Source organism: Capricornis sumatraensis, chromosome 4 (genome assembly GCF_032405125.1).
Source record: "Capricornis sumatraensis isolate serow.1 chromosome 4, serow.2, whole genome shotgun sequence".
In the NCBI taxonomy this organism is placed as follows: domain Eukaryota; kingdom Metazoa; phylum Chordata; class Mammalia; order Artiodactyla; family Bovidae; genus Capricornis; species Capricornis sumatraensis.
The window spans coordinates 90,830,258-90,974,436 of record NC_091072.1 but is presented as its reverse complement, the minus strand read 5'-3'; the positions used below and the strand labels follow the sequence as shown (position 1 = coordinate 90,974,436).

Below are 144,179 nucleotides of genomic sequence, written 5' to 3'. Positions count from 1 at the left end.
AGCTGTGAATTATTTATCAAGAACATCCAGGTGGGCACTGATACAGTGAAAACAGCTTTCTGCATTCCTCTAGAGTTGTTTGAGTCTTGGAAATACTGCTGTCACCCCTCTTTCTTTTCGGATTTTTAAATTGTTTCCTAAAAATGGTTTGATATGACATTGCAGAACTGAAAGGTATTTGCTTCTTTGTCTCAAATTAATAGATAAAATCAAATTGCTAAGAAACATAGTACTTGGACCAACAAACGTTTACGATTTACAGAGACATGCATAGAAGGAATTAGGGAAGGGAAAACTGAAGGAAGAAAGACTTTTTTTCAAGGATAGCAACACTCTGGGGGCTTAGGAAGAGGAATGTAGAAAGTTTACTTTGCTACTTCTACCATACCAGTCAGTGAACTTGTTTTAAGGGAAGAATAAGTCAACAAAAATTCCTTGATTTGTAACTTTATGAAGTCAACATGAATTCTCTCTTTCCATTGCTGACCTAAATCTTTAGTCAACCCAAATACTGTCTTTTTTTTTTTTCTTACAGTGTGTAAACTTATAGACAAGATCAGCTTTGTATTAGCCTTGTATAACTCTTACAGCTACAGGCAAATTTCCCAGCTGCTTCACAACCTGAAGGTTAAAAAGTCCTGGACAAAATTATAGAATTAACTCAAGCAAAACTAAGAAATGTTTGGGAAAAAAACAAGCAGAGAATACTGAGAGTAATATTACTGTGTAAGTAGAAATACTGGGATGCTTCCCTGGTGGTTCAGTGGCAAAGAATCCACCTGCCAATGCTGGGTTCAGTCCCTAGGTCAGAAAGATCCCCTGGAGAAGAAAATGGCAACCTACTCCAGTATTCTTGCCTGGGAAATCCCATGGATGGAGAGGAACCTGGTGGTCTACAGTCCATGGGGTTGCAGAGTCAGACATGATTTAGTGGCTAAACAACAACATTAAATAACAAGACAACTTTTAAAATATCAACATACATTTCAAATTTCAAAATGAGTTCTATGAGTTTTAAAAAGTGGCAAAGGTTAACTTTTATCTTTTAAAAAAATTATTTTATTAAGTATAGTTGATTTATTAATAAAATGTTGTATTAGTTTTTGGTACAACAGCATGATTTGGTTATAATATACATATTCTTTTTCATATTTTTTCCATTTTGGTTTATCACAGGATACTGAATATAGAGCTCTGTGCTATACAATGGGACCATGTTTATCTAACCTATATATACTAGTTTGCATCTGCCAATCCACAACTCCCAATCCTTCCCTCCCCCTACCTGTTGGCAAACACAAATTTGTTCTTTATGTCTGTGAGTCTGATTCTATTTCATAGACATGTTCATTTGTATCATATTTTAGATCCCATATATAAATAACATCATATGGTATTTGTATTTGTCTTTCTCTAACTTCCTTCACTTAATATTATAATCTCTAGGTCCATCTGTGTTGCTGCAAGTGGCAATATTTCATTCTTTTTAAGGTCGAGTAATATTCCATTGTATATGGGTACCACATCTTCTTTATCCATTTATTGGTCTGTGCATAGTTAGGTTATTGGTTCATATGGGCTATTGTGATCAGTGCTGCTATGAACAGAGGAGTGCACGTATCTTTTTGAAATATAGTTTTGTCTGGTAATGCAGCAGTGGGATTGCTAGACTATATGACAACTCTATTTTTAGTTTTTTGAGGGATCCTCACTCTTTCTTCCCCACTGGCTGTATCAACTTAATATTCCCATCAACAGTGTATGAGGGTTCCCTTTCTCCATGCCTTTCCCAGCATTCGTTCTTTGTAGACTTTTTAATGATGGTCCATCTGACCGGTGTGAGGTGATACCTCATTGTAGTTTTGATTTACATTTCTCTAGTAATTAGCAATGTTGAGCATCTTTGCACATGCCTATTGGCCATCTCTATATCTTCTTTGGAGAAATGTCTATTTAGGTCTCAAAATCAACTCTTAATGAGCACTTATTATATACTACAATTAATTCTCATAAAAATCCAAAGGGTTAAGAGCTGCTAACATCCCCACTAGTTGAGGAGGAAACAAACAGATCGACAGATAGACAGATAGACAAACAGATAGACAGACTGAGTAGCTCATTCAAAGTTCCTTAGCTAACAAACGAGGCCAGGGAAGGGCTTGAACACAGACCTTCTGCTTTCAGAGCCCACCCTTGTTACTTTTGGACATTTGGCCTCTCTTCCCTCCACTATACCTAACATTCCTAAAACTATTATTATAAAGTACTGGGAAGACCCCTTATCAAGATAACTCAAATGTACTTACAAGTGTCTTGTACAGAATCGCCACAAAACACCTGAACTGTTAGCAGCTCTGATGGGCATAGCAAAACTGACGACTGTGTTCTTCTCATAGTAGTCCTTTCTGTCATGTGCACTGCCTGCTCAAGTTTGCATTAAGTAATATTATTTTGGGATGGAGAAGATGCCAAAAGATAGAAGAGAGTAAGTCAAGGATACACATCAAAAATATTGTGCATTTTTTACTCTACCAGAGAAAAACACCACTAAACCCAAAATAGATAAAAGAGTTTAAAAAACAAAGAAATTTAGCACCAATGATGTGTTACATACTTTCTTATGTAAATCTCAATTCTCCTAAAAACTCTGTGCGATATAAGTATTATTGCCCTTTTTAAATGTGAGGGACCTGAAGTAAACCAATACAGAGACAGAATTCAAACCCAAGTTTTCTCTTGCGAAGGTCTTTGCTCTATGTCCTACTGTTCAGCTACTCTATGGCTATGAAATGCTGAGATAACCAGTTCTGGAGTCAACCCAAATCCTTGGTATCCAAATTATAACACACACCCCGCCCCCGCTTATTCACTGTGTAATCTTGAGCAAATGAGTTTATCTCTCTGCAGCCTGATTTCTTTATTTGTAAGGTGGAAATGATCATGACACATAAGGAGTTGTTGCGGGGACTGATTACAAAAGTACACAGAAGAATGCCTCTGGGCACATTGTAAACAGGCTCGATAAAATGTTGAAATAAAATCATTGTTCATGTTTTTATTATTAGGAACCACTGTGACAGTAGTTGGAACAAGGTAAATATGTTCATTTCCACATTCGTAATCAACACTGCACTGGAGTTCTCAGCCAGAGCCATAAAGCAAGAGGAAGAAAAAATTAAGCCGTGCAGTTTGGAAAGGAAGAAGTATAATGATGTTTACTCACAGATGATGTGGTAGCAAACTTATAAGTAGCTTTGGGTACATGCAGGATGTTTTGAGAATGTATACATCTATTATTATATTGCTGATATTTACTATTTACAAGTCCTTCTTTACTTGTAAGACTTTGAGTATATCAAGGGCACTTGGCTCAGTAAAGCCTGGCACAGAGTAGGAGCTAACTCTATGTTTCACTCCTACAACTTATCCAACTATATGTATTTAACTGAGACCATTCCAGATACTTGACTCTATGCTAGACTGTAAAGTAAGAGAGAAACAAGATTAAAAACATTCTCTATCCTCATAAAACTCAATTTTTCTCAGGAAGACAGGTATTAAATAAGTAAAAATGTAAATAAGTAAGACCATTATAGGCTGTGATACATTTTATGATGGAAATAAAACAAAAGAGTAATCAGGGGAGACAACTCACATGCCACAAAGAAGCTAAGCCCCTGTGCCACAACTATTGACAGGGTGGCCAGGGAAAGCCTTTCTAAGTAGGTGGACTTTAAGCCAACAACTGAAGGATGAGAATGAAATAGCCATAGAGAGAGCTTGGAGAAGAGTATTCTGAGCAGAGACAAGAGCAACTGTCCTTGACAAATGCATGCGTTACAGATGAATTAATAGTATCCATTGGTTAATAGTGTTCCAATGATAATTTACTTTGCAATGTACATTACTATTTTCTGGATATTTCCCTTTCAGATACTTCCCCCCATTTGCCAGGCATGTGAAAATATAAAATTTTCAAAGTACATTTTCCTTCTTTAAAAAAACATGTTATGCACCTGTCATTTGTACATATAAATTCATAACCAGGCAAACAGTCCTTGGCAGTCCTATTAAATTGTATACATATGAGTTATGAATGAGTTTGTTTACTAGGTCCAAGAATTAAATATATCCCAAGGGCTAAGAAATTCTCAGCGAGTCTCTGCCAACTCCACAAAGTTATAGTCTTGTATAAATCCCACAAGGAGTGGAAAGGGATTATCTTATCATCCCTCTACATAGAGTAGATGTAAAGTAAGCAAATGCTGCTAGAGCAGAGAAGAAAATTGATCAAAATAACATTCCCCAGCTTCCCTGGCAACTCAGTGGTAAAGAATCTACCCGTCAGTGTGGGAGACGTGGGTTCGATCCCTGATCTGGGAAGATCTCACATGCCACAAAGCAGCTAAGCCCCTGTGCCACAACTATTGAGCCTGTGCTTTAGAGCCCAGAAGCCACAACAACTGAACCCACGTGCCGCAGCCACAGAAGCCCCTGAGCCTACAGCCTGTGCTGTGCAACAAGAAAAGCCTCTGCAAGGAGAAGCCGAGGCACTGCAACTAGAGAGCAGCCTCAACTTGCTGCAACTACAGAAAAGCCTGAGCAGCAAGAAAGACCCAGCACAGCCAAAAAATTAAAAAAAAAAATTAACATTCTTGTCTTACAGATCTTTTTTCCTTCATTAAAAGCTCAGAGAACTATATTCAAAATTAAAATATATAGGTCACCATGAGAATGGCACCCCACTCCAGTACTCTTGCGTGGAAAATCTCATGGACAGCCTGGTAGGCTGCGGTCCATGGGGTCGCGAAGAGTCGGACACGACTGAGCGACTTCCCTTTCACTTTTCACTTTCATGCACTGGAGAAGGAAATGGCAACCCACTCCAGTGTTCTTGCCTGGAGAATCTCAGGGACGGGGGAACCTGGTGGGCTGCCATCTATGGGGTCGCACAGAGTCGGACACGACTGACGTGACTTAGCAGCAGCAGCAGCATGAGAATCTGAATAAATTTAAAAACTGAGTTTGTAAAGGTGAGACGTACTGGATAACACCTGTCTATCTATCTCTACCTGCTGTGATTGGTCACATGTCAATGTTTCAACTAGACATGGATGTCAACTGAGCCTCGAGTCTATTCTGTATAAACCATCAGCTTTCCAGAGTAAACTAGAGAGAAAGAGAAACTCTATGATCATGAGATATGCCAAAATTATACAATATAGTTTCAGAGAAAAGCTTGGAGGAAAACTGGAGTAATAGGATCTGCCCTAGATATTACCCTCTGGTTTTGAATTCAGGCTGCGGGCCCATTTATGAGTTGTGTATTTGCATATTGACTATCTAAAGCATATCATTAAAAATCCACTTGTTAGGTGAAGCCATCTTTCCCATTTGAGTACAGGCTCCTATATAGATAGAATTTTAAGAGTGTCTCCCACCCACCCACACACACACAAGTCTGGTAATTTTTTTCAATTACCCTGCTTGTTGCAAAATCCACTATTAGAATATAATTTCTTTAGATGAAACTACTGATCCTTATTAATATGAAAATAACCCTAGTAAATGAGTTTTGGATCTTTTCTTTGACAGCAATTTTGATGACAAGGAAATAGTATGAAAGCACTGAGCATATATGATGATGGAAAAGCGGCAAAAAGACACCAAATGATGAGCTTTAATCACCATGAATAAATTTCTCCAACCTCAAAATATTTTGTGACAAGTTTGGTCTCTAGGTGTTTGTTTAGGTTTTGGGCAATTTGGCAAACTTAATGTACAGGATAGAATGATTTAAAGCAAATACAGAAAACTTCCAAGTGACAATGGCTTAAAAGAGAAAGAAGTTTGTCTTTTATACAAAAAGAATTTTATACTCATGTTACTGTGGTAGCTGCTCAGAATCATCAATAACCTATCCTTGTATCTAAATTCACTGGATCCCAAAACAACTCTCAGAAATATTTACAGGAATAAAAAACATGTACTTAATGAGGTAAAGTTTCAAAATCTGGCTTCCAATCAACTAATGCATGAGTTTAGCAAGATTGCAGAGCATAATATATGAAAATGAACTGTATTTTATATACATTATTTTACAACCAGAAATTGAGAAAAAAAACATTTCAAATAGCATCAGAAATATGAAATACTTAGGGATAAATCTGTAAAAAGGTGTGAAAGAAACATACTGTAAATGACTGGATCACATGGCCTGAGTACCAGAGAAACTTCTGGCATCTTATCACAGACCTATTGACAAGCCCTCTCTTGCTCTAGATGTCTTGGAAAATGGAAGCTTCCTAAGTGATCCAATAAATGGATCAAAGCTGTATTCTGTACTACAGTACATACTTCCTCCAAACTCCAGAGGCTGACAAAACACAGTGCTTATTTTCCTGTGGCACGAGGTGTGAGGTGCAATAGTATATTCATCTTGGAGCGAGATATCCCAGTATTTCCCAGTCCAGTGACTCCAGAGAATTCTACCAATATAGCAAGCTTTTGACTCTCCGTGGGGTTTTCCTTCCACTTTCTAGTGCTATGCCATCATTCAGGTTTCTTGCCACTTCTTGCTCTCCAGATTCAGTTGGCATAATGTCATCAATATAGTGGACCCATGATGTTCCTTGAAATATCAAGATGACTTGATACAGCATGCAGACACATGACCGAGAACAAGAAACTTAACATAGATCTGGGTCAAGGCAATAAGTTTACTATATAAACTGCTTTTGATCCTTTCTACTGATGGAAATTAAGCAAATCAATAGTTGGATACTGAATACCATTGGCTACATTGATGTGCTCCAATAAACCTACCATATTTGGCATGGAATTTGCAACTGGGGCTACCACCTGTTTATAATATTCCAATAATATCCCCCATTAGCCATATTTTTTTTACAGGAGAAAGAATTAAACCTTGAGATGATGGGGAGCACCATTCCTACATCCTTTCAGTCTTAGAGTGCTACTCATCTCTTCAGTGTCTCTTGGATGGTAATGCTTCTGACTTACTATCTTTGCCAAGTGGGGGAGTGACAGTTTCAGGGACTTTCACTTGGCTTTTACTAGCATCACACAGTCCTTACTTTGCAAATCTTATGGTCAAATGTAAAATCACTGTTTGTGCCAAGAATATTTATTCCAATTTTACATTCAGGACAGAGAAAATTACCACAAGATAGATTTATGGATTAACGAGATAAACTGTGAGATGGACATGGGCCAGGACTCCATTTACCGACTAGCCTGCATAAATTTTACTTTATTCTTGGCCCTTGAAATGTCTGACCATTCTACATGCTCCAGTGGGGAGTTATCCTGGAAAAAAAAATCACAGATCTTTTTTGGGCAATGACTAGAAAAAGACATGCTTGTGATAACATTACTGGGTACTTCCTCAAGGGCCTACACCCTCTGTTTCAATCTGCTGGCTCTGGGTCTGTGAATTGTCTTGGCTCTAGAAAATGAATGAGAAATTGCGATTTTCTGTTATAATAGCTGACATCAGCTCACTACTCACCAACTCTCACTTTTAAAATTTGTTTTGTTGTTGTTGTGCAAATCAACTAGATTTTCATTCCATGATCCTGATATTTTGACCCTAGAAACATCACCTAGCTGTCACCCTAGATTCCTATGGATGAAGGCGTCCTGATGGCCATTCCACTCTTTCTGTCCATTACTATGATGACCAACGACTTATTGTCTAAACCAGGATGTTGAGAGTGAAAGTTGGCACTATCATTAATAATAATACTGGGACAACAAGTGAAAATTGCCCTGACCAAACTATGATGTATGTTGCCTTACTCATTTTGGTCATTGGTTCCATCTTGCCTCCAAAGATTCAGGGCTGCCACCTGGCTTTTGCCATTTCTTAATCCTTTCATTCTCCTGAATTTTGCCATGCAGCATCTCATACTGTCAACCCCAGCCCATTTGAGACAGAAACCATCATACATTTCAAGATACTAATGACTCCTTTAAGTACATCTTGTTGCTTTACAAAAGAAGCATCCTTTAGGACCTCTCATGAACTGTTAGGTGGTGGGTCCTTCAAAACTTCTCATATCCTTGAGCCTCTGAATGCTTTCCCAGTCTCATGCCAAGGAAATTCTAGCAACACCTCTTCATTTACTATAAGCTATTGCTCTAGCCAAACTTCAAAGAGCCATCTCAGCAAGCAGACCAGGAGGACAAGGTCCTGTTGTCTTTGCCAAAGCACTGAATCCCAAGTCACAGATGAGTGTCCCCATATCAGTAAATTACCCCTTCTGCCCTTGTATTTCAAACTCCTCCCCCATGCTCTAAAAACATAGTCCCTCACATGTTCCCCTAGTTAAAGCCTGTATATGTGATCCACATTATTCAATTCCCTTGACACATAAACTATTTCTTCCTGGAGCAGCGTACTTCTTCATTCAACCTGTGCTGAAATATGACCCTAGTTTTCTGCATGGGTAATGGGGTGGGGGTGTGTGTGTTAATAATCAGCAAGATTTTATAAGATACTTGCTATAGCTGAGATCATTGCTTGGTCTCCAGGTACAAGAAGGCCTTTCTCCTAACAAGTGACGCATGTGTGCATGCTAAGTTGCTTCAGTCATGCCTGACTCTTTGCGATCCTATGGACTGTAGCCCAGCAGGCTCCTCTGTGCATTGGATTCTCCACGTAAGAACACTAGAGCAGGCTGCCATGACCCCTCCAGGGGATCTCCCCTGACCCAGGGATTCAACTCTCATCTCTTATGTCTCCTGCTTTGGCAGGGAGGTTCTTTACCACTAGTGTCACCTGGGAAGCCCTAGCAAGTGTCTGCTTTTGCCAGCTTAGAGAGTTTAGAGGAATTTAGGTGTCACAGACTCTCAAGCTCACCTATCTAAATTCCAGGTCTCAGGACCTTATCCTTTTTGTATCAAAGCTCGTTCATTTACAGAGGAAATCTGTCAAGTGTGCATAACATCCTTTGCATTGTCTCCACCCTTAAAATCAGATCCAGAGCCTGATTTTCAGCACAGTCTAACTTGTGGCTGCAGGAGCTGAGCATTTTCTTCCAATCTATTCTAGAAGCTGGTTAAGTCACATTCTGAGTATTTCCTTTCTCAGCACACAGTCATGATAGAGATAAAGTCATGCTCTATCTCTGAGAGAAGCTTGGAGGAAGATTTACAGTATATACTTGTGGGGACAGTATATATTTGCAGGGTATTTCTCAAGGGACCCATCCTCCTTTTCAATCAAAGGTCTTTGAGTTTTTGAACTGGCTTAGGTTTGCAAGTTAGATGGAAGGTCTTGACTCTCCATTGTGGGGACTCATGTCAACTCTCTGGCCACAAGACCTGGATTACTTTTTTCTGTTATGATGATCAAGTAACACTTCAGTAGAATGTCTACCAATTTCATTTCTGTGGCTGGTGGCCAAGCATTTTGGTTAGCCCTTGAAGCATCCCCTGAGGTATCGAAGACGACGTGATGAGGAGGGGTCCAGGGAGTTAGTGTACAGGTCACTGATGATAAATCCACTGCACCCCTACCCTCTGAAACCTTTAAATTCCATCCTCTGCATTACTGGGGAAAGTTCTACATCCTCATCTCAATGAATGCATGCTTCCATTGAACCCAAGTTCTGTCAACCAACCAAGTAAACTGTTGGAACCATGTCTGTATGTACAAAGTAATGCATTTTACTTCCACAATCTCTGGAAAGGGTACCTTGTTCAATTTATTTGACTTAATTCAGTTATATAAGAAACAATATATCACAAGGAACTGGTTAAACGATACTTAAGAGACTGAAAAGGCGAAAGGAAAAAACAATAACACAGAAATGATGACAAGGAAAGAGGCCAGCATTCCAGGGACAGGGGGAGACAAAGGAAGGAGATTGGATTTACTAAAATTTAGAGGCTTGGGCAGCCTTCACAGAGCAAGAACTCAGGCCTTTGAGGAGGGGTGCTAGAAGCCAGGATGTTTGAGAGGGTGATGTTGACAAGCACAAACACAAACCGAGGAGTTGGTGGTTTCTCCTCTAGGCTTTCAGTCTCCCTCTAGTGTTCCCTTTTGGAAAACCTAACAGGGAGCCAGCTGCTAAAACAGAAACATGGCTCACAGAGCATCACAAAGCATTATAGAGAAAAGCAGATTGGAGCCGGGAAACAAAAGCCAAATAATCAGCATGGTACTTCTTAGAGTGTCACCCTGGCAACTGGCTCAATGTGGCCATATATGAGTTGCCCAGTGCTGTGAACAGGACCCAGTCTCCTCCGTAAGACTCACGCTTGTGACTGTTTCTGTACCATTGAGATACGCAATGTGTTACAACCTCAGCACATGCTAGAGTCTCAGTTTGCACCATACCTCATCCTAACCTGACCCTAGATGAAAGTCTTAGTGATTCTGATGCTACTGCGAGCAGGAGTTAATGCCACCTCCACTTACTATCAGTAATACAGTCCCTATTGGGATCAAATTGCTGTTGTTTAGTCACTAAACAACTGTTTGAGTCTTTTGCGACCCCATGGACTATAGCCCACCAGGTTCCTCTGTCCATGGGATTTCCTAGGCAAGAACACTAGAGTGGGTTGTCATTTCTTCCTTCAGGGGATCTTCTTGACTCAGTAATTGAACTCCTGTCTTCTGCTTGGGAGCTGGATTCTTTACCACTGAGCCACCTGGGAAACCCACTGGCATAAGGCTGGAGAGAAAACTCCAAAATCATGTTCTGAAGGGTCTGCTTTCAAGGATTGTCCCTGGATCCAGCAGTCCTAGCTGAGTTCTCCAGGACAAACACCTATATGTTGCTACCTTTACTCAAAAATGCAAGATCAAAAGCAAAGTAAGGGGGAAAGAGGTAGGGGAGGCAGCACAAGGTACATTACTGAGCAGCCTTCCATCTAGTTTCAAACAAACTCATTGCTTGGTCTTGTGGGATCCTAAGAGTCTAGGAACTACTGCATTTTAGGGTAGTCTGTGAGATGGAAGGAGTGAGGATTGATCATTTTTCTGCTGGTTTCCATGTCTCTTTGTTCTAAGATTTGCTCTCTGTGATTCTCTTTAAGATTCCCTTTCTTGCGATTCTGATTTGAATGCATGTGTGCTGAGCCTGTCCTGAGACATCTCATGCCTTAGGAGCAGCAGGGGGACCCTATGTCAGGAGGGAAATTCACATGTCTTGGACAAGTGACAAGGCACTGTCTAGTTGGAGTAAACCATAGCTCATTCTGGATAGGTCATCATAGGAGCACAAGGAGGGAAAATAGTGGAAAAGGGATCCTGATGAGGCTGAAAAGATCCTAGTGATGTCTGTTACAAACATCATTTATAACAGCAAAAAAATGAGAAGCAACGCAAAGGCTATCAATAGGAGAATGACTGCCCAAAATGCATATAATATTATGAAGCTATAAAAAATTAGAAAGTATCTTATGTAGTGTTATGGAAAATCTATAACACATATGATTCAGTGAATCAGAAGGGTCAGGGTGAGTATTTATAATATGCAACCTTTTGTTAAACACAATAAATACACATAAAGACAATCCATAATGCTACATGGGGAACTAAGAACATTATTCACCTGTAGATACCATGGTAAGAGCTGAGCATATGGGTACAAGTATGGGAGGTTGCAGCCACAAAATTAAAAGATGCTTGCTCCTTGGAAGAAAAGTTCTGACAAGCCTAGGCAACATATTAAGAAATAGAGACATTGCTTTGTGGGCAAAAGTTCATATAGTCAAAGCTATGGTTTTTCCAGTAACAGGTGAGAAAGTTAGACCATAAAGAAGGCTGAGTGCCAAAGAACTGATACTTTTGAATTGTGGTGCTGGAGAAGACTGTTGAGAGTCCCTTGGATAGCAAGGAGATCAAACCAGTCAATCCTAAAAGGAAATCGACCCTGAATATTCATTGGAAGGACTGGCACAGAAGCTCCAATACTTTGGCCACCTGATATGAAGAGCTGACTCATTGGAAAAGACTCTTATGCAAGGAAGGATTGAGGGCAAAAGGAGAAGGGGGTGACAGAGGATGAGATGGCTGGATGGCATCACTGACTCAATAGACATGAGTTTGAGAAAACTGCAGGAGATAGTGAAGGACAGGAAAGCCTGGAGTGCTGCAGTTCACGGGGTCCCAAAGTGTTGGACATGACTTAGCAACTGAACAACAACAACAATAGGAGATTGGGTTTCCACTATAAAATGTTTTGTACTTTGGGGCTTTTGAATCATGAGAATAAGCTAAGCATTCAGTGAAGAAGCTGGGGTAGAGAGAATAATAAAGGGACATCTAGAAAAACAAAATGTTAGGAAATACAACTTATCTTCTCACTTTGAAATAGACAAAAAATGACAATGATAAAAATTGTGAAGCTTTAAAAACTACAGACCTTGTTCTTCAAAAGTTTAATTAGATAGTCTTGCAAGACTAATACATGAAAAGAGAGAATATGAAAATAAAATACAGAATAAACAAAGGGGTGAAAATGCAAACACAATAATGCAACCAAGTATACACTAGCCAATTTATTAGGGTGGGAGGGATGTGGGAGGGGGGTTTCAGTATTGAAGGGGACACATGTATACTTATGGCTGATTCATGTTGATATATGGCAAAAACCATCACAATATTGTAAAGTAATTATCTTCCAATTAAAGTAATTTAAAAAGAAAAGTTTAATGAAATGGAAAAATTCAAAGAAAAGTAAGATGTTGACATTAAAAGGTGAGAATCAGAAGAAAGCAGTAAGAATTTTAAAAATCAAAATGGTAGTCAAAGATGTCCACTCCACCCCATCCCATCTTTTAAATGCTACTTTCCAAACACAAGCAAAATCTGACTACTAGACAATCCAAGCCACCATTATTTCTCAACTGGACTTTTTGAAACTGGTCTCCCTGTTTCCACTCCTGGCTCGCCGCCATCTATTCTCCATACTGGCAAGAGTGTTTTTTTTTGTTTTGTTTTATAATGCGAGACACTTGCTCATTTCTTTCAGATATCTGCTCAAATATCCCTTGATAAAAGAGGACTTCATCTTTTTCTTCAGCCCTATCTCTCTTTATCCCTTATTATGTATCACTTTGTTTTACTTGCTACCACCAGATATAGTATGTATTGCTTTTTTTATGCTTTATTGTCTGTCTTCCCAGTCCAGAATTAAATTTCATGAGAGCAGGGATTTTGTTCTGTCACTACTGTTTTCTCTGTACTTCAGAGTGGCTGGCACAGAATACATATTCAAATATTTACTGAGGAATGTCATTTATATAACTACATGAAAATAATACTGTATATTGCATGGTATATATATATATATATATAAACCTAAAGACATGCATATGAAAGATAGCCACCAAATTCTAGAGAATGTAATCAATACATGAGCTAATGTTTCATTTCTCATGTTGAACGATAGGTACATAGGTATTTATTATATTATTTTCCTTACCTTTTTGGTACCTGGTCAGTCAGTATATTAATAGTCAAGTATAAATTCAAGACCCTAACCAACTGGATTTGAAGTCTGTCTTTGCCATTTAGAAACTGTGTGGCTTGAGAAGTTTTGCTTAACTTCTCTGGATTTCAGTGTCTTTCTCTATATCATGATGATAATAACACCCATCTTATCAGTGCATATATGAAAAGTGATTGCATATAATCAAAGTGTCATAAGACACATCCCTATTCCCTACTACTGGGTTCAAATTCAACAGAGGATTCTACTCTAGAGCAACAAAATAAAACCAGTCCCTCTTGGCATTATCTGGAGAAGGAAATGGTAACCCACTTCAGTATTCTTGCCTGGAGAATCCCATGGACAGAGAAGCCTGGTAGGCTACAAGTCCAGGGGGTCGCAGAGTCGGACACGACTGAGCGACTTCACTTTCTTTCTTGGCATTATCATTCTTGTATCTTCACGAGCACAGAAGAGAGAAAAGAAACATATCTATGTTTTAATTTTGACCATGCCATTGCCTAGTTATGTGACCTTCAGCAAGTTATTTTCCCTTTACGATCCTTACTTACTTCTCCTGAAAAAATGGGAATAATAAGTTACACTTTTATCAACAAACATTGCACAAATGTCCACTGTATTCAAACATATGAGACGATGTCTAACATAGACATTAGGTTACATAGTCTAGGTTAACATTAACAATAGGTTAGCTATTACTGCTGTTGCCTAGAACAGTGACGAGCACTGTAGAACAGAGGTAACAAACACATAGATCCTGTTCTTAAAGAGCTTATATCCTGGTAGTGGACAGTCTGACACCTAGACAAATTATAATGCAATGCGCAAAGTTCAACACTAGAAATAGCATAGAGAAGGGACTGGTTAAAGTATGACAGAGCCCAGTGATGTTCCCCAATGACAAAACTCACTGGAAGCCTCCCTCTAAGTGCCAGAGGAAGCTGTCCATGGGGGATACTACATACTTTTGACGTCTGCACTCTCCTTTGTGTCTCCAGTGGCCTCCACTGATGAAGCCAAGCACTGTGCCAGCTGACAAGGGAGAAATGGCCCAGTATCATAAGCCTGGCAGTGAAGGGTGAATGTGGGGCAGAGAGGCAACAGATTATAATAGTATAAACCAATGGATCCATAATTGTGTTAAGTGTAAATAAATCAAATGATTTCATTAAAAGACAAAAACTTTGAGATAATTAAAACTAGGTGCTATATAAATAACAGATTTAGAAAATGAAAACATGGATGGTATGAAAAAAGTTTCTATTTCAATTACTAGAAATAAAGAAGAATGATAAGTTCAATTTGTAAGAAATTTATAGCAAATAAAAAATTGTATGCATCTAATAACTTAGACTTAAGATGTTGGAAGTAGAAATTGATAGTTATGAAGTGAGATATACAAATCCACAATCATATTGAGAAATCATACCATGTAGTTTTCAGTAGCCGACTAAATAAGTAGATAAAAATCACTAAGGATATAGAAGATTTGTGGGATTATTACAATGATAGACACATAGATCAATGGAAACATAAAAAGAAACTGCACACAGAACTACACATACATGAGTGCTTGATTTATAACAGAAGTAACACTGGAGTATAATAAGGGAAAAGATCTTTTCAAAAAGCATAATTAGGACAAAGAAAAGCTCTTAAAGGAAAAATTTGATATAGTGTGCTAATATTAAAATTATGAACTTCTGTTCACCAAAAGACGCTAGGAAGATATTGAAGACAAGGTACAGGGTGGGAGAAGTCATTTACATAACATTTATATTATAGATACTAACAAAAAGATTATTTACAAACCATGATGAAAGACAACTCAAAAAAAAGTAGGGGCAAAATCTTAACCAGGCATTTTGCATAAGAGGAAATGCCCAAACGGCTGATAGGTGTTCTTACTAGTGATCAGGGATGCAAGATTCAAACTATAATGAGATCTACACCCACTGTAATAGCTGAAGTCTGACAATAACCAAGAGTTGGTGAGAAGGTGCTACAAAAGCAACTCTTTATTTTTTTTTTTGCAAAAGCAACTCTTATCCACTGTTGGTTAGAGTGTGCTGTGTTCTGTACTTAGTCACTCAGTCATGTCCAGCACTTTGTGACCCTATGAACCGTAGCCTACCAGACTCCTCTGTTCGTGGGGATTCTCCAGGCAAGAATACTAGAGTGGGTTGCCATGACGTCCTCCAGGAGATCTTCCCAACTCAGGGATCGAACCCAGGTCTCCCGTATTCCAGGTGGATTCTTCACCATCTGAGCCTTCAGAGAAGTCCAAGAGTGTAAATTGATGTAAATACTTTGGAAAACAGACATTATGTAGCAGGAACAAAGATATATGTGTTGTATGACCCAGCAATTCTTTTCCTAAGTATATACTGTACAGAAATGCAGGCTTAGACATGGATAAGAATTTTAATCACTGCACTTAGTGTAACAGCCAAAGAGTGAAAACAAACCAAATGTTCAAATGATAAAGTAGATTAAAATAGAAGATGTGGTATGTTTATTCAAATGAATATTACACAGCAACAGAAATGAACGAACTACAACTCACATTTACAATGAGGTCGTTTTTAAAATAATTTTTAAAATGTGATAAGTATGAGGAATTCCCTGATGGTCCAATGGTTAGGACTCAGTGCTTTTACTGCTGAGGCTTAGCTTCGATCCCTGGTCAGGGAATGAAATTCCTGCCACCCGCATGACGTGGCCAAATCAGTTCTAATGAGGTAGGTGAACCTAGAGCCTATTACACACAGTCGAGTGTCAGAAAGAGAAAGACGAATATCATATATTGATGCATATATGTGGAATCTAGAAAGATGGTACCATTAATCCTACATGCAGGACAGCAAAGCAAACACAGAGAAAGAACAGACTTTTGGACTCAGTGAGAGAAGGAAAGGGTGGGATGATTTGAGAGAAAAGCTTTGAGACATATATGTTACCACACGTAAAACAGAGCCAGTGGGACTTTGATGTGTGATGAAAGGAACCTAAAGCTGGTGCTCTGTAACAACCTGGGGGGATGGGTGGGGAGGGAGATGGGCGGGGGGTGCAGGAAAGAGGGGACACAAGTATGCCTATGACTGATTCAGACTGATGTATGACAAAAATCATCATAATATCGTAAAGTAATTATCCTCAATTAAAATATTTTTTAAAAAAGAATTAAAATACTCTGAATAATAATAATGTGTAAGTAAAAGAAGCCTTTTACTTACTTTTTAAGAGTAAAAAGTAAAAACAATTATATATAAAGTTCAAAATCAGACTAAACTGTAATATTTAAGAGGCACACCTATGTGGTTAAAATTATGTATGTATATATATTTATACACACAACCTGAATCAACACTAAATATTCATTGGAAGAACTGATGCTGAAGCTCCAACACTTTGGCCACCTGATGCAAAGAGCCGACTCATTGGAAAAGACCCTGATGCTGGGAAAGACTGAAGGCAGGAGGAGAAGGGGCTGACAGAGGACGAGATGGCTGGATGGCATCACCGACTTGATGGACATGAGTTTGAGCAAGCTCCGGGAGATGGTGAAGGACAGCGAAGCCTGGCATGCTGCAGTCCGTGGGGTTGCAAAGAGTTGGACGCAACTGAGAGACTGAACAACAATAACAATGTACACGCAGACGCACACAAACACACATGTGAGGAAAACAAGACAGTGCCAACTATAAAAGCCAAGCGAATGGCTGCCTTCTGGGAGAGAGGGGTTGTGATTTCATAAAGCAGAGAGGGATTTCTGGGGTAAACAGCAATATTCTACTTCTATATCTTGGTTTCAGTTAAATGAGTATTTGCTTTTTTAATAATTCATTTAGTGGAACAGACGTGTTTTTGCATTTTGCAAAGTTTCCGTGCTATTTCATAAACAAGTGGATTCAAAGGCAAAAAGAGAGAAACAAAAATAATCCTAACATGTGTGCTAGATAAGTATTATTCTACTTTTATCATTTTTATGTTAGGGGTATGCACTATTATTTAGTCATCTTTGTCTTTTACAACCTAGCACTGTATCTGGCACATGACAATACTCTTTATGTTTGTTATTAGTCTGAAGCTCAGAGAGGTGAAATGTTTTATTTTCAAGGCAGTGTAATACACAAGGAGCAGAAGCTACAAACTCAGTTGTCTGGGTCCAAGCTCTGTCCCATCCACCTCTCCAAATTTCTGCTATGACAGACGGAAGTGCTCCCTGATTATGATCACCTGACTGCCAGAGAAACATCTACTTCTGCTGTATTGACTGTGCCAAAGCCTTTGACTGTGTGGATCACAATAAACTGTGGAAAATTCTGAAGGAGATGGGAATACCAGATCACCTTACCTGCCTCCTGAGAATCTGTATGCAGGTCAGGAAGCAACAGTTAGAACTGCACATGGAACAACAGACTGGTTCCAAATAGGAAAAGGAGTACATCAAGGCTGTATATTGTCACCCTGCTTATTTAACTTATATGCACAGTACATCATGAGAAACGCTGGGCTGGAAGAAGCACAAGCTGGAATCAAGATTGCAGGGAGAAATATCAATAACCTCAGATATGCAGATGACACCACCCTTATGCCAGAAAGTGAAGAGGAACTAAAGAGCCTCTTGAGGAAAGTGAAAGTGGAGAGTGAAAAAGTTGGCTTAAAGCTCAACATTCAGAAAACAAAGATCATAGCATCTGGTCCCATCACTTCATGGGAAATAGATGGGGAAACAGTGGAAATAGTGTCAGACTTAATTTTTGGGGGCTCCAAAATCACTGCAGATGCTGACTGCAGCCATGAAATTAAAAGACGCTTGCTCCTTGGAAGAGAAGTTATGACCAACCTAGATAGCATATTCAAAAGCAGAGACATTACTTTGCCAACTAAGGTCCATCTAGTCAAGGCTATGGTTTTTCCAGTGGTCATGTATGGATGTGAGAGTTGGACTGTGAAGAAAGCTGAGTGCCACAGAATTGATGCTTTTGAACTGTTGGAGAAGACTCTTGAGAGTCCCTTGGACTGCAAGGAGATCCAACCAGTCCATTCTGAAGGAGATCAGCCCTGGGATTTCTTTGGAAGGAATGATGCTAAAGCTGAAACTCCAGTACTTTGGCCCCTTCATGCGAAGAGTTGACTCATTGGAAAAGACTCTGATGCTGGGAGGGATTAGGGGCAGGAGGAGAAAGGGACGACCGAGGATGAGATGGCTGGATGGCATCACTGACTCAATGGATGTGAGTCTGAGTGAACTCCGGGAGTTGGTGATAGACAGGGAGGTCTGGCATGCTGCGATTCATGGGGTCGCAAAGAGTTGGACACGACTGAAGGACTGACTGAACTGTTTCTATTGCTTCCTCGTCTATTTGCCATGAAGTGATGGGACCAGATGCCATGATCTTAGTTTTCTGAATGTTGAGTTTTAAGCCAACTTTTTCACTCTCCTCTTTCACTTTCATCAAGAGACTCTTTCATTTTTCTTCACTTTCTGCCACAAGGGTGGTGTCATCTGCATATCTGAGGTTATTGAGGTTATTGATATTTCTCCCAGCAATCTTGATTTCAGCTTGTGCTTCTTCCAGCCTGGCATTTCTCATGATGTACTCTGCATATAAGTTAAATAAGCAGGGTGACAATACACAGCCTTTACGTACTCCTTTCCTGATTTGGAACCCGTCTGTTGTTCCGTGTCCAATTCTAACTGTTGCTTCCTGACCTGCATACAGATTTCTCAGGAGGCAGGTAAGGTGGTCTGGTATTCCCATCTCTTTAAGAATTTTTCACAGTTTGTTGTGATCTACACAGTCAAAGGCGTCACTGACTAGATAACCAGGTTTTCATAAAAGTAGATGTCTCAGAGACAGACAGGTGGAAGAGATGGAAAGGTGTGGGGAAAGGGTGTGGTGTTCCATGCCCTCCCCAGATAGGCCACCCTCCCCAAATCTCCATGTATTCATCAGCTCAGAAGCTCTCCAAACTGCATTCTTCTGGGTGTTTATGGAGGCTTTATTACCTCAGGCTGAATGATTAATTCACTGGGCATGGGTGACTGATGAAACCTCCAGCCCCTCTTTTTCCTGGAGGTTAAGGGAGGGGTGGGATTGAAAGTTCCAATCCTCTAATCACACAATAGACTGCGCAGGCAACCAACTCCCATTCTTAGGTGCTTTCCAGGAGTCAGATTATTAACATGACAAGAGACACCTTGATTGCACTCAGCACTTAGGAAATACCAACAGTTTTAGGAGCTCTCTGCCAGAAAGGGAAGATCACATATATATTTTTTCCTTACAAATCATAGTATCACACATATGAGAAATGGAATTGTTGGCATTGTTCAGCCGCTAAGTCATGTCTGACTCTTTGTGACCCCAGGAACTGTAACACACCAGGCTTCCCTATCCTTCACTATCTCCCACAGTGTGCTCAAACTCATGTCCATTGAGTCAGTGATGTCATCCAACTGTCTCATTCTCAGTAGTCCCCTTCTTCTCCTGCCTTCAATCTTCCCTAGCATCAGTCTTTTCCAATGAATCAGCTCTTTGCATCAGGTAGCCAAAGTATTGGAGATTCAGCATCAGTCCTTCCAATGAATATTCAGGACTGATTTCCTGTAGGATTGACTGGTGGGATCGCCTTGCAGTCCAAGGGATTCTCAAGAGTCTTCTCCAGCACCACAATTCAAAAGCATCAATTCTCTGGGGTTCAGCCTTATTTATGGTCCAACTCTCATATCTGTAAACGACTACTGGAAAAACCATAGCTTTGACTATAGAGATCTTTGTCAGCAAAGTGATGTCTCTGCTTTTTATTACAATGTCTAGGTTTGTTATGGGCTTCCCTGGTGGCTCAGAGGTTAAAGCGCCTGCCTCCAATGCAGGAGACCTGAGTTCGATCCCTGGGTCGGGAAGATCCCCTGGAGAAGGAAATGGTAACCCACTCCAGTATTCCTGCCTGGAAAATCCCATGGACGGAGAAGCCTGGTAGGCTACAGTCCATAGCTTTCCTTCCAAGGAGCAAGTATCTCTTAATGTCATGGCTATGGTCACTCCGCAGTGATTTATTTCTTGCCGTGTTAGTAAACAAGGACATCACAGTCACCAGCAATTGCAGCCACTGTGGATGATGAGCCAATGAGCTCTGAGGGAACTCAGAAAGGAAAGAATACCTGCCATCTAGTAGCCATCTGACTGCAGTCACTCCCTGTAGCCACTCCATATGATGAACACTGAGGAACTCAGGATGTGAAAACAGGATATTGGCCAGTGAAGGTGTTAGTAGCTCAGTCATGTCAGATTCTTTGTGACCTCATGGATTGTAGCCCACCAGCCTCCTCTGTCTGTGGGTTCTCCAGGCGAGAATATTGGAGTGGGTAGCCATTCTCTTCTCCAGGGGATCTTCCTGACTCAGGGGTCAAGGGCAGGTCTCCTGCATTGCAGGTGAGGCGAATTCTTTACTGACTGAGCCAGCAGGGAAGCCCCCAGATAGCTGAGGTGCCAATCAAAGGGAAGATTTCAGTGAGCCCAGACTCTTACATCTTTCATACACAGAGAAGCACTGCATTTCTGAACTTGAGATGTCTGCTTTCTTTAACAGTAATCTTTTGTTGTTCCTTACTACCTGCCCTTTGTTGCAGAACTCCTGTATATTCTAGCTCCTTCCCTCACCTCCTGAGAGCAGTTTCTCTGAGCTATCTGAAACGCTATCTCCCAGGCTGCAGGCCTCATTTTGGCCCCAATAAAACTTAACTGGTAACTATCATGTTGTGTAAAAATTTTTTAACATATGCCTATGTGTGTATATATACATTCACATTTATAAAATATATCAAATATACTGTATATATCAAACTTTTGATCCACAATTGGTTGGTCAGAGGATGCAAATCCGTGGATATGCGCCAACTGCATCTACAAGTTTGCTTGCACTGAGTTCAGATATACAGTACTTTTCTTAACATGTGACATGGTAAAAAAGTATGTTTGAAAATCCCTGCTTTGGGTGATATTTTTCTTCTATACTGCATAAGATTCTTGTCAAAAGCCCATAGTTCTAAGTGTTCACTTTTGTGGAGTTCAGATTGTAAAAAAGAAATATTGGGGTTGATTGGTCTGTCATAGCACATGTCCTAATTCATTTGAATCAGTAAGTTGATAGTGGCCCAGAAGCAAAACTAGAAAATTCTGTGATGTCATTAAGCTCAAGCAAAGAACAATTATTCTTAACTGTTATTTTAACCCGGTTCAAAAGCAACAAAGTGATGCACAGCTGAGAGCAAGATCTGTGCCAACCCATACTGAAGACTAATCCTCTAACTGATTCTGATACCACCGGACTCCAGAACCACTCAGGTCATTGACTTTCAGTTAGATGTTGATTGAAAAGACTGATGAGGAAGCAAAAACTTCTTTGCCATGTTTTCTAAATATTTCTCCTTATTTATAAGAACCCCTTTTGTGTTTTTGGTTCACCCTTGCCCCTGTGAATGAAAAATGTTGCCAGCCATATAAGCAAACTAAGGATGCTGTGGCCATTAAGCCATCAGCCACTACAGCCTGAGGGGAGTCAGGATGGGAAAAGAGAGGATTCTGGCCAGAGAGAGCTAAGGTGCATATCAAAGCAATGATGTCAATGAGCCCTGCTCATGCATCTTCACAGAAAAAATGCTAAATTCATCAACGTGAGATGTCTAGTTTTCTTTAACAGTGATCTTTTGAAGTTCCAGACTACCTGGCCTTTGATGCAAAATTTCTCTATATCCTGACTCCTCGCCTACCTCTTGGGAGCAGTGTCTCTGAGCAGAGAGGTTTTCTCTTGGGCTTGAAGTCCTCAGAAAGTCTGCTGAATAAGACATAATTCTCAATTTTTTTAGGTGCATTTTTTTAGTTGACATCCCCCAGGGGTTGGTTTCATTTCATATATGAAAGAGATTTTAAAGTCAACTTGACTCTGAATATTTATATTTTTAGCAGAATCATTTATATACTGAGTCTATAAAAAGCTCTTTAATGTTATTAAAGCAAATTGAAAGAGATCCAGGAGTATACAGAGGTAAATTTGCCCTGAAAAACTCTCTGTAAATAAAAGGTTTGTAAATTGATTATTTTTCCATTGTTTCATTGCTTACAAGCCCCTGACATTTTAACTTCATGCCTCTCAACCAGCCCTTTGTTTTCTTCAAGAAGCTAATGATAAAGGAATTCTGATGTGACTAACCACTCTCTAAGCTATTTGACAGAATTGAATTTTCTTTTATCGTGACTGCTAAAAATGAAGACAAAACTATATTCAGTTACTGCACTGTGGTTAGAACTGCTTGTCTCTTGGCCCAAAGCTTTACACAAGTGCAGAAGTATAGGAGTATGTTATGAAGAAGACTTGTGAAGTGATTTGGTGGAGATCAACAGGAATAAAGACTAAGTTCTGCTTGTGAACATAATAAGCTAAGTATCTTTTGTATTTCTTATGAGCACAGGCAAAGGCCAGGCTGAATCCCTGATGGATGTAAAAGAAGCAGACATAGATTGAAAAGCAGGGAGAGCTGAATTTTGCCTCTGACTCTATACATCATCAATTACCCTTGATCAGCATGACTTCCTCAGAAGTTTCCATGGGAATGACATTCATTAAGCATTTTAACTTCTGAGAATAGTTTGCTCTGTTTCTGAACTATGGAGCTGAATACTGCAGATGAAAAGAGAGGAAACTTTCAGAGGGTGAGAGCAACCTTTCTTTCCCCCCAAATACAAACACTACTGCTTATTTCTCACAATCTCTCAGTCTCCAGAAAAGGGTATGGTCCTTTGACAGTTTTAAGACCTTCAACAGGTTAGCACAGCATCACTGTCAGATGTCTCCTCCAGCAGAACGCGCTACCCACCTGCCAGGTGGTGAGTGGTTCTGTATCTCATGTTTCCATTTTGTTTTCACAATAAACCTACGAACTAGAAGTTGTTACTCTTGTATTAAATAGGCTGGTTAAGCTAGATCTTCTTCTCTAACTCACGCATTTCTGTCCAACTCCAAAGTCTTAATACTGCCTTATGCTCCCACTTGAGAGCATTTCACTTCTATCTGTCATGCTGCTCTGTGCTACCAAATAACAATCCAGAAATTTCAAAGAACAAACGCAAAATGATGTTTATATCTTAAAATCATAAACTGTCCCTATATAATTATGTACTTGTTGAAAGGCCAGTCTTTTCACATAGCTGTTATTTATAAGCTGTACAAAAAGATGCAACATTCTACATTATTACTCAAAAATTTTATTAAACACATCATATTCTAACAAGTTATCATACTAGTGCCCACTGTTGAAAAAATTATTAGATGATTTTTTTTTTTAAGGCTGAATTTTTTGCTTACTCTTCAGGAAATAATTTTAGGAGAGACTGTTGTTCAAAAACACTCAAACAATGTCATAACTAGTACAGAAATGATATCATCTGGGTTCACTTTTAAGGTGAAATACTTCTTTCTGAAAAAACTGGAAGCAAGTGTAGGCTCACCACTACTGAGTACCCAAAATAAATAAGTACTGTATGTCTTATTTCTTGTACTGTAGATGATAAACCCTTTCATCTCTGAGATTATGTGTACTCAGCAGTGGGCTCAATATATACAACAAACTTGATAGCATGTGTAGGCAGAAATTGGAAACCAAGAAGAAAATTAAGTTACCAGTATGCCTAAAAATTTCAAATGCTTGTAGCTATAAAATCTCTCTCTATTTTTTGTATTAGAGAATTTATGCCCTTCCTGGTGAAAAAAAAAATATGAAAAATACTCTCAAAGTCCTTAGTGCTAAATTTTCACATGAAAAGTCAGAAAATGGAATCAGAAAGAGGTTAAATGTTTCGTAATATTAAATGATTATTCTCCTTAGACTTGCTTTTTAAGATACTGGTCACTAAAAAGAACAGTTAGAGTAAAACTAGACATAATAGACCCCCACCCCGATATAACCATGACCATCTGACAGTGACATATTTCAGAGAAAGGGGTAGATGATAAGAACAGGCTGTCAGTTTAAATATCTTGTGAAAGCAGTCCCTAAACGTCAGATGTTTCCTTGAGGTCAATGCACACTGTGTATTGTCCTACTGCTATACTTCTAGAGATTGAAACTTGGTATAAAGAATGGTAATCCTGAATCCCTATAAAATACTTTATCAGGAAAAAAAAGGAGAGCGAGAGAGACTTGGTCATCTTTACTGTAATGAAATATGCTATAATATCTTGAAGTCATTTTTTAAATTGAAGTATAGTTGATTTACATTGTTGTGTGAATTCTGGTATACAGCAAAGTAATTCAGTTATATATATAATATATTCTTTTACATTATGGTTTATCTTGGGATATTGAATATAGTTCCCTGTGCTATGCAGTAGGACCTTGTTGTTTATCCATTCTATGCATAATAGTTTGTGCCTGCTAACCCCCAACTCCCGTTCCATCCCTCCTCCACCCGTGCCCTACCCCTTGCTGTTGGCAACGGCAAGTCTGTTCCCTATGGCTGTGTGTCTGTTTCATAGATAGGTTCGCTTGTGCCATGTCTTAGATTCCCCATATAAGGGATATCATAGTGTATTTTTCTTTTTCTGACTTACTCTCTAGGTCCATCCATGTTGCTGTAAGTGTCACTATTTCACTCTTTTTTTTTGGGGGGGGGGCTTAGTAGCATTCCACTGTATGTATGTATCACATCTTCCTTATCCATTCACCTATCAGTGGACGTTTATGTTGTTGCCATGTCTTGGCTATTCTGAATAGTGATGCTATGAACATAGGGGTGCATGTATCTTTTTGAATTGTAGTTTTGTTCAGATATATACCGAGAAGTGGGATTGCTGGTTCATATGGCGACTCTCCTTTAAGTTTTCTGAGGAAACTTGATGCTGTTTTCCATAGTGACTTCACCAACTTAAATTCCCACTGTGTAGGAGGGCTCCCTTTTCTCCACAGCCTCTCTAGCATTTGTTATTTGTAGACTTTAAAATGATGGCCATTCTGACCACTGTGAGGTGGTACCTCATTGTAGTTTTGATTTGCATTCCTCTAATGATTAGCCAGGAAGCAACAGTTAGAACTGGACATGGAACAACAGACTGGTTCCAAATAGGAAAAGGAGTACGTCAAGGCTGTCTATTGTCATCCTGCTTATTTAACTTATATGCAGAGTACATCATGAGAAACGCTGGGCTAGAAGAAGCACAAGCTGGAATCAAGATTGCTGGGAGAAGTAAAGTTGCAGGATATAAAATCAACACACAGAAATCCCTTGCATTCCTATACACTAATAATGAGAAAGTAGAAAAAGAAATTAAGGAAACAATTCCATTCACCATTGCAACGAAAAGAATAAAATACTTAGGAATATATCTACCTAAAGAAACTAAAGACCTATATAGAGAAAACTATAAAACACTGATGAAAGAAATCAAAGAGGACACTAATAGATGGAGAAATATACCATGTTCATGGGTCGGAAGAATCAATATAGTGAAAATGAGTATACTACCCAAAGCAATTTACAAATTCAACACAATCCCTATCAAGCTACCAGCCATATTTTTCACAGAACTAGAACAAATAATTTCAAGATTTGTATGGAAATACAAAAAACCTCGAATAGCCAAAGCAATCTTGAGAAAGAAGAATGGAACTGGAGGAATCAACTTGCCTGACTTCAGGCTCTACTACAAAGCCACAGTCATCAAAACAGTATGGTACTGGCACAAAGACAGACATATAGATCAATGGAACAAAATAGAAAGCCCAGAGATAAATCCACACACATATGGACACCTTATCTTTGACAAAGGAGGCAAGAATATACAATGGAGTAAAGACAATCTCTTTAACAAGTGGTGCTGGGAAAACTGGTCAACCACTTGTAAAAGAATGAAACTAGATCACTTTCTAACACCGCACACAAAAATAAACTCAAAATGGATTAAAGATCTAAATGTAAGACCAGAAACTATAAAACTCCTAGAGGAGAACATAGGCAAAACACTCTCAGACATAAATCACAGCAGGATCCTCTATGATCCACCTCCCAGAATTCTGGAAATAAAAGCAAAAATAAACAAATGGGATCTAATTAAAATTAAAAGCTTCTGCACAACAAAGGAAAATATAAGCAAGGTGAAAAGACAGCCTTCTGAATGGGAGAAAATAATAGCAAATGAAGCAACTGACAAACAACTAATCTCCAAAATATACAAGCAACTTATGCAGCTCAATTCCAGAAAAATAAACGACCCAATCAAAAAATGGGCCAAAGAACTAAATAGACATTTCTCCAAAGAAGACATACGGATGGCTAACAAACACATGAAAAGATGCTCAACATCACTCATTATTAGAGAAATGCAAATCAAAACCACAATGAGGTACCACTTCACACCAGTCAGAATGGCTGTGATCCAAAAATCTGCAAGCAATAAATGCTGGAGAGGGTGTGGAGAAAAGGGAACCCTCCTACACTGTTGGTGGGAATGCAAACTAGTACAGCCACTATGGAGAACAGTGTGGAGATTCCTTCAAAAATTGCAAATAGAACTACGTTATGACCCAGCAATCCCACTGCTGGGCATACACACCGAGGAAACCAGAATTGAAAGAGACACATGTACCCCAATGTTCATCGCAGCACTGTTTATAATAGCCAGGACATGGAAACAACCTAGATGTCCATCAGCAGATGAATGGATAAGAAAGCTTTGGTACATGTACACAATGGAGTATTACTCAGCCGTTAAAAAGAATTCATTTGAATCAGTTCTGATGAGATGGATGAAACTGGAGCCGATTATACAGAGTGAAGTAAGCCAGAAAGAAAAACACCAATACAGTATACTAACACATATATATGGAATTTAGAAAGATGGCAATGATGACCCTGTATGCAAGACAGGAAAAAAGCCACAGTGGTGTATAACGGACTTTTGGACTCAGAGAGAGAGGGAGAGGGTGGGATGATTTGGGAGAATGGCATTCTATCATGTATACTATCATGTAAGAATTGAATCGCCAGTCTATGTCTGACGCAGGATACAGCATGCTTGGGGCTGGTGCATGGGGATGACCCACAGAGATGTTATGGGGAGGGAGGTGGGAGGGGGTTTCATGTTTGGGAACACATGTAAGAATTAAAGATTTTAAAATTAAAAAAAAATAAATAAAAAATAAATACAAAAAAAAAAAAAAGATTGCTGGGAGAAACATCAATAACCTCAGATATGCAGATGACACCACCCTTATGGTAGAGAGTGAAGAGGAACTAAAAAGCCTCTTGAGGAAAGTGAAAGAGGAGAGTGAAAAGTTGGCTTAAAGCTCAGCATTCAGAAAACAAAGATCATGGCATCTGGTCCCATCACTTCATGGCAAATAGATGGGGAAACAGTGGAAACAGTGTCAGACTTTATTTTTGGTGGCTCCAAAATCACTGCAGATGGTGATTGCAGCCATGAAATTAAAAGATGCTTACTCCTTGAAAGGAAAGTTATGACCAACCTGCTGCTGCTGCTAAGTTGCTTCAGTTGTGTCTGACTCTGTGTGACCCCGTAGACAGCAGCCCACCAGGCTCCCCCATCTCTGAGATTCTCCAGGCAAGAACACTGGAGTGGGTTGCCATTTCCTTCTCCAATGCATGAAAGTGAAAAGTGAAAGGGAAGTCACTCAGTCGTGTCCGACTCTTCACAACCCCATGGACTGCAGCCCACCAGGCTCCCCCATCCCTGGGATTCTCCAGGCAAGAGCATATTAAAAAGCAGAGACATTACTTTGCCAACAAAGGTCCATCTATTCAAGACTATGGTTTTTCCAGTGGTCACATATGGATGTGAGAGTTGGACTGTGAAGAAAGCTGAGCGCCGAAGAATTGATCCTTTTGAATTGTGTTGTTGGAGAAGACTCTTGAGAGTCTCTTGGACTGCAAGGAGATCCAACTAGTCCATTCTGAAGGAGATCAGTCCTGGGTGTTCATTGGAAGGACTGCTATTGAAGCTGAAACACCAATACTTTGGCCACCTCATGCAGAGTTGACTCATTGGAAAAGACTCTGATGCTGGGAGGGATTGAGGGCAGGAGGAGAAGGGGACGACAGAGGATGAGATGGCTGGATGGCATCACCGACTCAATGGACACGAGTTTGGGTAAATTCCGGGAGTTGGTGATGGACAGGGAGGCCTGGCGTGCTGCGATTCATGGGGTCGCAGAGTCAGACACGACTGAGCAACTGAAATGAACTGAACTGAACTGAATGATTAGTGATGTTGAGCATCCTTTTATGTGCCTCTTGGTATGTTGTCTTTGGGGAAATGTCTATTTAGGTCTTCTGTCCGTCTATTGATTGGGTTATTTTTGAATGTTATTAAGTTAAATGAGCTGTATATTTTGGAGATTAAGCCCTTGTTGGTAGCGTCATTTCTAAGTATTTTCTCCCAAGCTATAGGTTGTCTTTTCATTTTGTTTGTGGTTTCCTTTGCTGCACAAAAGCTGGTAAGTTTGATTAGGTCCTATCTGCTTATTTTTGCTTTTATTTCTATTGCTTTGGGAGACTGACCTAAGAAAACATTGGTATGATTTATGTCAGAGTGTGTTTTGCCTATGTTCTAGTCTAGGAGTTTTATGGTCTCGAGTCTTATATTTAAGTCATTAAGGCATTTTGAGTTTATTTTTATATATGGTGTGAGAGTGTGTTCAAACTTTATGGATATACATGTGGCTGTCCAACTTTTCCAACACCACTTTCTGAAGAGACTGTCTTTTCCCCATTGTATATTCTTACCTTATTTATTAAAGATTAATTGACTATAAGTGTGTGGGTTTACTTTTGGTTTCTCTACTCTGTTCCATTGATCTATATGTTTTTATGCCAATACCACACTGTTTTGATTACTGTAGCTTTGTAGTATTCTCTGAAGTGTGGGACGGTTGTGCCTCCTGCTTTGTTCTTTTCCCTCAGGATTGCTTTTGCAATTCTGGGTCTTTTACAGTTCCATATAAATTGAATTATTTTCTCTAGTTCTCTGAAAAACATAATGGGTAATTTGATAGGGATTGCACTAAATCTGTAGATTGCCTTGTATAGTATGGTCATTTTGACATTTTAATTCTTCTAATTCAACAACATGGGATACTTTCCCATTTCTTTAAATCATCTTCAGTATCCTTTATTAATGTTTTATAGTTCTCAGTATATAAATCTTTCACTTCCTTGGTCAGGTTTATTGAAGTCATTTTTAATATAAATGGTTAAAAAGCATTTTTCTTAGATTAACTAAAATTTATTCCAGAAAAAAAATCAACCAGAGCATCTTCATTCCCCTAATTGAGAGGCTCTCTCATTAACAGCCTATTTTGGGGGGGGGGGGGGCTAAAGGGTGGGTGAGGAGGGTGGGGGAGGGGTGGCAGTGATGGTGGGGGTCTGGAGCTTCCCACAGGAAGAGTTAACTAACAGTTCCTACAGTTGAGATTAAAGTCCTCCTCTTCTGGAGCTATGGCAGGTGAAAGAAGCCTGTCACTATCATCCATTACATTTTCTGTGAGATGCAAAATGATTCAACAAACAACAACAGTGCACTCTGTCTCATTATGAAGTTACTATTGTTTGTTATTGACAAGCTCAAGCTGAAAAATCAGAGCAGTACAAGGATATTTACTAAAACCAGGGCCATGGGATATGGGGTAATTTGAGGTTTAAAACAAAACAAACCAAAACAGAGTACCTATTCCCATGAAGCAAGTACAAAAGTCCAAATCTAGCTCACAAGTGTATCTAGTCTCTGGGAGAAGATATGTTGAATGACATCATGGGTCTGGCTTTTTCCTGCTGCGTAACCAGCCCTGGCATAATCCCCAGAACCCAAGATTTAAAAGGCACAAATTCTCCTTTTGCAGCATTTCAGGACCACAGCAGCTTCTGACAAGAGCACAGGCATGTGCCCACAGCCCACGGAATGATGTAATCCAGGCTCTCTTGGACTGATGCTGCATCTGGAAAATGGGAAGAAGGGGGTGTAATGACTAACCTCCACTCAGTGTTTTTAATTGCATACCCGAACACATCTCTCCAACATGGGTGATGTATTCATTTACAAACTGTATACATGTTATTATTATACTAATAAATTATGTACATAATAAAACTTCTACAAGTAGAATTTTTAAATACATATATGTAAAGCAAATTTTTCCTACTTTCTGGCTGTATCTCCATGGATTGTTTTGAATAATCTCCAGAGGGCACACATCTACCCTGTTCCCACTGAGTGGACTGCTGGCCTGGACAGGACAAGTACAGGCTAACCTGTGCTTTCTTTCAAATCTACAAGTCTGCTGATTAGCAACTATCCTGATGTCTTTAATTGTTAGGAATAGGATGAGGCAATACTTGAAAAAGATATCACATTTTCTCAAGAACAGTATTTCTAGAGGCTGTGTGCAATGGTGAAAAAGAATTTTCCTGGTATCCAAGCTGTTTGTCATATGTGGAAAACATTCTGCTCAAAACAAAGTTAAAGCCAGTTTGAGAGCAGCCAGTAAAATAGATTTAGGGTTATACAAGATTAATCACTGCAGATGGTGATTGTAGCCATGAAATTAAAAGATGCTTACTCCTTGGAAGCAAAGTTATGACCAACCTAGATAGCATATTCAAAAGCAGAGACATTACTTTGCTAACAAAGTTCTGTCTAGTCAAGGCTATGGTTTTTCCAGTAATCATGTATAGATGTGAGAGTTGGACTGTGAAGAAAGCTGAGCACCAAAGAATTGATGCTTTTGAACTGTGGTGTTGGAGAAGACTCTTGAGAGTCCCTTGGACTGCAAGGAAATCCAACCAGTCCATTCTAAAGATCAGTCCTGGGTGTTCTTTGGAAGGAATGATGCTAAAGCTGAAACTCCAGTGCTTTGGCCACCTCATGTGAAGTTGACTCACTGGAAAAGACTCTGATGCTGGGAGGGATTGGGGACAGAAGGAGAAGGGGACGACAGAGGATGAGATGGCTAGATGGCATCACCGACTTGATGGACTTGAGTGAACTCCGGGAGTTGGTGATGGACAGGGAGGCCTGGTGTGCTGCAATTCATGGGGTCGCAAAGAGTTGGACACGACTGAGCGACTGAACTGAACTGAACTGAAGATTTTAATACAAATTGAAAAAAAAAAAAACTACTGGATAGGCATGGGACTAACGTGTGGAATTCCTCAACTTTTACTTTAAAAGTAATTTTTGGTTAATTATATATAATAGTTTAAAATGTATATATTTTGGGTTATATCAAATCAGAGCACTTTCCACAGCATATTCATTTGGATATTTCATAAAATATACACAACAAAATAGCAGATTGGTATATACATATAGTCATGAAAGAACATTTATATTACTTAAACAGTTAAGTCAAATAATAAGATAAATATTTTAAAACAATGGGTGTTTTATTTATAAACTAAAGAATATTTTGTTTTCTCCTGGGCTCATTCCAGTTCCACCTTCTGTAGTCTTAGCTGTGTTTCAAAGTCCCCCTCTAATTTTATTTCCTTTTCTATTACTTTGAAATCTGTCCTCACTATAGTCAGAACTAGTCACTTCCCTCTAGTCCACATGTTGTATATTGTGGCATTTGGAATCATCAGCCAGAAAAATAATATCAGCTATTTTGCCCCGGATCACAGTTCGTAGATGACAGATCAAAGAAGAGCTCAAGTCTGACTGACTGCAGAGTCCAAACCCTTCTGCAGACAGCATGTTATGAAGTATTGTCACTACACTGGGATCCCTTAAGGCCTGGCGTGGTAGCATTGTAGCATCAAACCATCTGACCACTAATGTATCATTAACCATCTATTGTGTTTTGGGAAGAGTCAAAGAAGAACAAAAATTTTAGACATAGAATATAATATAAGCCCATTCTCTCAAGTAATGAATTTCTCTTATTTTCAGTATCTCTCCACCTAAATTGTATTGTTTCCTAATATTTTTCTCTAGAATAGTACACTATTGTAATCCCTGACTTTTACTCCATATTCCTTTCCATATTTTTCCTTAAAAAAACTGACAAAAATATATTTTAAAGAACAATATAATTTTCAAGTACCAATGCAATGACTTTTAAAACTATACATTAAATATGTATATAATGTGAATACGTATACTCAAAGTAGCTCTTTTTGCATTTATCATTTCAAATTACCAAACATTTGTGATTCCTCATGTTGTATATGGTACTATGCTAGAAGCTGCAAGACCATGCCAGGCCTTTGTGGACCCAAATCTAGTCATTGTATTTCATACATACTAGATGTTAGTATTTGAAAGAAGAACATCTCTTTTAGGGAGATATAATTTAACCCACAAGTTTCCAACAGAAATGTGTTTAAGGGAGAGTAGAGTTTATTTACGTAATTATTTTTATTATTATCACTTTCCCCTACTGACTGTAATGTGTATTAAACACTTTGACTCCTCTTTAGCAGGAGCTGAAAGACTACAGCCTACATGTGAATTACACCCAATCACCTGTGTTGATAAGACTCATCAACTGAAAATAGATTTTTAAAAGATACTAAACAAATCAAAAGAAGAATATTTTATAACATGTGAAATGTATATAAAAGCCCAAGATAGGTGCCCATAAATATTGTTCTATCATATCATAATCACTCATTTATTTATCTTCCATGGCTACTTTTGTACGGCAATGACAGAGTTGAGTAAATACCACAGAGACTGCAGGCCCAGAAAACCTAAAATATTTACTGTCTATCTCTTTACAGAAAAAGTTTGCCAACCTCTGACTGACAGTGATGAAAGGGAAAAGGGGAGGAATATAAAATTATAGATATGAATGCACAGAGAAGTCTCCAGTGAGTACATGAATTTATATTTAAAAGACTTTTGAAAAAAATATGAAAAGAAATATGAGGGAAAGATTCAGAAGAAGGAAGGAATAATTTTGAGACGCAGCAAGAAATATATGAAAATGTCAGTGAGGCTAAAAGCCCAGAAGATTCTGAAGCTTGTGAAGACTATTAACAGCAAGAAAAATGACTCTTATAAGTAAAGGAAACAAGAATGGTGTGTAAAAATGCCACTGGGGTGAATGGTACAATGCTACTGAATAGAGAAAGTTAAGTTGATTACTTAACTCTCTAACTGTTAACTCCTTAAGTATGTTTCTATCTTTTCTATGAAGATTCATCATCACTTGTAAAGAATAAAATTAGTGGTAATAAGAAGAAATGGAAATTAACACAGTAAAATAGTGAAAAATACTCATCTGCTCTTGTTTATTTTCAGGCTTGGGTGAACAATAATCTCAGGATATCAAAGGATATAATCTCAGTCCACCAGGAAGTTCTTGGTAATCTTTAGGAGTTTGGAGAGAATTGAAAAGGTGCTTAAAATATAGGATTAGATTAAAAATCTGAAGAAAAAAAAAAAGAGAGAGAGAGAGACTGAAAACTATGGGATCAAGAGCTTGCTATGACTCCCAGTAAAACCCTAGAATAAATTGTTGAGTCTTTAAGAACTGAGGAAGGAAAACTGGGATTAGGAAGATAAAAGATTTATTAAGAAAATCACACCAGAAAAACCTCATATCAGTTTTAGATAGGATTATAATATATACGGAGGAGGTAATGGCACCCCACTCCAGTATTCTTGCCTGGAAAATCCCATGGACAGAAGAGCCTTGTAGGGTGCAGTCCATAGGGTCACTAAGAGTAGGACATGACTGAGCAACTTCACTTTCACTTTTCACTTTTCACTTTCATGCATCGGAGAAGGAAGTGGCAACCCACTCCAGTGTTCTTGCCTGGAGAATCCCAGGGACGGGGGAGCCTGATGGGCTGCCGTCTATGGGGTCGCACAGAGTCGGACACGACTGAAGTGACTTAGCAGCAGCAGCAGCATAATATATAGAGTCCAAATATCATTTGTAGAAGATTTAGAAGGGATGATGTTTGCAGTTATTAAGAGGTATCATCAGTGCACTTATGTGGATTTATAATTAAAGTACTTGATTAATGATATTCTTCGATGTGCTGATTAATGAATTAAGGAAATTAATGAATTTCTCTAATTCAGCATTCATTCATTCATTCATTCATGAATTCTCCAGGATTTATATTATTATCTTATTTCTTTCTCTTTTTTACCAATGAATTGGTCAAGGGTATTGCTGCACAACGCTTAAATTTGCAGAAACTCAGTAACTGCAAGGAATAGCTAGAATGTCTCATGGTAAAGACAAGATGCAAATAAGATCTTCAGTGCATGCGTGCTAAGTCGCTTCAGTCATGTCTGACTCTTTGCAACCCCATGGACTGTAGCCCACCAGGGTCCTCTGTCCATGAGATTTTCCAGGCAAGAATACTGGAGTGGGTTGCCATGCCCATCTCCAAGATCTTCAGAACCTAAAGCAAATCTTACAATTAAATGCCAAACAAAACAAAGCAAAACATGAACAACAAAACCAAAAACAAACAAGTAAAACAAAATTGTGGTTCTGAAAACCAGTTGCACATTAGAGTTAGAGGTTTTTATTGGTTTTGGGTACAGGCTGAGTATTTTTAAGAGGCATTTCAGTTGATTCTAAGTTCAGTCAGAGCTGAGAATCATTTGGAATGCACTAACTGTGAAAGATAAGGAGGGAGTGACAAGTGGAATAACCACAGTCCAGTACAAGGTATGGAAATGTTTAGAGGATTCTGTGAACTGTAAAATCAATGAAGTGATGGTGAGATGGGACAACCAAAGAAGCTAAAATGACCATTAATTATAAATATTGAATAGAATTAGGAAATAGTAAAAGTAACTCCCATTTTTCAGGCAATTACTCTTGTATCAGGCACAGTAAAAAGGACTTTAAATGCATTATACAGTCATCCTCAATTTGCAGTGGAGAAAACTGAAGTTTAGTGAGGTGAAGTAACTTATCTAAATCACCCAGCTAGCATCTAGTGCGGCAAGGGCTTAATGAATGCTATATAGTAGTAAACTGAGGAGTGCGTGAAGAGACTAATTGTATCAGGAATTTATTAGAAAGGGAAATCTAAGTGATATTTTAATGAAGAACTGGTGTTGAAGTGAATATAGATAATGAATATAGAAAAATAGAAAATTTAAATATTTTCCCAAGATTTTCCATCTAAGAGCTGGGAATATTTGTAGGACCTATGAGAAGAAATGCCGTGGTAGGCAAGAGGGCTCATTTTTTGGAGAAAAATCATTTTGGCTTTTAATAATAGTTATTATTTATAAAGTAGCTGTGCCAAGCATTTTACATTCATCTCATACAACCCTAGGTACTACTAGCATTATTCTATTTTAAAGGAGTTGTCCAGATGATGGATTCAGTGCTATATTCGGGATTTGAACCTAGGTCTTTGTGAGTTAGAGCCTACATTCTGAATCAACTGGCTATATGTATAACATATTGAATGTAATGTAACTGTGCAATATCTAAGCAGAAATGTGCCAGAACCACTGGAAATATGGGAGTAGAACACAGACAAAATAATTGATTGTATGTTCAGAAAACTAATAGCTTATAAATAGATCTATTTATTTTTAACTATTTAATTGAAGTATAGTTGATTTAGAATGTGTTCATTTCTTCTGTACAGCAAAGTAATTCAATAATACATATATGTATATAGATTCTTGTCATATTCTTTTCCATCATGATTTGTCACAGGATATTGAATATAGTTGGGTTTCCAGGTGGCACTAGTGGCAGAGGATTTGCCTGCCAATGCAGGAGATGAGGATTTGATCCCTGGGTCAGGAAGATCCCCTAGAGTAGGAAATGGCAACCCGCACCAATATTCTTGCCTGAAAAATTCCATGGACAGAGGAGACTGGTAGGCTACAGTCCACGGGGTTGCAAAGAATCATACACAACTGGGCGACTAACCACACACATTGAATATAGCTCACTGTGCTTACAGTAGGATGTTTATTCCCTCTCTATATAATAGCTTACATCTAACCTCAATCTCCCAATCCATCCCTCCCCCACCTCTCTCCCCCTCTACCTCTCCCCCTTGACAACCACGTTTGTTCTCTATATGTCTGTGAGTCTGTTTTCTGTTTTGTAGATGTTCATTTGTGTCATATTTCAGATTCCACATTAAATGATATGTGGTATTTGTCTTTACTTTCACTAAAGGAAAGGTATGTCTTTTACTTCACTAGGTCCATCCATGTTGCTGCAAATGGCATTATTTCATTCTTTTTATGGCTGAGTAATATTCCATTGTATATACATCTTCTTTATCCATTCATCTGTCAACAGATATTTAGGTTATTGCTTGTGTCTTTGGCTATTGTTAACAGTGCTGCTATGAACACAGGAGTGCCTGTATCTTTTTGAGTTACAGTTTTTTCTATGTATATGCCCAGCAGTGGGATTGCTGGATGATATGGCAACTCTTGTGACTTTCCTTGTGGCTCAGCTGGTAAAGAATCCTCCTACAATGTGGGAGACCTGGGTTTGATCCCTAGGTTGGGAAGATCCCCTGGAGAAGGGAAAGGCTACCCACTCCAGTATTCTGGCCTGGAGAATTCTGTAGACTGTATAGTCCACGGGGCCGCAAAGAGTCAGACACAAATGAGCAACTTTCACACACACGGCAACTCTATAGTTATTCTTTTTTATATTTTTTAAAATTTTAATTGGAGGCTAATTACTTTACAATATTGTGGTAGGAACTTCGATAATGTTTCCATATAGTGGCTTCACCAATTTACATTCCTACCAACAGTGTAGGAGGGTTCCCTTTTTTCTACACCCTCTGGAGCATTTGTTATCTGTAGACATTTTAATGATGCCTGTTCTGACTGTTGTGAGGTGATACCTCATTGTAATTTCGATTTGCATTTCTCTAATAATTAGCAGTGTTGAGCATCTTTTCTTTTGCCTATTGGCAACCTGTAGGTCTTCTTTGGAAAAGTGTCTATGTAGATCTCCTATCCATTTTTCGATTGGGTAGTTTTTGTTGTTGAACTGTATGACCTGTTCGTATATTTTGGAAATTAAGCCCTTATCAGTTGTACCATTTGCAAATATTTTCTCCCAATCTATAGGGTGCCTTTTCATTTTGTTTATGGCTTCCTTTGCTGTACAATAGTTTGTAAGTTTGATTAGGTTTCATTTGTTTATTTTTGTTTCTACTTCTGTTGCCTTGGGAGACTATACTAAGTAATTTTAAGTGAAGCATTAGCACATAAACATCTTTGTCATAAATATAGTATATAAAATGTATAAAACTATAGGTAAGTATCTATCCATCATTTATAATATATATATGAAATATATACTCTTTTTATACAATTCCTTGCTGCTCCTTTGGAGGAAAAATCTCTTGCTTTTTGTCATGATAATACTGTTATTTTTCTTATGCCTCAAGTCAAACAAAAGAAGACTAAAGTTACTTTGACTCTTGTATTCTAAATATGTTTGTTTTTAAATAACTTGGCTTCTGTTTTTATCATTATTTTTGCATCTCTACTGAGATGTAATTGACATTTGATAAACATACATTTAAAGTGCATGCTTTGATGAGTTCTGACATATGTATACACATGTGAAATCATTACTGCAATTAAAAAACATTTTCATCAATACCAAGACTGTCCTGGAACCCTTAATAATCTGTCCCTGTCTCCACACTCATTCCTAGGCAACCACTGATCTGCTCTGTGTCCCTACAGATAGGTTTTCAATTACTAAAATTATGTAAAAATAGACTCATAGATTATGTATGCTTTTTTCTCTGACTTATTTCACTCAGAATGATGATTCAGAGACTCATCCATGGGTGTGTATTAATGTTTTGCTCCTCTTTATCTCTATGACATATTCCACTGTATGCATACATCACAATGCGCTTATCTGTTCTCTTGTTGACAAATATTTGGGTAGTTTCCCGTCTAGCATGACAAATAAATCTAGTAAGACAAAATCATGTTCTTGTCTTTGTGTAGACATATGCTTTCATTTCTTTTGGGTAGACACCCAGGAGTGGAATACCTGAGTTATATGTAGATTACTTTAGCTTTTAAGAAACTGCCAAACTGTTCTATACCCGCAGTGCATGAGTTCCTGTTCCGCCGTATCCTCACCAACAGTTGGTAAGATCACTCTTTTTGATTTTAACTATTCTAATAAACATGTAATGATGTCTCATGTAGCTTTATCTTTCCCTGATACTAATGATATGGAGCATCTTTTCATTTATTTGTCATCCTGTAGCTTCTTCAGTGAAGTGTCTTTCAAATCTTTTTCCTATTTTTAAGCATAGATTTCTGTCTTCTTATTATGGAGTTATATGAGTTCTAAATACAAGTCCTTTGTCAAATAAATGTTCTGCAAATATTTTTTCCTGTGTTAAGCTTTGGTTATACTGTTAAAAGTAATAGTTTGCCTCAATCAATAAACATTTTCTTCTAAACCACTTCTAGGTTGCACCATATCTTAAATGTTAATAACTACATCCATTATAACAAAGCTCTCACACTTACAAATTGATGAAAAATTTTATTGAATTCTCCATGAAGTACAAAGAGAGTTTACTTGGTCACATACAAAAGTCTGTATTTTCCAAAATGATAAAAGCAAAAAACATATTTTATGATTGGCATTTTTTCTAGAAGGTGTTATTTTTACCATTTTATCTGATAGTATAAGTAATAATAATGGACTAATTTCATTGTATAAATATTCATTGCTGAGAGAATCTCAGTACCGCTTCATTAAATTCGTTTTCACTAAAATTAATAATTTTCTCCTGCCTCAATTTTATTTTTTCTGATTTTTTTCCAATTCCTGATTCTGTGGGTTCATGATTTCTCTTTAGTCTTTCACACCTTTTTCCCCTCCTCAAATTAAAACTTTCACTTGGTAGTAAGCAGATTATCTTTTAAAGTAACAGGACAAGTCATCGTCAGCAAATATCTGTATTTATAGCAAAATGCAGCATTTGCTGAATTCTAGCCCTTTCTTCTGCATCCTTCTGCCAAAACTGATAACCAGCTTTACATTTATAAAGTTCTATTTTTAGTTGTCTGAAAATCCTGGACAGTGCCTTTATAAGTTCATATCAGAAAATGTTATAATTTTAAAATGCCAGATGGTGGTCAATATTACTATAAAAGTCAAAAGTGAAAAAGAAATGGAAGATATTCCAAGTGAAGAAACTTTGTGACTTAATCTTTGTGATTTTATCTAATGATGTAAACATATTTCTATCTCTAAAAGAGTAATTCCTTCACAGAATGACAATTAAACTTGATCTAGAGTGCCACTAAAAATTAAGAACTTCTATCAGTTATATAGAAGACAGTAGATTATAGGAAAAACTCTAGTTGTTGGGGTGTTTTCAATCAAATGGAAATAAATCTTAAGTGTTGTATAGCATTTACTTCCTTTTGCATCTAAGCTGAATTCAGTACTGACAAATGATCTGTAATAGGAAGTATTTTGTCTCTGTTCATTTGTGTGCAAAGCTGTCTATGCTAAGTCGCTTCAGTCGTGTCCGACTCTGTGCGAACCCATAGATGGCAGTCCACCAGGCTCTGCCGTCCCTGGGATTCTCCAGGCAAGAACACTGGAGTGGGTTGCCATTTCCTTCTCCAATGCATGAAAGTGAAAAGTAAAAGTGAAGTCGCCCAGTTGTGTCCGACCCTCAGTGACCCCATGCTGCTGCTAAGTCACTTCAGTCGTGTCCGACTTTGTGCGACCCCATAGACGGCAGCCCACCAGGCTCCCCCGTCCCTGGGATTCTCCAGGCAAGAACACTGGAGTGGGTTGCCATTTCCTTCTCCAATGCATGAAAGTGGAAAGTGAAAGGGAAATCGCTCAGTCGTGTCTGACCCTTAGCATGGACTGCAGCCTACCAGGCTCCTCCATCCATGGGATTTTCCAGGCAAGAGTACTGGAGTGGGGTGCCACTGCCTTCTCCGGTACTGAAACACAAATCAGAACTGCCCTTTACCTCCCTTATTAACAGATCAGCTTTGACATTCAACAATTATATTTCAAAAATTAATAACTAGTTGAAAAAATAGCTCTATTTTCCTTAGTTCCTTTAACTCAATTTACAGTAAATGTAAGTACAGAACTCAATTTACAGCAAATGTATGACGTAAGTACAGTTCACATTTACTTGGCATAAGGCTGTACTAAGATAAATGTCAACTAAACTTTTTCTCTACCAAGACTCTCTTCTTCCACATCACCAGTTCAGCATTCAGTTCAGAAAAAAAATTAGCAACAGAATGATTACCAAAATATGTTTTATGGTACTCTTTCCCTTGAGATGGTAATAGGCAGGACCTTAAGAAATTCTATGCTTGAATATATCAGGTGCCTGCAGACTTTTATTTGTCAGCTTGGGCTACCATAACAAAATTCCATAGAGCTCTCTTTCTAGCTTGCAGGTGACTACCTTCTTTCTGTGCCTTCATATGGCAGAGAGAGAGGGCACTCAAGCCAACTTATCAATAATTTGGAGGGAGTTGTTTAGTTTGCCCACTGGAGACAAGTGCATCCTTGACACACTAAATGGAGGGCTCTGGAAGGATAATGGTAACAAAGTAACTTCTATAAGGGGTGACTGCCACCCACTCTTGGTGGGTATCTTTAAAAATAAGAGGGAATGCAGCTGCTTTAATGCAATATCCCTCTCTAGCCTCCATTTCTCTTCTGCCCTCCTCAAATAGGTATAGATTAATAAGTGGCCAACCATAGGATGAATAATCTGAAGCTTTGGGGTACCTATATGAACTTTTTCCTTCTTGTTTTGTTTTCCGATTACTGCTTTCTGATGCACTCTGTCAAATATTTTCCTTCATCTGGAATAACACCTTGGGCAAACCTCAAAGCTTTCCAAGTCCTTCTCTTCGTACAGAGAGACTCATTTTCTCTGAGTGGCTTTCTTTTGTTTTCTTGTTTGGGTTTTTCTTTTTCGATTTTTGAGTGGGACGAGGAGGAAAGACTCATCACTCTGTGAACTTAATAACCACATTTCTCCTTGAATCTTCTCTTCCCAAGGTGGTCCTGATATAGACAGGAGGGTGTGTCTGGCACAGTGTAGACTCAATAAATGAGAAACAAGCTAAACTACTGGTTTATATTTGAAGAACCTCCCAACAGCTAGAAAGACCCTATTTGTTTAAAAATCAAATTTCTTGCCTCAGTTTTGCGTTGTAACTACTAACCAAAAAGAAAATTCTAAGAAGATAGCCTTATCTAGACTTATTTTCTTTTGCACTTATCATTAATTTAGCATTTACAGATTCTTAAAGCAAAACATTTTCCCACTGTTGAGTGACAAGCTATACTCAGTGATATACAAATCAAACCTCTAAGTGGTCAAGAATACGAAATAAAATTAAGTACTATTGAGTGCCTACTATGAATTTGTCACAGGGTAAGAACTTGAATGGAGCAGAAGTGATTTAAAGTTGGTATAAAAATAAATAAATAAATAAAGTTGGTATAAACTCTAAGGAAGTTACACAGTAGCTGGAGGCTAGCATATAAACATGATGATTGGTTCAAGATCTTAGAAAGGGAGACAGGGGAGGTGAGAGGCATTCCAGTACAGATGTTTGGAGGCATGGGTTCTGAAGCAACACTATCTGAGTCTTAATCCTGATTGCTCTTCACTGCTATCTCTTGTCAAGTTTCTTAACCTCTCTGTGTCTCTCATACTTAAAAAGCAGATTCCTATAAGCAGAATTCCTGAGCAATTCCTATATTACAATAGTAGGAGAAAGATCAGAAAGGATTAGGGACAGATGAAGGAAGTCACTGATTGCAAACATTTGGACTTTATTCAGTAGCAGAGACCCAGGGAAGTTATAAAATTGGTGCGGAGCACCACAAAAACAAAGTTTTGGCAAACTAAACTGGTTAGGCAGGACGGTTTGGGATAGGGACAAGACAGAGAATATAATAATAATAATAGTCAACTTTTATAAGATGCTTTGCATGACCTTTGCAAGTGCAAAAAAATTAGCTATTATTATGTTCAGACAATGTGCTGAGCACTTTATATGGGATATTTCTATGGACTGAATTCTGCCCCTCCTCTTCAAATCCATATGTTGAAGCCCTAACCTCCAGTATGACAGTATATGGAGATAGGGCATTTAAAGAGGTAATTAAGGTTAAATGAGGATAAAACATGGGGCCCTATGATTCGTGTCCATATGACAAAGAGATAGGAGAATGTAGGTGCATAGAGAAAAGGCTATGTGAGAGCCAAGGCCTCAGGAGAAACCAACCTTACTGGCTCCCTGATCTTGAACTTACAGCCTCTACAACTGTTGCGAAAATAAATTTCTCTTGTTTAAGTCACCCAATTTTGTTATGGCAATTCTGGCAGACTAAGACAATGGCTCATTTGACCCTTAAACTAGCCCTATGGAGAAATAGTCTGTCCATCATTGTGTCACCATTGAAGAAACAGAGGCTCAGAGAGCTTAAAATGAATTGCCTAAGACAGTTAATAAGTAGCAGTAAACAGAATTTAAGCTGTCTTACTACAAATATTATAGTTCAGTTGTAAATTGATAAATGAAAGAATTTATACACATAAAAGGCAGATACATGACTTACTAGATTTATGAGACTTATTAGAGTTCTTAGATTCAGGCTAAAAAAAAGGCGATTATCACTAAATTATTGAGATTTTAGGCCTTGGGGTTCACACAAGTTAAATGAGTAGCTTGTGTGTGATGTGCGGTGTGTGTATAGTTTATATTAAATACTCTGAAAAGGTTGTTTAGAGCAGAAAGGAATTATGGCTTAAGTACTCATGGACCTAGTAATAGCAGACTTGAGTAAAATGAGGGAAGAGATATGGTACTACTGCGGAGGAAAGCAGTATTAAAGAATACAAAATGGTAAACAAGTAATGAGATGACATTTAAATGTGAATGATGAGAACAGATAATGTTTCATCTATTTTGTTATTGCCTATGTCTGTCTTTTCTAAGACACTAAATTAACATTTGGTGATATAGGAAAGAACGGTAGAGAAATGTTGAGATTTAACACTCGGAAGAAGTCATTAAAATTTTTTTCTCCCAACAGGAGCAATAACAGATTGAGACAGAATTTTCCTCGTCTCTTAACTAGGCTTTCTCTCTCTTCTTACTTAGGAAGGCCTTTTAGCTAGCTTCAATTCGAATGAAGGCGATAAAAACTTGGCCACCTTCACACGTGATTTGGTATCTGATACCCGATTGCTGTCTGTGTGTTTTAAGCAACAATGAAATAGCTGCCGGATTGTCAATTCCACAAATGCTGCACACAGAGGGTAACCGTTTAGTAATTCTAAACAAAAGGAGTAAGCCCCGAATACAATCATCGGTCATGGTCGTTGGTTTTACTACGCCCTTCCAGTTTTAGGGGTCTGGATCTTCAATGCACGTTGAGAGACCCAGCAGAAGCACTGGTTGCTTTCTGAGAATGAGGGAACTATCCCATTCCTGGATTAGTGTTAGAAGTCGCTACTAGGCCTCTGCCAGGAACATCAATTCAGCCGCAATGCGCCTGCCCAGACCGCAGCAGCCTAGCTCTGCATACACCCCGTAACACCAAAAACAGCTGTACGAGAAAATTCGAACCTGCAGCAGCAACCTCGCCCGCCGCGCTCCAAAGGTTTTAGCCAGCGCGGCTGCCTTGCCAGACTACAAATCCCAGCATTCACTCCTCAAACGGGAGCCAATAAGGAAGCTACAAATTTCTTCAGCCAATCATACCCTAACCCAGTATAACATGCCGACTGAATTATGGGGTTTGTGGTTTTCACGTGGCAACATTACACCATCGTGTTTAAGGCGATGTAGGCCCCGCGTCCGATTCCAAACGAAAGCTCCTTCTAATAATTATTCCGTTGGTGCCCCAGGCTAACCTGTTAATTAGTTTTATTCCCAGGCCTTGTGCGCCTTAAAAATCGTAAACTTTTTTTCTTACTGTCGTACATGAAACAAGATTTTTCGGATGAAGGTATCCTCATCCTACTGGCCACCCGGTCCTTTAACCGTCGCTTTTAAATCTCGCGAGATCAGCTCCTTTGGGTGCAGGCAGGCCTCTGAAGGGCGGATCACGTGTAGATTGACATGGGCCTCAGCCAACAGGATTGCCCTTCATCTGGCGTCTCCACAGCGTGCGTGGGGAGACCTCCGTGAACCCTGACCTTAGCTTTCCGTAGCGTTCCGCGTCTACCGTGCCCGCCCCCGGAGCGAAGGAGGCGGGTTTTGGCCTCTTGCCCTAGGGAACGAGTGCGGAGGGAGTGGAAGTGTCCAACTCTTCGGAGAGGCCCTGCTGTACTCCACGCTGCTCATGAGCCCGTTCTCCGGCGAGCAGCGCCGTCGTTAGGCCGGCCCCTTAGCCTCTGCTTCCCCCGGGACAGGCCCACGCCTTGCCGGGGAGGGGGCAGCCTGTCGAGGCGCCTCCCTAGTCAGCGTCTGCGTCGCGCTGCGACCCTGGAAGCGGGAGCTGCCGCGAGCGAGAGGAGGAGCCCCAGCGGCGGCGGGCAGCAGCACCAGCAACGCCGGCGGGCGGGATTGAGGCCGTCAACATGGCGAGCGCCTCGTACCACATCTCCAATTTGCTGGAAAAAATGACGTCCAGCGACAAGGACTTCAGGTGAGGCCGAAATCCGACCCTGAGTCCGCCTCGGCGGGCGTCCCCCATCCGCGGCCCTGGCCCTCACACAGGCCTTGCCCCACCCCTTTGGCCTTAACTGGTTCCTCGGCTTTCCCGACGCCTCCAGGCCTCCCTCCGCTCCCCGATCCCAGCAGGCCCCTTTCCTCGCCCACCTTCTAGCCCCCTCCCCCGGTTATTTCCTCTAGGCCGTTGCCCATCTCGGTCATAGGCCCCTTCTGCGTCCCCCACAGCATGCTCTACCCTCCCAGGACGTGACTTCGCGTCCCAGGTAGCGTGAAGGGGCGAGATCACGCACCGCTGTGGGCAAGGGAGTCACTCGGCTTGGAGACGTGGAGGCCAGGCCTACCCGCCGGCCTGCCCGAGGCGCTAGGCCTCCCTGCTCGTGGGGCCCGAGCTGCTGCTGCTGCTGCCCACGCGGGGTCCCAGCTGCGTCTCCTTTCCCGCAGATGTGAGCAGGCCTAGGTGCATTCTGCTTGAACGATTTGCTTTTCCTCCCAAGTCTTCGGGGTTGTGTTATAAACTTTTTCTTTGGATTATCCCTTTAGTGAAGGTGGTAAGAAGGTGGAGGGGGAAGTGGGATGGTGGAAACTTGACTCCTAGAGTTTTCCCGCCAGCATCTCTTGTCATTTTTCCTTGGCAGGTAAAAACCCAAGCAGGAACTCAGGGTTTCAGTCTTATTTCCTTTTATTCAAAATTACTGCCAGAAAGTTGAATTGCTGAACCTTAAACAAAAAAGTACAGGGAACAAATGGATCTTACTGAAAGGAGTTTTCTAATATGGGGGTGGTGAATATGAAGGTTTGTTATACAGTTCTGTTCCTGGAGACTTGTGCTGTTGGTTCCAGACCTTGGTCACATGCATATTGAAGAATTGTTACATTTTCACAGATTATCTTGGTTTTTTCCTCTTTTCTGTTTTGCACAGTAGTAATTGCTACATTCCTTGCTTCCCGCGTTCTATTCCATCACGAATTAAATAAGCTCCCGTTCTGAAGCGGGTTTTTATGTTTTTTGATACTTGTTTTGTTTTCTAGTGGTTGTATTTTCTGTGTATTTTAAAGGGAAGAACAAATAGTCTTCAATTTGAGTTTTGGTCGGAGGGTTTTTTCTTTTGTATGAACAGTACGTTTTAAAACCTGAAAACACACCCAAACCTTAGGTCCTGGGGGAACATTTTTCTTTTTGTTAAAGAATCATGAAAAAGGTAATAATCGTGTTGCTAGTTAAATTGGTATGCTGGTATATTAAGAGAGCCAATGAAATACATTTTGGTTCTGTGGCTTCAAAGCCAAGAATGATTTTCAAAAAGTTTTGCTACCTAGGGAGTTTTTAAGTATTGCATTCAAAACTTTTAAAATTAGTTTGCTCATAATAAATATTTTAGTGTTTTGGAAAGAGACGATTATTTGGGGTATTTTTAGGTTTGTCAGTTTTAGTGTGAAAATAAAAATTATTGGGGGAAATAAAAGTTGTTTGTTCCTTAAAGGATTAGAATGTTGTTTCCCTTTGGAGCTTTGCTTGCTTTCAGTGCAAGCCATTGAAAATACAGAAATCAAGTCATGTGATAATACTGCATATGTGATATTGACCAAAGCCTCCTTACATTTTTTGTAAAAGAAACTAATACATATATGCTTGAGGGTTTTTTACAAATTATATGGAAGAGTACTACTCAGTGTGGAACTTGATAAGGGTTATCTACCAGTTTGGGCTTGAATAAATCAAAACATTGCTTGGAGGATTACTTAATCTCCTAAAAATGATATCTTTCTAATAGTTGGTGAATATTGTAGAAGATATGCCTAGGAACAGTAAGTGCCTTTCAGTAATTTGTCATAAAGCTATTCTTAATAACTATATTTTTAAGACCTGTAATACGCTCACACCCTTTAGTAATAGACAAGACTTTGAAGCCAAAGCACTATGTATGTTAAATAACTGACATGTAAGAGATTAATTAAAACAGCATTTGCAGTCAAGTACAAGATTTTTCTGTATTTGAATAGATGTGTTCTATTTTAAAATGATGCTCTCTAATTTCTCTTTAGAAATTTATATACTTGTTTATTTTGCTGGAAATACCACAGTTGTCACATTTTTAAAAATACCTAATGCTAGAAGGATCTTGAGGATAAGATTAATTAGCATTATAGAAGATCTTAACGTATGCAGACTACCTTGTGCCAAGGGGAAAAGAAAACAGTACATCCAAAAGGAAAAAAAAAATCATTTTCCTCATGGTGGAATCCAAAGAGAATATGACTACTAGTCACCAATACAGGTTCTCGTCCTGTAGGATTCTTTGTTGTAAACTATCTGATATCTTGGGCAGGCTACTTTGAGATTATATTTTTGCTTTTGAGAAACTTGGATATGGATGATTACAAAAGGTCCCTTACAGGCCCAGATTTTCAGGTCTCTGAATAACAACATAATTTTTTAATGTGAAGGGGGTAAATAAATGATGCAGGCTTCTAAATTTTAGAATCTTTTTTTTGTTGTTTTTGTAGGACTTAAATTATAGGCTCAGATTCATTGCGAGAGAAAACCAAAACCTAGTGTCCTTTTTCTTTCATGTTTTAGCATTCTGTATTCTTTGAAGATGGGATGGTAAGGCTTAGTGCTTGGTGATTATGTAGATAAGAGAAGAAAACTTTAATATGCACAAATAAAGCAAATGCTTTGCTTATAAATATTAATCCTGAATATTCAGTGGGTTGAGGTAACTAATGATATTCTGCTTTTATTTTCATGTATTTCACCACCAACTGAATTAAAGTATTCCAGGGAATCAAAAGCTAAACAAAATTTTTACCATTGTTTTATCTCTCTGTACGTAATAGTTAATCCTTACTGTGGACTTTATACACTTATCCTTACAACTTCAATAAAGTGGACACAAGCAGTCTCTGTTACGGTTGAGGAAACTTCCATCCTGCAGTAAGTGCTTGCCCAAGGTCAGTTTGACAGCAGCAGATCTAGGATTTCCAGATACCCTCACGGCATAAACTCTCAACTACCATACTCTACTTCACCAAGGTTTTTACCAGGGGACATTAAGAATAAGACCTTAAATTTCAGTTCTAAGTTAGGCTTATGGAATATTTTGTGCTAAAAGACACTTTAAATTCCCTAAGAGGGACTCCAAAAAGTTGAAGATTAGTGCTTGCCTTCAGTATTACCTGCATGCTTGTTGAATGGTTAAGACATTTGTGAAAAGATAAGAAACCCAGGGCTATATGTAGCTTTCAGGCCTCCGTGGCAGAGAACATGAAAGCAAGGAGATTCACCTGCAAGGTGTGATCTGAGCTAGGTCTTGAAGTTCTAGTTAGAGAAAATGAGTACAGGTGTGAGAGCACTCTATACAAAACACCACTCAGGGAGAGAGTATAAATAATCTTGTTAGACACGGCAGGGACCTTGTCTTATTGAATTGAATCCTCCACTTAATTTAGGGCCTTGGTCCTGGGAGTTCTCAATAGATAACTTGTTTTAGTTGAATTGGATTTTAATTCCAGAGTTAAGAAAAAAAACATAAGGATTGGGAAAGTTTCTTTAAGAAATCATTGTAAAATCTACCCAAATTATTTGATGCGATCTTAAAATAATTCACTGCATTTTAGAATTTCCCAGCTTGATAATGGTTTGTCACCAAATTAATTTATGTGTTTTGACTATTGGAAAACATTTGCCCTTGAAAACTGTTCAAAGTGCTAATAAAAATATCAGGCCTGTTATGGAATCATCAGCTTTCAGAGTTGGAAGGGACCTTACAGATCCTGTAATAGCTGAAAGTACTGTGTGGGCATTTACAATAATGTGTTATGGGAAGATTGAGGGCAGGGGCAACAAAGGATGAGATGGTTGGATAGCATCACTGACTCAGTGGACATGAGTTTGAGCAAACTCCAGGAAATAGTAAAGGACAGGGAAGCCTGGCATGCTGCAGTCCATGGCGTCTCAAAGATCAAACATAACTGAGCAACTGAATGACAACAGTTATAACAGGAGAGGCTCTTCTGCTTGTGCTTGAAGAAAAGTAGGTTTAATCAGAAGAAATAGATTTGTAGAGATTTAAGAAGGTGATTTCTGAGCATTTTCTAAGTACTTTGCCTGTTGATGGCAGTAATTTACATGATTTCACCTAATGTGATTTGGAGGGAGGTGTGGATGCAGGTACTGCTGACACTCATTATCAGCAATAGTTAGGTCTCACCACTGAAAAAGAGGAGAAAGGGACCTCATTGAGGAAACTGGGAAGAAGAAACCTGACTAAAAATGAGTTTTATTTACATGAACAATATTAAGACTGTCCCAAGTTGATTCATGACTAAGAGAAGTAATGAGAAAAGGTGAGATAGCGGTGGGGTGTGTATGAAATCTTTGAAAGGTAATTTGTTCATTGGGAGATGCAGTTTGCCAGTAGCCTTTAAATCTCTATTGGAAGCAAGGGTAAACTTGTGTTTGTGTATTAGAAGTGTTGTGAAAACCACTCACTGTACAGTACAGAGTATCTCTTTCTACCATTATTTCTGCCTCTCCGCATTGGATTTATTTATTTAAGATGAGTAAGTTTACTTCTCAGGTAACTTTCAGTTCGGTAGAATAAGCCAAGTGTGTTCAGTTGCAGTCTCTGACTGTCTAGCTTATAACTTTTTGTGCAGAGCCTTGGCACAGTTTCTAATGATGGTAGCACCAAAATATTTGAGTAAATGAGATGACACTGCCTGCAGGTTAATCCACCTGGGACTTCCATAGAAGTCTGCTTGTTAACAGCTTCCTCCTCTCCCACCTTAAAACTTATTTTTTCTTATTTTGTCTTGTTAATGTTACCATCCACCAAATGTCCCAGTTGATATCACCATTTCTTCTTTACTTTAGTTCCCTGATGAGTATTTCTCAAATTAGTCTCCTTATCTCAGGCCTCTTTTTAATGCAGTATGTTGGTAGTTCTTCTATTAGAATTTTCTTCCTAACTATCACAGCTGATCATTGCCTTCTGCATTGCCTCCCATAGATGAGATAAACTCCTAAGAGGTTGCCCACCTAAGCTGACTGAAATTACTCTCCCTCAAATTGATAACAATCTCCAGGTAACTTAGTCGGTGATTTCTTTGCTCTTTTATTTCGTATGTAAACACTGTTTACCATTTTTTCCTTCTTGAAATTTTCATATGTATAGGTGTCCCTCCCACAGGTTTGGGTTTGTTACCCTTTGTCTCAGTAAGAGGTTGTTAGTAGCTATTTGGATAATTTTGGTAAGGTCTCCTAGGGACAGAGGAGCCTGGTAGGAGGCCGTCTACGAAGCGATTTAGCAGCAGCAGCAGCAAGGAGGCAGGGGTTTGTTTGCTTTAGAGTGGATGTTGTCAGAAACGGGCAATTCGATCACTTGACATCTTAATAAATGTTATAAGGAGGCATGGTAAAGCAGAGAAACAGCTATTGTAAAGCAGAAGTTGCAGTCACTCTTCTAGTTAGGAGGATGTTTGGTATTTTGTGTTGCTAAGTGAGCTTGCCTGAAATGGATGTTCTGTGTGATTATATATAGGAAAACAATATCCTTTCACTGTAAGATAAGATCTGTTGATCTGTTTGGATTATTCATTTGGATATTATAATTGGAGTTTAGATATGAACCTCAGAACTCAGTTCAGAACCTCAGAACTACACTCCAGTTCCTGGACTGTAGAGGCTACTGGCCCCCCTTTCTCAGCATCTCTCCCTTCCCCCCAAATCTTCATTTTTTTGGCCAAGAGCAGATGAAGTTGGTCTTCAGGGCAGTAATTCATGATGTTGACGGCTTCACTTTTGCTGGGATTTTGTTGATTAGGATCAGAGGAGTGGCCATTCAGTGTAGTCTGTAGTGGAACTAGGCTTGTTAATTCTCTCTCCCTCTGATGTAAGATGAGTGATTGAACCATCTAATGTGTGACAGTGGTTATTCAATAACATTAAGACTGGACAGGATACATACCCACTGTAACACCAAAATCCTGTGTTTTCCCTCCTATTTCTTTGTACTTAACTCATCTGTTACTACCCCCATATCTAATCCATTTCAAAAGCCTGTTAATTTTTAATCTTGTAAATCTCAAACAGGGTTGTTTCTTGTTTTACAGTAGTTACTTGTCTAATATGTATTTCTTCTGGAAGACGCATCATGACCTTCTTGTGTGCTATCAGGGACAGTAGATAGCGCTTCAGCACTGCACCCGGAGGGGTCATTCTAAACAGCAAAATTACCAACAAAAAGCACAGACATGCAAAAAAAAAAAAAAGTGGCACCAGATAGACTGAGAAGAGGGTGCTTGTTTACAGTGTGAGAGGTGAAATAAGGCAGACCATCACCTTGTGCATTGTCAGCTGGGAGTGTGTGCGGATGCGTGCTTTGGGTGCTGCAAATGTTTCGTGGTTCTTCACAAGTCTGCAAATGACATGAAAGCATTGGAGAGTTGATTTGGGGGTTACAACACATTTTACTTTGCTAATAATGAGAATTGGCTGGACGTCCATTTTTCCATCTCCATTGACTGTCATAAGTCTAATTCCAGCTGCAGTAGCTCTCCTTACTGTTCTCCATTCAGTCTGCTAAATGAAGTCTGATTCTCTTCAAACTACTTTCCATAGTGTAACTAGAGTAATACTTGGAAAATGTTAATCTGATCATTCCACTTACTCTTCATCTCTACCTCAAATGCTTTTCGGTAGCTTCCCATCACTTTTATAATAAAGACTAGAATCTTAGTAAGGTCTTCAAATCTCTTTAATCTTTTGGCCCTTGCTTACTTGGTTATAACCTCCCCACTCTCCACACACAGTTCCTGTTCATGTTTAGGATCTCAGTCTTTTCTGATATACAACTTTCTTTCCAGTCTAGCACATGTTATTTTGTTATCCCATTGTCTTTGTATCATGTTCCTTTCCTTCATAGCATTTATCTCAGTTCATAACTACATATGATGTAAGTACTCATATATGTAGTTTAAAAAAATTATTATGCCTCAATTCGATTGTTATGTAAGCTTCTAGGTATCAGGAAGCACCTGTGTTTGCTTTTGCTAGCCCTTGTAGGTGTATGCTAGCACCTAGCATAGTACCTGACAAATAAAAGGTTCTCAGGACATAGTGAATGAGTATATGCAACCTTTCCCATCTTAACCTCAGCCTGTGTTTCCATCTTCCCGTTAGGTTTCCCTGTGTCTCACACACTGAATTGCTTCTCACTCTGGGGTGCTATGCTCCTCCCCAGCACCACCGCCATGCACACAGATTTAAAATCCCAAACCAGCTTTCTCCATGGAAACCCTTCTCAAACCTTTGAAATCCAAACTGTCAATTCTTTGGTGTGGTCATTGCCACACACCCTTGAGTATTTTTAAAAGTTTGTGTGAGATTTGTCCAATTTACCTGTTTGTCTGCCATGTGAGATGAAAAGGGACTGGGTCTGAGTTTATCATTTCAGCCCTTAGTGCCATAGCTAAAGCAATAAATGTGTAAAAGACATTTTACAAATTTGCTTCTCAGTCTGCCATGGATAGCTTTCAAACTGGTCAAACAACTTAAGATTTATAGTGCAAACTTTTTAACACATTAACAGAGGGAACTTTCTGGTTTCAGGGTCACAATTAAAAAGTAATTCTTACTATCTCAATCTAGTTTTCTGATTTTTAAAAATATTATCTATCGCTAATTTTGCTGATGCTCATTTCAGCTTTTAAAAATGTTTAACTAGATTTTTGAAATCAATAAACTTTATTAGAAGTATAAGTTCTTTGAGGGTCCTTTGCTCATAATCCAACCTTTGTAGCATAACAGGCAGTGAATAAATAAATGGTAAATAAATGAAGGAATCTTTGTACCAGTAGTTTCTTCAGAACTATAAAATAACTTTTTATTGGGATGATATGCTTTTTTAAATTCAAATTGATGATCCCTGTGTTTTCTCTTCAACCATATGATTAACATTTCGGAGATCCTTAGGGGTTCCTAACTGATATGCCTGTCTAATGGATTTTATCCAAGTAAAATAATTGGTGAAGATGCTTTTCATGCTTTATGTGTAGAAGTGCATGCATGGTTCTATTCAGTTGATTTTTTCTTTTTAACTTTCTGGACTGTTACGTGATTTTAAATTCATTTTTTTCATCATGTAAAATGGGAAGGGGCTTCCAGTTAGGAGAACTGTGTTAATTTTAAAAGGCACAGGCTTAATTTACCTGTGTTATCCCAATTTGACCATATGCTTTTCTTTTTAAGCAGTTTCACAAGACTCAATAAGAATTATGCTTGTGTGTAGTTTAAAACTTTGTCCTTTGGCAGTGGTTCTTAAGGAAAGGGGGCTAGATGTCTGGTGGAACAGCTTTCTGCTTCAAAACATCCTTTTGAAGATACACTTGATTCTGGTGGTGGGAGTTGGGATGGAGGTGAGAGTTTGCATTTTGTAGTTTTCCCAGTGGTTTGTAATATGAGCTGCCCAATCTGACACTACAGCATTACACAGGAAGGTATTCTTAATGTTGAAGACTTCCTAGATAAAATTCAAATCACACGCAAAGTAAAAATAAGAGGCACTTTTCTTCCCCTAAAAGCCTTGATGCAATTATAGTTGACCCCAGAACTATGGGTCTGAACTACACAGGTCCACTTAACATGGGAAAATTTTTCATTAAATGTATACCACATATACTACATGATCTGGATTGGTTGAATCTGCAGATGGAGAACTGTGCAGATGTGGATGTTGACTGTAAAGTTACACATGGATTTTTGATGAGATGTGGAGGGCTGTGGCGGGGGGCGCGGTACGTCAGGAGGATTGAAGCCTTTAATGCCCACGTTGCTCAAGGGTCAGCTTGAGTGTACTGAATGAGTGTTCATTGAAGGTCCTGTCAGTAAATTTGAAATCAAGGCTAACCTGAGGAAAATAAAGCCAATGATACCTTATTTAAAAGAGTACATCAGGACTTAGATACAAGTGATAGCATTGGATTTGAAAACTGATTTTTATTAATGCTTAAAAATTTTAATTACTGACAAATTTTAATCTTATTAGGTTTATGGCTACAAATGATTTGATGACAGAACTGCAGAAAGATTCCATCAAGTTGGATGATGATAGTGAAAGAAAGGTAGTGAAAATGATTTTGAAGTTACTGGAAGATAAAAATGGAGAGGTACAGAATTTAGCTGTCAAATGGTAAGTTGTTTTTTACTTGCTTCCTACCACCTCAACTTTTAAAAAGTTAAGTATGGTAACTGGTAAATTTTCTTAGTTTTGTTCTATGTCTTTGTGGAGTGTTTTAGACTTTGCAGGTAACTTGACTTAGCATTTGTACTTGGTACGTAGACACATATCCTTATATGTAGTTTCTATATTGGCTAGAACAATAGTATTTATATCTTATGAAACTTTAGAAAGAGTAGTTCTCTTACTTATTTGGCCAGATTTTTTAGCTAGGTTAAAAGGCCTACTTACTGTATATTCCAAGGTGGGGTGAAGTTTAAGAACCAATGATGAGGGAAGTAAAAAATAATAAGACTTAGTAAAGGATAGCAGCAGTTAAAACTATAGGTCACTTAACACTGATGATATAATAGTTACAGAGAATTCCCGTTACCTTGGAGAATGGTGCATTGAGAGCATATTTTAGATGTGATATTGACAGCTGGGGAGAGAATTTGAGTTCTTAGTAAATTGTATTAATGCACCTTTTAAATTTATGCATATCAAATATTAGAGATCCTTAAAAATTTACATGGTAAGTTATTGGTAAGTACAACCTTTAGCTTCCTATAAAGTTAAATTATAGAATTTAATCTCATTTTGTATGACATAAATATTTGGTATTGATTTAAATAGAGCATTCTCATTGTTACTTTTGAATTTTCTTATAAAGGCTTTAAATTTATTTTAGGCTAAGGATTTACGCATCTGTAAAAACAGGCAAAGTGTGAGAAATCATTGGTCAGCATAGATTTTTCTAGATATGTAATACAGCTTTCTTTAACTTGGAACATTTGCAAGTTTAAAATAAAATGGGTCTTCAAAAAAAATAAGTTGCAGAATAGAGCCAATGGGTCTGGTTTTACTTCAGTAGTTATTTTCATCTTTTATTTTGATATGTGCTTATTATTAACAAACAAAATTTTGTCTAACATATGTGCTGAGCAATTACTAGCCTTTAAAAATGATAATAAAAAGTAGGTTTTGTCCCAGATTGAGAGATACACAGATCTTGATTCACTTGAGTATGAATCTTGTTAGAAACCTGAGCTTTTGATGATCTCTTATACTTAAAATTTAACAGGTTGGGGGGGAAATGACATATATTTAGTAATATAAGAAAGAAATTAAGATATAAACAAAAGTAATATATTAGGAGATAAAACTCAAGAACTGATTCTAGGAGGAGGGAAAGTCCTAATAGATAAATTACTAAGTAGCTTTATCAAGAAGTTGAAAAATTTATCAAAGAACTCACCACCCAAAAGAAACTCCTGCCCAAAAATCTTTTCGCATACTCTTTGAAACTTCAAACAGCAGATAATTCCAGTACAGATAGTTCAAGAATTATTTCAGAACATAAAGTATTAAAACCTTTAAACAAAATACTGATAACAAATTCTGACTAAATATAACACTAAAAGAGAAAATTATACATCAGTTTCATTTAAATGTTCAAAATAAAATCAGTAGTATATTAAGTGCAGTTTACCATGACCAAGTGAATTTCATCCTGAGTATAAGGACAATTTAATATTATGTGCTTTATTAATACTTTTATTTCATCATATTAATAGATCAGGGGGAAAAAACTATCTGGTTAGTTGTCAAGGTACTGATGAGATTCAACTTGTGTTCTTCATTTAAAAGAAAAAAAAAATAAAAAAATCCAACACCTAGACTGCTTAATATAATTAGAGGGATGAAATACTTTCTGAAAACTGGCATCATATTTAATGTCAGGGTGAAGAACAGGTCAGAGATGCTTTATATCATTAAAGTGAATTCATCACTTGTTTCAAGTAAAGCATAACAAGAAATCCTTAGGTCCTTTTTAAAAAAGTGCACAAATACATTTATACCTCAACCCAAAAGCCAGTAAATTACCAGATACTTTCACACTAAAGGCAGGAACACGAGTGTCTCTCTATCTTCATTAGATTTCTTTTGAAGGCATTAGCTACTGTAAGACAAGGGGGAGGAAACTAAGACATAAAAGAATTTAAAAGGTCATAGGCAAAAACAAGTCAATCAAGAAAAGAGAATAAAAAACTTAGTGAGGGAGTGTGCTGTAAAATTAATGAACAAAAAAAATCAGCCTTCATATAAGCAAATAAAACAAGATATGGAAGCAAATGTCCATTTATTACGCAACAGAAAGACAAAATGCTTAGCAATAAATGTAACATGTTACAGTGGTGACTTTGGGTGAGGATATTGTGTGGTTTAAAGTAAGTGTATAATTTTATCTTTTAAAAAACTATTATAGGAGAAAAACTTTAAAATACTCTTGACCAATAGCAAAAATGTACTTGTGAACAAATGGCAAGACATCTCAGGTCCCTGGATAGAATAACTCAACAGAGTTATTAGTTCTGGGTTATTTTAATGCTAACTTAACTTGAAAAATCAGTAAGTTTTTCCCACAAGCTAGACAAGTTGATTCTAAAGGGCATTTTGGTATGAAGAGCAAAGAAGGGCAGGATATTTGTTTGATAGACCACAAAAGCCCTGAAAATCACTGGACTTGGAGATGTGTTGGTTAACCCTGCTTGATATGGAAACATGCTGTTCTGTTTATCTAATGGATGAAAGCAGTGAGGTAGTGACACAGTAATAGAACAGCAGTGGGAAATAGGGTGGAAACTACACGATGTAGTTGGCGGCATCATGAGAAAAGTTGAACCATGTAAAAAAAAAACTGGATTACCATTTGGAAAACATAAAATTGTATCCTTACCTCACAACTTCTTACTAGATGTCAACATTGTTCACCTTAAGTTGGTTTTATTTTGGATATATTAGTGTTTTGTGACTTTTTGCTGCTGATTAGTAGTTCATTGATATCTTTTTAGGGTTTGGCTATTGTGCATAAAGGTAGAGGGAACATTCTTGTATGAATCTCGGGACATGTGTCTTTATTTCTTAGGAAGAATGAAATTGCTGTTGTCTATTTGGTGGCACTAGTGGTAAAGAACCTACCTGCTAATGCAGGAGACGTAACAGACGCGGGTTCAATCCCTGCGTGGGGGAAAATGCCGTGGAGGAGGAAATGGCAGCCCACTCCAGTATTCTTGCCTGGAGAATCCCATGGACATAGGAGCCTGACAGGCCATAGTCCGTTGGGTTGCAAAGAGTCGAACGTGACTGAAGCGACTTAGCATGCGTGAACATTTAGATTTTTAAGAAACTGATAATTGTTTTCCAAAGTATTTGTACCATTTTACATGAAAGTACAGTTGCTCCACGTTATCATCAACGGTTGGTAATGGCTACGACTCTCAGCATTGCAGATGGTTTCCCTCCCATGGATGAAACCTGTGCCCCCTGCAGTGGAAGCATGGAGTCCTAACTGCTGGGTTGCTGGAGGTCCTGGTTATGTTGCTCTTTATCTCTTCCAGTTGGTGTATAGGTGTAGTTTTAATTTCCATTTCTCTGAATGACTACTGATCTTTAATGCTGTTTTGTTTGTTTATTGCCATTTATTTTTTTGTGGACTTTCCCCACTTTTTAAAATTGAGGTTGTCTTTTTATTGCTGAATTGTAGTTCATTTATTCTGGGTATATGTCCTTTTGCTCATATGTAAGTATTTTCTCACAATTTGATCCTAAAATTTTAATTTACTTTAAAATTTAGTTTGACTTAATTTATAAATTCATTTCAGCTTTTATGGTTATTGCTTTCTGTGTTCTTAGAAATCTGTTTATATTATGTTGTAAAGATTGTCTCTTGTTTTCTAAAAGCTTTATAGTTTCAGCTTTTATGTTCAGTCCTGTGATCTATCTTGAATTAATTTTTATGAAGTAGAAATTGAAGTTATGTTTTTTTTTTTTCCATATGGATATCCAGTTGTTGAAGCACCATTTATTGAAAGCATCTTCCTTTCTGTGCTGTCAGTTTTGGCATCTCCATCAAAAGTCAATTGACTATAAAAGTGTTAAGTCTATTTCCAGACTCTGTTATGTTCCACTGGTCTATTTGTCTATTCTAATGCCAATGCCATATTGTTTTGTTAGCGTAGCTCAGGCTTTTTCAGGCTTGGTGCTCTTCAGTTTTGGGGCCAGATAATTCTTTGTTATGAGGAACTATCTTGTATGTTCCATGTATTGTTGGATATTTAGCAGTTTCTCAGCTTTTACCCACTATTTTTGCCAGTAGCATTCTTTCATCCCTCAGTGGGGGCAACCAAAAATGTCTCCAGACAGTGCCAAATTTTTGTTGAAGGGCAAAAATCTCCCTTGGTTGAGAAACACTGGTACAGATCTGTAGAAGTCTGAAGTAAGGTCATGTAGGTTTTCTAGCCTCATTTTTCTTTTCTCAAGAGTATTTTGAGTTTTTAAGTTCTTTGTATTTCATGTAAATTTTAGAATCAGGTTCTCAGGTTCTGTTTTAAAAATAAGCTTGCTCAAATTTTGGTTGAAATTGTGTTGAAGCTATAGAAATATTTGAAGAGGATCAGCAATTATAATAATACTAGATCTTTTAACCATTAACTGCAGTATCTCATAATTATTTCAGTACTTTCTGTTCATTCCTTGGGATATTCTACCTTAACAATTGTTGTCAGTGAATATCCCCCTCTTTTCATCCTGATTTTGGTAATTTGTTTTCTCTTTTCCCCTCAATTCATTTAATCAAGGATTTACCATATTTACTAATCTTATCAAAGAACTGACTTCAAGGTTTGTTCATTTTCCCTATTGTGTGTTGCCTTATTTTACTGATTGCTGCTGCTGCTGCTTCTTTTTTTTTTTTTTACTATTTTTCTTTCCGCTCATTTTTTCCTTTCCTAATTCTTAAACATTTAAAGGTATATTTTCTCCAAGTAGTTTGTGATTATTTTTTTTTATCATTCAGTTTGAAGCATTTTTAATCTCCATTGTGATTATTCTTTGATTTACCAGTTATTTAGAAGCAATTTCCAAATTTTTATCTGGATGTTTATTTTTAATGGTTTCTGACTTAATTGCATATGATCAGAGAATCATACTCTTTAAGATTTCAGAGAGGTTTATTTTGTTTGTTTTGGTTTGTATTGTTCTGTCTACTCATTGAGATTGGTTTTATGATTCATCATATGATAGCTCAGTTGGTAAAGAATTTGCATGCAAAGCAGGAGACCGTTTTCAATTCCTGGGTTGGAAGATCCCCTGGAGAAGGGATAGGCTACGCACTCCAGTATTCTGGCCTGGAGAATTCCATGAACTGTATAGTCCATTGGGTCACAAAGAGTTGGACATGACTGAGTGACTTTCACTGTGGTGGATGCTCCCTGTGTATATGTGAAAGTGTTTTCTACAGAAGTTGAATATGGTATATTATAAATATCAGGTCAAGGTAGTGTTGTTCAGATTTATATATCCTTTGTCATTTTTTTTTCTTGATATTAAATACTGAGAGGAGTGTTAAAAATTTCAACTATCATTGTTTATCTGTTTTTCTCTTTAATAATGGCAATTTTTGCTTCATGTATTTTAAAGCTGTATGATTAGAGGCATACATATTTATAATTATGTCTTCCTGATGTTTGATGTGTTTCTGAGTAAAAATGTTTCTTTTTAAATACACTGTATCTTGGAATATATTTTTTCTTATGTTAATATAGCTGCCCCAGTTTTGTTTTTAAATTAGTATTTGCATAGTGCATCTTTTTTCTATGACTTTCAGCTTTTAATCTGTTTCTGTTTTTAAATTATGTGTCTTGTAGACAGCAGATGGTTGAGTCTTGCTTTTTTCCTTCTGTTCAGCTTCATAATTTCTTCCCTTTGATGGCATTGTTTTTTTAGTTCATTGTTTATTGTAAATATTGATGTAGGAGGCTTTCAGCGTGCCATTTTGCCTTTTTTCTATTTGTTTCTTTTGTTGTTGTTGGTTTCTATTTATTTTTGCAAATCCATTTTTATTTTTTTGGCTGCTCTGGGCCTCCATTGCTGTGAGAGGGCTTTCTCTAGTTGTGGTAAGTAGGGGCTACTCTAGTTGTGGTACACAGTTTTCTCACTGAGGGTGGGTTCTCTTGTTGCAGAGCTCAGGCTCAGTAGTGGCGCATGGGCTTAGTTGCCCCATGGCATGTGGAGTCTTCCTGGAGCAGGGATTGAACCCATGTCCCCTGCATTGGCAGGCAGAGTCTTAACCACTGGACCAACAGAGAAATCCCTGGTGGTATTTTTATACCTTTTTTGGGACAACAGTTCTCAAAGTGTTTATATACCTTTTTTATACCATTTTTTTAATACCTTTTTTTGGGGCAACAGTTCTCAAAGTTTGAGTTGGGGTCCCTGAAAAGTGACCCTGAAAGTTTAAAACTAATATGAGTAATGACTAAGTCAGGCAATTCTTTTGACTTCTCATCTCTTTAGTGTGTGTTGTATTCATTCTAGCATCTGATCCTTCCATTTGAAATGCTCTTTTTTCTAACTATATCCCGTAAATGCAAGTACCTAAAATTTGTTTCTGAAGTGCGGTCTCCTGTCTGTAAATAAACACTAACTTTGCATTTAAAAGTTATCTTTTTTTTTTTCAGTTGCACAGAGTAGTGAATGCCTTCAGTTAATTTCTAAAATAGTTATGTGAGTTCCTTGCCTCACCAACCATATGGTAAATTTTTGAAGATCAGGGCCATACTTTTGTTATTCAGTACAGTCTTGAGTACAGTGGCTCTTCAGTGGATAGTCATGTCCCAAGTATTACCTATGTGCTAAATTCTGTGGGAAGGACACAGGAGGAGAGCTTGCCTTTATCCTCAACCAGTGGACTTACATGCAGTGCTAAAGTAATAGCAGTATGAGATACTAATATGAAAGGCGTATTCAAGATGCTTTGGAAGCATGGAGAGGTTCTGACTTGTTTGGTTTCTGCAACTGATTACTTGATGCTTAAAACAAGAAAATAAAAGATATAAATTCTTGGACTTATGAATTGAATGAAGTTGGTGTTAGATGGTAGGAAGAGAGGATCACAGTTGGCAAAATGTGATATGTTGGGTGGAATTTCTATTGCAGGTAAATCATGGGATTCTTGTTAGGAACAGACTCCTAATTAGCTTTATTATTATTACAAAATGTGTATTTGAAGGGTTTGCCAAGGGTGGGGGTCAGGTGAAAGCATCTTGAATTTCATGATACTATGAAGAAAATAAATGGAAAGAAATTGGAAACTGCAAGAAGCTTATTAACCAAGAATTTTTTATACTCTTTTTTGTATATTTGTTTTCTCTCTTTCTGTTTTTTTATCTAGGTTAATTTTTTTTTTTCTTTTTGTGTTACAGTCTTGGCCCTTTAGTGAGTAAAGTGAAAGAATACCAAGTAGAGACCATTGTAGATACCCTCTGCACTAACATGCTTTCTGATAAAGAACAACTTCGAGATATTTCGAGTATTGGCCTCAAAACAGTAATTGGAGAACTTCCTCCAGCTTCCAGTGGTAAGCAAGAGTGTTTTTTCCTTCTATTTCCCTTTTATAAATGGAAGTGTTTCTCTAGTTTTTTTTTTCTCCTGGTCACAGAGAGAGAAAGATGTATTTACCCCTGAAGATCTTGTAAACATCCCTTCGAACAGTGAAGGGAAAAAAGTCTAGAGTCTTATTTTTGCTTAAAAACAAATTCAGTTATTTTGAATGAATTTAAGTATTTCTTTGGAGTGCCAGTTCTGAAAAATTTTGATGTTGGAACTTGATTTTATATCATTGCATGTACAGTGACTTGCAGAAAGAGTTAAACCAGTGTATGCATGAGAGAAAAGATAACCAAAATCATGAGTTATTTTGATTAGCTTTCCATTTTCAGTATTAATTTTGCTTTGCATTAGAATTTATGGTGTAAAACTTAACACTATTAAGATAGCTATGAAAGATTTCAGTTTACTAGTATCTTTAGTTCAGGCTGAGCCTTTTATAACTACTTACAATTTTAAAAAGTTTAGAACAGTTACAGTTAATGAATTTGTCAAGTAATTAGCTTTTGATCTCCAACAGAAATTTTTATGTAAGTTTTAGAATTGGTCTTCACTACTAAGCTATTGGCTTAAATTAACAGTCTAAAGTTACTGTCTCATTTGCAAATGGAGTGCAATTACTATTCCATGGAAAGATGTATATTGGTAAAAATGTAGTCTTAGTATGTAGTTTTCATTCATTTACTTAATATTTATTAATCACTGTGCTAACTATCATGCTAGATGATGCATGTGTACTGTTTCACTTTGTCCAAACATCAGTCATGTGAGAGGTCTTAATAATGTAGATTGTTGATAAGAGAATTCAAATTCAGGGAGATTAGGTCAGTTCATCCAAAGTTTTGATTACCTTGTTGGGTGAAGAAGATTCATACCCATTATTTTCTGTATCATGTCATTGTTACTTTACCCTTACTGAATTAGTTACTTCAAAAACATTTCACCAGCTCTGAGCATGTTATTTATAATTGTATTCAGTTCAGTTGCTCAGTCAAGTCCGACTCTTTGTGATCTCATGGACTGCAGCATGCCAGGCTTCCTTTCCATCACCAACTCCTGAAGCTTGCTGAAACTCATGTCCATCGATTTGGTGATGCCATCCTACCATCTCATCCTCTGTTGTCCTCTTCTCCTCCTGCCTTCAGTCTTTCCCAACATCAGGGTTTTTCCATTGAGTCAGTTCTTTCCATCAGGTGGCCAAAGTCTGGAGTTTCAGCTTCAGCATCAGTCCTTCTAATGAATATTCAGGACTGATTTCCTTTAAGATTGATTGGTTTGATCTCCTTGCAGTCCAAGGGACTCTCGTGTTTTCTCCAACCCCCCAGTTTAAAAGCATCAATTCTTTGGCGGTCAGCTTTCTTCATACTTCCAACTCTTACATCCATACATGATGACTGGAAAAACCAAAGATTTGACTAGATGGACCTTTGTTGGCAAAGTAATGTCTCTGCTTTTTAATATGCTGTCTAGGTTGGTCATAACTTTTCTTCCAAGGAGCAAGTGTCCTTTTATTAGTTATATTATAATTGTCCTCATTTTTTCCCTCTCATTAAATAAAACATGTTTGTTTTTAGCTGATTTCTGGCTCTAACAGGAATTCTGTTAACCATGCAGATTTTTACTTTCACAATTTCTTTTTCCTTTTTTTCCTGTCTCTGGTCAGTAACAATACAGATCTACTTTAAAATATTAATAACCTTTATTGATGAGTCTCCTGGAACAACATTTCTACTTAGATTGGAAAGGATCTCATTAGGTTACTACTAAAGATGACTCAAGTAGAGAAAAATGTTATATGCTTTCCAGTTTAGAGGTGTAAACATTACAGCTGCTAATAACTCCATAGCCAGCATTCCCACTGGTGCACAGAAATAGTTGTCAGTATGAGTTTACTGAATTGATATTGTTTTCCCTGTTTCATGCACTCTTCTGCAGTTATCTCCAATTCTTGTTTATGTCTAATAACTTATTTTATTGAATAAGTCTATTTTGAAACATTTTTCTGATATGGATCTCTTGAGTCAGTTTTTAAATCAAGTTTAGAGTTGCTGAGTATTTAATAACTAGAATGAATTTAAGGTGGAATTCAACATACTTGCCTAGAAATTATTATGGTTCCTTTTTCGTGCAGGCTCTGCATTAGCTGCTAATGTATGTAAAAAGATTACTGGGCGTCTTACCAGTGCAATAGCAAAGCAGGAAGATGTCTCTGTTCAGCTAGAAGCCTTGGATATTATGGCTGATATGTTAAGCAGGTAAACATGACTGTGGATTCTATTACTTATATACAGATATTTGCATTTATTAACGCTTTCTGATAAATATAATAAAACTTGGTCAGATTGTTAATATTTAAATTGTTTTATAAATGTGTGGTTAGGGGTGAGGGAAGAAAAAAGCTAATTATACTTATGTAATATTACATAGCAAGCATATTTTTTGTAGCTTGAAAAATAATAAAATTTGTAATTTAAATATTTCAGCACAGTTTTTATATTTTGTTTTACCCTTTATTTTCTTGAATATAGTCATCATTATTTGTGGCTAATTCACTTGAACTTGAAAATAATCAAGTGCCTTCATGTGGTACAAATACACAGTAAAAGCAAAGAGCTATCCTAGCACACAAAAAGCTTATACTTCACTATAGGAGATAAGACAAATGGCTGTAATGTAAGGCAGAGCTGGACTAAATATTAATGCAGAGTACAGTGTATTTTGACATTTAAAATGGAAGGAGCCACGAAAGTTTGTTATGGAAACCACATCTGGATTTAGTTTTGCAAAGTGGTTAGAACACAGGTGTATGTTCTTAAGGATAAAATATATCAGGATATATGAGTAGTCTTGAGTTGGGAAGCATTATTATTCCAGAACATAGAATGAATAGAAGGTAGTCAGAGATCATTCTGATTGATTGGAGTCTTATCAATTTGATAAGTAGTGAAAATTCAGTTAGACCTTTTGTCCTATGTGTGACTTGATCACTAGCACTGTACTGGCCAGGACACAGATATTTGACTGCTGTTGAGTCATTGAACTGCACATGTGAAATGATTTGAGAGAGGAGTTGAACCAACACAGTGGTTGAAACTGAGTGTATAGATTTGTAGAGAAAAGACAATAGGGAGAAGTAATCAAGAGATGGTCAGAGGGCAGAAATTGTAGTAGTTCTTGGACATCTTGAATTTATTTGTTTCCTTCTTATTTTATTTTAAGGCAAGGAGGACTTCTTGTTAATTTCCATCCTTCAATTCTGACCTGTCTGCTCCCCCAGTTGACCAGCCCTAGACTTGCAGTGAGGAAAAGAACCATTATTGCTCTTGGCCATCTGGTTATGAGCTGTGGAAATATAGTTTTTGTCGATCTTATTGAACATCTGTTGTCAGAGTTGTCCAAAAATGATTCCATGTCAACCACAAGAACCTACATACAATGTATTGCTGCTATTAGTAGGCAAGCTGGTCATAGAATAGGTAAGAAATATTTATATAATTAAAATTTTTCTTTAAAACCTATTAATGAATATTTATAAGAACCAATATGCTTTTCTTAGGTGAATACCTTGAGAAGATAATTCCTTTGGTGGTAAAATTTTGTAATGTAGATGACGATGAATTAAGAGAGTACTGCATTCAAGCCTTTGAATCATTTGTGAGAAGGCAAGTTTTTAAGATCTCTGTTTTTCAAATAAAATTTTTTCTTAAGAATAGAATAATAATGAAGATCTAGATTTGGTGGGTGAGGAAAAATGAATTATTTTATTCACAGCTGGATTAAATTTTGGATTTCATATGTTTTAATTAAGTTTTAAATAATAAGTGATAACAATACAGTATTTGAAGTGAATATCCTCTTAATTTTAAAATACAGTTGTCACATTTATTTTGAAATGTTTCCTCCTTACTGTGAGAACTTAAAGAACTTGGGAAAAGTATATATAATTGTGTTTCAGTTGTCTTACTGTGGTTTACCAGAACAAATTAATTATCTGGTCAGAAATATATACTAGTGAATTTTGTATCTCTTCAACAATTTTTGAGATCTGTTACATCCATTTTGCTAGGGCAGTGATTCTCAGTTTGAAAACCTTGGTTCTAATAATAACTGCATTTATGTGTGAGAAGATCATACTGGCTAAGTAGCGAGATTGTTGGGTTTTTTCCCCCACTCCTGGCTAGAATTGACAGCATTGTAGCACAGTGTTTTGTGACTTGACTGTTGCTATTTGTAGTAATAGTAAGGAGTTTGCACTCACGGTTTTTGATAAGTAGCTTTATAGTCATATAAAATTGCTAAAAATTGTGGGGTTCATTTCTATCCTTTTAATTGAGAAATACTTATTCTTGGGCATTTATTATACGTTCTGTCTTCTGAACATTAAAGTTATAAGACTAAACCTAAATTAATGTACCCTACCATTTTCACCAGTAATGCTAGTTACTGCAGAATACATTTATTTGGCCTTTGTGTTACAGTTGTATGTTGAAAAGATAGACTGTGTACAGATCTCTCTTTGTATGTCCCCACACTAACCATGTCATACCATTTATTGTAAGAATCATCCTGACTTCAAAGGTGTTACAATGGTGGTGGTAGGAGGGAAGAGTTCATCTTAAAATTGATTAAAAAAGAGTAATTTGAAAAGTAAATCTCTTTTAAAACATGAAGTCAGTGAGAGGGAAAGATGAAGGATCTTAGGTGTTGAAAAGGCTGGAAACCACTTTTCCAATGTTACATTAAAGGGAAGACAGAATCTGGTAATAAAGTTGACAGATACTGAATCAAGAAGATAAGTACAATTATTCAAGGTAGCTTTTGTTTTTTCTACAGATGTCCTAAGGAAGTGTATCCCCATGTTACCACCATTATAAATATATGTCTTAAGTATCTTACTTATGATCCTAATTATAATTATGATGATGAAGATGAAGATGAAAATGCCATGGATGCAGATGGTGGTGATGATGACGACCAAGGTATTTCAAATTAAGTAGGATTTGTTATATTTTCATGAAAGAACTAATTATAGATGAAGATGATTCTTAGCCCCAAAATGTACTGTTTGTTTGCTTGCTTATAATAGTGAAAGTGGAAATAACCACAATATTCAGCAAGAGCAAGTTGATTTAATTATGGGGCATCCAGGTATTGAACTGTATGCAATATTTTCAAAATCATGTTCTAGGTAAACATTTCTTAAAGCAGTTAATAAGTTGAATGAAAAGTAGATAGCAAAATTACTCTGTCCCAATTTAATTTTTTAAAATAAGCTGAAAAAAATGTTACTGTTTTTCTCTTGGAAAGCACTTATCAGTGATTACACAGTGTTTTTGTAAGGAGGGAAATGAATCCTATTTTTAAAATTGTACCTATAGATATCTATAACATATTCCTAGCAGTTTGGTTTGTTTTATACATAGTTACTTTTAATGAGAAATTTTAAGTATTATTTGAGGCTCCACTTAACTTTCATGAATAATCCAAGTATTTCTGAGGTTCCTGAGATTGATGTCGTTGTGCTGAGATTTGTGGTATTTACTGTGGAAAGGAGTAACACTTTAAGGGCACAAGGTTGCTCATGTGTAGTTGTCTCTTTTCTGTTAAAAGAACCATAATAGTAATGTTTAAATAAGTTACTGGGTGTATGTGTTGGTGGATTTCCTGTTAATTATACTTTTAAGTTTGATTCTTTGAATGAATCTATGTAATGCCTTTGCTCTAAAGTCTGTAATTTCATCCATCTTAAAAAAAAAAAAAAGATACAAAAACGCTCTCAATCTCATTTTAGACTCTTAACAGATACTGCTCAGTTTCTCTGCACTATAACAGAACTCCTCAAAAGAATAAATGCTCTCCAACTCCTTTTTCCCCCTTTTGAATCCAGTCTTGCAGTGATTGCTAGTGACCTCAGATGTTTGACTCTGCTTGTTCCTCAGTTTTCAGCAGCATTTCTTTGTTTAACTGCCACAATATCACATTCTCCTGGTTTTAGTCCTGTCTTTGTAATTACTCCTTCTCTGTCCCTATGCCGATTGCTCTTCATCACCCTGATCACTCAACTGTGGAGTATTTCTGAGCTTAGTTCTTGACTTCTCTGTTATGTTTTTATAATCTTGTTGATCTCATCTAGTCTTTTGGCTTTAATATCAGTATGCTGGAAACCCAAACTTTATCCCAGATCTTTCCTGTTAATTCTAGGTTCATATATGCAAAACTGCTTAATTGATATACTGCCTAGATGTCCAGAATATCTTCCCACCCTTCCTCCACTGTTGGTTATTAACTTGTTTCTTGTTTAGACTTCTCCATCTCAGAATAGCACCTCTATTCTCCTTAGTTTCTCAGGCCAAAAACTTTGGAGTTATACCTGATCACTTTTACATACCACCCTCATCCAGTCTCCCATCTCAGGACTTTCCCATACTGCATACTCTTATTTCCCTTTTTATTATTCTTACTTTCTTCATTACACCTAATCATTTTCTGATACCTAATTTTTTTTATCATAGTGTTATTGTAACTTATATAACCATAATTTTAGTTACTAGGCTATTTAATTTTTAAAACTTTTTCAATAAAGTATATTTCTATAAAGTTATTCCCATAGTTTGGTTGCCATTGAAAATTTTTCTTTTACTTATTTGCTTTAAATAGTCTACTTGATAGTGCCCTGTAATTTTTCTTCAAATCAGATGCCTTGATTTAGCAGTATTTGGTATGAGAGACGGAATTGTTAATACTTAAGCTTAGAATATTGTTTTATTTTATTATTATTTTTTAGAATATTGTTTTAATGTTTAGCAGGAGTTTGGAGAAGCTAGTGCTGTATTCTGTGGACAGAATTTTATTGTTGTAACTGAGAAAGTATAGCTTCTTTAAACTATATTAAGATAGTATTTTGATAAGTTGATAACAGATATGCATATTTGTTCCTAATAGCCCATCAAGAAATTTAATGGAAAGCCATGTAGCCACAAAGAAAGCTAATATCAGGATTCTTTTTTCTCCCCTGAAAAATTAGTTTCACAGTGTGATATGCCATTGGTGATCATTATTTTTATGGTTTATCTTATAAACTCCCCAGTTGTTTGATTTTCCTGTAGTGTCAAGTGAATCTTTTGAATTGAACTTCTATTCACATTATTTAAAAGGCTGGGACATGTACACATATTTGTAATCTGAAGATGTTTAATGTGTTAATAAATGATAGTTAAGAAGCAGCTCATTATCCATCAATGAGAAAATGTTTAACAAATTAAAAACACAATCAGATCATTTTTCTTTAGAGGTTTATGGGTAGATTTTTAAATAAACTGTGCTTCTGGTTTATGAACTAGCTCTTTTTAAACCTGTCTCTGACTGTATATCTTAAAAGTTAGAAAATTATCTTAGTTATGAGTATCAATTTACTTTCTGTATTAAACTTTTCATATGATTAATAGTCTGTTAACATTAAAACTTCTCTTTAGGGAGTGACGATGAATACAGTGACGATGATGACATGAGTTGGAAAGTGAGACGTGCAGCTGCTAAGTGCTTGGATGCTGTAGTTAGCACAAGGCATGAAATGCTTCCAGAATTCTACAAGACCGTCTCTCCTGCACTGATATCCAGGTTTAAAGAGCGTGAAGAGAATGTAAAAGCAGATGTATTTCATGCGTACCTTTCTCTTTTGAAGCAAACTCGTCCTGTGCAAAGTTGGCTGTGTGACCCTGACGCGATGGAACAGGGAGAAACACCTTTAACAATGCTTCAGAGTCAGGTCAGTTTAAAGTGTGGTTTTGAAAGTCCTGCTAGTAAATGTGATTTTTTTTAAATGGTGGTTTTGTATGGAAATTGGAGTTCCAGAATAGCTTTAGAGAAACATTTCTGGGATATGTTTGTATAATAGTTTATGGATCCTCATATAACGTTGCTTATAATTTATTCTGATTGAAGTTTTCTTGATTTTTCTTGGCTGAACAGTATTAATTTTAAGAGTCAATAAAATATCTTTATCTTTGATGTATTAATGGAGAAATCTTAGGCAGTAGAATTGGACTACTTGTGTTCATAGCTTCTTTCTCTTCTAATTTAGAGAAATTAGGACTTTGTGTATGTGTGTGTGTAGTCTTGGACAAGTTATTTAGACATTTTATTAAGCCTCAGTTTTCTCATTTGTAGTAATGGTTTACTTAAAACTGTCTACCCAAGGTGGAAATGATATGCTCTGTTTAAACATATGGTGAAGCCTGCCACACAGGCTTTATATGCCACATATTATTATTGATATTGATTTTATATCCCACCTATTATTGATAAAATACATATTTTTTCACTTTAGCACGTCTTTTTTAGAATCTAAATATTAGGTATTTATAGTCCCCATTTACTGAATATTTAATAATATTCACATTAGGCATTTTCCTATCTTATATGTAATCTGTAAAGCAGCCCCATGGGGTACATATATGTCCATTTTTATGGATTACAGAAGAGATCTTGAGAGACTAAACAACTAAACCAGGAGAAGGGATGTACGTGTCATAGCTATCTTGTTTTAAGTAGTAAAAATTTTAAAAGACTGTGGCGAACTTAAAGGTGAACACTGAGGACAAATTGTAGAAGAAAAAGAAAGTGTATCCAAGACGTAAGGAATTGACTAAGTATATAAAAAGCAGATAAAAATCACAAAAAATTTTGATGGTGCTAGGATGAATTAATTAGATAGGTGTTTTCTTTTGCCTCTAGTTCTCACATCATTGTTCAATATGGTATGTGTCTGTATCCTGCTATCCTTAAGACTTACTAGCAAATACCCTATTTAGGTTTCACTAACATTAGAAAGTATAGAAGCGATGTCTTTGACTCGTATTCCTGCTGCTTGTAACTACATTTGAAGTGAGGTTGATTTCATTGTAAGAGCCAACAAAAAGCAAAAACAAGGACCCATTTAATGGTTTCTTTTCCGTAATTTGTCTTTTTTCCTGTAATTGCTTATATGTGCTATTTAAGTTTATAAATTATGTTCCTAAAGTTTTGGTTGAAAATTATTATTTAGATTTCTATTTAGTCTTGTGCATTTCATAAGTAAAATTAATCAAGGAAGACTATTCTGTTGTTCTGTAGAAAGCTAATGATAGCTTTTCTCTATCAGTATCAAGCAAATATAGTTACAAGAGAACATGCGTAGTAGATGCAGCAAAGTTTGTATTGAACAAATTGTTAGCAGTTAGCAGAATTAGGAATTTGACCAGAAAAATTCTTCCATTCATCCCCACCTCTTGTAATTTGTGTTAAGTGAACTGAGGAAGTACCAGTAACTGAACCAGCTAATGAGCACTTGATAATTACAGGTTCCAAACATTGTTAAAGCTCTGCACAAACAGATGAAAGAGAAAAGTGTGAAGACCCGACAGTGTTGTTTTAACATGTTAACTGAACTGGTAAATGTATTACCCGGGGCCCTAACACAACACATTCCTGTACTTGTACCAGGTATGCAAGAAATAGTAAATCACTTTCGGGATTTATTATGACTTAGATAAGCTTAAATAATTGTTTTCTTGAGAAGGATGATTTGTGACAACTTAATTGGCACATGGAACTAACTTTTTAATAGGAACATTGAATATCTAAAGTTAAAAGTAAAAAGTTTAAAACGATACCCTAAAATATTTTACTTTAATATTTATCACAGGTTGTGGAATTTCTGTTACTTTAGAGATAACATAAAGTGGAAGCTTTAGCAGTCTTTTAGGGATTAGTTTTATATTTTTGCTTTCATAAAGTTGTCATGCATAAAAACATTGGATTTTTCTTTTCTGGTTGGGTTTTTAGGAATCATTTTCTCACTAAATGATAAATCAAGCTCATCAAATTTGAAGATCGATGCTTTGTCCTGTCTATATGTAATCCTCTGTAACCACTCTCCTCAAGTCTTCCATCCTCACGTTCAAGCTTTGGTCCCCCCAGTGGTGGCTTGTGTTGGAGACCCATTTTACAAGATTACATCTGAAGCTCTTCTTGTTACTCAACAACTTGTCAAAGTAATTCGTCCTTTAGATCAGCCTTCCTCATTTGATGCAACTCCTTACATCAAAGATCTATTTACCTGTACCATTAAGAGGTTAAAAGCAGCTGACATTGATCAGGAAGTCAAGGAAAGGGCTATTTCCTGTATGGGACAAATTATTTGCAACCTTGGAGACAATTTGGGCTCTGACTTGCCTAATACACTTCAGATTTTCTTGGAGAGACTTAAGAATGAGATTACACGGTTAACTACAGTGAAGGCGTTGACACTGATTGCTGGGTCCCCTTTGAAGATAGATTTGAGGCCTGTCCTGGGAGAAGGGGTTCCTATCCTTGCCTCATTTCTCAGGAAAAACCAGAGAGCTTTGAAACTGGGTACCCTTTCTGCTCTAGATATTCTAATTAAAAACTATAGTGACAGCTTGACTGCTGCCATGATTGATGCAGTTCTAGATGAGCTCCCACCTCTTATCAGTGAAAGTGATATGCATGTTTCACAGATGGCTATCAGTTTTCTAACCACACTAGCAAAAGTGTATCCCTCCTCCCTTTCGAAGATAAGTGGATCCATTCTCAATGAACTTATTGGACTTGTTAGATCACCTTTATTGCAAGGGGGAGCTCTTAGCGCCATGCTAGACTTTTTCCAAGCTCTGGTTGTTACTGGAACAAATAATCTAGGATATATGGATTTGTTGCGCATGCTCACTGGCCCAGTTTATTCTCAGAGCACAGCTCTTACTCATAAGCAGTCTTATTATTCCATTGCCAAATGTGTAGCTGCTCTTACTCGAGCATGCCCTAAAGAAGGACCAGCTGTAGTAGGTCAGTTTATTCAAGATGTGAAGAACTCAAGGTCTACAGATTCAATTCGTCTCTTAGCTCTACTGTCTCTTGGAGAAGTTGGGCATCATATTGATCTAAGTGGGCAGCTGGAACTAAAGTCTGTCATATTAGAAGCCTTCTCATCTCCTAGTGAAGAAGTAAAGTCAGCTGCATCGTATGCATTAGGCAGCATCAGCGTGGGCAACCTTCCTGAGTACCTGCCGTTTGTCTTACAAGAGATAACCAGTCAACCCAAAAGGCAGTATCTACTGCTTCATTCCTTGAAGGAAATTATTAGCTCTGCATCAGTGGTGGGCCTTAAACCGTATGTTGAAAACATCTGGGCCTTACTGCTAAAGCACTGTGAGTGTGCAGAAGAAGGAACCAGAAATGTTGTTGCTGAATGTCTAGGCAAACTCACTTTAATTGATCCAGAAACTCTCCTTCCACGACTTAAGGGGTATTTAATATCAGGTGGGTACCTAGATTTTCTTATTTAAGAAAATTTTTATTTTTTTTAATTTTTTGACTGGAGAAAAATGGCTTTACAGTATTGTGTTGATTTCTGCTGTACAACAACATGAATCAGTCATAATTTTATATATATATATATATATATATATATATATATATTCCCTCCTTGTTGAGCCTCCCTCCCCTCCCCCCAAAAATTCTTACTAGTATTTGGTTGCCTGGAAAGATGGCTAATGCTGTATCTTGTTACATGTTCAAATGACATTTTGTTGTTTAAAAGAATTAAGAGTGTAGTTAGATAATGATTAAATAAATCTGGTGTCATTTCTAGTGTTCAGTATATTTTAATGTTAATCTTTTGTCTTAATGTTGAAAAGATAGATGTCTCTTGAATTAATAAAGCCAGAGTACTATGCTTGTATTAATTACAGTACTAAAATTGGTGAACTAAGTTCAAATGAAAGATTCTGGGAACAGTTTTAAGATTTACCAGTGTCAACCCTTATTATCCAAGGAGAAGGTAAAAATGGCCATTCATTCTTAGAAATTGCTTCCATTTTTAATAAAAAATTTGATAATCTTATCTGCTGATGTGGTTAAACCAGTTCCCTTTTAGGAGGGGTAGATCCTTCACTGCTGGTTTCTCAGGCTGCCTCCTTCTTGGATGAAATTGTTCCTTTTGAGATCTAGTGAGTTATATTTCACAAAATGAATAAACTTTGCTCCATTAGTATTCTGAGGGAAAGAAGAAATGCCCTTCTTGATCACAGAGAATTTTAAGGAATTACAGACACTGATGTTACGTGAAGTGGTTTGAAAATGATAAAGGTGTCCATGGATTTTAGCGGTTAAAAACCGTAGACTTAAAATTTATTTTTAATTAGGTTCATCATATGCCCGAAGCTCAGTGGTTACAGCTGTGAAGTTTACTATTTCTGATCATCCACAACCTATTGATCCACTATTAAAGAACTGCATAGGTAAGTGGAAATGAAGATGAAAATACTGCCTAAACAGTTAGTAGTTAATTATCAAAACCTGAATTATTTCAGTAGCTAAATATATCTCCAAGGAACTAAAATACTTTTAAGGGTCTGCTAATTGTTTCATTAAAAACATAATTTTGCAAATAATTGAAATTAGGTAAATATGCTAGGATGTCTTTAAAGTCAGTTGCACATTTGATAATAGTGTTTTGGGAATGACCTAAAGTAAACTAATGGGTAAAGGGAAATGTTATATGATCTGACCAGTCTGAAGTTCTTCCCAGTTGTAAATGAATCTCATTTGAGTTGTGATGGCTGAATTTTCTGTTGTTATTTATATCCCTCTAGCTCCCAAGGGGCTCTATGGAAGCTTTTAAATTTAAGGTGGAAATTTAAGACTAAAAAAGATAATTCTTGAGGTATTTAGCCCTGTCAGCCTAAGAGGAGATACACAAGAAAGCAAAAGGTCATCTCTTTATTATTTTTCATGATTTTATAACTTCCTATGTTGTTTTCATCATCAGTTTACCTAGAGTCTTTAGTAACTAAACTCTTGGTGTTTTCTTGACAAAAAAATGGGAATATCAGCAGAAAGGATAGAGGGGTGTATGCATAGAAACTTAGCAGCTTCATGCCATTCTGCAGTGGACCAGAAGGGGTAAAAACACAGTCTAAAAGAACTACACAAAGGGATTATTAGTTCAGAGTAAGAGGGACATAGAGGATAAATGGATGACAATGCTGAGACGTAGAGATAATTCATTGGAAGTCTCTGTCAGAAGATCCTTGCCTTTGTTCTCCTCCCCTCTTTTTTCTTTGCTTACTCTCATTTTTGGCATTGTACAAGATACAACAAAGGAAGAGACCTGTGCCAGATCTCTAGAGACATCAGTCAGCAAGTGTGCATCACTGGTGTAGTTACTCAGTTAGATGATGATCATTCTGGTTGTTTAAAATTGAAATTCCTAGACCAAGTTGTTGGGGACCACTGATCCTAGATTGTGTCACCATTTGTCCATAATGATAGCAGTACTTTAGGAGCTTTACTTAAAAGCAATTTACCATCATAGTAATTCTAAACAGATAGAGCTGAGGAGCTTTAAATTCTTTTTGAACACAAGCTATCTCTTAACCTTTTTTGTAGTCAGAACTTTCCTGGGTGGTCAGTCTTGAGGTTACCCAGTCTATGATGTTTGAAGCATTTTTTTCATCTCCCATTTTATCAGATTGCTGTTGTGATACATTTAAGTCTTCTGGCACCTTTTCCCCACCATGTATTCTAAAAGATTACTTATCATCATATTGATGAATAGCTGTGAATGAACACATGTACCAGACACTGTGTTCAGTAATGTACATGCTATTTATTCTGTTCTGTGGCCCTAAAAGTTTATAATTCTCATTTTATAAACTGGGAAGCTGAGGCTCTTGCCTATGATAAATTGCTAGAAGTCAGTCTTACAGTTGACAAGTGAAGCAGTTTGGATCACCGTCTGTGTGACTCCAAAGATCTGTGCACTATATTCTTTCCTCCATGTGTAAGAACAGTCACACTTATATCTGTGTTTAGAGTGGCTGGGCACTTTCTCTAGCTTTTTGTCTTATGTTAGGCTTCAGTTTCCTTCTTTTCTACTCTTAGACCTCTTGTCAATTTATACATTTTTTGTTAAAGATAAAAATTAGCTTTTGGAGGCACATTTCTCTGTCATCTGATAAACTGTTTACTTGTTAACAGTATTCCAGCAGTGGATCTGTCCCCACCCTTGTTTATGTTTTGAACTCAGGTTTTAAGATTTCACCTTTGGGATGTAAACTATAGCATACATGTAATGTAAACTTCATATGAGCATAAATTTGACTTGCCCACAGCTGTACCCCAATGCCTTATGCCATAAATGCTCAGCAAGTACTTTTTGAATGAAAAAAGATTCCACCTCTGTTGGTGGTTTTTTTAGTGTGGATACTAATTTCGAACTTTAAGGAGTCATTCACGTTACTAGTTCTTGTGGTTGCTGACTCCATCACTTCTCTTTGCCACCCACCTTTTTTATCAACTATCTATGAAAGTAATTGGGAGCTTTAGGGGCCCTCACTCCTGTGTTTAAAGGTTCTGAGAATAGGTTTATCAATTAAATGCACTCAGATTCAGACATGATGGTTTAACTGTTGTCAAAAGAAATTATATAGTTCACTTAGTATTTCATCATATTTCATGATCCACGTTGAAGAAATAGAAATAATACCAACACTAGTAAAATAACAGTATAATGCATATTTAATTTTAAGCTTGCCATATAACTGTGTTGCTTCTCTTTGACTTCTTCAGGTGATTTCCTAAAAACATTAGAAGACCCAGATTTAAATGTAAGAAGAGTAGCTTTGGTCACATTCAACTCAGCAGCACATAATAAGCCATCATTAATAAGGGATCTTCTGGATACTGTTCTTCCACATCTTTATAATGAAACAAAAGTTAGAAAGGAGCTTATAAGAGAGGTACGTTAGATCACACTGTTTACCTAAGCTGGTCTTTTACTTTCTAGAATATTTACATATCTTTGTATTTCAACAGGTAGAAATGGGTCCATTTAAGCATACAGTTGATGACGGCCTGGATATTAGAAAGGCAGCTTTTGAGTGTATGTACACGCTTCTAGATAGTTGTCTGGATAGACTTGATATCTTTGAATTTCTTAATCATGTTGAAGATGGTTTGAAGGACCATTATGACATTAAGGTGAGATGTTTGTGCCTGTTGATAAAATGTTTTAGAAGAATACTTTTTGCTAGTGACTTTCACCTTTGTAATTTTGCTTGTTATTCAGTGAGAATGATTGGTTTACTTGTCATGATTTTATTGTGTTAGAAACTCTAATATGCAAACAAAGTAGCAGTGCAGTGTAATAACATCAGTTGACATATAGGAAAGTCCAGAAACCTTTCATTGGCGGAGGAAGTCAGAATCAGAGTGTTGTTAAAGGATGTTATACACAAAGCTATCTGTAGACGCAACCACAGAGAAATTATACCGCCTCTTAGGCTTAGAGCATGAACTTTGCCTATAGTTCCTTTTTATCTTCCTATTTAAAATGTGAACTATAAAAGGGTGATTTGAAAAATCTTTTACTCAGGGCCTTTGGTCAAGCAGGGCAAAAGTGGTAGTTGAGCAGTAATTCGGCCATACTATCAGAACTCTTACTTTGATGTTTCCATAATGTAATATGGAATAACCTGATTCTCCCAGAATTCAATGAAAAGAGCCCTGAAAGAATAGGATCCTTCTACAATTTATAGTCTTAAGATAAAAGACTATCGGTTATTGGACTTTAATGGATTAATCTGAATAAGCAGGCTCTTTGGTTTTGTTTTTTTTGTTTGTTGTTTAGAAAAATCTAAGACAGTAGAAACTTGTTATAAAGCTTTTCTTCTAGTTATTTTCTCACTCATTGATTTTTTCCATTTGGTCCACATGAACTTTTTGAAAAACAGTTTATGACCCTGTCCCAATGAGTGAAGTAAAAAAAACAAAAAAAAGTAAGTTGGAAAGCTCCCCAGCTCTAGCTCATGTGCAGTCAAGATTGAGAATCACTTTTCTAGTTCTGTACTCTCAGACCATATGATAGATAACTTTAGTACTTGTAGCTAAAATTTCTTAGATTTGAACTCTGTGTGATTCCAAATGGCAGACTACATAAAAATGAAACTTTGTGGCACAGGCTAGTCATTTTCTTTTAAAAACTTTGTCAGAATTTGAGATTTGTCTTTAGAAAATAAACTCAGAATCTAAATTTTGTCTTTTTTATTCATAATAGATGCTTACATTTTTAATGTTGGTGAGACTCTCTACGCTTTGTCCAAGTGCGGTACTGCAGAGGTTGGACCGACTTGTCGAGCCATTACGTGCCACGTGTACAACTAAGGTAATATTGATGCTGTTGATTTAGGCCAGACTTGGTATGTTCAGGATTCTCAGTTGATTCTGTACTGTGGTTTTCCAAATTTAACTGTGCTGGCATCCTGTGTAGCAGTTGGCTTCAAAAATTAACTTATTAAATGTGGATGTTTTAGAAAGCTTACCACTGTTAAATGCTATTTTTAAAAGTTTGTTGTAACAGTGTAACACGTTTTTAAAGTACTGATATGGGTAAAGTGATAGGTCCACAAAAGAGGAGAAAATGTTTAATTCTGTTGGAGGCGGCAAATGGGGGTGGGAGTCATAGAAGGCTTCATATATGCACATGACAGTATTTAAAATGGACCTTGAAAAAAATCAGGATTATTTTTAAGTTCAGAAAGTGAAGCAAGACTTTTCATACAAAAATGATTATATGAATTAAGGCACAGAGATTTCAGTACATGACATGTTTGAAGAATAATGAACAAATATGGTAACATCAAACAGTAGTTTGATGGAGGACAAAGTAGGACTTGCTAAGCAGATCCCACTCTGGTTTTTATAATGGGCTTTGTATAAAATATTCCCTTAAAAGGAGACAGCTATTGCTAAAAAGGTTTCAAAACACCTCTGCTTGAAGAATAATGTGTCTTTTGGATCTGTTCAAGAGTAGCTTTGCTTTATTTTTATGTGCTTAGATTTTGTTGGTATAAGAGCTGCCTTTTATAGCATGTAATATAAATTTACTCAATGTTCCAGGTAAAAGCAAACTCAGTAAAGCAGGAGTTTGAAAAGCAAGATGAACTAAAGCGATCTGCCATGAGAGCAGTGGCAGCACTGCTAACCATTCCAGAAGCAGAGAAGAGTCCACTGATGAGTGAATTCCAGTCACAGATCAGTTCTAACCCTGAGCTGGCAGCCATCTTTGAAAGTATCCAAAAAGATTCATCATCCACTAACTTGGAATCAATGGACACTAGTTAGATATTTGTTCAACCTGGGGACCATTATATTGACCATATGATGCACTGATTTGGCAGGTTAATCATAAGACATGAAAAGAGAAGTATTTAAAAGCTTCACAATGTTCCACTTTTTTTTCCCTTCATGGAGACAGTTTGACTTTCTTCCATTGTTGTTTTTGTAGCATTTATTTCAGAAATATGTATTTCCATAATCCAGAGGTTGTAAAACCACTGATGTTATAGTGGTTAGGGCAACATTTAAAATGACAACTAAACGTTAGGATTGATGGAGATAGGGTCCAGTATATTTACCCTGTAATGTTTAGGATTAAAATGTTAAAATTTTGTGACCATGAATTTCTTTCTTTTATAAATTTTCTCTTATTTAAAAATCAAAAATTCTGCAAGACAAAAACCATGTTTCTTTTTCTTGTGTAACTTTGTTTCAGCAACATAAATTGATTTTTTAGCTGGCAGACAAGAATTATCTGTGTAAGACTTGTTACATTTCAGAGGGGTTGGCAGTTTAAGAGAGACAATAGGGTATCATTTTTTAAGTATGGGGATTAACAATATCCCTGTTGCACACACTAATTTTGCATGAGCAAGTTTGCAAATATGTATTGTCTGTAAAGCAGCATGTGCAGATTATTCATAATACAAAAGTTAAAATAAGTATTATTGTATTAGTGCAATTTTCAGATATTTATTTTTGCACAGAAAACACATATCTGGAGAGAGGGGGGAGTAAATTTTTGAAACTTTGGTTTTCTTAATGCCAGTGTGAATTTGCAGGTGTTTTCAGCAAATCAAGTCAAAATAACAATTTGCCACTTTTTCTATTATAAATTTAAATTTGAATATTTAAGTACTCAGTTTTTCTCGGTTACCCATTTGTGTGTGTGCGTTTCCCCTTAGAAATTCGTAGCCAGATTTTTCTTTGATTTCCTTTGGACCTCTACATTCCGTATCGAATGATTCTAATAACTGTGTGCTTGTGAATTTTATTTTTTAGAAAATTCTGAAGCTGGCTGTCACAGGTTTGTTAGCTAATAATAGTATTTTCTTTTAGTTGAGTTAGATTTTTTCCCCCCCTTTCTTCTAGAGCTAATTTACATATTGTATTTGGTAAGTGTTGACTACTCCTGATGAAAGGGTCTGTGCTTGGGGGGAAGCAAAGCTTTGCAGTACCTTATACTGTAGTTAAAATTTTATTTAACATATCCTTCAGTGAGCTCCTTTCACACTGTAGCCTATTCCTTCAAATTTGTGGTGCTCCTGTAACAGTAAGAACTAACTTCTGAAATAAAAGACATCTCCTAATGTTGTGCAAACATAGTTTACATGTATTGAAGGAGGCAGTTGTTAAGTTGAGTGACAAGTTTTAAGCATTCAGATATTTGAAAACTGCACCCTTTATTTTTGAAACTGTGAATTGGAAATATTTTTCCTGCTGTTTGACTTACCTGCTTTAACATGCAAATATGAGGTGATTTTAATTATAACATACTGCGGTTATTACACGAACAGCTTAACTTCAAGTATTCAGATGATCGTGCATAAGACTTCATTACCAGTAAGGATTTTGATTAGTATGTGGACATGAAACGTTACATGAAGTTGGTGCTGTTTCAGAGTGTGTGGCAGGTGATAATCATACTATAAGTTGCAAAAAACTGTAATAGAAATTTATTTCAAGCTGTTAGTATATTATGTACTATGCATTACCGTGGTACAGATGTTGTGGATATATTTTAAGTATTTGGTTTCACGGTTTCACAGTAAATTACAATACTGTAGGCTCTAGGACCAAGTAGGAGACTGATATGCATATGTTGTGTGAATGTCTTAGTTAATTGAAGTTAAATCCAAACTCTTTTCACATATTGGATTTCACACCTTCAGTTTTTTTAACTTCTAAAATGCTTGTAGTTTTTTGTTTTTTGAGTCTCGCAAAATGGCTCATTTTTCTAATATAGCTGAAATTCTCTCTTAACAAAAGAGGTTCTGCTCTTTTCTAGTAGTCGATATGATTTGTGTTTATATATATGATATATATATTATAATGTATATATTCACATATATAACAAAATTAGTAAAAGAAGAATACTCAAATTTTAAATGCTGAGTCATACTGATCAAGTTCATACTTCTCGTGGTGATGTCCTGGTACTGGAATGGAAGGTGTGCGTTCAGTCACAGTCTGTCACTCATACTGCTCACTGGTCTTTTAATTATTAGGAAGTTCTGCTTAGCAGTTCTGCACATGATGGTTCCTCAGGAGAATAAAACAGCTGTTCACTGATGAGGACATTTAAATTGTTTAGATTCAGCCAAGTTCTTTTTAAAGACAGCTCAATATGGGTTGTTTTTAAGTTACATTATGAAACTAAGGCAGAAAGGAAATTTGGTATGGCAAAGCGCAACCTAAAAAATTTAAAGTCAGTAGCACTGCATGATAATTTTTAAAATGTGGTCATATATTAATTAATGATATCTAAAGTTGCTTAACCATTCAGAATGCTTCACAAATTGGAGTATGGAGACTTCAACAAATGTTTGATATTTACATAATTTTTATATAACCATAAATAACCAGGCTACTTTTTTGTTTTTGCACTTTTGTTGGGTAAATGATAAATAACATGGGCATATCTAACCGGTTTTAAAGGCATATTCTGATACCTTTTATATCTAACTCAATTTCAGGTATATGAATATGATTATATAGATAGGCATGTTGAAGTTTAATGAAATACACATGATCCTCAGTCAGAAAATTCAGTTAACTAGTTAGTAATCCTTTTAAGGTGTATTTAACCACATGACAAAGTAATATAGTAATGCGTGACAATTTTTTAAAAGTTGAAGTAACATTTTCTGCCGAGGTAAAAAATTCTACCAAAAACTTACGTTGTAAAAATTAACTGCCAGTCTCTAGATATAGTATACTTAGTAAATATTTTTATATTAAAGAGCTTTAAAATTTCAGGAGATGTTGATTCTAGCTCTTAAATTAAATCCTGATTTTTAAATTACTGCCACTCCAGAGTCACACGTGTTTTTGAAATTTTAATTTATCCTTTGTGAAATGGAAAACGGACAGTAGTAACAACAGTTCCATTTTACTGTTTGGGAAGAGGATATTCTGGTTTTAGTGGATTTTTTTTTTCTAGTTAAGTAAAACTCCTGATACCTTTGGCTACAAAATGGAACACATTGGAAGTAATCATGTGGCAAGCTAGCAAAAGTTGACCATATGTGGTCATTTTCTTAAGAAAGATGCACACTGAAATTACTTATTTTCCCTTTATAGTACAGTAAGTTGCTGATTTTCCTATTAATACTAGAAAAATAAGATTTTGTGAACACCTGTAATTTAGTCAAGAGTTATCAGCAATATATTTTTGCTGTTTATAACTTTCAAAGTTAGCTCTTAATTGAAAATGGAATTTGTTTTTCACAAAAATCAACTTCAATTAAAACTAATGGGAGTATTGCAGATAATTTTACTTTGTTAGACTGAAATGTTAATGTGTCAGAATGCTTTTTAGTGGAGGAAGTGTGGATACCCCGACCTCTTTGTACTTTTTAGTTCTGATCTTAAATGATTATTAGTGATTACTTTGGCAAATTGAATTGTTTCACTTAAGTCTTAGATGAGAAAAGGCTATCTGAAATTTCTTTCTAAATTAGAATGTATTGGAATTAGTGTATTTAACCATTATCAGTAACTTAGTGGTTGATGCACATTGATTTTATTCTAGAATGCTCTCTCACAGGGAAATTCTGAAGAATTATATTATGGAACTGGTTAATGTATGATACCATGATGACCTCATGATTTAATAGCCTGTAATAATCCTGTTACTTTGAAAAGCTGTTTTACTTGTTTCATAGACATTTCACTTTTAATATAAACCCAACTGCTTACTTAGGTCAGGGCAGCTAAATGTGTGTGATAGTATCTTACTGTAACCCTAATGCATTATTGTTAAGAAACCAAATGTGTACTTTACTTGGAATCCTTACCATCCATGAACTAAATTAGGCATTCCTAAAAGGTCTAGAAATAAACTGTTAGTTTCTTATTCTAGAAATCAGTTTAGACTTCAGTAGAAAAATGCATGTTCTTTTAAGATCAGGATTTCTCAGCCTAGTACTGACATTTTGGACCGAATAATTCTGTGTCATGGGGGCTGCCCTGTGCATTGTAAAATAACATCCCTGAGCTCTACCCACTTAGATACCTGTAGTACCATCAACAACTCTCAGTTGTGACAACCAAAATTGTTTCCAGAATTTGCCAAATGTCCCCACGGGAGTAGGGAAAGAGGGGGAGAGTGCAAAATTGCCCCAGTTAAGAACCACTATTATCGAGAGCTTTCTCTTGTGAGCTATAACCAACTGAGATTCTGTACACACAGAAGTTTTCTCCTAACTAAATTTAAGTACACTGTACTGTTTTCAATATTTTCTTCCACTAAATTAATTAGAACTACCATGATCTAGTGAAAATGTTTCTATTCTATATTACTACCTCCTCTGATTTAAATGGATGGTCTTTATTAAACCACTTAACATACTGGCTTTTTTTTTTTTTTTTTTCCTGGCTGTAAAGTGCATCCTCATGCTGAAAGAAATAGGAGTATAAAAGGGGCTTCTACTGTACCAGGTGATGTGAGGCAGTGAGTGCTTTGCAGTTGATGTACTATATAAAAGGGCAAGTAGTACACTTTACTTGGGTTCTTAAAAGTTGGAGTTTCAAAATTACTCATTTATATTCTCTTCAAGAGAACAGTCTAGTTCAAGAAAGTAAATACAATGAACAAAGACTTGCTTTCCAGTATAGGTAATTTCCTGTTTAGCTGTAATATTTAAAGACATGCCAAATAGTGATTTTGGGGGAGTATAGTTTCAAAATTATATATTTGAACTTTGAAAATAAACCTGACTGGCACGTTTTTCTATTTTTCTAGGATTAGTTGATGTTTGTTTGCAGACAATAAAATCCTTGTGAATAAAGACTGGTTGGTGGGAGGCAAGTGGCAGAAAAACTATCACAAATCAGATTGCTTGTTCTTTGAAACAAGATCATTAAGTTGAGTCTTTCAAATTTCTGAACCATTTTAGTCCCTCTTAGCAGAATTGGCATAAACAAAAATAAAAGTTAATTTCCTTTTACATGATGTTTTTTGAAGTATTCATGAGGCTGATTGGTCAACAGTTTTAGTAAGTTCAGAACGCTCATTTTGGAACCTTGAAAATTCAGTCTTTAAAACCTATATTTAAAAGAATTAGAAATTTGTTTCAGCATCAGTTGCATTTGCAGAGGACCATGTATGTACCAGGAGGAGACGCCCCACTGCTGGTCTGTACTGCTATAGCCCCTGCTCACAGTGTTCAAGATTTATGTAAAACTTACTATCATGCCTTCATCCTTCTAAGTGGATCAAAATTAATTACCTTTTCCCCTCCTTTGCCTTGGTACTAATACTCTCCAGTGCTTGCCACTGGAGACAGTACGGGGAAAACATGTATGTGTATGATTGTGGCACAGGTTCCTGGTCTCGGGTTGAGGACAAACCCAATCCAAGGAAGTCATGTACTCCATGTAGTGAGAACAGAATTAGCAAAAGCATAGAGACGAGGTTTTAGAAGCTGAATATGGCTGTAGTGTGGAATATGAGTTAGAGGCTAGGATGGGCAGATTTTATAGACGGCTTTGTAAACATTTTGGATTTAATTTCAGGGGTGAGGTGATGGCAAACCTAGAAATACTTAGGTGCACTTTAGAGAATGGATTGGAAGGAACATAAGACATTTGTTGATGAGTTAAGACATTAATAGAAGAAACTGTATGAAAGGGAATGTTGTGCTGAACCAGTATAAATATGGAGGGGCACTCGGTGTTTGAAATAAAATTGACAGGACAACAGTTGATTGGTTGCTGGGAATAAGCACAGTTATATTATGCTGCAATACAAACAGTCCCCAAAATAGGTGGTAGAATACATAATTATTCTGCGTAGTATTGTGGATAGCACAGGGTTAGCACCTCACGGGGACCCTGGATAATCAGGCTGCCACTGGGAATGTGAGTTGCTGTGGCAGAGGCAAAGAGAGAAGTGAGTCATTTCTGTCACCTAGTGCTTTCCCATGGGCAAGAAGTCATAAGGTCATATCTAACAGCTAAATACTTGTTCATGAGGCATTGGTGAGAATAGTCAGCTCTGTTGAGCTGTGGAGGGCCCTGTTTTGACAGGCAAAATGTGGGCAGAAGTTAGGTCATGGTAAACAACTCACAATTAGATGTTCCTACCTATTCTTACAAGTTTTTTCTATCACCCCGCCACTCAGTTGCTTCTAAGCGCTTTCTGCACTCACTGGGTCCTCACCATCTTTTCCATATCTTCTACAACCATCTTCACACCTTCCGGAGTGACAACTTTTGTTACTGGCTGTGGCTCCCGGGCCCATAGGAAATGGATCATCTACCTCAAGCATTTTTTTTTTTAATCTTCACATTGTAAGTTGTATACAAAAACAGCAGTTTCCTAGAAGTGCCAGCAATTTTTATGTTTTCTGAAATTAATTAGGTAGGTACCATTCAATATTGTTTTTGGTTTTGATCAACCTTTATCTCTGCTACCACTCTTAAGGCTACAAGCTTAGATATTTTCATCCAGAGCTCTTTGAAGTTAAACTCTATCTTACTCTTATCTGCAATCTCCTGTTCATCAGGGTCTGCCTTCACTTGCTCTAAATTGACTTTTGACCTCAGAGTCCTGTGATCTATATTTCCCACCATTTTCTGTTTCTTCTAGCCTTTTGTTTATCTAATCTGGATCTCCTGGGTTTTGTAAATGATTTATTTATAAAATACTTGTCCATCTATTGCATCTAGGGATGCCCCGTCTCCCATTCCTTATATCTTTTAAGTATTACACTTAACCCTGTCTCCATACCCAGTGGATTACCATTAACATCATTTTGTCAATAAAATTAAGGCCATTTTCTAGTCCTTCCAACCTGAGAATCTCATATCCATTGCCATCTTTACATCCTCATCTCAGAGGTTGAGTTGGTTGTCCTTCTCCCAAAGCCTACCTTCCTCCGGCCTGTCCTAGAAAAAAGAAAAGTAAGTGAAAGTCACTCAGTTGTGTCTGACTGTTTGCGACCCCATGGACTATACAATCCATGAAATTCTCCAGGCTAGAATACTGGAGTGAGTAGCCTTTCCCTTTTCCAGGTGATCTTCCCAACCTAGAGATGAAACCCAGGTCTCCCGCGTTGCAGGCAGATTCTTTGCCTGATGAGCCACAAGGGAAGCCCTCATCCTGTCCCAGGTTTTGGTTAAATCAGTCCTCCTCCTCTTCCCTTTATCTTCAGTACCACTAACACTAGTTCCATCTGCTGGACCCTCAAAAATACCCTGAAATCTCATCTAAAAAGACTTAAATGTTTTTTATTGTCTCTTCTACAAGATAACCATCTCTGTAGAGAACTAGATATGCTTTCCTGATTTTTTTGTGTTTTCACTTTACTCTGGCTCTCATCCCTCTATAGGTGATCATTACAAACCAATTACAGTGAAGTCTTGGATGCCAAAATGGCCTTCAGTCTTTTTCTTACCTGAACTCAAATTGATATCAGTATTGTTGATCACTCCCTCCATGAGACTGACTAACTGTTGCCTTGGCTTCTAGGATGTTATCGTCTTCTGGAGGCTTCCTAATACCTACGAGGCCACTGTATCTTACTTTTGCTAAAATATTATTCACTAGGCCCTTCAGTTCACGTCTTCTCATTATATATAATCCTGCCTGGATCATCTCATCCATTTCTCATGGTTTACATGTTGATTTCTAAATCTGTAAACCTTAGTCCTGTATTTCAGACTTAGATCACTTACTGGACAACCCCATACAGGTATCTCAAACACAGGATAGCTAAACCTGAACTCCACATCTTCCCCTGGTTTCCCTGTCTTTCTCTCTTTGCTTTTGGCAACCCATTTATCCAACCACTCAAACTGGAAATCTTAACACAAGTTTGGAGGCAAAAAGTGGTAAATAACAAAGAATATAAAGATGCTGCCAGACATCTGGCTTTTAATCTTGGCTCAATAGTAGCTATTTGACTTTGGTAAATTAGGCTCAATTTCTTCATCTAAAAGTAGCTACCTTATTGGTTTAAATAGGAATACTTGTACTTAAAACTGTCTGGTACCTAGTTAGTGTTATATAATTGTTAATGCTTACTAACTTCTGCTAATTTGATTTGCTAAATATTTCTCAGGTCCGTCCCCAGTACTGTGTGTTCAAGACCTCATTTCCTCATCTGTTGAGTGGATGACTGCAGACGCTTCTTAATTGGTATTTTGGTTCACTCAGGAAACTAATTTCTTAAGAATTTAGCTAGGCCCTGCCAGGCCTGTAAAGGCAGGTGAGAGAACATACTTGACATAAAGAAGTGCTGGTTACCAGGAGAAAACTGACATAATAAACACCACAGAATTCTACTGTATAAGAATTATATTGGTAACAATGGAGGATGTGATCCATTCTACATGGAGTAGGAAGGGTTCTTGGAAGAGATGGAATGTCTTGAGATAAGAGGTATTTTACCTTGGAAGAGTTGTTTTCAAGTGAGTGCATCACAGTAACCACGAGGGCTTGTTAAAATGGATCGCTGGGCCCTCCAGAGAGTCTGGTTCCATAGGTTGCAGTGGGGCCCAATAATTTGCTTTTTTAATTTTTTGTCCTTTACGTGTGCAGTCCTGATGCCTTCTCAGACCACATTTTGGGACCCACTGCCTTAGGATACCCAGAGAGCATTCATTCCCAAGGCCGCTCAACTGCCAAGACCATGGTCTTGACCATTCATAGTCTTGGGCTGTATCCGTCAATGACTCCTTTTTGCCTGTAGGGCAAGTATGAGTTCTAGATCTGGATACTGTCAGCCCCTTTAGCCTCAGCATCTGTCACGCGTAAGACTGACCTTTATCCTCAGGCAAGGGTGAAATATTTCAGCCACCATGCTGCTCCTAACCTTTATACCGCTGCTCAAGCTATACCTTTTGCCTGGATATCTTGCCTTTTCTTCATTTTATATGTTGTCAGTCACTAAGATGTGTCCAGCTCTGCGATCCCATGGATTGTAGCCTGCCAGGTCTCTCTGCCCATGGGATTTCCCAGGCAAGAATACTGAAGTGGGTTGCCATTTCCTTCTCCAGGGATTCTTCCCAGACCAGGGATTGAACCTGTGTCTCCTGCATTAGCAGGTGAATTCTTTACCACTGAGCCACCAGGGAAGCCCTTCCTTTATGAAGTTGACTGCTATCCTGTAGGCTGAGTCAAGGACTCCAGAAGCCTCCCATGATGCCAGTTGACAAGGACATAATCAAGGGGCCAGCTCCCAACTTTAGAGCTTGTTTTCCCTTTTGTGCATGTAATATAGTTCAAATTTCTTTAGAAAGTACCTCTCTTTTAACATTGTGCAAACATTGCTGAGTAGGGGAGGACGGGTGGGAAGAGCTGAGTGGGCTAATTGTTCATAGACAGCCCTTTATGTAAAACAGTACTGCCAACAACCTTGTCCCACTCTGTACCCAATGTCTCACAGGTTCGAGTCCTTTCTAGAGCTTGACTGGACGGAAAGGATCCCTGCTTTTCTGGTTTGTAACTCTTCTAATGCCTCCTTGCTTCTTGTCTTCTAGGAATTTTTCAGAATTTTTGAGCTACGTGGGCCTTCCCTTCTGCTCTATATATTATTTTGGATTTATTTTCATTTGCAGATGTTTACTGTCATTTCAGTAGAATTTGGAGACAATAAATAGCACATTAAGTTGGTCTGCCATCTTGGAGCTTCTGTTATTTTTTTATCTTCTCTAATATTTTAATGAGAAACGTTTTAAAATAGATGTTAAAGAGTTTAGGCTCTCAACTTGGGTTCACATCTGACCATCCCATCCCTTAGTTGTGGGACTTCGGGCAACTTGTTAATATCTTTGTTCTCCCATCTGTAAAATGGATATGTACCAGCCTCAAAGAATTGTTAAGAAGGTTAACATACATAAAGAAGATGAAACACAGTAAGCACTCAAATGTATATGGATAAATATGTTAAATCATGAATGACTAACATAGGAGCTTAATAGTCCACTCTGTTTTTTCTTATGCTATTTTTGATGATTGGGCTTTTTCTAAAGAGGGAGAGGGATGTTCTAAAACGTACATTGAGAGAAACTTTTTAGCCACTTTTGAAAATATTAGGATGCCTCAGTATTAGAAACTGTCAGCAGAAACTAATTTTATTTTTTGGCTGCACTGGGTCTCTCTCTAGTTGTGGTGAAGGAGCTTCTCGTGGCAGCCTTCTTTAGTTGCAGTGTGCAGAGCGTGAGCTCTAGAGCACATGGGTTCAGTTGCCCTGTGGCATGTGGAATCTCAGTTTCCCAACCAGGGGTTATACCCACGTCTCCTGCACTTTGACCACCTGATGTGAAGAACTGACTCATTTAAAAAGACCCTGATGCTGGGAAGGATTGAAGGCGGGAGGAGAAGGGGACGACAGAGGATGTGATGGTCGGATGGCATCTCCAGCTCAATGGACGGGAGTTTGAGTAAACTCCGGGAGTTGGTGATGGACAGGGAGGCCTGGCATGCTGCAGTCCATGGTGTTGCAGAGAGTCAGACGCAACTGAACTGAACTGAACTCCTGCATTGGAAGGCGATTCTTAACCACCGAACCACCGGGCAAGTCCCTAAACTATTATATTATTGTTGTGTGTGCTCAATTGTGTCTGATTCTTTGTGACCCTAAGGACTGTAGCCCACCAGGCCCTTTTGTCCATGGGATTTCCCAGGCAAGAATACTGGAGTGGGTTGCCATTTCCTACTCCAGGGGATCTTCCCGACTGAGGGAGTGAACCCATGTCTCCTGCATTGTCAGCAGATTCTTTACCACTGTGCCACCTGGACTTCCTAAACTTAAACTGAAGACTGGTTGTTGTTGCTAAGTCACTTCAGTCGTGTCCGACTCTGTGTGACCCCATAGACGGCAGCCCACCAGGCTCCCCTGTCCCTAGGATCCTCCAGCAAGAACACTGGAGTGGGTTGCCATTTCCCTCTCCAATGCATGAAAGCGAAAAGTGAAAGTGAAGTCACTCAGTCGTGTCCAATTTAGTGACCCCATGGTCTGCAGCCTACCAGGCTCCTCCATCCATGGGATTTTCCAGGCAAGAGTACTGGAGTGGATTGCCATTGCCTTCTCTGGAAGACTGGTTAGCAAAAACCAATAAATAGTATTCTAAATGGTGAAACATTAAGCTAATTTGATTTAAAGTCAGTGCTGGACTGCCAACATTATTGTATATTTGGAGATTAAAAAAAAAAAAAGGATATGAATTAGATACAGGAGGACAGTCCAAGATGCCAACACAGGAAGATCCTGGACTCAGCTCTTCCCACTGACCTGCCAAGGCTGCAGCTACATATGGAACCATTTCCTCTGAAAGAGACCTGAAAACTAGTGGAACAGCTCCTTCACATGGCAAATGAAAAAAGGGCCACACTAGAGTGGGTAGGAGAGCCTGAGACATGGTTTCACCATCAATCCATCCTTGGAAACGGAGGAAACTCAAACCTGGAGCTCCTCCCTAAGGCACCCCACATCAGGCACCCTAACTTTGGAGACCTGGACTTGTTACAAGCCTCCCAAATACCTGGCCTTGAAAACCAGTGAGGCTGCACGAGACACAAAGGGCTGTTTTGCACAGAATCACTCATCCCAGGGCCCAGCGAAAAAGCAGTTGTTTGAGAGTGCCCAGGCTTTATGTGACAGAGAATTGCCAGCTAATCTTGCAGCAACCACCAGAGAGGCAGGGACCTACAGGGACACAGGCCCTGGCGGGTGCCAGTTCTTTTCTTTCTTTTTCTTCAGTGGGTGCCATCCTTACCTCCTCTGTCTAGCTCACTCCGTGACACCAGTATCTCCCAGAAGGGAGCCTTTACTCACATCTGATGCCCCAGTTTTCTGTGGCTGGCACCCAAAGGATTCTCTGATCACCTGACTATAGAGGCCAGGGTGGGGCTTGAATTCCTGATTCCCACGGGACTGTGACAGAGAGTTGTTGCCAGACTACCGTCCCCAGGACACTCAGACTGAAGAATACCCTGTCTTTCTGAGAAAGAGGCCAAGGAGCAGGCTTCTCGGCTAATACTCTTAAAGGCCATGGAGGTGCTCTTGGGGAAGAGGCTGGTAGACCCAATCTTTGTGCTCTTGGCCTTGCTTCAGCTCCCAGAGAGCAGCTTAGGCCCTTATCTGGTGCCCTCCTTCATGCAGCTGCTGCTAGGGGACATTTCTATGTGGCCTGGTTCTGGTGGCCAGCAGGGCTTATGCTCAAAGGTCTCATAGGAGTGTAACCAACACAAAGTTCTGTAAAAGCTACCAAGAGGCAAAGAATCCAGGAGCTCATTCTGTGCAGAAGGCCCATCATCACTGCAGCCTTAGGGGCAGGCTTCTAGTTAGATGCACACACATTAAAGGGCTGAAAGTAAACCTTTGCGGAGGCCTGGGAAGGTGAGCACTATCTTTGTATTCTCCCTCTGCCCAGCTCCAGAGCAGAAGTACGTCCTGGAAGGGAGCTCTTGCACATATCTGATGTCCTGGATTTTATGGCAGGTGTGCCTGGTTTGTATGCCCAGGAGCCAGACTTTGAACCCATGGATCTGGTGGACAAAGGGGGCTTACATTCCTGGGTCTCCTGGGACTATCCAGTCAGAGAGAGAGTGCTCAGCAGAGCATTGCACGGATGGCGGACTGAAACATTGCCCTAGTGTTTCTGTGAAAGGCCTGTTTGCTCGTCCCAGAGTTTTGGCCTAAGAGGCAGGGTTCAGGTTTGACACACATCGAGCAGGTCTACAGAGATGCTCTCAGGGAACTTAAGGATGCCACCTTTGTACTTTCCCTCTGCCTTGCTACAGCTGACCAGTATCTCTCAGAAAGAAGCTTATCTACTCACCTGGGGCTCCAAATTATGTGACTGTGGCCCAGGGCACACCTCTGAATCACTGGGCCTTGTGGCCAGGAGGGCTGCATTTAGGGTTCCACAGGATTGTATTTATTTCCATGCTTTAAAGCTGCAGCCCGAATGTCTGGCCTCCAATTAGCATGCATCTAGGTGCTGAGCCAGAACTCCACCCTTTTAGCCCATCCACAGTGGGAGTGATTAAAAATAAAATAAGATTGTTTGGACAGTCACAAAGGTTCTAGAGACAACCAAGAGCTAAGGCAAGATTGAATGATAAGTTCATCTAATACACTTGACCACTCCTTCAGGACTGGGAGAGAGAACTGCTTCATCTAATACATAGAAACCAACACAGAGACTCAAGAAAAGTGAAGACATAAAAGAATATGTTCTAAATAACAAAAACATCGGGAAAAATTTATGAAACACAAGTAACTTACTTGATGAACAGTTCAAAGAAATGATCATGAGAATGCTCACTGAATTTGAGGGAAAAATTGACGAACACAGTAAGAAATTCAACAAAAGATAAGTATCAAGTAATAGAGCTGAAGAATACAGTAACTACTGAAAAATATGTTAGAGGGATTCAATACAGACTAGCTGAAGCAGAAGAAGGGATTAGTCAATTTGAAAACACAGCATGGAGCTCACCTAACAGAGCAGCAAAAGGAGAGAGAGAATAAAGTGAAGATAGCTTAAGGAAGTTACGGGTCAACATCAAGTAGACCAATGAATTATATTATACAAGGACCCAGAATGAGAAGAGAGAGAAGAAGACAGATGACTTATTTGAAAGCTTCCCTGACTTGGGGAAGGATACAGACATCTAGATCCAAGGAGCCCAGAAAGTTCCAAATAAGAATCCAAAGAAACCCCTATCAAGACACATTATAATTAAAGTGTCAAAAGTTAAAGACAAGGAGAATATATTAAACTTAAAAGGAAAAACAACTTGTTACATACAAGGAACCCTTCATAACAGTCAGCAGACTTTTCACCAGAAAATTTGCAGGCCAGAAGGGATTGACATGATATATTCAGAATGCTTAAAAACAACCTTACAGGCAACCCCACAAAGCTATGATTTAGAAGTGGAGAGAGTTTTTCAGACAAAGGAGAGGAATTCACCACTAAACCAACCTTATCATAAATGTTAAAAGGGACTTTATGCTGAAAAGAAGGGCACTACTAATTATTGACAGGAAAATACATGAGAGTAAATTTCACTGATAAAAGTATAAAATTAGTGGATGAATCACTTATAAAACTAGTATAAAGTTTGACAGATAAAAGTAGTAAAATCAAAATCGGGGAATACACAAGATAAAAGGATGGAAAGTATAATACTGAAAGCAAAATGTGGAGGGGGAGCAAAAATTTTGAGCTTTAGAATGCATTCAAATATTAACTTAGATAAGACTTTTTCTTATGTAAGAAAAGACGAAGACTAAAATACAGGTTATATGTAAACTTCATGGTAATCACAAAGTGAAAACCTATGGCAGATACACAAAAGAGAAAGAAAGGAATTTAAGTTTACCACTAAAGAAAGTCACCAAACTATTATACAAAGAAATAGAGTGGAAGAACAAAGGAACAGAGAGAAATAAAACACCCAGAAAACAGTTAACAAAGTGGGGATAAGCACATGCCACCAATAATTAAATATAAATGAAATAAATTCTTCCATCAAAAGACAAAGCAGGAACTTCCCAGGTGGTTCAGTGGCTGAGCCTCCACACTCTCAATGTGAGGAGCCTAGGTTTGATTCCTGGTCAGGGAACTAGACCCCACATGCTGCAACTAAAGCTCAGTGCAGCCAAATAAATAAAAATCTTTTTAAAAGATAAAGCAGTTGAATGGATTTTTTAAAAACCTATCTACATGCTGCCAATAGACTCACTTCAGGTATAAGGACATACACAGACTGAAAGTGGAGGGTTGGAAAAAGGTGTTCAATGCCAATGAAAACTGAAAGAAAGCTGAGGTTAGGGTTGCTTATATCAGACAAAAAGACTTTAAAACAGAGACTCTGACGAGACAAAGAAGGGCATGACATAATGATAAAGCATCAATTCAACAAGAGAATATAAATTTGGAATATTTATGTGCCAACCTAGGAGCACCTAAATATATGAAGTAAATATTAACAGACCTAAAAAGATAAAAATACAGTAAAGGTAGGGGACCTTAATATTCCATTTATATCAGTGGATATATCATCTGGATACATCAGAAGAAACAACTTGAAATTACATGTTAGACCAGATGAACTTGACATACATAGAACATCTTATCCCAAAGCAGCACAATAGACATTTTTCTCAAGTACATGTGGAACATTTTCCAAGATAGATCATATGTTAGGTCCCTGGTAGCTCAGACTTTATAAAAGTGTCTGCCTACAATGTGGGAGACCTGGGTTCAGTCCCTGGGTTGGGAAGATCTCCTGGAGAAGGAAATGGCAACCTACTCCAGTATTCTTGCCTGAAAAGTCCCATGGACAGAGGAGCTTGGTAGGCTACAGTCCATGGGGTTGCAAAGAGTTGGACATGACTGAGTGACTTCACTTTCACTTTGGGCCACAAAAAAATCTAAATAAATTTAAGAAGCTTGAAATAATATCAGATGTCTTTTTCAACCACAATAGTATTAAACTAGAAATTATATAAAGAAAACAAGAAAATTGACAAATAGGGATTAAACTGAACACTCCTGAATAACCAATGGGTCAAAGAGGAAATAAAAAAATTTTTTAAAATATCTTAAGGCAAATGAAAATGGAACTAAAACATACCAAAACTTATGGGATACAGCAAAAGCAGTTCTAAGAAGGAAGTTTGTAGCAATAAATATCTACCTCAAGAAACAAGTCTCAAACAACCTAGCTTAATGCTAGAAAAAGAAGAACAAATGAAGCCCAAAGTTAGAAGGAAGGAAATAAAGATTAGAGCAGAGTTAAATGAAATAGAGACTAAAAGACAATAAAAAGGATCACAGAAACTAAGAGCTATTTCTTTAAAAATAGAAAAATAAATGGACAAACTTTTAGCTAGATTAGCTGAGAAAAAACTCAAAATCAGAGTGGAAAGAGATTTTATAATGGATAACAGAAATACAAAGGATTATAGTAGCCATTATATGCTGATAAATTGGACAACTGAGGAGAGACAGATAAATTCCTAGAAACATACAATGTCTAATGACTGAATTATAATGAAATAAGAAATGTGAACCAACTGAGAATAAGGAGATTGAATCAGTAATCAAAAACCTACCAACAAACAAGTCCAAGACCACATAGCTGCCCTGGTAAATTCTATAAATTCTAGCACACATTGAAAGAATTAACACAAATTCTTCTCAGACTGTTTCAAAAAGAAAAAAACTCTTCCAAACTTAATGATGCCTGAATTTAGAACCAGACAAGGATACCACAAGAAAATTATAGGCCAATATCCCTGATGAACGTAGATTTTTAAACTTTCAGCAAAATATCAGCAAAGCAAATCAACTATATTAAAAGAATCATACACCACAATCACTTGGGATTTATCCGAAGAATACAAGGATAGTTCTACATCAGCAAATAAGTAAATGTGATATGGACATTAACAAATTGAAAGATAAAAATCACATGATCATCTCAATAGATGCAGAAAAATATTTAACAAAATGCAACATCCGTTTATGATTAAGAAAAAGACTCAACAAAGCAAGTATAGAGGGACTGTACCTCAACATAATAAAGGCCATATATGACAAGCCCATAGCTAACATCATATTCAACAGTGAAAAGCTGAAATCTTCGCCAAGATCAGGACTAAGACAAGAATCAGGACCAAGACAATCACTACTTTTACTCAACATAGAATTCCTAGCCAGAACAATTAGGCACAAAAAATGAAAGGCATCCGACCTAGGAAGAAAAAAGTAAAGCTCTCCTAAGTGCAGATGACGGGCTTCCCTTGTAGCTCAGCTGGTAAAGAATCTGCCTGCAATGCAGAAGACCCCAGTTTGATTCCTGGGTTGGGAAGATCCCCTGGAGAAGGGATAGGCTACCCACTCCAGTATTCTTGGGCTTCCCTGATGGCTCAGATGGTAAATAATCTACCTGCAATGCAGGGGAGACCTGAGTTCAATCCCTGGGTTGGGAATACCTCTGGAGAAGGGAAAGGCTACCCACTCCAGTATTCTGGTCTGGAGAATCCCTACAGATAGAGGAGCCTGGTGGACTAGAGTCCATTGGGTCACAAAGAGTTGGACATGACTAAATGACTAAGCACAGCACAGCAGCATAAGCAGATGACATGATATTGTATGTAGATACCCTAAAAACTCTGCCAAAAAACTGTTAGAATTCAGTAGAGTTGCAGAATATAAAATCTAAATACTTGTTATGTTTCTATATGCTAATAATAAACTATCAGGAGATGAAATTAAGAAAATATAATTTACAGTTGCATCAGAACAACAAAATAGCTAAGAACAAATTAAACCAAGGAGGTGTAAGACCTGTATGTTGAAAAATACAAGGCATTAATGAAGGAAATTGAGGAAGACACAAATAAATACAAAGCTATTTTATGCTCATGGATTGGAAGAATATTGTTAAAATGTCCATGCTACCCAAACTATAGATTTAATTCTAATGGCATTTTTTACCAAAATAGAACAAATAATCCTAAAATTTGTCTGGAATTATAGAAAACTCTGAATAGCCAAAGCAGTCTTCAGAAAGAAGAATAAAACTGGAGGCACCATGCTCCCTGATATCAAGCTGTATTACAAACCTGTGATGTTTAAAGGAGTACGTCAAGGAAAGGAGTACATCAAGGCTGTATATTGTCACCCTGCTTATTTAACTTACATGGCGAATGAAAGTGAAAGTCGCTCAGTCATGTCTGACTCTTTGCGACCCCATGGTCAATACAGTCCATGGAATTCTCTAGGCCAGAATACTGGAGTAGGTAGCCTTTCCCTTCTTGAGGGGATCTTCCCAACCCAGGGACTGAACTCAGGTCTCCTGCATTGCAGGTGGATTCTTTACCAGCTGAGCCACAAGGGAAGTCTTATATAGAGAGTACATCATGTGAAATGCTTGGCTGGATGAAGCACAAGCTGGAACCAAGATTGCTGGGAGAAATATCAATTACCTCAAATATGCAGATGACACCACCCTTATGGCAGAAAGTGAAGAGGAATTAAAGAGGCTCTTAATGAAGGTGAAAGGAGAGTGAAAGAGCTGGGTTAAAACTTAACATTCAAAAAACTAAGATAATGGCATCCGATCCCATCACTTCATGTCAAAGAGATAGGCAAGTAATGGAAATAGTAACAGACTTTATTTTCTTGGGCTCCAAAATCACTGAAGATGGTGACTGCAGCCATGAAATTGAAAGACGCGTGCTCCTTGGAAGAAAAGCTATGACAAACTTAGACAACGTATTAAAAAGCAGAGACATTACTTTGCTGACAGAGGTCCAGATAGCCAAAACTATAGTTTTTCCAGTAGTCATGTATGGATGTGAGTTGAACCATAAAGAAGGCTGAGACTGAAGAATTGATGCTTTTGAACTGTGTTGTTGGAGAAGGCTCTTGAGAGTCCCTTGGACTGCAAGGAGATCAAACCAGTCAATCCGAAAGGAAATCAATCCTGAATATTCACTGGAAGGACTGATGCTGAAGCTGAAACTCCAACACTTTGGCCACCTAATGAGAAGAAATGACTCATTGGAAAAGACCCTGATGCTGGGAAAGACTGAAGGCAGGAGGAAAAGGGGACAACAGATGACAAGATAGTTGGATGGCATTACTGTCTCAATGGACATGGGTTTGAGCAAGCTCCAGGAGATGTGAAGGACAGGAAAGCCTAGTGTGCTGCAGTCCATGGGGTTGCAAAGAGTTGGACAGAACTGAGTGACTGAACAACAACATAATATATAAAACTGTAAGGTATTGATATAAAAGCACACACATAGACCTTGGAACAGAAGAGAGAACCCTGATATAAACCCCAACATATATGTAAAATAATTTATGACAAAATAGCCAAGAATATATCATGGAGAAAGGACAGTCTCTTCAATAAATGATGTTGGGAAAATTAGACAGCCACGTGCAAAAGAACTGGACATGGAAAAACAGACTGGTTCCAAATAGGAAAAGGAGTGCATCAAGGCTGTATGTTGTCATCCTGCTCATTTAACTTATATGCAGAGTACATCATGAGAAATGCTGGGCTGGAGGAAGCACAAGCTGGAATCAAGATTGCCGGGAGAAATATCAATAACCTCAGATATGCAGATGACACCACCCTTATGGCAGAAAGTGAAAAAGTACTAAAGAGCCTCTTGAAAGTGAAAGAGGAGAGTGAAAAATTTGGCTTACAGTTCAACATTCAGAAAACAAAGATCATGGCATCTGGTCCCATCACTTCATGAGAAATAGATGGGGAAACAGTGGAAACAGTGGCTGACTTTATTTTTCTGGGCTCCAAAATCACTGCAGATGGTGATTGCAGCCATGAAATTAAAAGATGCTTACTCCTTGGAAGGAAAGTTATGACCAACCTAGACAGCATATTAAAAAGCAGAGACATTACTTTGTCAACAAAGGTCCGTCTAGTCAAAGCTATGGTTTTTCCAGTCGTCATGTATGGATGTGAGAGTTGGACTATAAAGAAAGCTGAATGCCAAAGAATTGATGCTTTTGAACTGTGGTGTTGGAGAAGATTCTTGAGAGTCCCTTGGACTGCAAGGACATGCAACCAGTCCATCTTAAAGCAGATCAGTCCTCGGTGTTCATTGGAAGGACTGATGCTGAGGCTGAAACGCCCATACTTTAGTACCTCACGCGAAGAGTTGACTCGTTGGAAAAGACCCTGATGCTGGGAAAGATTGAGGGCAGGAGGAGAAGGGGATGACAGAGGATGAGATGGTTGGATGGCATCACTGACTCAATGAACATGGGTTTGGGTGGACTCCAGGAGTTGGTGATGGACAGGGAGGCCTGGAGTGCTGTAGTTCATGGGGTCACAAAGAGACAGGACTGAGCAACTGAATGGAACTGATAAAAAAGAATGAAACTGGACCACTATTTCATACTGTTCACAAAATTACCTCAAAATGGATTAAAGTTTTGATTGTAAGACCTGAAATTATAAAACTCCTAAAACAAAACATAGGCAGTAACCACTTTGATATAGGTCTTCAGGTTGATTTTTTTGAGCCTAAAATATGCAAAAGAAAGGCAACAAAAGAAAAAAAAATTGAACAAGTGGCACCACATCAAATGAAAAACCTTCACAGCCAAGAATCCATCAACAAAATGAGAAGACAACCAATAGAATAGGAAGAAATATTTGTAAATCCTATTTCTGACAAAGGGTTACTATCCAAAATGTATAAAGAATTTTAAATCAACAGTAAAAAAAAAAAAGCCAAACAATTAAAAAATAGGCAGAAGATATGAATAGACATTTTCTTCATAGAAGATATACAGATGGACTATAGCAAATGAAAAGATGTTCAGCATTACTAATCATCAGGGAAATGCAAATCAAAACTACAATGCGATATCACCTGTTAGAATGGCTATTATCAAAAAGTTACGAAATAGCAAGTATTGACAAGGATACAGAGAAAAGGGAATCCCTGTGCACTGTTGGTAGGAATGTGGATTGTTATAGCCACTATGGAAAGCCGTGTGGAGTTTTCTCACAAAATTAAAAAGTGAAATACCATATGATCCAGCAATATTATTTCTGGGTATTTATCAGAAGAAAATGAAAACACTAAGCAAAATATATTGAATTCCATGTTGAATGCAGCTTTACTTACAACAGGCAAGATATGGAAACAATTTAAGTGTCCATTGATGGATGAATGTAAAAGAAATTTTGAAATACACACATAAAAATATTATTCACCCATTAAAAGAATAAAATCTTGCCATGTGCAACAACATGGACAGACCTCCAAGGGCATTATGAGAACCATAATAGACTGAGAAAAACAAATTCTCTATACAGTCTCACATGTGAAATCTAAAGTTAGATAAACCAGGCACATAGATACAGAAAACAGATTCGTGGTTGCCAGAGGTTGAGGGGTGGGAGAGATGGGTTAACTGTGTTTTGTTTAGTTACTTCTAAACGAGATGTTCTTTTCTTTCCTTTTCGGTTTGTTTTGACCACTTTAAAATGTCCCCCTGATAAGTATAAGATATTCACCTTAACTCCTCAGTGACCATCTCTAGGATTTGAGTCAGGATCAGTAAGGGTCAGATGGTCTCTAAAGTTTCCCTGTTCTTTTTTGAACTCCTTCCTTCCTTCCTATGCTCCATCTGCCTGCCAGCCCTTAAACACTCTGCTCTGCCTCACCAGGGAACCATACTTCAAGAGAGCTATGTAACCAGGTGGTTATTGCACTGTTATCCATCATTCAAAGAAAATTATGTACGCATTCTTTATCCTGAACATTATTTCTTTTGCAAATTACCTTAATTATCTTTTAAGCTTATTAATGTGTGTTTTACTAATGAGTCACTGCTTAATGAAACATTCTATTTTTAATCTGAAAATAATGATGATGGACTCTAGGTCCTAGGCGTCATGATTATACTATTGCTGACTCTCCTACACCCTGAGGGTGAGAAGTTGGGAACTGGATCTCTGGAGCATAATATTCTCAAGCATATTCTCCTTTATTCTCATGTCTGGATGGCACAGGCAATCTTCAGATTTCTAACAGATACCTTGTTTCTCTAAGCTATAAACCTGCTTAATAGTTAAGATTTGAAAACGCCTTTAAAATTGTGTTTTGGGAAAGAATTCTGACATCCTTGGCAGCTAACTCAGTTTTAACAGACTTAAAATATGCTTTACAATGGCAGTGACACATATTGCAAAACAAAAATCCAAACAACAGAGACTTAAAGAAAATAAAAGTCTGCTGTACTCAGTATTGGATAAATGGATGCAGTAAAAAGCCAGCTATGCCTGTATCGCCTATTATTATTTTTGAAGATTCAAATTTGTTTTTGATGGACTACTTTGATTTAGGTGTGGCGAAACTGCCAGGTGTGTCAGCATTTTATTTTCATGACTGCGATAATAGCTTTAGGTATAGGAATATGAGAGTAATAAACAATTCTAATTATGAAGGAAATGAAGTAATCAATGGGGATAAAAAGGAATTTTCTCTAGAAGTAAACTTTATCCTGAACTATCCTGGAAATAGTTTATGTCACTCAATGTGATATTAACTCTTAGAATTAGTATGTTTAACATAGTAATGAAGAATGGAGAAAGAACATTATTTAATATGTGCTATTTAAAAGTTAAATGAAGTATTTTCTACATAAAGGAATTCTAGAATATGATAGTCCTATGGAATTGGTATAATGTTTCAAAATCTAAGGAATCTTAAGGCTGTTTCAGAATGCTTGTAGACTTCTTAAAATTCTTTTATAGATCTCCGTACATTTTTTGATTTTCTGAGGTTAATTTTTCCTTTAAGGAAATGATACAAAAGTGAAAGTGAAGTCGCTCAGTCATGTCCAACTCTTTGTAACCCTATGGATTGTAGCCCTTGGAATTTTCCAGGCAAATGATACTAGGCTATAAAGAAATGACTTAAAAGAAAAAAACTGAGTCACAACGTTGCTTATATTTAAAATTCCACAACTCCACAAGATTAGTTCAGTCACTCAGTTGTGTCCAATTCTTTGCAACCCCATGGACTGCAGCACCCCAGGCTTCCCTGATCATCACCGACTCCTGGAGCTTGCTCAGACTCATGTCCATCGAGTCGGTGATGCCATCCAACCATCTCATCCTCTGTCGTCCCCCTTTCATCCTGTTCTCAATCTTTTCCAACATCAGGATCTTTTCCAATGAGTCAGCTCTTTGCATCAGGTCGCCAAAGTATAGGGCTAAAAAAAAATCTAACTGAAATGAAACTTTGTGGAGGAGGACAATATCCTATGTTATTTATTTCATTAAAGCATTTAAATGGCATTTGAAAATGATCAACTTTAATCAAAAGTTACCATGAACATCTAGATGTAAAAGAATGAGGCTAGAACATTTTCTCATCCCATTTACAAATGTAAACTCAAAATGGATTAAAGACCAGTGTAAGACCAAAAGCCATAACACTCCTAGAAGAAACCAGTGGAACACAGTTTCCATGCCGCTGCCATCCTTCTGGTGGGGTTTACTCTGTCTCCTTACTCCTCAATACAGCAGACAAAGGCTGTTTCCCTGGAACCACACTGAGCTGTGACCTCCATCCAGGTACCCGAAGAGCCTGTCTGTGCTCCTGCCCAGCTCTGCCTCTCCCAGGGGAGCTGGTGGGGGCAGGGAAGGAAGACAAGGCTTGGGGTCTTCTCCACTATGGGCCTGCCGTCAGGGCCAGGCCTCTGGCCTGGAGCGGGAGAACACAGGCCACCACCAGCATCCTCGTTCACAGCAGAACGGCAACCAACTCTGCCTCCAGACATTTAACCAAATGTCTACCAGCCTCCGTGGCTTTCACCAGATCCCACCCACATCAGGTAAGGTGATAACATGCCTAAAGACCACCTTGGATACAAATTGTAGCAATATCTTTGTTGTTGTTGTTGAGTCGCTAAGTTGTGTCCAACTCTTTGGGACCCCATGGACTGTAGCCTGCCAGGCTTCTCTGTCCATGGAATTCTTCAGGCAAGAATACTGGAGTGGATTGCAATTTCCTTCTCCAGGGGATCTTCCTGATGCAGGGATCAAACCAGCATCTTCTGCACTGGTAGGCAGATTCTTTATTGCTGAGCCACCAGGGAAGCCCAGCAATATCTTTGGGAATATCCTAAGGCAAAGGAAATAAAAGTTTTTGCTTTTATAAACAAATAGGGTCTAATTAGACTTTTGCACAAAGGAATCTGTCAACAAAGCAAGAGGAACCTACTGAATGGGAGAAAATAATTGCAAACAATTGATAAAGAGTTAACATTCAAACTATATAAACAGCTCATACAATATCAAACATCTCATAAAATATCAAACAGCTCAACTCAATATATATATTTTAAAAAGCCCAGCCCAATTAAAAAATGGGCAGAACCCTTGAATAGACATTTTTTCTCAAAGAAGGCATACAAAGCCATTAGGCACTTGAAAAGATATTCAATATTACTAGCCAGAGAAATGTAAATCAAAACCACAATGAGATACTACCTCACATCTGTCAGAATACTTATCATTAAAAAGACCAAAAAATGACAAATGTTGGTGAGGATGCAGAAAAAAGGGGACCCTTGTACACTGCCAGTGAGGATGTAAGTTGGTGTAGCCATTGTGGAAAACAGTAAAGATGTTCCTCAAAAAACTAAATAGAACTGCCATCTGACCCAGTAATTCCATCTCTGAATATATATTTGAAGAAAACAAAAACACTAATTAGGAAAGATATGGACTTCCCTGGTGGCTCAGATGGCTAAGCGTCTGTCTACAATGCGGGAGACCTGGGTTCAATCCCTGGGTCGGGAAGATCCCCTGGAGAAAAAAATGGCAATCCACTCCAGTACTATTGCCTGGAAAATCCCATGGACAGAGGAGCCTGGTAGGCTACATGTAGTCCATGGGGTCACAGAGTCAGACACAACTGAGCGACTTCACTTCATAAGCACCCAAATATTCTTAGCAGCACTATTTACAATAGCCAAGATATGGAAGCAACCTAAGTGACCATCAGCAGATGAATGGACCAAGATGTGGTGTGTATAACACATACAGATATATACACATACATGTATAATGGAATATTAGTCATTAATAAAAAGAACAAAATCTTGCCATTTCCAACAATGTGGATGAACTGAGAGGGTGTAATGCTTAGTGAAATAAGACAGAGGAAGACAAGTACTTCATGTTATCACTTACATGTGAAATCTAAAAGATAAAATGAATGGATAAATACATATAACAAAGCAGAAACAGACTGAAAAATTAGTGATTGCCAGAGAACAAACTAGTGGTTGCCAGTGGGAAGAGGGAAAGGGAGGATAGGAGCAAGGGATTAAGTACAAACTACTGTGCATAAAGTGAGCTACAAAGATATACTGTACAGGGAATATAGTCAATATTTTCTACTAATTTTAAATAGAAAATAATCTAAAAATGTTGACTCACCACATTGTACATCTGGGACAAATACATTGTAAATCAACTATCCTTCAATAAAAATCAAATCAAGTCCCTCCCATCAATAGAGCACCCAGCTTCCCTATCAGATGGGAACCCTGCAACAAAACACTCTAACAAAAGGCAGTTATTGTCAGCTAATGCAGGATCAGAACCCACCCTGGCTGCCTTCCCTCACCTCCTCCATTGCAATGACTTGGACTTATGGTTAGGTTTCTCACACTTCCTATTTCCAATCATGCTCTCCTGGGGAAAATCATACGTCTATGCTGGTGAATTTATAACCGAACCCTGTACAGGTTTCTAGAAAATGCATCCCATATTTATCCCTGGAGCCTTGGCAAGAGAGTCATCAGTTTGGGGGAGATCTTGAAATGGAGCAGGACCCTGTGGTCCTTGCGTCCCCACAGTGTCCTCTGCTTGCATATTGTCTGTCGAAAACTCTAGCCAAAGCATAAATTCAATCATAGAAATGAGAAATACAGAAACAAAGGGACAGTCAGAGGAGATTAAATAATAATAATGTAGTCATTAAGCATAGTCGAGGAGCTTTAGTTCTTAGATAATATTCTGAGCCATATCTTGTGAGTTGTCTTATTGGTACCAAAACAGCAGGTGGAGAAGTTAACTACATGGTGAACAGACTGTACCCAGGACATGAGCTGCCACGATTCCGAGAATTGATCACAAAGAAATGGGAACAATGACCCTGGAACTGAAGATTAACTGTACCTAAAACAGCGAAGATGATGCTGATTAGACCACTGATGACCGATTTGAAGATGACTGTTGGAGATGACTGTGTTGTTTCTGCGTGTAGCCGCCCCACCCCAACTCTGTAAAAACTCTCACCCCTTGTTTGTCAGGGTTGGAGAGTTGCCCTTTGGACAGATGTCCGCCACCCTCTGCCTCCCCAGTTGCCGGCATCTGAAATAAAGCAAACTTTCTTTTCCACCAGCCTGGTCTGTTTACTGGCTTTTGAATGGTGAGCAGTGGACCCCACACACTCCCTTCGTCAACAATCTTACATAATAATGTTGCACGTGTGTGTGTGTGTGTTAGCTGCTCAGTTGTGTCTGACTCTTTGCGACTCCACGGACTATAGCCTACCAGGCTCCTCTGTCCATGGGGTTTTCCAGGCAAGAATACTGGAGTGGGTTGCCAGTCCCTTCTCCAGGGGATCTTTCCAACCCAGGGATCTAACCCAGGTCTCCCACATTGCAGGAATCATCTGAGCCACCAGGAAGCCCAAACATGTTACACATAGTACAGGTTAAATGTTTCCTTGGATTGAAAAAGCAAAGCATAGACAGCAAAGCAAGAAGTAGGAAAAAGAGGCACATTTCAGCATGACTTCCTTTTTCTCTGTTCCTTATCCTTTTTGCTGGTATTGCCATCTGCCTTGTCAGACAATCTGAAATCTACATTCTCTTATGTGTCCATCTCTAAGCATATGTGCTCACTATCACTTCTTAATTTTACTTCCTAGAAATACTTCTTGATTTCCCTTTTAGTCTCTGGACTAATTAGCTGTGTGTGTGCTCAGTCACTCAGTCATGTCCTCCAAGTCTTTGCAAGCCCATGGACTGTAGTCCACCAGGCTCCTCTGTCCGTGGGATTTCCCAGGCAACAATATTGGAGTAGGTTGCTATGCCCTCCCTCCAGGGGTTCTTCCCGACCCAGGGATCAAACACTTGTCTCCTGTGTCTCCTGCATTGACAGGCGAATTCTTTATCACAGAGCCACCTGGGAAACCCTGGACTGATGAGGTATCCATCTCCTAACTGGTTTCTTGATTCTCACAGCAGTGGGGAGGACAGACTGGGAGAGGAAAGAAATCAATGTTGTCTTTCTAAAGTAAGAATACTCAATTACATTAATCCCTCTTTCGAAAGTATGCAGTGATTCTCCACTTTTGTTGTTGTTCAGTTGCCAAGTCATGTCTGACTCTTTCTGACCCTCTGGACTGCAGCACACCAGGCTTCTCGGTCCCTCACCATCTCCTGGAGTTTGCCCATGGATTCTTCACCACCTAGAGATAAATACAAATCTTTAGGTTTTCTTTCTTTCTTTCTTTTTCTGTCTTTAATAAGCTACCTGCATCTCCTTGTCCTGTTCTATCCCCTACTTCTCCAAATCTAGATGATTTAGTCTTGAATGTTCCATGCTGGTCTAGGTGTTTTCATAGACTATTACTTCTTTTGGATGCCCTTCTTGCAATTTACCTTGCTCCTGGTGGACTCACATTCATCATCACACCTGTCTGAGGTGCCACATCCCCTTAAAAAGTTTCCCCAATTCCCCTTAACAGTTAGTTGCTGTCTTTACTGTTTTCCTGTAGGCATATTCTTCATTCAGCACGTGCTTTTTGAGTGCTCAATACATTTAGGGCATTAAGGTACAAAAATAAAATATATATAGCCCCTGACCTCAGAGATCTCCGTCTCATGGGGATGCTTAAACTTAGTCTTAAAAAAAAAATAATATAGTAGGTAAATGTGTTTCAGTCATGCAGTAGCTATTTGCCTTACTTAGGGTAATAGTCCCTGGTATTCATCAGGGGATCTATCTCTGCCATTCTTGGTTCTTGTGTCCTTGGGGAACAGTGGGATAGGAACATAGGTAACCAATATCTAAGCCAATAAATGCTTTCTGCTTCTCTGGGCACAGCAATTGGGTCAGGGCTGGCCATGTGACTTAAGTCAATCAGAACTGCTTAGATGCCTAGGAGGAGATATTCTTTCATCCTAGCTGGACTCAAACCTCAAGAATATGAGGTGGGAATTAACCACAGCCACTTTGGCAGTGCAATGACTCCGAAAATCAGGTCAACGCATATTAAAAAGCAGGGGTAAGCAGAGAGATGAAAGAAATCAAAGTCTCAGTGACAAGTTCTGGGCCATGAATCCAGCTGTTCCTGAAGCCAGCTTACCCTGGAAATTCAGCTCCATTCTCTTTACACACCAAAGTTGGCTTTAGTGGTTTTTTTCTCCTGCTTGTATCCAATAGACTTGATTTAAACAACAATATTTTTCATGTGGAAAATGGAAGTAATGTAAAGTGAAATAGCATATGTGGGGATATGGAGGAATAAAAGAGAAAGCTAAATTACAGGATGAGGAATGAGGGGAAGGGGAACCAGACAGGATCAATTTAATGGACTCAGTGAAAATTGACAAGGCCCTGAAGTAAAAACTAAACAGACTGAAGAATCAATAACTTTTCTGGAAGAGAGGCAAGGACACTGGGCAAGCCACTGCCCCGACGATTGCAGAGACAGGCAGATCTGGGGAGTCCTGACTTATCGGAGCAGAGAGGAGTGGAAACCGCTGCAGGAACCAAGCGTGGGGAAGAAACGCCTGAACTGTAATTGACAGAGACTCAGTGTGGACAAGCCTGAGAGTTAAAAACTCCTAGAGGACTTGGGCATAGAGGTGGCTCCCGCTTTTGCAGAGCTCCACCAGGTTCTCACAGTAGATCCTGGAGAAGAAAGAATCTCTGTAGACCTTCCAGCAAGGCGAGGGGAATGGAGCCATTTTGAAATACACCAGAGCACTCAGTTTTTCAGAAGCCCTGTCCTCAGGGGAAACTAGTTATTCAGAGCCTAACCTGCTGAGGTATTCTTATCAGAGCCTAAATGAGCTGGGGGAAGGGATATACTCAACTCTAGCAGGCTCTAGCCTTCCACATGGAAGAAGGGAAATACCTAACGTCAGCCCAATCTATCCATCCTGTCCCACCCAAAAAAAAACTGAGAAACACATGTGAGGTTCACAATCCAGAGGTACGTACAGACTCACAGAAAGGCTGAGATCTAATCATATTACTATAGAATGTTCCCCACTCCACCTCACAACCACGTTTCTAAAGGCTTTGGAGAGACAGTAATTTTAGTGAAAATGTGGGTGTAAATAGTAAATGTGGTAAGAGCAAAAATGGAAATCGGAAGTATAGACCACCCTATAAAAATCAGTCAAAACCAGGCCTAAGAAGAGGAGAAACCAGTATGTTGTATACCTAAAACCTATATAATACTGTACATCAACTATATCTCAATTAAAAAAAATTTTTTAAAGAAAAGACAGAGATTAGATATCAGAGGTTTCTGTTTGAGATGGTAAGGAATTAAGCAGCTTTATATGATAAACAGGAAAAAAGCAGTTAGGGAGAATATCTTAGGCATCTCATATTAACATACAGTTGGCCCTCCGTATCTGAGGATGTGGAAACTCCTGATATAAGGGCTGACTGTAAGGGACTCTTATCCATGGGGCTCCTGGTACCAATCTACCCACAGACCAAGGGACGACTATATACAGTTTTGACTGCTCACCAGACATGGTGCAGGTTCATGTGATTTTGTTGTAATGTTTCATGTTTCTTAAATGTGGGAGAGTTTTAACTGGTAAGGGTACCCAGCTGGTGGCGAAGTGGTACTCAGCCACAGGTAATGTCTTTTAATGCCCATTAAGGAACCGAAGGGATCGTTGCAGAGTTTATGTTTGCTTTTATCCTGCAGGGTGAAATTATATGGTTAGTGAAGTCAAAGGCAGAGTTTTAATAGTATTTGGCGGGAGGGACCCAGGAAAGCCTGAGGGAGATATAGGGACCGATAGAAGATGGTAAAACAAAGGATCACATCATGATTGGGGTGCAGGGGGCTAGCGATGAATAGAGGGAGCTCTTGGCTTAGTTTTGGCCTAAAAGGAGTCTCCTAGCTGCCCTCAAACATACATCCAAAGTTTGGAATCTTTTATCACTTCTGCCTGGCCCCCGGTGGAGGAAATTTTATTAGTGACCAACAGGTTGGGGCATGTGATGGGAAACATGGAGGCTACTGGGCCTCAGGGACAGCCCTGACTCAGACTGTTGCTCCTATAGAGAGTGAACAGGGGCTAAGGATTAATGTTCAGTGCAAGTGGATATTTAAAACCTGTTAATAAACTTGTCCCTTTGAGTATTATTGGATTCTGACTCATCAGATTTTACCCCTCCTCCTCTCTTAAGAGTGTCTGGGAAGGGCATTTAGGTATTCCTCTTCTTACAAATGGGGGCTTCCCTGGTGGCTGAGTGGTAAAGAATATGCCTGCCAATGCAGGAGACTTGGGTTCTATCCTTGGATCCAAAAGAGCCACTGGAGAAGGGCATGGCAAACCACTCCTGTATTCTTGCCTGAAAAATCCCACTGACAGAGAAGCCTGGCGGGCTACAGTCCATGGGGTCACAAAGAGTCAGACACAGCTGAGTACACATGCACAGCACAATGGTAATCACGGATGTGGGGATTTGAGGAGTCTAGAAGCATCTCCCAAGACATGAGTTGAATTTATGCTATTTATCCATTAATGTATGTCCAGCAGTGATAATTAGCTGAAGATACTTTGTTTAAGCTTGTTTAAGAATGGCCACATTCATTCCTTTGCTCATGTTTGGCTTTACAAGTCTTAAACCTGTGGGCAGGGTGATGCAAATAAACAAAGGATGATGACCTGATGGTTAAAACAGGTGAAAACAAAGCCCTTAGAGCCTTACCCATAGGCTCTGACTTCTAAGTTGAAAGGAACAATCGTTAGAACAAGAGATTGAGAAGTGCTTTCATTTAAGCTGCACTCTCTAGCAGCTTAAATGTCTACCCGTATCATATCTTCTGTTTCAAGGCTGCCTATGTGTCACCCATGGTCACATCCTATTAAAATTGGAAATGGAAGAGCTTTTGAAGACTAGGACTAGTTTTGAATTCCTTATAAACAACAAAAGCCACTCTGCTTTATTACTGCATTAAAAATATTTTAATATCTAATTCCAAACGCAGGCTTGATTGCCCAGCTAGACTTTTGAGATTAATTACAAGTCCAGAGGTATCATTACATCTTGTCTGGTTTCTCTGGTCAGGCGTAGTCTGCCTTTGTGCTTTTGACTCTCTGGTTTGAAAGGTTTTGAAGTTCTGCAGGAAATCTGTGCTGCTGCCTTCTCAGTGAGCTTCCAATTTTTTTTTTTATTTTTTAATGAGGGTCACTTGGGACATTGAGTTTATGAACCCGGAGCCCATGGTTTCATTGCTTATATGCTTCAAAACAGATATAAAAAACAGTTTAAGTGGAAATCACTTTAGAGGCAGAAATTTTGATTTCAATTTTCATTCAAAATTCATTCAATGAATAAAGATGTCTTGAGTGTTTCCTGTGTGCCTGGCACCTATAGGTAGTGGAGACGCAGGAATGAACCAAATGACTCCCTGCTCTCAAGGTGCTTTGGTTTTAATGGAAGCAAGAGGAGTTGATGATCACAAATTAACACATAGTATATAACACATGGAGGGTGATAAGTGCTAAGAAAAATAAAGCAGAAAGGAGAGAGTTCTATTCTACATTGGATGTTGAGGGAAGGCTTCTCTAATAAGGTCATTCACGATCAGGGACCTGAAAGAAGTAAGGGAGCATGGGAGAAGAAGAGCATTTCAGTCAGAGGAAGCAGCAAATGCAAAGGCCCTGTGTGAGTGAAAAGGATGTTCCAAGAACAGCAAGGAAACCAGTGGGGCTGGAACAGAAGGAGTGAGGGAAGAGCAATGGGGCTCCCAAATTACTGCAGATGGTGACTGCAGCCACAAAGTTAAAAGATGCTTGCTACTTGGGAGGAAAGCTGTGACAAACCTAGAATGCATATTAAAAAGCAGAGACATCACTTTGACAACAAAGGTCCATATAGTTAAAGCTATGGTTTTTCCAGTAGTCATGTATGGATGTGAGAGTTGGGCCATATGGTAGGCTGAGTGCTGAAGGAATGATGCTCTCAAATTGTGGTGCTGGAGAAGACTCTTGAGAGTTCCTTGGACAACAAAGAGAACATACAAGTCAATCATAAAGGAAATCAACTTTGAATATTCATTGGAAGGACTGAGACTGAAGCTGAAGCTCCAATACTTTGACCACATGATATGAAGAGCCAACTCATTGGAAAAGACTCTGATGCTGGGAAAGATTGGAGGCAGGAGAAGGGGACGACAGGATGAGATGGTTGGATGGCATCACCGACTTGATGGACATGAGTCTGAGCAAACTCCAGGAGATAGTGAAGGACAGGGAAGCCTAGAGTGCTGCAGTTCATGGGGTTGCAGAGAGTTGGACATGACTTAATGACTGAACAACAAAGCCAGGGAAGAAGTTCAGGTTGGAGGATGTTAAGCTATGGCACAAACTTCAGGTTTTAGGACTTCTAATGGGGAGAATATATTGGTTTCCTATTGCTGCCATGAAGAATTACCACAAACTTAATGGCTTAGAATGACATAAATTAATTATTTTACAGTTCTGGAGGTCCGACATCCCAAGTGGGTCTTACAGGGTAAACTAGTTTGCTGGGGCTGCCAAAACAAAGTACCACAATGAGGTGCCTTAAACAATAGAAATGCATTGTCCTATACTTCTGGAGGCTAAATGTCTGAGATCAAAGTGTCAACAGGTTGTTCTTTCTGAGGACTGTGAGCAACAATCTGTTGTAAGCCTCTCCCCCCAGTTCTGGTGGTTTGCTTGCATTCTTTGCCATCCCTTGGTTTGTAGCAGCATCACTCTGATCTCTGCTTCAACTTCTGCTTCACCTGACATTCTTCTTCCATGCATGTCTGTGTCTGAATTTTTCCTTTCTATAAATGTACCAGTCATATTGGAATAGGATTTATCCTAACGACTTCATTTGAAGCTGATTAGCTCTGCAAAGACCCTTTCTCTAAATAAGGCACCTTCTGAGGTACTGGGAGTTAGGACTCCAACATATTTTCAAGGGGAGACCCAATTCAATCTGTAACATGGTGTTAAAATCAAAGTGATAGCAGGGCTGCTTTTCTTCTGGGGACGTTAGGAGAAAATTTTCTACCTTCTGGAGGCTCCCCACAAACCTTGGCTTATGGCCCCCTTCCAGTAATGGCACCCCTCCCTCTTTCTGTTGTCACATCCCCTCTGACTTCTGCCTCCTTCTTATAAAGACTCTTGTGATTACATCTGGGAAATCAAGGATTTTTATTTATTTATTTGACTGTGTGGGCCTTGTGTGCGGTAGTTGTGGCCTGCAAACTCTTAGTTGGGGCATGTGAGATCTAGGGGTTGAACCTGGTTCTTACGCATTGGGAGAGAGAAGTCTTAGCCTCTGGACCACCAGGGAAGTTCCTAAGACACAGATATTTTTGCAAGGTCAGTATTCTGCCTACCTTATGGGGTTTTGAGCAGGGAAGTGGTATGAGCTGAACTGTAATTTAAAAGAATCACTCTGCCTGCTGTGTGGAGGAGGAAAAAAGTGTAAACCAGGAGACCCATTGGGACACTGCGGCAATGGTCCTAGTGAGAGATGGTAGTGCCCAGGACCAGAAGTGAAGTGCTGAAAAGTGGTCAAATTCTGGACCTTTTGCAGAAAGTGACTTGTCAATGGAATGCATGAGATGTATAAGATGATAACAACAAATTTTTCCTTGCCTTTTTGCAGAATAATAATAACATTTGTTTATCACATTAAAGTTTTCAACAAGATTCTACATGGATTTTTTCATTAGAACTGCCTACAATAGTATTTTGTGTCATTATTGTTATACTCATTTTACAGAAGAGGGAGTTGAGGCTTAGAGAGGTGACTTCTAGGGATTTGACTTTTTGTACATTAGAATGATTTTTTGAAATTGGCTGTTTTGATGCACTGATGGGTTTTAAGCACTGAAATTATTAGTAAGCTTATACTGGTGATAAAGGGAAAACAGATGTCCTTTGATGTTACCAATATTTTATAAATAAATTCACTAATCCCAAAGCCAGAGAGAGTTCCATATTTAGTTTCAGTGAGGATTAAATGCGTTAATATAAAGAGTCTCGAACATTGTTGGCACATGTAAGCCCTGTATGATGTTAGCAATCCCTACAATTATTATTCACAATTTAGATCAGTACTTCCAAATGGTATTCAAAATAGCAGTTTAGAAAAAAGCAAAGCAAAACAAGGAAGCAAAGCAGAGGAAAATTTGTATTGCAAGTAACTGCAATAAACTAGTTGCTACGAACATTTAATTTAGTTCTGAGCGTCCGGGCAGCTAGATTAAAAAAAAGAACAAAACATATTATATAATGTAGTTATTGTTGATTTGTAATTTAAGTCAAACTAGGATGTCAGAAGAAAAAGAACTTTTCACGATGTGTTTGTTAGTTTCCCTTTTAGTTTGTTGGGTTGTTCCACGGCCCCTCCTCCACACCTTGGATTATAATGTAAAATTCTTTCACCATGTCAAAATATTATTTAAAATATAGGTACCTTGACTTCTTTCTTAAAAAAAAAGAAAGTAAAAGAAACAGAAGTTTTAATGAGATTTTAATCATAATTCAACATGCAGTTCCTCACAGGAGGGGCTTTGGAAATATGATTCTTTTTTGTCATTTGTAAGAGGGAGAACGGACTTTATGAAAAATACACACTGAGAAATGTGGATTTAGCATAAATCCCAGTGTTGACTTTCCATAAGTGTCTAGTCTCCCTCTTGTTGCCAGAGTGACTTTTAAAAATGTAAACCTGATCATGTTATTCCACTGCTTAAAATTCGTCTCCGACACTCCATTGCTCATTGCAGTGTTTTCAAGCTTATTTTTAGGCAGTGAACCATTTCTTCACATTAGAGCTTATATGGCAATCTAATGGGTAAAACAGATATAAGCTGAGCTGTTCTGGATGGACTGGGGGTGGGGGCCTGCCAGACTGCCTGCCTGCCTCTGTAGGCTGTACCCACCTCTCCCTCTTATGCTGTCCAATGGTCTGAACAGTTAGGAAAGAGTCAGCACCCCTCAGAACCTATAAAACGCTTTCTTTCTGCCCTCATGTTTGCCATGTAATCTGCACTTCGGCTGAGCTTAGATGAGAAACTAGTTAATCAAGCAAACAATTTTTGAAGTAAAAATTGTTAAAAACTATTATAATGATTTGAACTTTCAATATATACTTATTAATCAACAAATTGGTTTTATGTTATTGTTGCCCATAAAAAAATCCCATTAAAATTTGTTTTTAAAAGTCTCCCTAATGGATGAACAACAAGATCCTACTGTATAGCACAGAAAACTATATTCAACATCCTGTGATAAACCGTAATGAAAAAGAATGTATAACTGAATCACTTTGCTATACAGCAGAAACTAACACAACATTGTAAATCAACTGTACTTTAAAAGTCTCTCCAAAAATATTAAGGCAGATATACTGATTCTCTAAATGTTAAATCTTCCTGACCCACTGATTGAATTTGGGTCTCTTACGTCTCCTGCATTAGCAGCTGGGTTCTTTACCACTAGTACCACCTGGGAAGCCCCTTATACCATGTTATTATATATGGATTACAGTCATCCCTCAGTATCCATGGAAGGATTGGTTCAGGATGTCCCATGTATACCAAAATCCAGGGATATTCAAGTCTGATAGGTGGTGACAGGACTGCCTGCCCTCTGTATCCATGGGTTTTGCATCCATGGATTCAATGAACGTTTGGCTCAAAATTTCAGTTGGTTGAATCCACAGATGCAAAACCCCTGGATATTGAGAGCCCACTGTCATTTCTTCTGAATTCTATGACATGATGTTTCTCTTTCTCTCTTGTTCCTGCTTTTTCTTTGAATAAATAATGCGTTTATTCCAATATGGTCCTAAAATTCTATAAAATTGCTTATTATATTCAAAATTAGATTTTATGATGTATAAATTAGAGATTTGGGGCACCTTTAATTGACTTTTCTCTGAAGACTGTGTTTTTAATGAGAATATAGCTATTCTCTCTGCCACAGTTGAAGTATGTAGTAGTTCAGTTCGGTTTGGATGCTCAGTCATGTCTGACTCTTTGCGACCCCATGGACTGCAGCATGCCAGGCCTCCCTGTCCATCACTAACTCCTAGAGTTTACTCAAACTTGTGTCCATTGAGTCGGTGATGCCATCCAACCATCTCATCCTCTGTCATCCCCTTCTCCTCTTGCCTTCAATCTTTCCCAGCATCAGGGTCTTTTCCAATGCGTCAGTTCTTCACATCAGGTGGCCAAAGTATTGGAGTTTCAGCTTCAACATTAGTCCTTCCAATGAACATTCAGGACTAATTTCCTTTAGGATGGACTGGTTGGATCTCCTTGCAGTCCAAGGGACTCTCAAGAGTCTTCTCCAACACCACAGTTCAAAAGCATCAGTTCTTCGGTGGTCAACTTTCTTTATAGTCCAACTCTCACATCCATACATGACTACTGGAAAAACCATAGCCTTGACTAGATGGACCTTTGTTGGCAAAGTAACATCTCTGCTTTTTAATATGCTGTCTAGGTTGGTCATAACTTTTCTTCCAAGGAGTAAGCATCTTTTAATTTCATGGCTGCAGTATGTAGAAGTATGTAGTAAGATCAGAGCAAATTCTGCTAAATGGAGGAAGTTCTCAATTCTATTTTTTTAAAATATATATTAAAATGAGTAAAAAGTTTGGCCCAGATATTTTTGGTTCAATCTAGAATATCCTTTTTTGACATGTGTTTTTATAAGACAAGACTTATCAAAAAGGCTGTCCAAATTTAAATGTCACAAAAGTGTAGGTTTCTCAACTCTATTCCAATCTATTCTGAAACAGAATGCCAGTTTATCCAATTAAAAATAGGAACTCCATCAAAATATCTATCCCAAGTTGAGATTTTCCAAATTTCAATTATGGACCTTAAAAATAAAATCCTGTATACTGTTTAAATTTTTATTGCTATACATTTGTTAACTTCCTTGCTTTGGTAGGGACAAATTTCATTGCTTCTCTGTTTATAAACTCGGTTTTCAAAAACTTTAATTCCTTAAAACATTTCACAAGCTGATGTTTTTTTGATCCTCCATTTGTCAAAATATCTCAATTCCAGTATTTTAGAATAAAATGCAAACAAAATGTAGAGAATTTGTTTATAAAAACATCTAATACCATTGTAGGCTGCTCAAGTTGCTTAGTGACTTATTTGGGATTTCCCTGGTGGTGCAGTGGATAAGTACCTGCCTGCCAGTGCGGGGGCCATGGATTCGATCCCTGGTCTGGCAAGACTCCACATGCTACGGAGCAGCTAAGCCCCTGGGCCATAGCCCCTGAGCCCGCATGCTGCAGCCACTGCGGCCCTCGTGCCTAGAGCCTGTGCTTCACCAGAGGAGCCACCACAGCGAGAAGCCTGCTCACTGCAACGGAGTGTCACCTGCCTGTCACAGCTAGAGAAAGCCCACACCCAGCAATGAACACCCAGCACAGCCAAAGAATAAGTAAAAAACATTTTAATGACTTGAAATCCAGCTGATAACAGACAACAGAGAAAACAGTGCCATGCTACAATACTGTTTTTATCCAACACCAGCTTCATCACAACAGGTTTCTAGGTCTGTTATTTTACTTATGTAAACAGGCAGACCTCGCTCACCTATTGTACTTCACTTTACTGTGCTTCACAGATACTGCCTATTTTACAGGTTAAAGGTATGTGGCAACTTGGCATCATCACTGTTTTCCAACAGCGTTTGCTAACTTTGTGCTCTGTGTCATATTTTGGTGATTCTCACAATGTTTCATTCTGGCAATTTACCATTATTATTGTATTTGCCAGGGAGATCTCTCATCAGTGGTCTTTGAAATTACTATTGCAAAAAGATTATGACTTGCTGAAAGCTCTGATGATGGTATTTTTTAGCAATGAAGTATTTTTAAATTAATGTACATTTATTATGATGCAATGCTCTTGTGCACTTAAGAGGCTACAATATAGTGTAACTTTTTATATTCACAGGGAAATAGAAAACATTATTTGACTCCCTTACTGTAATATTTACTTCATTGCAGTGGTCTGGAACTGAACCCTCAATATCTCCGAGGTGTGACTGTAGTTATATAGCATATGTAAAAGCCACCCTATTTTCATTAGCAGACTATAGAAATGTATTTTGGATGGATTTATATATTATATATGAATTACCTGTGAGTGTTCCATGGATTTCCTAGTTTAACAAATATTGTTTTTACCACAGTTTTGATTTTAGACTCCTGGCCTCCAGAGCTGTGAGAGAATAAATTTCTGTAGTTTTAAGTCATAAAATTTATGGTAATTTGTTTCAGCCACCTCAGGAAACAAATACATATATTTTTGTTGTTGTCTAGACACTAAGTGGTGTTGCCACTTTTTTGACCCCATGGACTGTAGCTCCTCTGTCCATGGGATTTCCCAGGGAAGAATGCTGTAGTGGGTTGCCATTTCCTTCTCCAGGGGATATTCCTGACCCAGAGATCAAACTCGGGTCTCCTGCATTGGCAGGCAGGTTTTTTACTACTGTGCCACCAGGGAAACCCGATGTATATCTTTATAATAGTACTTATCACATGTGACTATAGGGTCTCCACTAAACCATAACTTTCCTAAAGACAGTTTATCTATCTGTGTATCTCTGGCTTTCATCATACTGCTTGGAACAGACGTTCGATTTTTGGTTGAATTAATAAATGATGCTAATTCATTAAGAGTAAGGACTTGGAAAAGTATAAATATACTTTTAAATGTATACTTGAAAAGGATAAATTTCTTTCATTAAAATTAATACAGCTTATAAACCTTCATTTCCACTGGGTAATGGTAAACTCAATCCTTCGAATTCAATGTAACTTGGTCTATTCAGGTTTAAGTCTGTTTCAGAATTCTCTACCAGTTTCCTCAGAGGTAGCTCAGAGTGTCCATGTACCTAGGGGCCTGCAATAGACTGAATGTTTGTGTCTCCAAAAAATCCTATGTTGAAACCTAACCTCCAATGAATATGTTAGGAGGTGGGGCTTAGGGAAGTGATGAGGTCATGAGGATGGAGCCCTCATGAATGGGATTAGTGTTCTTATAAAAAAAGATGCCAGAAAGCTCTCTCACCCATTTGGCCAGGTGAGGACCCAGCCAGAAGACTGTCATCCACAAGGAAGTGGGTCTTCACCAGACACAAAATCTGTTGGAACCTTGATCTTGATCTTTCCAATCTCCAGAATTGTGAGAAATAAACTTCTATTGTTTATAAGTTCCCAGTCAACGGCATGTTGTTGTAGCAAACTGAAGGGATTGTGACAGGGCCCATTCATCCTGCTGGCATGGAAGTCAGTCCATTCTGTGGCCTGACTTGTCCTCGTGGAGGTGTGTCGCTCTCTGCCTGACCCTTGGACATCAGCTCTTACAGCCATTCCTTCCCTGGAGTTGACAGGGATCTTGCTGAGACAACAGGTTGTCACGACCACTCCCTTCACTTGGACAGGCTCTTAGGAATGGCTGACTGGTTCTCAGCCACTCTGCACACTTCTCAGAAAGCTTGGGAACACAGGCAATGAGACTGAGTGCGACTTCCCTCAGGCCAACAGCCTATACATCTTCTCTATCTGTTGCTGCCAGACTAAATGTGAATGTCTCCATAAGGTTGGTACACTTCTAGACAACACTCTGAGAAGCTGGGCACTGTCCCATCAGTGCTGGGATCCTCCCCAGTTTTGCTGGGGTTTCTACATCTCTGCTCCCAGGACTCTCAGATTGTGACCTCAAGCACAGACTCATTCTCAGGGAACCTCCAGCTTATTTATGCTGTCATAGACTCTGATTTTCTCTTTTCTACTCTTTAGTCAAACTCTTATTTTTATTTGGGGTATAAGATAGCAACTGCTATTGTCACATTGTGGGGTTTACTGTAAAGTCTTTGCCCAAGGTCTGCTAGGATTTGGCTTGTGGTATTTAAGGCTCAGTTTCTTAGAACTAAAAAAAAAAAAAAAAAAAAAAAGACCAAAAAATCAACTCCCTTCCTCTAGGAAAACAATACACAAAGCCATTCTTTCTCAATTTCCTGGCCTTTATAATTGGAAGAAAAGCTACGACCAACCTAGACAGCATATTAAAAAGCAGAGATGTTACTTTGCGAACAAAGGTACACCTAATCAAAGCTATGGTTTTTCCAGTAGTCATGTATGGATGTGAGAGTTGGACTATAAAGAAGACTGACAGCTGAAGAATTGATGCTTTTGAACTATGGTGTTGGAGAAAACTCTTGAGAGTCCCTTGGACTGCAAGGAGATCCAACCAGTCCATCCTAAAGGAGATGAGTCCTGAATATTCATTGGAAGGACTGATGTTGAAGCTGAAACTCCAATAGTTTGGCCACCTGATGGAAAGAACTTACTCTCTGGAAAAGACCCTGATGTTGGGAAAGATTGAAGGTGAGAGAAGGGGACGACAGAGGATGAGATGGTTGGATGGCATTACCGAGTCAATGGACACGAGTTTGAGTAAGCTCCAGGAGTTGGTGAGGGACAGGGAGGCCTGGCGTGCTGCTGTCCACGGGGTCACAAAGAGTTGGACACCACTGAGCGACTGAACTGAACTGATAATTGGAAGGCATGGTTTTTTACAATTCAGGGTAGTACATACAGAAAATTCTAGCTGCAACCTGAGTGTGGGCATGTGAGACTGGGAGCAGTGGTAGAGATGAGAGGAAATGCAAAAATATATACAATTCAATATTAAAATATTACTCAATGGATTATATAACATGGTGAAAGTATAGTATTAAGAGAATACAAAGTAAAATAATTAACTGGGGACTTAAAAAAAAGAAGCCTTTTCTGAAAAAAATAGAAGGGATATTTAAACCAAGTGTTAATGATGAATTAACAGAAATTGGTGCCCTGTCTTTATATATGCCCTGTCTCTGTTGATCATCAAAATTGGTCAAAGGAGTAACTGATACTTCATAATATACAATATTGAGATTAAAAAATAATACTGGAAACCACATTTTCTGTTGTTCAGTCACTAAGTTGTATCTGAACCTTTGCATCCTCATGGACTGCAGCACACCAGGCTTCCCTGTCCTTCACCATCTCCCAGAGTTTGCTCAAATTCAGGTCCACTGAGATGGTAATACTATGTAACCATCTCATCCTCTGCAGCCCCCTTATTCTTTTGCGTTCAGTCTTTCCCAGCATCAGGGTCTTTTCCAATGAGTTGGCTCTTCCCATCAGGTGGCCAAAGTATTGGAGCTTCAGCTTTACTCCTTCCAATGAATATTCAGGGTTGATTTCCTTTAGAATGGACTGATTTGATCTCCTTGCTGTCCAAGGGACTCTCAAGAGTCTTCTCCAGCACCACAATTTGAAAGTATTAATTCTTAAGCTCTCAGCCTTCTTTATGGTCCAACTCTTACATCCATACATGACTACTGGAAAAACCATAGCTTGGACTAGACAGACCGTTTTCCTGCAAAATGATAGCTCTGCTTTTTCATATGCTATCTGCTGCTGCTGCTATCTAGGTTGGTCATAATTTTTCTTCCAAGGAATAAGTGTCTTTTAATTTCATACTGAGTTTTAAACCAACTTTTTCACCCTCCTATTTTACACTCATCAAGAGGTTCTTTAGTTCCTTTTCACTTTTTGCCATTAGAGTGGTGTCATCTGCATATCTGAACTTGTTGATATTTCTCCCAGCAATCTTGATTCCAGCCTGTGATTCATCCAGTCCAGCCTTTCTCATTATGTACTCTGCATATAAGTTAAATAAGCATGGTTACAATATACAGCCTTGTTATACTCCTTTCCCAATTTGGAACCAGTCTGTCGTTCCATGTCTGGTTCTAACTGTTGCTTCTTGACCTACATACAGGTTTCTCAGGAGGCAGATAAGGTGGTCTGGTATTCCCATCTCTTTCAGATTTCTCCGCAGTTTGTTGTGATCCATACAGTCAAAGGCTTCAGCATAGTCAATGAAGCAGAAATAGATGTTATTTTATGGAATTCCCTTGCTTTCTAAATGATCAATGAATGTTGGCAATTTGATCTCTGGTTCCTCTGCCTTTTCTAAACCCAGCTTGTACATCTGAAAGTTCTACATATCAAGTCTTTATTCCAACCAGCTCAATATGCTTTCTGACACTGATCTCAAAGCACCCTATTTGAGAGACGGAGTTTCCCTCTGTTACATGGTCTTCAAAAGTTAAGGAATCTGCCTGAATGTCCTTTTTCCCTTGAACAAAATAATGGTGACTTCATAAAATCAGCCAGAAATTTAAAATATAAGGTAATTAATTAACTTGTACCCTGGAAACAAAACAGAACTTCTTTTATAGCAAAGATGACTTTAGGAGAAAAAATAACAAGGCCTAGGTTTTTAGTGAGTTGAGTTGGGAGAGAAGGGCAAGTGTTGATAGCCGTGCTGAGGCTATGACTGAAAAACTGAGAATCATACAATACCCGAGTGTCAACTGTATGCCTGGCACAGTGCTGTGTGACCCCACGTTCAAGAAGACTGGTCACAAGACTCCAGATGTCCTGTGTGTTGCTGGACTTCAGGGAGAGTCAGCAGTTCTCCAGGGTGGCCTGGGAAAGCTAGGGAGTTGTAACCTGCTTCAATTAAATGTTTATTCTTTATGGGTCTCAAACTTTGGCTGATGGAAAATGGAACTGTCTAGAACACTAGACAGATGACAAGAGGGAGGGAAGAAAGGATGTGGTCACATCTTTCTGCCTATCTGAACTGTCCAGTCTGCCCATGGTGCTGTGTGCCAGTGGAAAGCAGGCCCTTCCCTAGTGTTTCAGCCATCAGGAGTGGCCACCATCTGGCAAACATCTGCATAGCGCTTGCTATGTGTTACGTTAAACGCTGAGTGCTGGGTACAGAGTCGATCTATTTTTAATAAATATTTGTTTATTTTTGGCTGCTCCGGGCCCACGTTGCTGCATATGGGCTTTCTTTAGATGTGGTGAGTGGACGCTGCTTCTCTAGAGCTGAGCTCCAAAGCACAGGCTCAGTAGTCGTGGCATGCGGGGCTTACTTGCCCTGGATTTTGGGTAAGTGAATAAGTGAAAGTCGCTCAGTTGTGTCTGACTTCTTGTGACCCCATGGACTGTACAGTCCATGGAATTCTCCAGGCCAGAATACTGGAGTGGGGAGTTGTTCCTTTCTCCAAGGGATCTTCCCAGCCCAAGGATCGAACCCAGCTCTCCCACATTGCAGGTGGATTCTTTACGAGCTGAGCCACCAGGGAAGTCCAAGAATACTGGAGTAGGCAGCCTATCCCTTCTCCAGCAGATCTTCCCAACCCAGGAATTGAACCTGAGTCTACTGCATTTGGGTGGATTCTTTACCAGCTGAGCTACCAGGGAAGCTTTTACTTGCCCTGTGTCATGTGAAATCTTCCCAGACCAGGGATCAAACCCTGTCCTCTCCATTAGCGGGCAGACCCTTAATCACGGGACCATCAGGGAAGTCCCAGAGTCAAACTCTTAATCACTCCCCAGAATTAATGTATAGCTTGTGGGAGGGAAGATAATCTTACTAACATGTGGCAGTGCTGTGACAGAGGTCTAAACAGGGTCTTTGAGGAGCATAGAGGTGTCAGGGACTCCAGACTGCCTGGAGAAGGCAGCTCCTGGGCTGAAGTTTAAAGGACAGATAGGCATTATCCAAACTGTCAGAGGAAAGGCGTAAGAGGTAGAAGCAAGAGCACATAAGAAGCATAGGGACCCAAGGAAACTTGGCATGTTCGGGGAAAACCTTTCAAGTGGTTCTGCAGGCTGACAGTTGGGTTTGTGGTGGGAGCTGAGAAATTGCCTAAAATCAGCTGATTAGAGACTGGTGAAATCTGCAGGGAAAAGACCAGGGGCAGTTGTGATGTGTTTTTGAAACTTCCGAAATGAATTTTATGAAGGTGGCCAGCCTCTCTGTTTCCTTTGGTATCATCTTACTGACAACTTAGAGCATGGCTATCTTATTTTGATGAGAGACTGCAGGAACCTGAAAGATAACTGCTGAATTGATAGTATCAAAACCCTCTGTGTATCTATCAAGCAGTGGAGCTCTATGGGTTTGTCATAAAACACAAACTATGCTAGAGTTCAGATAGCAGAAAGATTTGGGAAAGGATTCCAAACTTCTAGAGCATCAAAGCAACCGAGACTCCGACAGTGAGGGAAGAAGAGGAATGAAGAGGAGGAAAGGATGGACTTAAAAGATCTCAAAATTTGATGTGGTCCATGAAGCATTTCAAATTTCTCGATATTTATGAAGACTGGACTTCTGACCCCAAATGTGGGTTCACTGGGAGGTTGAAATGCTGTAATTCTGTTGGTGGTGTTGCGTAGGCAGTTCCTGCCCCAGGAAGTTTGGCAGTAACAAGGGTTATTTCTCCTCTTAGCTATCAGCTTTAGAAAGAATTCCCATGTGGTGATTAACTCTATCAAGTTACTACAGTAAGTATCATTTACATGAGATACATTGTAAAGAGACTGAAGGTTAGGGTCTAAGACAGCAACTTTTCTATTGAACCATGACGCTTTTATTTTCAGTTTCCTTTCAGTTATGGCTAGCGTGGGAACACAGAAGCAACCATATTTGGTTTTTTGGGGAATAGGAGTTAAACCTTTTAGATATTCTTCTCAGTACTTTTCACAGGGTAGACCCTCAAGAGAAGCTGATTTTTAAAACAAGCCTGACGTATTTCAATACTGAGTTCAAACCTGACATCTTCTAAAAGAGGCCATCAGGTATCACCAGCAAATCACTTTCCTCAGTTCTTTAAGAAGAGCCTCTTCTAGCTGTAAAATCCTAAAACTGTGTTCCATTTTCGTGTTTTATGAATAAGCTTAATCCGTATTCAGAAAGGAAATCAGCAATCTCTGGTTACTTTAGGACACTGCGACATTGTCTAAGCTATAAAACTCCCCCAAAGTCAGGGCAGTGGGGCAGGATGGGGGCCAAATACTTAGAGAGAATAGATGGTTTAAACTGTCCCTCCTGATGATTAGTGGGAGTTGACCTTAGGCTATCCCCTCATGGTATGAATATAACTTGTGATTAGGATCTGTAAGTGGTTGGGCTAAAGTCCTTTCTCCTCTTAAGTTTTATGATTTTTTTACACTCATTGCATGAGGATATTGATGGAAAATACATGATCAAAATAAAAGTGTGTTTTAAAATAATAGTTTTAAATGTTTCACAGTGATCTTTTGTTGTTATATAAACCAATCCTGAGAAATAAAGACTGACAGTATATAGTAGAGAAAGTCCATCACTCCAGTTCATTTGGCTGTGTTTGTGCCATATGTGTAAATAAGTCCAACACAAGCTAGCCTGGGGAATAAGAGTTAATCTGGAAAAAATACTTAATCTCATTAATAATGTCTTAAAATCCTTAGAACCCTTTTGCCAAATTCTGTGACTTAAGAAGCCAAGATAAAGATGATTACTTTCAAAGCTGAGTGTGGAAGTTATTCTTTTAGCGTCTCTCTGTGTTCCTGCAGTACTTTTGAGTCTTGCAAAATGAGCTCTCATACCTCTTTACTAATGAGAAGTCAGATCTTCTCTGGGGACTGACAACTCTAAAAGCTCATTACTCATTTGTTTGATGTTATCTCTGGCTCTCAGGTAACCAAGGCTGAAGTTCTGAACATTTGCCTTTGAGCTTTCTTGGTTGCCCAAGATTATGTTGGAATACCCCTTCATCTGGAAGAGGATACAAGCATGTGTCTTCAGCGACAGCAGTGTTTACTTTCTTGAGAATTAAAGAAAATTATCTTTATTAAAGCCTGAAATCCTACAGTGCCTTTTTGTGTTCTTGGTCTTTTCTTCCAGGAGATGGCGATAGAACACCATAAATATCAAATTACACTATGCAAGAGCTTTGCCCCTTGAGGTCTTCTATTGTCTAGCCTATGACCAATGTGGATTATTATTCAAGATTTGGGTCATGTGTGAGCTATTTCACTGCAATAGTTAACTTCAATGCCATCGGTAAAGAAAGGACAGGAATACTTTCAGGTAAGTTACTCACTTCTTTTTCTATATTTTTTCCTTTTTTGAGTTTGTGTTGAGTGGAGAAAATAAATAGGATGGTCTCCAGTTGAGAGGTTCTAGGTTTTACTAGCTCTGTTGTGGGTGGGGCTTTTGAACCTACAGTGATTGCTTTTGTAGTAAATCAGTATGGCAGCAACGCCGTTTCCTAGCAATATGAAGATACTACAGGCTCTACTGATTTCGCAGGTAGCACAATGGTACAGAATTTGCCTGCCAGTTCAGGAGACACAAGAGATTTGGGTTTGATCCCTAGGTCAGGAAGATTCCCTGGAGGTGGAAATGACAGCCCACTCCAGTATTCTTGCCTGGAAAATTTCATGGACAGAGGAGCCTGGTGGGCTACAATCCATGGGGTCTCAAAGAGTTGGACACAGCTGACCATGCACCGTACATACACAGGCCCTATTAGAAACTAATTTTTATAATACTCTCTGGTGTTCTTCATTGTTTATGTTTAGCACCTTTTGAAGTATTCAAGTTGGCACTTGACAATCCTCCTTCCTGTTTAAGGGATGTCTGCCAAGGAACAATTTCAGATGACCTTGATTGGACAATGGAAATTTCATATCCTGCTTGTCCATCTACCAGTTGACTTTCGGTATCCTTATTAGGAGAGAGAAGATGTTATCCCCAAGAGCTGCCTGCAGTGAACTACCTTTCACAGTGATCGAATCTGAAAATATCCATTGTTTGATTACCTTGGAGAATTTGCTAAAATAAAAAGTCTTTGATTTGGCAAAAACTATTTCAAACAGAACTGGAATAGGTATGCAAAAGGAAAGTCGTTGGAGGGTTACACATCAGAGACTAGAAGACGTGAGAGAATGGATATCTAGAGTAGGCCAGCCTGGCAACCAACAATGGGAAATTTCTATAACAAAAAATATAATTGTATGGTAGTACTCCACAGTTGAAAAGTGGAAAAGAGAAATGCTTAATTCTTGGCCAGTACTTTTTAGATGTTCTTTCACTGAAAGTTTTACACTGGAGAAGTTTTTTTTTAAAGAAAAAATATTGATTTTTTTCAAAGTATATATAGGTAGAGTGGCAACCAAGATAGTGGAGTAGGAAGACCCTGAACTCACCTCCTTCCATGGGCACACCAAAATACAACTGCTTACAGAGCAACTATCTATGAGAATAAGATAAAGACTAGCAGAAAAGATTCTCCACAACTAAAGACATAAAGAAGGAAACAACCAGATAGGTAGAGGGTGGAGATGTGAGGCAGTCAGTTCTCCCTGGGTTGAAAGAAAGGGAAAGTGAAAGTCCTGTCCAACTCTTTGCGATCCCATGGACTATACAGTCCATGGAATCCAGGCTAGAATACTGGAGTGGGTAACCTTTCCCTTCTCCAGGGGATCTTCCCAACCCAGGGATCAAACCCAGGTCTCCTGCATTGCAGGTGGATTCTTTACCAACTGAGCTATCAGGGAAGCCCTCTCCCTGGGTTGGAGAACCATAAAAGAGAGGAATATCATCATAGAGATTCTTCCCAAGGAGCAAGGGTCTGAGCCCCATATTGGGCACCCCCGCTGGGAGTCTTGCATTCAGGGAAATGACTCCCTAAAACATTTGGCTTAGAAAACCAGTAGGGTTCATTTTTGGGAGAGCTGAAGGGCTATAGGAAACAGAGATTCTGCTCTTAAAGGGTATGTGCAAAATCTCATATGCTCTGAGTCCCAGCACAGTGGCAGCAGTTTGAAAGGAGTCTGGGTCAAACCTACTTAGAGAGACTCCCAGAGATGCAGGAAGTAACTGGGGCACATCTAGGGGTGTAGACATTGGCATCAGCTATTTTGGAGAGCCTCTTTTAGCACTGTAACAGGCAGTGCCATTTTGGAACCATCCCTCTCTGTACTGTAAGCACCAAGGATCTGGCTCCACCCAAGAGTGAGCTGGCACAGCTCCAAGCCACACCCCCCCAAACTGCACGGACAACTACTCTGGTACCTGGCTCCACCCATTTGTGTTTGACACCAGCCTCACATCCTTCCAGGCCACATAGACAGCCTACCCCACCCTCTATCAGGCCTGCAGTTACTGCATGAGTCATGACCACTTAGCCAACTTGGCTGAGAGTCAGCCTTCCCTGCCAGTGTACCCACGGTAGTCAGCCCTGTCACAACAGGACACATGCAGCTGGCGTAGGGGGCACCCCTAGAGCATATATCTCTGGTGGTCACGGGAGCATGCTGCTGGACCCATAGGATGTGTCCTGCATAAGGCCAAGAATAGGACACATATCGGATCTAACTCAACATATAGACATAAACACAGAGAACTGGGCAACATAAAGAGACAGGAATATGTTCCAAATGAAGACACATAATCCTTTTTTGAGGTTAACCTCAAAAAAAGAGCTAGAGGAAATAGAGATAATAAAGAATTCAAGGTGATGATCATAAAGATGCTTAGGAGAAAATTGGATGAACACAGTGAGAATTTTCATAAAGAGAAAATAAAAAGGAACTAAACAGAGCTGAAGAGTTCAATAACTGAATTGAAAAATACAATAGAACGGCTCAACGGCAGACTAGATGGAGCAGAAGAATAAATCAGTAACTGGGAAGACAGGACGGTGGAATTCACCCAAACAGAGCAGCAAAAAGAAAACAGAATTTTAGAAAGATATGACAACTTAAGAGACATATGGAACAACATCAAGCAAAATAATATTTGCATCAAAGAGGTCCCAGAAAGATAAAAGGGGCTGAAAGCTTATTTGAAGAAATAATAGCTGAAAAATTCCCTAACCTAGGGAAAGAAACATACACAGGTCCAGGAAACAAAGAGAGTCCCAAACGGGGTCAACTAAAAGAGGTTGATACCAAGAAACATTATAACTAAAATGGCAAAATTTAATATGCAGAGAGAATCTTAAAAACAGAAAGGGAAAAGCAACTAATGTTCCCATAAGACTGTCTGCTGACTTCTCAGGTGAAATTTTGCAGACCAGAAGGGAGTGGCATGATATATTCAAAGTGCTGAAATACTCCACTTAGCAAGGCTCTCATTCATATTTGAAGGAAAGATAAAGAGCTTTACAGACAAGCAAAAGCTAAAAGATTTCAGCACCACCAAACCAGCTTTATGGGAAGTGCTAAGAAAACCACTCTAAACAGAGAAGGAACTAAAAATATGAAAATTATAAAAGGAAAAAATGTCACTGGTAAAGGCAAACATACACAGTAAAACTAGTTGAAAATTACAGGCCAATATCACTGATGAACATGAACACAAAAACCCTCAACAGAATAGTAGCAAACAGAATTCAATAATACATTTAAAAGATCATATACCATGACCAAGTAGAATTTATCCCAGAGTTGCAAGGATGCATCAATATCTACCAATCAATGTGATAAATCACATTAACAAATTGAAGAGTAAAAATTACATCATGATCTCAAGAGATATAGAAAAAGCTTTGGTCAAAATTCAATATTCATTTATATTCGACATTCTCAACAAAGTGGAGATATAAGGAACATACTTTAACATATAAAGGCCATATGTGACAAGCCCACAGCCAACATCATACTCAATGGTGAAAAGCTGAAAGCACTTCCTCTAGAATTAGAGATTAGTGATAAGACAAGGATACCCCCTTTCACCACTTTTATTCACCACAGTATTATAAATCCTAGCCACAACAATCAGACAAGAAAAAAAAATAAAAAGGGAAAACAAATTGGAAATGAATAAGTAAAACCCTCCCTGTTTGTAGTTGACATTATATATAAAATACTCCAAAGATGCTACCAAAAATATTAGAACTAATAAATGAATTCAGTAATGTTCCAGGTTATAAACTGGATATACAGAAATGTGTTACATTTCCATACACTAACAACAAACTCTCAGAAAGTGAAATTAAGAAAATAATCCCATTTACCATTACATCAAAAAGAATAAAATACCTAAGAATAAATCTAACCAAAAAGGTAAATAACTTGTACTCTGAAAACCAAGACACTGACAAAAGATGCTGAAGATGACACACTCCCAATGCAAGGGGCCCTGCTTCCATCTCTGGGGAAATCCCACATGCCACAGCTAAGAGTTCATATGCCACAAATAAAAACGCTGCCTGCTGCAACTAGGACCTGGTGCAGCCAATTAAATAAATTAATAGATACACATTAAAAAAAGAAAAAATATCCTTTGAGAAGGACATACTTGTATAAGAGGGAGCATGAAGTGGAAATAATATATTAAAATGTAAATGAATTATTTTTCATTCCTCTTTCCCTTAACTCAAGATAATTTTTTCCTGCAGCCTTTCTGTCAGCGTGACTCCCAGGAGAGTGATGGGTATAAATAACACTTCGAGGGAGAAGGAAATAATCTGCGATAAGGCCCTGTCAAATAGGACCAAGAAGTAAAAGAAAATTCTTCTGATTTGAAGAGGAGTTGGAGAGATGGGAGGGAGGCAGAGCAGGAGTGGGGAGAATGAGTTGCCAAAGTCCTTGCTTCATTCTGCTTTCTTAGGGGTGAACCACAATAAGGCTTGAGCTATAGAAACATTTGTGTAAGCCTGAAGGAACATGGTGAAGTGAGTGGCCAAGTTCCACAGGCATAGTCTAGGGAAGGCTGCAGGCGTCTAGAAATCCTGTAGTTAAACTGGCACTATTTGCAACCATTTTGGAAAACAATGTGGAGATTCCTTAAAAAGCTAGAAATTGAGTTGCCATATGATTCAGCAATCCCACGCCTGGGCATATAACAGAGAAAACCATAATTTGAAAGACACAGTGTTCATAGCAGCACTATTTGTAATAGGAAGAGCACGGAAGCAACCTGAATGTCCATTGACAGAGGAATGAATAAAGATGTGTGTGGGTACACAATGGAATACTACTTAACTATAAAAAAGAATGAAATAATACCATTTGCAGCAACATGGATAGACCTAGAAATTATACTAAGTGAAGTAAGCCAGACAGAGAAATACAAATATCAGAGAGGTGCTGGAAGTGAAGGGAAGTGAAGTTGTGTCCGACTCTTTGCGACCCCATGGACTGTAGCCTATTGGGCTCCTCCGTCCATGGGATTTTCCAGGCAAGAGTACTGGAGTGGGTTGCCATTTACTTCTCTAGAGGATCTTCCCGACCCAGGGATGGAACCTGGGTCTCCCGCATTGTAGGCAGACGCTTCACTGTCTGAGCCACAAGGGAAGCCCGAGGTGCTAGAAGAATTTTAAAAAGTAGGGGAAGGTGAGGTAAACCTGAGATTAACCACTTATATGTGGAATCACTTATATGATATCACCTATATGTGGAATCTAAAAATTGACAAGTGAACTTATTTACAAAACAGAAATAGGCTCACAGACATAAAAAAAAAAACAAAACAACTTATGGTTACCAAAAGGGAGAGTGGTGGCGGAGGGATGAATTAGAGGCTTGGGATTAATAGATACATACTACTATATATAAAATAATCAACAAGGTCCTATTGTATAGTACAGGGAACTATATTCCATATGTTGAATAAACCATAATGGAAGAGTCTGAAAAAAATATATATATAATATATACATAACTGAGTCACTTTGCTGTACTCCAGAAATTAATATATTGTAAATGAACTATATTTCAGTTAAAAAAATAAAAAACAATTGGCACCATATCCAAAATAGAGAAAGAATAATACAGTGGAATGGTGTGATGGAATGAAGAAAGGGAGAGAGAGAGTCCTGAGGCCACAGGGAACCACAGCTTCCAGGAGATCTCAGAGCCCCTGTATGCCCTGATGATGGGATTTGGAGCTGCTCAGAGCCCAGGGAATCGGAGGCAGAGGCTTGGCAGCAGAAGAAATAAGTGCAGAATCTGAGCACCTATCAACTGGAGGCAAATGGCTGAAATCACAGACTGTAGTAGCAGATGTCACCTCAATGCCCCTTAAGGCCAGAAGAGATGTAAAGGACATCAGAGGACATTGTGGATGATCAAATAAGACCATCCATCCTTCAAACACCAGCAAAAACCTGGAGAGGATGCAAATAAACATTATTGAGATATATTTGCTTTGGTCAAATTCAAGTCAAGAAACCAGAACCTGTGACAGGTAGTAGCAGTTGTTCATCAAGGACACTAGTTAGAGAGGTGTTGGAGGAGTTTAAAAAGTGGAGGGGAAGGTGATGTAACCCTGAGATTAACCAAGGCAAGAAGCCACACCCTCTCTTAGGGTTTCACAAGATGTTCAATTCAACTACTCAGTATTTCTTAAAGCCCTGGTGTGCCAGGGTCCAGCCCGGTGGATCCAGGGAATTCGAAGGTGGGGATGGCGTTGGTGTCCTTGGAAAAATACATATTTAATCACAGATATATAGAGAGATTAGAAAAGGATAGTGTAGTAGGAAAATTAGTGGAGAAAAAGAGGCTGAATAACTTGGTTTACGTGGAATAGCATCCGTGCTCCAGATGGGAATTCAGCCAGAAAAATGGGGAGCAAGAAAGAAACGACACGGGGGAATCAGTCTTTCCAGAAACTGATCCAATTTCTTTATTTTTGGGTTTGCCTATATACCTTTTGTTACACATAGGGATGAATACAGAGTCACACGGGGGTCAGCAGTCCTGACCTTTATCAAAATCAGGTGCTTCACATAAAAAGGTCTTAGGGATTTTACATCATCTTCTGGCCATGAGACCTGCTGACATTTTATGATCCTTTCTTTCTGATAACCAAAAAACTTATTTTTTCCAAGGGTGTTTTTTCTTAAACCAGGCACCACCCTCCAAATAAAGTTACATTCCTATAGGCTGAGGGTGTAGTGAGTTACAATCAAGAAAGGAATTTATTTAACCCAAGGTTAACATGATTAATCTTAAAGGTTAATACTTATTTCTCCTATATGCTTAAAGGTCAATACTTATTTCTCCTAAATGCTAGTTATATTCATTATAAGGGCAGGGAACATGGAGATTTAGCAGCAAACATCAACCCAACAAATGAAAAGCCTTTCACCAATGTTCCCCTTAAGATCTATTTTGTCTTAAGATAGTGATAAAGTTACATTTTTACATAGCAAGGACACAGTGATTTATAACAAAGTACAGTGATCTATTACAAAAGAGAAAATTCATTAACTCAAAAATCTAGTATTGCTAACCTTAAAAACTACTATATTTCCTTTTCTATATTCCAAATACATTGATTAATATATTCCCAGGTGCCTAAGGATATGGAGGCCTGGCGGCAATCATTGACTCAACAATGAGAAAAGCCCTATGCTAATTAAGACTCTCAAAATACTCCAAAACTTTCTGTGCTGTTTATGGTTGAGAGGTTGTCACACAAGCTAGTCTGTCAGCAGAAAAGTTTGACCTGAGACACCCTTGTCACACTGAGGGCAGGGAATTAGCAGTAATTATTGGCAGGACAAATGAAAAAACTCTTCACCAATATAATTTCTAATCAACCCACTATACTAATAATTTCTAACTTCCTGAAAGAATTTGCCTTTAGTAAGTCTAAAACATCTTGTGCCTCTCAGATTGGGAGGCTGTAAACAATCACATGTGGCTGGATGAACCTATACAGGCGGACTAGATAACCTTCAGAGGAGTCCGTAGGCTGAAACACTCTTGTCATGCCCAGGAATTTTTATTGCCTTGGAGATGCACGTTTACTCCTCTGTGAGAACCGGTTATGGGGGAGAGCCCCCTGTAAAGTCAGAGGTGTAGGTGAGAGCATAAAACAGACTCTGGTTTTGGGGTAGATGCTCGGGAACAGGGGGTTTCCTGAAGCTTGATCACACCTTTGGGTATGCCAAGCCTCCTTCCTCATGACCTTTGCCATGGGCGGAGTTCCTCACGCTGGCCCCCGGCACTGGTGGGCAAGCAACAAGGAAGATAATGGAAATATTGGAGGAATAAAGGAGTTCAGTCCAAAAAAGGGAGCGCCTGTGCAAAGTTTGACCTAATTGTTAAGTCAAGGGTGGTCGGTAGCAGCCAGTGAAAATGCTGAGAGCAGGAGCCAAGGGAGTGTGGTCTTGGAGCGTGGCCTCAGCTTGCTTAGTCTGGAGTGGCCCAGGGCCCGAGGTGTTGCCCCACCCCAGGAAACTGAGGACTTGGGCTTAGCACCCTTATCTCAAATGCATAGGAGAACCAGTTGTGTTTGTTCATATTCATGGGGGATCAAGCTCTCTGGGAGGCCCTTCTTATTTTAAACCACCTAGGGGGTCTGGCGCCAGCATTTCTGGAGGTGCTGTTGATGTTGGCAATTCTTAGTCCTCCAACACATTTTCCCAGAGGGTATCCGTGAGGCCCTAATTGAGGCAAGGAGTGAAGAGGCTTTAAGGAAACATTCTCACTGTACTTCTGAGGAGTGAGGGTTTATTTTCTGGGAGTGATACTTCAGGAAGAAATGCTGGAGTCCAAGAATTGGTTCTTGTTTCCCCTGATATCTCTCTTAACTCCATCTAAAGGGAAGACAAGTCTAAGCAAAGGTCTTCTAGTACTTTCTGGGAAAACTTTTCCATCATTTTATTTTCTGCTTGGAGCTATGAGAATTATAAAGGGGAAAAAGTCTTTAGATATAAGAGAAACAAAAGGAAGCAATAGTTTTATAAATGGTAATAGATTTCCCTACAGCATTGATGTGAAGATACTATCTCTCGCACTCTAAAAGCCAAGGTCACAGACTTTATTTTAGGGAAAATTGTAAGTGATTAATTATTCAAAAGTCGCTCATTTTAATGAATTATCTAGGCTTTCAAATTTCCTCATTTCTCAATTTACTCTTTAAGATCTGTCCTCTTTAAAATCTCCACCAGTGTTGGAGCCATAATTATGCATTTGAAAGAGTGTATTATGTCCTAGTATCTGTAAAACTGCTGACTTTCTTACTTATTAACATTTTTGATAAAATAATTGAGATAAGACAGGTTGAAAAAGATGGCCAAAAGTGAAATTCAAGTATTATTACTGGATTTCATCATTCTGGGTGTATTCTCCATCATCTATAAGCATCTATGATCGGAATGCAAACAATTCCTAGTTTCTGGAAGTTAAATTACTTTTGCAACTTGTAATTTAGTCATTTCTCACCTAAAACATATTCTTTTATTACAAATTCCTGGGACTTCACTGATGGTTTAGTGTTTAGGACTCTATGCTTCCACTGCAGGGGGCGTGGGTTCCATTCCTGGTCCAGGAAATAAAATCCCACGTGCTGTGTAGTATGGCCAAAATAAAAACAAACAAACAAAATCCTCAAATTCCTACCCTAGGACCAAAAAACCTATTGAAGTTTTTCAAATTTTTCTGTGAGATAAAACTTTGATATTGGTACTTCTGACTGACATTTCTTAGTCACAGTGATGATACTGAGCGAGTAATGGAGCATCACCAAGGGGTATCCAGACGAAATAGTTCCAAAGTATGAGTCTTTCCCTACAAACGAAGCCCCATTGAGTAACTACATAGTCCATGGTGCCAGCAAGGACTCCCTGCGCAGTTTAAATGCCATAATTTAAGGACTGTGGGTCCCAAGTCTGTCCTGGACTCTAAATGCCTCTCCCACACAAAAGAATTTTTTCTGTTTATTTGTTGCCTAAAATCATGCTGATTTGTTTTTCTTTTGAATTAATGCCCTAGGCTTTTTTTTGAGGGGAGCTCCTTGCAGCTTGAGGGAATCTCAGTTCCCCAAACAGGGTTTGAATCCAGGCCCCCAGCAGTGGAAGCAGAGTCTTAACCACTGGGCTGCCAGAACTTTAAAAAACCTTGGGTTTTTAAAAAAGAAAAAGGTAACTGTCTCTGGGCAGGTTAAATGGTGAGTGCCAAATAAGAACTGATTTCCAGTGACCAGAAGGCTTCTTGGAGATTATAATGCACGCCAATGAAGGACATTGGAACCTCTATAGAGTTGGAGAAAGGGTGCCAAGATACATTTGAGCAGCATGGGATAGCAACAGGCTTATTAGAAATTTCCCCCCAGAACTCAGCCTGTCGTTGATTCAACTTCTACTTCCATAAAGGATATTCTTCATTTGCAGAATCAGTAAAAATTTCTTTGGGAATCCCATTTTCAATAAATTGAATGAATGTTTATTAAACCACCACTATGGGCTAGATATTGAGTTAGGTGATACTGGCATTTAATGAGCACCTATTATATGACATGAGTTTTGCCTACCTTATTTCACTTGATCTCCTCATCAACCCATTGTGCAGGTGATGAATCTAAACCCAGGGAAGGCTAGCTGCTAAGGAGGGAGTGGCAGAGCTGGAATTCAAATCCATGAGCCTTGAACTTCTAGATACCACATTTCTGAGTTTTTATTTGCTCTGGATACTAGAAGAGAGCTAATATTGTGGCTTAAAAAAAAGTTGGTTTAAAGTTCAACATTCAGAAAATTAAGATCATGGCATCTGGTCCCATCACTTCATGGAAAATAGATGGGGGAACAGTAGAAACAATGGCTGATTTTGGGCTCCAAAATCACTGCATATGGTTACTGTAGCCATGAAGTTAAAAGACACTGGCTCCTTGGAAGAAAAGTTATGACCAACTTATACAGCATATTAAAAAACAGAGACATTACTTTGCCAACAAAAGTCCATCTAGTCAAGGCTATGGTTTTTCCAGTAGTCATGTATGGATGTGAGAGTTGGACTATAAAGAAGGCTGAGTGCCAAAGAATTGATGCTTTCGAACTGTGGTGTTGAAAAAGACTCTTGAGAGTCCCTTGGACTGCAAGGAGATCCAGCCAGTCCATCCTAAAGGAAATCAGTCCTGAATATTCATTGGAAGGACTAATGTTGAAGCTGAAACTCCAATACATTGGCCACCTGATGTGAAGAACTGACTCACTGGAAAAGACCCTGATGCTGAGAAAGATTGAAGGTGGGAGGAGAAGTGGATGACAGAGGATGAGATGGCTGGATGGCATCACCGACTCGATGGACATGAGTTTGAGTAAACTCTAGGAGTTGGTGAGGGACAGGGAGGCCTGGCGTGCTGCAGTCCATGGGGTCGCAGTGAGTTGGACACGACTGAGCGACTGAACTGAAATATTGTGGCATAATGGAATCATCTCTTTTTTTTGTCATAGCACACATATATGTCTATTTTTATTAAATATTCTATCAAATGTTTTTCCACAGTGCTTATTCCAATTTTCACTCCCACCAGCAGTGTACGAGAATTCCAGTTGCTCCGTGTCCTTGCATATATGTGGTATTGTCAGTATTTTCTTTTTAATTGAGATATAATCAACATTTCTCACTTGTTTCAGGTGTACAACATGATGATTCAATATATGTATATATTATGAAATGATCATCACAATAAAACTAGCTAGCATCCATCATAACACATAATTACAAATCACTTTTTTCAGGGATCATTGGACTATAGAACGTATGGGGTTTTAAGAAAAACATTGAATAATTACATGATGGGGAAATATGATGCCAGGGCTCACCTGAGTAAAATTATCTAGCATCTCCCTAGAGTAAAATTATCTTCTGTAATAAGGTCAAGTGAATTGTATAGATGCAGATAACATGGACATGAGGTATGAGAGATTGCAGAACTCATAGCTGATATATATACATGCTACTATTTAAAAACACTGAGAGACATTTTGTTAAAATATTGAAGAATATATTTTTACAAGCAAATATACTTAATGAAGCTATAGTTCCATTAAGTGGAGTCTGAAGAACCCATATTTCAGAACAAGCCTGACAAAAGACTAATACTTTTATGTAATTGAAGTCGTTTTTTACTTTTTCCATGATAACTTCAATGTGTCAGTACACAATAGGAAAAACTTTATTCCCTGCTAATTGGAATGTGTAATTCTGAAAGAGGCATATATCATCTTAATTAGAAATACGGTTTATGATGTTGTGATAATGGCTTTTGGTTTAGTAATTTGGAGCAAGTTAATGTAGAGTGGAGAGCAGAAACCTGACCCTGGCTTGCTCCTGGTTCTGGTCTGTTAGCCCACATGGTTAATTCAGCTTCCAAGAATAAGGCAGCTCTGCCTTCAGGTGAAGAGTGTGGGCTGGCAGAAAGCAAGATCATGAAGGAGGGAAGTAGTGTCATGTTACCGAGTCCTTCTCCTTTTCCTTGTCTTTCTTTTTTAAAAATTGGAGTATATGCTTCATTGACTATGCTAAAGCCTTTGACTGTGTGGATCACAATAAACTATGGAAAACTCTTAATGGGAATACCAGACCAACCACCTTACCTGCCTCTTGTGAAACCTGCATGCAAGTCAAGGAGCAACAGTCAGAATCAGACATGGAACCATGGGCTGGTTCAAAATTGGGAAAGGAATATGTCAAGGCTGTATATTGTCACTCTGCTTATTTAACTTATTTGCAGAGTACATCATGCGGAATGCTGGGCTGGATGAAACAAGCTGGAATGAAGATTGCCAGGCACAACATCAATAACCTCAGATATGCAGATGATATCATCCTAAAGGCAGAAAGCAAAGAGGAACTAAAAAGCCTCTTGATGAAGGTGAAAGAGCAGAGTGAAAAAGCTGGGTTAAAACTCAACATTCAAAAAACTAAGATCATGGCATACAGTCTCACCACTTTATCGCAAACAGATGGGGAAAAAAGGGAAACAATGACAGACTTTATTTTCTTGGGCTACAAAATCACTGAGGACAGTGACTGCAACCATGAAATTAAAAGATGCTTGCTCCTTGGAAAAAAGCTATGACAAACCTAGACAACGTATTAAAAAGCAGAGACATCACTTTGCTAACAAAGGTCCATATAGTCAAAGCCTTGGTGTACCATGAAGAAGGCTGAGTGCAAAAGAATTGATACTTTCCAATTGCAGTGCTGGAGAAGACTCTTCAAAGTCCCTTGGACAGCAAGGAGATCAAACCAGTCAATCCTAAAGGAAATTAACGCTGAATATTCATTGGACGGACCTATGCTGCAGCTCCAATACTTTGGTCACCTGATGCCAAGAGCCAACTCATTGGAAAACACGTTGATGCTGGGAAAGATTGAGAGCAGGAGAAGGGGGCGACAGAGGATGAGATGTTAGATGACATTACTGACTCAATGGACTTAGTTTGAGTAAACTCTGGGAGATAGTGAAGGACGGGGGAGCCTGGCGTGCTGTAGTCTATGGTGTGGCAAAGAGTCAGAAATGAGTTAGTGACTGAACTATGAACAACAAAGAGCTGATTTTCAATGTTGTGTTAAAGTCTGCTGTATAGCAGTGTGACTCAGTTAAACACATATACCTATTCTTTTTTTAAATATTCTTTTCCATTATAGTTTGTCCCAGGAGACTGCATAGTTTCCTGTGCTGTATATAGTAGGACCTTGTTGTCTATCCATTCTAATTGTAATCGTTTGCATCTACCAACCCCAAACTCCCAGTCCATCCATCTTCCTCCCAGCCACACTTGGTAACTACAAATCTGTCCTTTTATGTCTGTGGGTCTGTTTCTCTTTTGTAGATAGGTTCATTGTGCCATATTGTAGATTCCACGTGTAAGTGATATCATATGGTATTTGTCTTCCCCTTTCTGACTTACTTTGAAAAATGGGCAGAGGACCTTAATAGATATTTCTCCAAAGAAGACATTCAGATGGTCAGTAGGCAGGTGAAAAGATGCTCAACATCACTAATTATTAGAGAAATGCAAATCAAAATTACTTCACATTGGTCAGAATGGCCATCATTAAAAATCTGCAAATAACAAATGGGGAAAGAGTGTGGAGAAAAGGGAACCCTCTTACACTGTTGGTAGGGATGTAAGTTGGTGCAGCCACTGTGGAAAACAGTATGGAAGCTTCTCAAAAAACTAAAAATAGAATTACCAAATGATCCAGCAATCTCACTCCTGAGCATATTCCTGGACAAAACTATAATTCAAAAATAATACAGAGTAGCCCTGTGTTCATAGCAGCGCTATTCACAATAGCCAAGACACGGAAACAGTTTTTCCTGTTCTGAGCTGTGCCGCTGCCTCTTGGTGTGCCCTCATAAGTGGCCAGGGCCCTCGAGGAATCCATGAGTTTACCAGTCACTGTTATTCAAGCTAGAACTGCCTGCTGTTGTCTCTCATCTTTCATTGCACTCAAACTCTCTCTCACTGAGATATGTGGCTTCCACCCAGTTCGGAGGAAAAGACTAGACTACATCTAAAACCCAGATGGAAGGGTGAGGGGTGTGTTGACTGGCCTCACTCACTCAGCCTGGGGGAGCTGCATGGGCAGAGATCCAGCTCTGCTTTCTCCAGGGTGCTCAGCCCCTTTCTTTGCTAAGAGACGCCATTGCTCCTACTGCATACCCTGCAGAGACTGTGTCAGCCCAGAGAGGGCCTGTGTAATTCATCCACCAGAGGGAATCTCCCTTTTTGTTCTTCACAAAAGGCACCACACAGCTGGCTGTGGCTCTGCCTAAAGTAATTATTATTGCAGTGACTAGACCTTCAAAGATTTCATTTCAAAGTACCCCTATATATATTAGCTCATTTGAAAATTACAATAATTCAGTGACTTAAAATGGGTCCAGAAACCATTTATCTCTGTGGTGTAGATGAAGAAGGTGAGATTGAAATTGCATAAATTTTTGAAGGTGTCAGAACTTGATCTTGATCTTGAATTCTGTGCTTGTAACTTTATATTCATTGTTTTTTCTTTTGTTGGAATTGTGAAAGACTAATTATATTTTTTAAACTCTTTATTATAAGACCATGCATACATATATGAAAATACAGAGATGAGAATAATGAACTCTCATATAGCTATTATCCAGATTCAACAATGACTAGATTTGGCTGCACCTATAAGTAAATCTCGAGCATCATGACTTTTTACCTTGTGTGTTTCAATTTTCATAGCTTAAAAACATAAAAATATTCTTGTATGGCCATAATGTCATTATCACACCTAACAAAATTAATAGCAATTTCTTGGTACTATTTAATAACCAATTCATATTCAGATTACCCCACTTGCCTAAAACAGGTGTATGTTCAAATCAGGATCCAAATAAGCTTTTATCCCACCTCTAATCACTTCTCTTTCTTCATTTTTAACTTTATTGCTGCCTTCTTTCTCATTTAAAACCTACTCCAATATTAACCACTTTAAAACACACATTCACACACACATATACACACACACACATTCACACACACACATATACACAAATGCATGTGTTTAGCTATTGTCCTATGTCTGTTTTTACCTTATCAACCAAGCTCTACAAAACAATGGCCTGCAACTGCTTATTCATTTATTCATGCAACAACACTGGTTAACTGTCATGTGCCAAGTCTGTGGAAGAGTTTGAGAAAACAGAACCCAAAGTCAGTTTCCATAACCCCCCAAAGTTTTCTGTTGTCCCTTTGCAATTTCTACCCCCTATCCCTGCAGGTCCCAAACGCATCCTTAGGCAATTAGCAGTCTGTTTTCTGTCACTACAGATAAGCCTGCATTTCAAAATTGCATATAAAAAGAATCGTATAGTATATGTTCTTTTGTGTCTGGCTTCCCTTACTCATATCATCATCCTGAGACTTACCCACGTTGTGCTGAAAATATTGCAATATATACACCACCATGTGTTTACCTATTCTGGTAGACATTTGAGTTGTTTCTAGCTTTCAGCAATTACAAATAAAACCACTCTGAACCCTTGTGGACAAGTCTTTGTACGGACATATGCTTTCCTTTCTCTTGAACAAATACTTAGGAGTGGAATGCTGAGATGTGTGCTGTGCTTAGTCACAGCACAGGCTCTGCCAGGCCCCTCTGACCATGGGGATTCTCTTCCAGGGAATCTCCCCAACCCAGGGATCAAACCCAGGTCTCCTGCATTGCAGGTGGATTCTTTACCATCTGAGCCACCAGGGAAGCTCAGTGCTATATGTTTATTTAAAAATTGTTAGACTGTTTTTCCAGGTGGTGCTAGTGGTAAAGAACCCATCTGCCAATGCAGGAGATGTAAAAGACCCCGGTTTGAACCCTGGGTCGGGAAGATCCCTTGGAGGAGGAAATGGAAACCCACTCTAGTATTCTTGCCTGGAAAATCCCATGGATGGCGGAGTCTGGTGGGCTACTGTCTGTGGGGTTGCAAAGAGTTGGACACGACTGAAGTGACTTAGCACACAAATACAGCACCTAGTAGAATGCCTGCATTATGATTGTTGTTATTAGACATGTTCTTTGAGGAAAAGAAAATTTTGTTTGAAGATGATAGTCACTTTTCCTTAGCATTGCCAAGGACACTGGGGACTGAAAATAGTACAAAGTCCAAATTCTTGAGATTTTCAAATTATTATACTGTTCATTTTTTGTATGTTGTATTTGCCACTGGAGAATTAGAGATAGCATCAAGCATGGCCTTTGTCTTTGAAAAAAACTGATAAGACACATATTTGGGAAACAGCAGAGACAGTCTTGAGGTAGCACTGCAAGGTGAGGCAAGTTTTGTTCATTCAGAAAATAGTTTTTCAAGAAGCAGGTATATACCAGATGCTGTGCTGTGTGCTGGAGATAAGTAGGGATTAAGGTTAAAAGCGGGGGATGGGGTTGGGGATTGAGAACAGACATTAAAACAAATAGGTGTAAAGGCATGTTGTCTTCCAACCACTTTTATATGTTCCACCACTCAATGCTGACTTTTTGTGGTAAATTTTCTCTAAATGAAATGTTATTTCTTCCTGTATTCTAAAAAATAGGTATTTTAGATAATTCTAAATTTAGTAAAAAAGTAGTTACATATAATCTCTTTGATTCACTAAAATTTTTCTTCATATTTTATTGTGTTTTTTTTTTTTCTTGTGAAGGATACCATTTGGGTTTAGGCTTGTGATATTGAACAGGAGGGAAAGCAATTGGAGACAGAATATAGGATGCCACTTGCTTCCCTGACTGGTTTGATAGCAGCAGTGGCAGAATATTCATTTTGATCACTGTATTAGGCAATGCTAGCCATTGAAACAAACATGCCCTCAAATGCACAGGCTCTTTATTTAGAGCTTCCATTTCCTTCTCACATATAAGCATAAATATGATAATAACAATGAAATTTTGTATATTTGTCTTAGGGTTTCTATACAGAAACTATGTGTATTGACATACCTTACAAGCCAGAGTGCTAAAGAAGTGTTAGTGTCAGTAGCAGACTCAGAGGTAGCAGCCGCAGTAATAGTTACTATGACTCTTATCAAAATGGCAATAAACCACCTTTTAGTTTCTGAACTTAGGGAAGTTATCAGAATGCAAAGTTGAAAAAGAAATCTGATGATCTTATTCCTCTTCTCAATACAGAAGTGGTTTACTTCTTTAAGGAGTCTGCGTTTGGTGAGAATTAATGGCTTGGTCCAGAGAAAGCCTGGGGTAATGAGAAAACTCTTCTCCATTCATTCACCTCGCTTTGTTTATAGTAGAAGATGCCCTTGGGAACACTATACTGGGTGCTGGACATTTATCTTCCCTTTTGTTTATTACTAGGTATTGCTTATGCTATATCTGTTTATTTTTCTTCAGTGGCCTCTGAATAAATTTGTATTTTTATAATGTGTGGCACTTAATAGTTTTAACTATAACCAATTTGTAAAAGTTTGTTGAATGATTAAGTTCTTTTGCAGTGGCTATCAAATGTGAGCATCAGGGGGTGGGTCTATTTAATATGCAATCTAATTAAAATTTCAGATTGGAGGGCCAACCATTATAGACTCTGATTCAGTAGGTCTGGGGTAGGGTTATTAATCAGGTATACTTATTAAATTTTTCTGCTTGATTAGCCTTTTAATTATATATTCTTGGATTCATTTTTAGGGCTACTTAGAGATTTTAGTGTGCATTTCTGAATAATTATAAAATAACTTTCATAAATTTTACCCAAACAGTGAAAGTATTTTCTAACTTCACATACTACCTGTTGCACTTTGTAAGTTCCACAAGATGTTATGAATGTTTTAAAGCAATAACTATGACTTTATATTTACTTTTTATTGTTTTCCACTTCTTTAGCTCCCATCTGGGGTTGTTTCTCTATACTCTGAACAACTTACTTTAGAAGATCTTATAATGCCACGCTACTGGTGACAGATTCTCTCAGCTTTTGTCTAAAATCATCTTATTTCACTTTTAATTTTTAAAGGGTATTCACTGGGTATAGTATTTTAAGTTAGCAGTTTTTCTTGTATCTCCTTCCCAGCCCCACCTCCCCAAAAAGTGAAAGTCAAAGTGTTAGCTGCTCAGTCGTGTCTGACTCTTTGAAACCCCATAGACTGTAACCCACCAGGCTCCTCTGTCCATGGAATTCCTCAGGCAGGAATACTGGAGTGAGTAGCCATTCCCTTCGACTGAAGCCAGGTCGCCTGAACTGCAGGCAGATTCTTTACCATCTGAGCCACTAGGGAAGCCCTCCATCCTGACCCCAACTTATTTATATTAAAAAAAGATGTAATTTCATTGTCTTATTCTAAATTCTTATGAGGGCAGATGAAACTGTTTGAACTTAGGTATGCTGCTGCTACTGCTGCTAAGTCGCTTCAGTTGTGTCCGACTCTGTGCGACCCCATAGACGGTAGCCCACTGGGCTCCCCCATCCCTGGGATTCTCCAGGCAAGAACACTGGCGTGGGTTGCCATTTCCTTCTCCAATGCATGAAAATGAAAAGTGAAAGGGAAGTCGTTCAGTCGTGTCCGACTCTTAGCGACCTCATGGACTGCAGCCTACCAGGCTTCTCCCTCCATGGGATTTTCCAGGCGAGAGTACTGTAGTGGGGTGGGTGGGGTCTACATACTTCTTAAAACATCTGAAACTTGAGACACTCCTTAAAGGTCATAATCCTGTGTATTTCCATGTAAAGCCATTCTTCACTGGATTTGTGTTTCTGCGCCTTGTCTGCCCTTCTTGGAGCCAGAGGGTCCTCTCTTTCTTTTGAAATGCCCCAAAGTGTCCTTTACTATATTTTATTCATAAATGCTATTCATAGCCACAATTTGCAGAATGTAAATGAACTGCATTTTTAACAGTCCTAGATTTTGCTCGTCCTAAGCAATCTCTGTGGCCCTTACTCTGCTCTAGGAGTTCTGAGCACACACC

The 144,179-nt window shown here is 38.5% G+C and overlaps 1 protein-coding gene across 2 annotated transcripts; it reads left to right on the top strand.

Annotated features, from left to right (window-relative positions):
* Window positions 1–45,101: 45,101 nt before the first annotated feature.
* On the top strand, window positions 45,102–80,285 carry CAND1 (cullin associated and neddylation dissociated 1). 2 transcript variants are annotated; one of them, XM_068970045.1, is made up of 15 exons: window positions 45,102–45,174; window positions 54,248–54,391; window positions 61,684–61,838; window positions 63,999–64,122; window positions 65,087–65,343; window positions 65,424–65,529; window positions 66,701–66,846; window positions 69,340–69,632; window positions 71,206–71,347; window positions 71,690–73,183; window positions 74,068–74,163; window positions 76,496–76,665; window positions 76,742–76,906; window positions 77,982–78,089; window positions 78,824–80,285. In XM_068970045.1, exons 1-15 carry the CDS (start codon window positions 45,107–45,109, stop codon window positions 79,046–79,048), a joined length of 3,693 nt encoding a protein of 1,230 aa, XP_068826146.1. In that variant the 5' UTR covers window positions 45,102–45,106; the 3' UTR covers window positions 79,049–80,285. The 2 variants fall into 2 exon arrangements, with proteins under 2 accessions (XP_068826146.1, XP_068826147.1); XM_068970046.1 differs by lacking the exons at window positions 61,684–61,838; window positions 63,999–64,122 and having other exon boundaries at window positions 76,568–76,665.
* The last annotated feature ends 63,894 nt before the right edge of the window (window positions 80,286–144,179 follow it).

Bases quoted from the DNA above. Each gene is read 5' to 3' on its own strand.
- CAND1 (XM_068970045.1), top strand. From the start codon at position 45,107: ATGGCGAGCGCCTCGTACCACATCTCCAATTTGCTGGAAAAAATGACG. The intron at 66,847-69,339 runs GTATTTCAAATT...ACTTCTCTTTAG, and splicing joins TGGTGATGATGACGACCAAG to GGAGTGACGATGAATACAGT. The intron at 74,164-76,495 runs GTAAGTGGAAAT...TGACTTCTTCAG, and splicing joins ACTATTAAAGAACTGCATAG to GTGATTTCCTAAAAACATTA.